This window comes from Amblyomma maculatum, chromosome 9, assembly GCF_055883805.1.
Source record: "Amblyomma maculatum isolate TAMU_Amacu chromosome 9, ASM5588380v1, whole genome shotgun sequence".
NCBI lineage: Eukaryota > Metazoa > Arthropoda > Arachnida > Ixodida > Ixodidae > Amblyomma > Amblyomma maculatum.
In genome coordinates, this window is record NC_139352.1 from 101602696 (window position 1) to 101746874 (window position 144179).

Genomic DNA, 144179 nt, shown 5'->3' on the forward strand with positions numbered 1-144179 from the left:
AACGTAACTATATATGGTCTGAGCACCATTAGCTTCTGTGAATGCTTAGCCCTTCTTGATCTGCAAGTTATTTCCTCTAGTTAAAGCTCGTAATTTGAGTAGTCGATTCCATGAAATATGAGGCATAATATAGAGCAAAAAAAAGTGAAAGACTCTAAAAAAAAATAACTCCGGACAACCGCTGTGCATCAATGAACAATCGCTTAAAATCAGGTGAATGTTCTGTGTAACTGTGTTCACCGGTCAGGTCTACAGTGCTGGACTGTGTCTCGCATGATAATAGCTGTCGCTTCGTTTATTGTAATTCGGCCGAAGCGAGTGTTTTCTTGCCCATCGCTTGTTTTCAGCCATAGATAGAAAATGCGAAGCACGTAGAACATGCGAAAAACACGTTCTCAAATTATGTCGGAATATACACAATAAATATATTTTGTTTGACCAAAAAAGCAGCAATTAGATTTAAAGTAACCTCATTTAAACCAGAAGTATGCTTAACGTATCATGAACCAGAAGTTACATTTTGATAGAGGCGAAATGCAAAGCGCCCCTCTCACGTGCAAGCTAAGTACACGTGTTTCAACCTCAGGCGGTTGTAATCGATTTGGAATCTTCTTTTACAGCGTCGCTCATATTTCATGCCAGGTTTAGACGTTAAGCATTGTAACCCTCGCCATATGTCAAGTGAAGCCCTCATTCCATCAATAATATCACGTTCATCGTTATCGATCCTGTCAGCAGTCATTGCAACTTAACATGACTAGCCGCAGTCAAGGAGCAATTGAGAAAGGTCTGAGGTCGTTGTCCTTCCTATATTCTTCTTATGGTGTGATGTCAGTTGTGTAAAATAAGCGACACCAGTCACCGCAAAAATACAACAGAATGCATTTATTTTTGTTTCTTCCGCTTATGCAAGGCATTTGTGGGTCAACGACTTGCAATAACTGAGCTTTTTATTCACCAGTGTAATTTAAAATTCACATAGCCGAGCACCTAATACTACGCGTCCTGTACATGTTAACCGGTGCATTCCCCCGGTGCATTCCCCAACCATCTTGTCGTATGAGACATTCCTGGCAGAATTCCTGAGCGTTGACCTAAATATTTACAGCTGCATAGGAACAATATATACAAACATGCTGGATTTATGCACATTGACTCCAGAGCTACTTTTTGCTAATGATCTGAAACAATGACTATCCAGAGTTTTCCCAATGTTTCCCCGGGCTTTCTTTATGAGATAATCGCAACGCTTAAGCTGAAAATGAGACAAAAATTCTTTAAGAACTTAGCAAGAGACTTATTGCAGCGGTTTTATCAGAGAAGTCCATATAGCAAGATACTCCTTATAGTTGCCCTCATACAACGCGCGAAATAATTAATGCCGGTAGAACGATGCTGAGAGAACCGCATGCCGCTGGTATTGCAGCTACGCTGTGCGGTGAGAGCGTCGAAACGGGACTCCCATCTGTCGACGTTGGAGGTGGTGTTAGCGTCGAGGACGCTGAAGTCTCTTCAGTCGATTCACTAGAGAGCTCAGCTTCCGCTGGCACCACTTCTGTGAAGTTTCCGATTTCTTCTGTAGGAGCTCGGGTAACGGAGCCGGAGTACGCGTCGTACCGAACGAGGTCTATCACTGCTTCCATAATCCTGTGCAGGTGCCTGATACGGGGAACGTTTCGGTCGTCCTTGTGGCATTTCTTTAGAACACGTTCCATGCAGTTGCTCAGGTTAAGAGACCACCTGGCGAAACGTAAGATTCGATGTAATTATAAGCACCTTCAACCTGATCATACCCTCGTACAGTCACCGTTCAAAGCATGCATCGACCTAGTTTGCTGGTTATAGTGCACGAACAAGTGGAAATAAGATATATTTGTATTGTGTCCCAGTGCCTGCTTCGTTATTTATTCTCTTCAAGATTAAAAACTTGTTGATAATAAGCAGAAAGTTCGCAGTTCTCATTTTTATTGTGCTGGAATAGTAATCTCCTGGTGGAATAATCTATCATTCCATTCACCTGAGGGGTCGAAGAGAGAGAGAACTTTCCCTTTCCACTGTCAGTGCACAGGCCTGCTACAAGGTGTATCATATGATGATTTACCCTGCAGGGGGTATAATCAGGCTGATGATGATGATGATGATGATGATGATTTACAGACTTGGTTTGGGAGTGGAGCGGGACAAGATACATCACGCGGTGATTGCCGCACGGGCTCAGGCCACCCGCTCATTTCGAATCTACATGTCCGTGCCAACAGCCGCTCTCTCCAAACAGTACTCCAATCATAGCGCATTATCTTCGGAATCAATCGCTTTGATGGCATAGTTTTCATACTTTTGCCAATTGCTGGAATTTGAAGGAGAGAAAATGGATTTCTACCTATGCTTTTCGTATCTGCTTGCATCGTTTATTTTAGTTGAGGTTGTGCCTTTTAATAATTTTATTCTGCCTTAAGCACTAAGCAGCAATGGAGGGGTGAGGGTCAGGCGACAATTCGTTTCTTCATCTAAGGAATTCTATTCCTGTATTCAGTATGTAATTTTATGAAACACAGCCACTTCACCACTGTTCCTCAGTAATCAAAAAAACATTCTGCAAAAAGGCGTGCTTGAAATCTGCTTGGAATCCGGAGTATTATCGGGATGTTCAGTGCATCATTCACCTTGATTACTTTTTTTCTGAGTGGTGACAGTTGGGGGGAAAGTAACTGACGCCATGCAGACACTGATACAATACAGTTAATAATCCTCTCAAGAAAACAAAATATATAGCAGATGAAAGATATCGTCGAGAGTCAAAACATGCCACTCTTGTACTACATTTCATTATGGTCCTTGTTAATTTGCGTCGTAACACTCAAACGAACGCAGTCAAACTACTTGTACCTTCGTTGCAAGCATTTTTTTCTCTTTTCCCCTTACTCTCTGAGATTTTAATTCGAGAGCGCTTCGGGTTTTTGTGGGCGACATGATTTAACACATTTACATAGCCTTCTCAATTTCTAAGATATAAAACAATGTGGAACCCTTGCGAATGTTTCAATGCGTCCAATAAGTACAGACGGGCTATATAAAGCACAGATCCGATTCACGTAACCTAGAATATTTAGAACGACAAAATCTAGATTTATCGAAAGTTACAGATTACACTGGATTAAATTAGATTGGATAGGATAGTATTACACTGGACTGGATCGATTTGGACTAGACTGGAGAGTAATCGGCTGCCCAGCGCTAGGCACATACTTCGCAACGTATATCCTGGCCTAGCTGAGCTAAGCCACTGCCAATATTTAGCACCGACAACAGCTTATCTACGCACAAAGTAATATAGACATTATTACTTTACATATGTTTTGAAACGAACCATCAATTTTCTCTGAGATGCATGGTTTTTTTTTTATTCAGGCATTGGGCACTTCTTTATTTACCAAGTAAAAGCGTCAGAAAGTTAACTCTGAATTTGACGTGTGGTCGTAGAAATTGCGACAACATCTTGATCAGATTATAAGCTACCTAAGTTTACGGGACTATTCCGAAAATAATGTCAACTGAGGCATCTCGTTGACGACATCAGACTATATATGTCGAAACATCAGTCCATCACACCACCACTATGGCGCCTAGATCGCTATCAACTCATGTTCGTTACAGCCTCGTCCACTTCTACCTATAACACGGTCACTGCTTTCAAAGTGCCATTGCATTCGTCCCGGCAACGAATTAGAGTTAAGCACCAGGCAATGAGAGGCACAACCTCCAGGTCCCTCTGGAGGTTGTGCTTCGATATGCGCCTGCGTCGAAAGAAGCTCGAAAGGAGTGACTGCATTATAGCTAGAAGTGGACGACCCTGTACACATTTGCGTATCTGCATCTGAACCATCACTGAGCTGAGAAGGCAAACTGTCAATCCAGGGCTGAGGATACCGAACAGCGTGGCGGTCCTTTCTGACGGAGACACGGCTCATGGCCTTAACCTAACAATAAAATGTCACTCCACAAAAAAATATATCTCACTGTGCACATACTCGTAGTTTGATCTCCTCAGAGCTTCGCCCATCGCGGCTTCCGGCTGGGGATGAACTCGACAACGTCCCATTTCTTTTTTGTTGACACATTTATTCAGATGAGAAATAGCTGCGTAAAGAAAACAAATACAGGTGATTATTTAAATTATGCCCAGGACCTAAGAATCACAGTGAGGGCTTTCCATCCTTCCGCGCTCTTCAGTTGCTCTGGCTCTTAGTGCTATTCTAGAAGGGGTTTGATATGCGATGCGGCTATCCACACATTTACAGAGCTGCGTAAAGATGCTGTGTGGCACACACTCCTCAAAGTGTTAACAAAAATGCGCAAATTTCAGTTGATACGAGGACTCTTTACTTTCCAAGGAATATTTGTACTCCAAGCCTATTGTTGAAACTGTACAAACATTTTATCATCACAAGGTGATTGAAATTTCTCATGATGTTAGGAGTGAAGTTTTCCGTGCCCAAATATTTAAAGCTTACAGTCCAGAATACGGGTGCGCAAATAAGCACACGAAACAAGCCCTGTCTCCCAGGACCTTCCAAAAATGGAATTGCAAGAGGCGTCACATGTACAATTTTTCAAGTGATAATAAAGGCATCAGTGGTGGTAAAGCAAAATCATTTCGGAGACCCGAAAAATAGAATTTTTTTTTTTTCATAACAGGCATGTGTAAATAAAATGGCGAAATCAAACCCTTGTAATCCATCGAAGTATCCACTCCTCTATTTCGGGAAGATCACTCGTTTCCTACACCTTTCTGCTGCCTCTATTCGCGCGCATGTTTTGCGTGTTCATAATTTCTGGGTGCATTTTCTGCACGGAACACTTTATTATTTGTTGCTTTGCAGGTTTTCTACAATGTAACGTATTTTCAGGGTTCCAATGAACGTGCACGAGTCGTTTACATATCGCCAGTACAAGCAAGTGCTAGAGAAAGTGCTAGTGCCATCCGTCTACTCACCAGAATATGGTTTTACTATTTTTACTGTAAACAGCAGATGGAAATGGGCGTCACAATCTAACCGCACAACAAGGTTTGGTACCTGAAGAGCCTAAACCGAAAAAACTTGTAATTTAAATTGGGCAAGTGTTTAGTTAAGCACATATAATACAAAAACGATGTAATTTAGATTACAGAGCAGGCCACTTAGGTTCCCTTTGGTGAAAACACTGAAATGTTTTGCCTCTGGAAGGTTCAAATACTGCTCAAGTGGAACGCTTAGACTCATTTCAAAATAGTTTTCAATACTTCATAATGTTCAAATAGGTATTTCTCCCATTCCTGTGCATTTCTATACCCTTATATTACTCCTTCCCGTGTAGTACAGTCCCCTCATACGCACGAGGCATACGTCAAACTAGTGAAAATTGGTACACCTATATAAAACCAGAGGAAGGGAAGAAACGTCAGGGCTCGCTCTGCCGCCTGTTTTTTGTCGCGGCTATGCATAGGCGACATTAATGCTTGACACAGGAATTCGGGCTTCGTCGGTTTCTGAGCTGAATCAATAACCGAATAGTGGCATCAAGCATATAAAAGCTGTTCTCTCAGCAACATGGGTGATTTAGGCAAAACGTTTATAGGGCTGTATTGCTATTGTTTAACACATTCATCATCATCAGCCTGACTATACCCACTGCAGGGCGAAGGCCTCTCCCATATTTGTCCACTTAACCCGGTTCGGTGCTAGCTGCATCCACTTGACCCCTGCGAACTTCTTAATCTCATCCGCCCACATAACTTTCTGCCGCCCCCTGCTAAGCTTTCCTTCCCTTGGAATCCAGTTTGTTACCCTAAGCGACCATCGGTTATCCTCTCTTCGCACTACATGTCCTGCCCATGTCCATTTGTTCTTCTTAATTTCCACTAGAATGTCGGTAACTTGAGTTATTTCTCTGACCCACTCTGCACGCTTCCTATCTCTTAATGTTGCCCTACCATTTTTCGTTCCATAGCCCTCTGGGTTGTCCTCAACTTAAGTAGAACCCTTTTGGTTAGCCTCCACGTTTCAGCCCCATAGGTGGGTACAGGTAAGATGCAACTGTTATATACTTTCCTCTTTAGCGATACCGGTAAGATGTTTAACATATTAGCCCTCGTGAACTACGCCGTTGAAAGAAAGAATTCTGCAGTGCACTGTGTAACAGAGTGTAAAAAGTGCCAAAAAAGAGTCTTTCTTACCAGAACACACGTTATCATTGGTTATGGCTTTTTGAAGTGTTGAATAGCCCCTTTCCATACTCTCAAAAAGCTTTCTCTTACTTTCCAGACACTGGGCGTACTCTAACTCGCAGCTCTCTTGAGTAGGAAATAGTATGGTTCTGCAATGGGAAAAAATTGCGATGCAGTTTTCCGTAGAATTCATTGAGCACTATCGATGCGCTACGAGGATGGCGTGCTGGCTCAGAAACAAGCTTTGATTTTGTTTGATTCTGCCGAGCGGACTCTCCAGGCGACAATTCTTGCTCTAGATATAAAAAAGAAGGCCACACATTTTAGCAAAATTTTTAAAATTCTGCATCAAAATGCAATGATGCTGCTTATGTTTGTGGTTGCTGAAATGTGTTTAATTAGACAACGAGTAGTCAACCTCAAAATTTAAAGCATTTACAAGATAGCATTACAAACATCGGTGGAAAGTAATATATTTATTTATTTAAAGCAACACAAGCAGAATAAGAATACTTATTTCAGCTCTAATCTCCCATCAATCAGCCGTCCCAGTAAACATGAGCGCAATCAGGCTGTCTTGTGAAATGCCTATTTAATCCTGCCACATAAGTAGCACAAGTCGGAAACATTTCTTGTATGTTGCAAACGTTCAAGAGCAAAACGTGACATTCTAGACATCAACGTCATAAGAGAAACGATGTGAAATAAGACTGTATATACTATTTATATTCGATGAACATCGATAATGGCACGTCACGCGCCTGCAGCACGAACTACATTTGCAGCTATAGTTTAATTTGTTAGCGTTACTAAAATTTCACAAAAGCTCCCCCCCCCCCCCCGCTTTCGCAACGATAAAGGATTGCCTAATGATCTTGATATCACGTGTGTTACAGCAAGCAATCTGAATAGTACTTTTCTTATCGTGCAAGTTTTTTTCGGCTGCAATTGGGAGAAAAACTTGCCGACCCTTACAAAACACCACATAGGAATAGTGCACACTTTCTCACAACAAGATCTGATGTTTTCTTTATAATCAAAAACTGAGATTTCTTAACACATCATCGCCGTCGAGTATATTGTAGTGTCTTGCCCCTTCTTGCTTTCTTGCGGTTCGTAAAAATTTTTGCAACCATATTTCCCCTCCGCAGAAGCATACTAACCTGTTACAAAGTTCAGTTAGGTATTTCTTGTCAGCGCCAGGTTCGGAGCTCAGCAAAAGGTTTTGAGTGCTGAACAAGTAGGCGACCTCCCAGTAACACCAGAATCCCCGTTGCAGGTCACATCCAGGCAGGCTGTGGTTGGACCCTTTGAATTAGAAAGGACAAGTTGCGGAAGAAAAGAAACAAATCTATATGCAGAATACACGTGCAACCTATTGTGCAGTCCATAAGAACACTGGAATGGCGCCTATTGCGGTATGTAAAGCAAAAGGCAGGAAAATTATTTCATTCTAATAAAGAGTTGTCAGGGTCTAAGAATAAAACCAATGAGTAAAGCGGGCACTAAACGCGAGTGAGACAAAACCTGTAGAAGATACTGGTCAACTGCGGGTAGCGGTCAAGAAAACGCGCGGCCATTAGGACACTTAGCCAAAGAAATGTCGTTTCTCATTACTATTTTTCATTCGTTGCGGCAGAGGGTTTTGTTTGGCCTAATTAAGCGTTCAAAAAAAAAAAACTGAAAACTGACGCTGACTTTGAACCACCAAAACAACATATGAAATTGCTTCTTTAAAGTTCCTGCACTTCATGGCTCGAGTTCACAACGCAAGGCTACGAAGTAGAAGCCTCAACGTCCTACGCAAGCAATTTAACACGCAGCTTTTGAAACAGAAACAACAGGCTTTGGGGTCCCTGCCCTTCTTGCAACTTTGTAAAGCACACCATTCACTTCACTGCTCACAGATGACTGTGTACATGCTCACGGACACGTTAACTGGGCACAATTTCTAATAGAGCAGCCTTGTCTGACCTTCTTCTGTACTCACTAATAGGGGAAAACAAGACATTTTTTTCATGTACAATCCTCTTATCATCCCGTTTGTTCTTCGAAACAGGCCTTATCGGACAACGTGTGCAGTTATCAAACTGTTAACTTTAGTTTTCACTAACAACAAGACCTTTGGGTCTGCGATTGATCATTTCGCAGAAAACTAGAGGGTCATCTTGTTTCGAGAACACTTATTTTGGCTCATTATGACGCCCAGTTTGTAAGCGATAAAAAAAAAACATGTTAGACATTCCACTATTTCTAGGCGGCAGCTGCACTTTAGACATCTGTACACAAAAACCGATTTGTGATTTGAATTACCGGCATGTGCCAAAAATATCTTTTTAGCCACCCGATAGTTTGTAAATGCAGTTCAAATGTTTTACTTCTCCAAAAAGCTTTTCAAATAATGCGGTGTTTCCGTAGAGCAAAGACGCTTTGCAAGAGTGCCCCAAGATGAAGCCGGTAGCAATGTAACTCAATTTTTTCTCATCAAATACTCTAGAGCATCAAAAACATATATCTTGTAGTTCCTTGCCCTTTAAATATAGTACTGAATAGGCACTTCTTCGGAACAGCCATTGCTGATTTTTATTTAAATGTTATATCTTCTGCCAAGAACGGCGCCAAGGGGGTCGGTTAATGATCAGAACGGCAGATATTCGTCTCTCCAGGCAGTCTGCAAGAACAGAGCAGTCAGGGGAAGCAAAAGTCATTTTTACTCAGAATCAGACTGTAAAAAGCTTACCTGTGCTGTTAGCTCCTATAACCAGTGGAACTGCTATTAGGAAAGCAACCATTGTGGTCAGCATGTTGACTACTGAATTTTTTCGTGCCCAGTAAAATCACTCTAATATATGCCTTCAATTTACTGAACCGACTCGGCACTTTGCTCAGCCCCCAGGTCACGACTGCGTGTCTGCTTTTGTTAAAGTTGTCTTTTTGACCGTGTGTTATGTTCTCATCATGCGGTAACGCCCTTCAATACTCGGCAATTCACACTGCACTACAATCTTGCTTCGTACAGCAGATGAGTGCGCCGCCCGATTAGCTGATCGGAACAGGCTATAACGCCCAACGCCTCCACGAGACATGAACAGACAGGTTAGTGACCCGTGCTTGCAAAGAATTATGAAACTCTTCATGAGTAACTAGCTCTCATTTCATGTGCATACACGATGTTGGCGGCACTAAGTCGTGAGAACAGTTACAAAAGGGTATCCAACCCGTCTTTTCCAAATCAAAAAGAAGCTTAGAAAATTTTCCGTTGTCCTAAAAGGATTTCTCTACGGTTTTTGACCTTGAGTATGTTGTCGCAGGACGCATTTATGGTGCAACCTACGGGTTTTGGGCAGTTACGACAAAAATATACTCCAGAAATACAAAATAAATAAAGTACCCTGAAAAAGTACAGATCTACAAAAAGAAGTACCAAACTGCAGACAATAACGTTAAGATATACCTACAGAATGTGTTGGGTATTCCTGACATGGTTTTGTAGTTTTTTACCGTTTTCTGCCCAATCAGCCATCATCCAGTTAAATGTAGTTAAAAGCGTTCATTAGAAAGCAACGGCAGTTTAAGAACGCAACCAATAGGAACGTAAAAAGCGTCGCTACCGACACATGACCAATCTTCAGCCCAACAGTTTTGGAAGCGCGGAATTTTGTTTTAATTTATTTGAGCGTGCATGTACCAACAACTATAATAAAAGGTTATTCTTGATCTGTGCCCTGCATCTGTAAGACCATTCCAAACGTGCGAGCTTTCACGAATTCGATTTTTCAACCGCATCGTTTACGCTGAATTTCATTTTGTCGATTTTTTTAGTTACGAGAGGCTTTTCGGTCCCTATTCTGTATAGTTGCCCTCAGGGCAGGCTGGTTTGAAGTCCCAAATCTACTGATGACATGATAAAAGACGTATTGGAAGGGTGCGGGTAGTTTCCACCCCTGACCTTTTTTAACCTGTACTGGCGTAGTACTCAAATGGCGCCTTTCGTTTCACGTCCACCGAAACGTGGCCGTTACGACCGAGACCGAAACCGGATATCTCTGCTCAGTGGTTGAGTGCTCTAACAACTGAGCTGCGGCGGCTGTCCGTGCATGTAATTCATTTCCGATCTATCTTTGATTTTCAAGCAATATCTGTTCGGACGCGAACAACATTCGTGTTAAAAATAAAGTGGTGGATAAGTTTATGGCAGCGCAACGACAAAAGGAGAAAGAAAGGAGTTAGCTCGGATTAGGTGTAACGCTGTTACTTCTTTTCTTTTCCTCGTTCCTGAGCCATCGCACTGTACTTTTGACTTTCACGTGCTTCAAATAAAGTGAAATTGAAATGAGCTACTGTGAAAAAAAATCTCACAAAGATGTTTCAAGCCCTTGTAGGAACCCAGAAAACAAGCTGCTTCTATAGGTATGCTTTCTAACAGGAATCATATCAGCTAATTGTAGAAACACAGACACAGCAAGCGGTTGAAGCCACCTCGGCCCTTTGAACACCGACTGGGGATTGACTATTCCCTACGCTCGTAATAAGTTCCGGTCATTTTGGCGGCAACATGCTCAATTGTACTCATACTTTAGAAACAGATATTGACCGTCATTCTCTTAGTCTTTAGTAGTGGTTTTGTCGATAACAGCCATAGAGCTAGCAAGGTGGCATATTATAATACAAAGCTTGACATAGCTTGCTCGGCATTTCTTACACGATGTGTGTGACTCCGCAATGAATGAAAGTAATATTAACGCTCCTATATGTTCCTAAGTGCTCCTGACGCTTTTTACTAGAGTTAGAGACTTTTCTGGCACAACATCTTGTCATCCTGACGCATTAAAAATGTTCCCTTTCATGGTGAGCGCGTCGGTTTGCATCTGATAGGCTTTTAACTCTCTTCTCTTGATACATAATCTGCATATCAACGGCATTTTAGGCTTAAGGGCCCCGTTTGCCAACGCAGTAACCGTTCATGTAGAAGGGACTCTTCTCGTCTTCTAAATTGCATAGGAGAGTTTGACCTGCGACAGATGTGGTGATTGGGCACGAGGCGCAGCATGTAATAAGGGAGTAATTACTCTCTTCTACTCTAAACGGGGGTATTCTCCTAAATATTCGATCAGTTCCAAGTTTTACTTTACATCTAAGTGTCTCTTTGGCGAGGAAGTTGCTCGCAGATTCCACAATACTAGTTCCCTCCGCTAGGTTACCAAATATCAGTATCAATCCCTTAATCTCGTCAATTGTCTTTTGTTCTATGCATGGGACACATTAGATTGTTAGCCAATTGGTTTTGTCACAAATGCTTGAATTAATAATCTAGCTGAAATCGCCGGTACGAATTGCACTTCACGTTTGCGTTTAATGTCAGTCGCATGTAGGGGATGGTTCTTTCCGGAGTAACGAAAACGCAGAGACCTTGTAATGTGGGGGCCCTTGTGGAAGTTTAAGAAATTGTGCATAAACAAGAAGGCCACTGGGCTTGCGCAGGAAAGCTCAATTTGAACACTATCTGCAGAGGTCCTCATCCTGCAGTACAGGCAAGCGGGCTTGTGGTAAAGACGAGATTCATGAATGCATGACCTTAAAAACTGGCAGACTTATTATTCGTAGAGAATAGATCTAGGAATTAAATTTCCGCGAGAAGGAAGTAAATTCTAGGATCGTTCGTAAATGGCGCCAGCGGAACTTGGTTGTATGTGCTAGTATTTTTCATGGTGGACTTGCCACCACCTTTGTCCTCTTTTTTAGTATGGGTAGGGAATGCAGCTAAAACTTCTACAGCCTCGAGTTGCCGCTGCTATTCTACCTTTTCTTACGTCTGTACTACAGTGCACTTCCATTTAATGCCGGTATTGCTGCTTTACGTTCCGCCCGGTTCGGTAATTTCACTCTTTCATAGTGTACAGTGTACTAGTCTTCTTCCAATGATTATTTCTTGGCGCACCAGAGCACGCTGGCACTTGCCTATGCTTTCGGCCGCTTTTGGCCGCTTTGGCCGCCTTCTAAGTTTTGTGGGCGGCGGCATAGATCTCCCTTCGGGAGCACTGGGGAATGGGAACCTTACTACCTCCCCACTCTGTCGCATTCATTGTAATAATACGGCTGTGTTAGTTGTGCCGTACAGGATATATAAACGGCGAATCAATCCTGGAAAACGCAACGAAGGTTATAAGATTGCCAGATGGAATATGCTAGTCATGCTAGGCCGGGAGCTGCGACAACAAGCAAGAAGTCTGAGTTATCCGGAAACGAAGTTGCTCTTTATTCGCCAGCACTGCTTGGAATCCTGAACGGGCTTACTTTAATCTCTTTAAATCCCGTCTAAGTCTCCTCACGGGCGCAAATTCAAGATCACTGCATGTTCCGTATTTGTCTGCATCCAAAAACGGCCTCATTCGCATATTGCTATTGCTACTGTAGGAAGGCAGAAAATGTACGGGCCTGTCCACTGGCTCTATAGCTGAGTCAGCACCACTGCCTCGTGTTGACTATGGAGATTTAGAAGAGATAGGGGAAGGAAGGAAGGAAGGAAGGAAGGAAGGAAGGAAGGAAGGAAGGAAGGAAGGAAGGAAGGAAGGAAGGAAGGAAGGAAGGAAGGAAGGAAGGAAGGAAGGAAGGAAGGAAGGAAGGAAGGAAGGAAGGAAGGAAGGAAAGAAAGAAAGATAGAAAGAGAAAAAATGGCCGAGGCTTAGCTTGGTTAAGCCTGGTCAGATGCGAAGCATATTGATTGCTAAACTCGGCTTTCCATGGTTACACTTGGCTAAACTTTTCTTTCCTTGGTTACACGTTCTTCTGCAGTCGCCTCGCTCAATTGTACACGACTAGCTGCTTCATCGGCATGTCGTTTCCTCGTTCTTTCTCGCCGTGTTTTCCGTTCCTTTTCAAGTCGCTGCTCTCGTCGTTCGGGGGTTTCTTCGGCACGCTTCCGTCGCCTAGAGGCATTCAAACGCTTCAAACGTGTCGACGTACTACTAGACTCACTGTCCATACTAGTGGAAGCGTTGCTCGTATCAGTGCAGCATCGTTGTCGCCGAGCATCATGCCGAGCACGCCCCTTGGCCAAACGTTCTTCCCGCTCTTCTGGGCTCTCTGCAGCACGCCGCAGCCTTCGCTTTTCATTCCACCGCTCGGCTGCACTCCCTGGAGGCATCGCCACCTTTTGTGAGGGTCTACTGGAGGCGAGCGCAATCGTCTCCCCTTTATATATAAACCTGCGCTATACCACGTGGTCCGCACAGCGTGCAACCGCAGCTGACGGCGCGAGCCGGTCCCCGTCTCTCCTCTGTCGTGACGTAAGCGTATCACGTGATGTGACGTCACCATACCACATGGTCCGCACGGCGTGCAACCGCAGCCGACGGCGCGAACCGGTCCCCTGTCTCTCCTTTGTCGTGACGTCAGCGTATCACGTGGTGTGACGTCACTATACCACGTGGTCCGCACGGCGTGCAACCGCAGCCGACGGCGTGAGCTGGACCCCCGTCTTTCCTCTGTCGTGACGTCAGCGTATCACGTGGTGTGACGTAGCATTCCACATTCTTTGCAAGGCGTGTAACCGTCACGAAGGGCTGTGGTTTACCTCTAGCAATATGCTTCGCATAAAAGTGCAATGCCACCACGCACGATACCAAAACGCCCGCGTCAAAAGAGCCGTCACCGCAAACAGTGAAGGACCCAAGGTTCCAGCCCCATGATGCCAGCAGCTGACACCAACCTCCACGGCTGACTGACAGTGACGCACGCGAGTTTTTATACACATTGTAATCGTCGCACCGTTTCCACGTACTGATATATTACTTCGACGTTCACAAGTTTTTGTATAGACATGTTACTATGACGGCACAAGCTCGTTATGGTTGCCACTCTATTTCGACATTCGATGTATTTCGATGTCGAAAAGTTTTCTATAGCGGTTTGTCTAATGCTAGTGTTACAATTTCTATATAATAACGAACTTGATCACATGAAATGTTGGACCAGGTCACGTAATTGGTGAATGATGTCCCTATCACAGTATCGCTTCATATGTTTTTTACCGTTATGGTGACCTAAATTATCATTGAGACGCGTTACCTGTCTTATCTATACTATCTCATTATTAATACCACGACTACAATGACTATCTGGTAATCTGTATACAACGTTGCTAAGACTTTTCAGGTTACCATCAATTATTGTTTGCTAGCTGCCTGATTATCTTTAGTTATCGTCGTCATCTCGTGTGCCCATCTCGTGGTCACATATCATGTTCATGCTTCCCATAAGCCAAGCAATGCTTCTGCATTAAAGCTTTCCTTGCGCGGGTTACCACTGCATAGAAATATTCTAAAATCTTTTGGGGAGATTCGGGATCAGATGTGCCTCACAAAGCTTAATTAAAAAAATTATAGGTAAAAGTAGCTTAAAGCATTACCTGTCCGCCGCTGTCCTCACTGCTATCGTCGTATTTAAACCATTACTCTGAGTTACTCTGATTGAGCTTTACCGTCAGTCACCGATATATACCAAAAACTCAAAGCATGGCTTGACAGCTGCAAGCTTATCCCTAACCGTTTGCTGTTTTGTGAATGAAAGTTCGGCAGATGCAGACGTTGCATTCAGAAGAAGATATGGTTCTCGAGGTGTTTACCTTGACAAGTGCGCCGGAACGGGCCACAACACTTTAGGCCGTCGTACTGATAAAGATAATGCGCTCTTTGACAATCAGTCGGATAGGGCGTGCCCCAACCATGTTTTGCGAAGCGATAACCTTTTTCCGATGACCTAACACATCTTACTCCAGGCAGTTCGAGTCCACACCCAGAAAGTTCAGTCGGTCATGACTGGAGCAAGAAGGCTCCTAGGAGAGAACGGAAACAAAAAGTTTCGCAAAATTTTCCAGTTGGCGTTTTGGTGGCATGCTTGTAAGTACCTGGCTGCCTCCCCCTCCCCTCCTTCCTCAAACATCAAACCAATCACCGAATGCAACATTCCTAAAGAAAGTGCTTGGTCTGCTAAGGCACTTTACATCAGTGCGGAACGTTGTACGTTTCCTAAAATGCAAATGCACCAACTCGCCCAATTTAGCATTTTTGTGCACGTACAATGAAGTACCCCTTCATGGATCACTGCCTTGTCGTGGCGGAGGGGCTTGCGAAACTCGATGAAGTCGTGAGCTCTGTTGTGTAGGGCCACCCAAGATAGACAGGTCACGGCAGAGAGTTCTGACAAAATGTGATTCACTGGAGAAGGTAATGGCAACCCACTCCAGTATTTCCTACCAAGAAAACCCTATGGCCAGTCACAATACCATTAATGATATGGCGCCGGAAGATGAGCCCCCCAGGTTGGAAGGCGTCCCACATGTTACTGGGGATGAACAAAGGGCGATTCCTAGTAGCTCCAGGACGAATGAATCGGCTGGGCTAAAGCCAAAAGGACGCTCAGTTGTGGATGCGTCGGGAAGCGACCGGAAAGTCCGATGTTGCAAGGAGATATATCACATAGCAACATGGAATGTAAGATCTATGACGCAAGGTAAACTGGATGTCGTCAAGCGAGAAATGAACCGATTGAACATTGATATCTTGGGTATCAGCGAGCTCAAGTGGACCGGAATGGGAGACTTTAACTCCGGCGACCTTTATGTCTTTTATTGTGGGCACGAATCCAAGAGAAGGAATGGGGTCGCTCTCATTGTAAACAGAAGAATGGGTAAAGCAGTGCTAGGGTACAACCCCAAAAACGACCGAATGATTTCACTTCGGATCCAAGGTCACCCTCCCAACATAACAGTTATCCAAGTCTATGCACCGACCACTACTGCTGAAGAAGCTGACGTTGAGAGATTTTATGCGGACCTACAATGCCTTTTAGACCGCACGCCATCATCAGACGTCGTTTTTCTCGTATGAGACTGGAATGCTAAGGTCGGGAGTGAAGAAATATCCGGAATTGTAGGCAAGTTCGGTCTTGGCGAGTCGAATGAAGCTGGACAGAGGCTAGTAGAGTTTTGTCAAGAAAACAACCTGACCATAGCGAATACTCATTTTCAACAGCACAAGAGGCGCCTGTACACATGGACTTCACCGGACGGTCTGTACAGGAATCAGATCGATTATATTCTTTGCCGGCAGAGATGGAGAAGCGCTATACAAGCAGTAAAAACAAGGCCTGGGGCCGATTGTGGCACCGATCATCAGCTTCTTGTTGCCAAAATTAAGCTTCGATTGAGGAAAACTCAGAAAACTAGAAGGCCTTTCAGGTATGATCTGGATCAAATTCCATTAGAATATGCTGTGGAAGTGAGCAATCGATTTCAAGAATTAGATCTAGAAGACAGAGAGCCCGAAGAGATGTGGACTGATGTTCGTGATATAATACAAGTTGCTACTAAGGTAGTTCCAAAGCAAAAGAAATGCAAGAAAGCAAACTGGTTATCTGAAGAGGCTTTGCAAATAGCTGAGGAAAGGAGAATGGCAAAAGTTATGGGGGAAAGAGAAAGATTCAAGGTTCTCAATGCGGATTTTCAGAAAATAGCAAGGAGAGATAAGAATGCCTTCCTGAACATACAGTGCCAAGCAGTTGAGGACAACAGCCAATTAAGGAACACAAGAGCTCTGTACAAGACAATCAAAGATATCAAAGGAAGCTTCTGTGCTAAGCTGGGCGTGATAAAGGACAAACGAGGTAAGGACCTCACTGAAGCCTCAGAGATAAAGAAGAGGTGGCAGGAATACACAGAAGAACTGTACAAGAAGGACCCGAATGTGCAAACCCAACATAAGACGGTTGTGATTACTGATCTCGAGCCGGGCATCCTGAAGAGTGAAGTTGAATGGGCCTTAGCCACTCTTGCTAAGAAGAAAGCCAGCGGAAGTGATGGCATTCCAGCTGAGTTGCTTCAAAACCTCAACCATGACGCTGTTATCATTCTGCATACATTATGTCAGAAGATTTGGACAACTCTGCAGTGGCCACAGGATTGGAGAAGGTCAGTTTACATCCCGATTCCAAAGAAAGGCAGTGCCAAAGATTGTTCCAACTACCGCACGATCGCACTTATTTCGCATGCTAGCAAGGTGATGTTGAAAATCCTCCAAGGTAGGCTGCAGCAGTATGTGGATCGGGAGCTTCCGGACGTGCAAGCTGGGTTTCGCAAGGGCAGAGGAACTAGAGACCAAATTGCCAACCTCCGCTGGATCATGGAAAAAGCAAGAGAGTTCCAGAAACCCATCTACTTCTGCTTTATTGATCATGCGAAAGCGTTTGACTGCGTAGATCACAGCAGATTGTGGCAAGCTCTCCAAGAGATGAGAGTTCCAATTCACCTCATCTGTCTCCTCAAGAACCTGTATGAAGGACAAGAGGCCACAGTCAGAACTGGGCATGGTCTTACCGATTGGTTTCCGTTTGAGAAAGGAGTGAGGCAAGGCTGCATACTGTCGCCCTGCCTATTTAACCAATATGCAGAGTGCATCATGAGGAAGGCCGGTCTGGACGAGTCTTCATATGGAGTGAAGATTGCTGGAAAACGTATCAACAACCTTAGATATGCGGATGATACCACTTTAATGGCAGAAAGTGAAGTGGAACTCAGGAGACTTCTGATGCGCGTACAAGAAGAGAGTGAGAAGTTTGGGCTTAAACTGAACATCAAAAAGACAAAGATCATGGCGTCTTGCCCTATCAAGTCCTGGAGCATCAATGGACAAGAATTGGAAGCTGTGACAGATTTTCTCTTCTTGGGCTCCAAGATTACCTCGGAAGGAGACTGCAGCCATGAAATTAGGAGACGCCTGCTTCTGGGAAAGAGAGCAATGGTTAGCCTTGACCGCCTAGTAAAGAGCAGAGACATTAGTCTGCCAACCAAGATCCGTATAACTCGTGCTATGGTCTTTCCAGTTGTGATGTATGGATGCGAGAGTTGGACTGTGAAAAAGGCTGACCGCCGAAGAATTGACGCGTTTGAATTGTGGTGCTGGCGAAGACTCTTGAGAGTTCCTTGGACTGCCAGAAGATCAAATCAGTCGATATTGTCGACCATAAACCCTGACTGCTCATTGGAGGGTCAAATTCTAAAGTTAAAACTCAGCTACTTTGGTCATCTGATGAGAAGAGAGGAGTCGCTGGAGAAAGATTTGATGTTGGGAAAGGTTGACGGTCGCCGGAGAAGGGGTAGGCAGCGAACGCGTTGGTTAGATGACATCCTCGAGGCACTGCAGATGAAGTTATGTGATGTTAGGAAGACAGTGAGAGACCGGAAAGCGTGGCGTGACATGTTCCATAGGGTCACGAAGAGTCGGACACGACTGAACGACTAAACTGAAACTAACAATGAAGCAGCGCACTCAATAAGAGTTGGACATAGCGGCAGCGGAAATAATCGAAACGGATGGTATCCGTCTTAATCCTGGTGGATTTCGCAACCACTTAGATAAGGATACCCTAAGTTTAAAAGGGAAAGGGGGAACCGGCCAGGTAGATGCAGCGGGCACAGGAGCGGGTGATTGGAGCAAAACGGTAGAGGTCTTCGCCCTGCAGTGGGTATAGTCAGGATGATGATGAAAATGTAAAAAGGAATTAAGCAGAGGCAAAAACTCTCATTTGGTGATAAATACGCTGCGTCGGCAAGGCTTGGTATTTTCTATATTCTTGAACTCACTGCCCAGACGCTTCTGTGCGGCAACCGTAAAAGTGTAATAACTGGGCGTGCTTGTGGGTTTGTATTTCCAGCTCTGCTCGGCATTATTTTGCAACGCATAACATTTGATAGAATTGAAAACAATTCAAGCACGCAATATCGTTTTGAGCGCTGGAAGTCTCAATTTTCATTCTTCCACCATGGCAAGCACAATCCGGGATAAATATGACAGCGACGGTCCCTTATATCCTGGGAATGGAAATGGTCTCAGGAGACCTGAAGTCACCACTGGATGTTTCGATATAGCTTCATTTCAGTTAGTACAATCTCTAGACACATTTAGGGACATATCTCACCATCCCCTAGATGACCAGAAGATACACCTGGTCGTTCGCACACAGACGTGTACAGGCACCCAATCTCAGTCATGTAAGGATCACGCAAACCTCGGCTTAAAGACATCAAAAGCTCTTGGACTACCGCACTGACGGCCCATAATATGTTTGTAAGTATCACAGCACAATTTCCTGGTTTCTTCTTGGATCGTACGGCGTACCTTCGCTACTCAGAGTCCAACCAGAAAAACTCAGTATTTAATTGAATCGGACTTTTTTTAATAGTTGCAGTCAGTATTAGTTCCCACTGCTTATCTTGAGCTGAAGGTTCAAAATAAGGTTCAAGTTGAACTGAAGGTGAAAGACGCTAGCAACAAAATCGACTTACCATTCTCCAGAAGTCTCCTCTTTCCGCCAATCCACAGCATAATAATTGAAAATGTTATATTTTTCTTTTCCTACAAAGAGCGCGTTTTCCGTGGCACATGAGTCAGTAGGTATGATTCATAAACAAAAAATATATTTTTTTTAACCTGAGGACACGCAGGTTTCGCAAAACATGCGGTGGTAACTTTTTTTTGTAAGCCTAAAGCATGTTTAAATGGACAGACTACGGCCATATAGGTCGTGGTGGTCGTGAGAGCGCATATACATAAAATCCAAATATGTATTTCCTATTTAAGGCAAGACACATTGAATCAAAGAGGCTTAGAAATCCATAGCATAATGATATTTTCCGGGTACGTTTTGTCACAAGAGCGCTACAAATGCTCATTTGTTTTCAAGTTGAGTTATCAGTATACCGCGCTGATTCTTAAGATAGAATCATATAAAATTATTTCCCGATAATTCTTCCCGCCATGGGCTTCCGTTCTATCAACCCAGTAGCATCTTTTTTGTGATGTGTTAAAGGTAGTGCCTTCTTCTTTCCTATTGATACTTCTTTCTTAATTCTGGATTAGTTTAAACCAAATCTGAATATAGTGTCATATTCAGAGTTCTAAATTTTATAAGTTTCCCTCATACAATGTGGAGAACGTAGCTTTTGTATTTAAGCTGTATTCATATAATCCTGTCTCTAATAAAGGCTGCTAAAACTTGAATAGTATAATTGCAGATGCCTGAAGCTAAAATATTGATTCGAATAGCGCCGTTACTATTTCTAGCTACAACGATTCCTACGAAATTTCTGAGGATGTGAACTTTGCGCCTTATTCTCATTATGTGTAAGTGTACACGGCCAAGAACAATGTATGGTAGTACAATGGAAAAAAACAGCGATATAAAGACGCATGAGTAAGCAGCTATTAATTAATACTACCAAGAAGACGTTGTGAGATGCAATGTCATCACTTTCACTTCGAAACCCTTCCCCTATTTCACATTTCTCTGCCGTAAATCGGCACACAGTGTAACAAGTCTGACTGCAAATTACATCCTAAAACGTAAACCCTTTTGTGGTAATATCGGCACAGTAGTTTTTTTATTAATGTCAGGAAGTCAAGAGGGTCCAAAGACTCGATCATAGGAAAGTAATAACAGTATCACGCCAAGACAGGCGTTTTACGTCATTTATGAAACCCTCTGCAAACCAAGACCAGTAAAAAGGAGGTCTCTTTTTGTGACATACTGTTTAGACGAAGGAGCGAAGTGGAAAATGCTAGAAGAGTGCCGCCAGCGGAGCGCAGTTTATATTTTTTTTACTTTAGTTGCTTCGCTATTTTGTGTAAATTTTGAAGCAGGGCATTCAATTATTTTATTTTCATTTTCATTTCGTTTTTCATTTTTATTTCCTTAAAGACCCCTTTGAGGGGCATTGCATAAGGGGAGGATACAAATTTTGGGATGAGATGGTACAAAGTCATGTGTTATGATGATAAATAGCTGTAGGCTTTTCGTGCGAAGATTATTGGACAGGTTGTTGTTGCAATCTCTTCGGGAAGGCCATTTTAGTCCGCAGCAGCGCGTGAAAAAAAATGAGTTTGCGAAGGTGACGGCTCGTGCACGTGGACGGCTGATCTGGAGATGGTGGAGAGTGTGGTGAGATATGCCTGCCGGTAGGACAATATAGGGGTGCAGTTTGAAGATGCCTCTAAAAAACTTGTGAAATAGTGAAAGACTAACTATGCGATGTCGTATCTCTAGTGACTGTAAACCTGAAAGGGATTTAAGATATGATACAGTGGTGCTGTAATGGTATGACGAATGAATAAACCTGGCGGCGCGGTTCTTCAAATGTTCTAGTGCATTGCAGAGGTAAGTTTGATGTGGGTGCCAAATGGGTGATGCATATTCTAGTTTTGATTTTACAAGTGATTCGTAAGCTAGTAACTTGACGTACACGGGAGCATCGCAAAGATGACGTCATAGAAAACCAAGGGATTTGTTACCTGAAGAAATGATGTTAGTTATATGAGTTTTCCAGGACATATCAACACACAGAGTTACGCCTAAATATTTGTATGATAGCACTGGTAGCACGGGAACGGAGGCAATTTGATAAAGGGATACGAGTGGGTTGCGGCGGCGATGAAAGGCAGTAGATTACATTTGTGATGGTTTAATTCCATGTGCCAAGTTTCGCACCAATCCTGAATCTTGTTAAGGTCGTTTTGGAGGTATAATTGATCAGAGGTGTTATTAACTGTTTGATAAAGAAGACAATCATCTGCAAACATGCGGATTTTACTGGAGACGTGAAAGGGTAAATCATTTATGTATATTAAAAACAGTTGTGTTGTTGCGGATGTGATTTTGAACGCATTAAAATGTTTCAGAACCATTTACATATAACTGTTCACAATAAAAACAAACGTTCAGTAGTACCACTTATTGGAAGCAATCATAATCATTTTGCAGCGGCAGCAGTTGGCCAGAAGCCTATTTCCACATCTCCCGCACAGTAGACTGAGTTATGTTAAGCTAAACATTATCTTTAAACTCCTGCAAGCTAGTTGCATTTATTGAAACACAAAATATTGATGAGCGTGGCTCAAATATTGTCATTAAAACTCCTCTGTCTCCTGTTTTCTGCCATTGTATATTTCGCCCAACGGAAGCAACCAAGCATCGCATCATTGCGCATTTTGTTATGAAATACAGCTTTCGAGCCCGCGAACAAAGACAAGGACAATTAAAAACACTCCAGTAGCTTTTTCCTCCCACAAACGTTCAATAATAGCAGCGAATTATACGAGCTGCTTACGACAATACTATAGCGCATAGAACAAAGTTCTTTTCCTGCGGCTAAACTATAAGCATATAGGGCACAACATACCGGCACTATGGTTAGCGCTAGTGAGGGTGACTGCTTTCTATGCATAAAAAAAGGCAGCGAACTGAAAGTATATAAGTGCCGACGAAAATTCATTTACAAATATACAACAAACAAGTGGCAGCATTCACGACCAGTCTTGTGCTAGCTTCTCGGTGGAAATCAAGGAAACCCTAGTGGTCAGAATTATTGTGGAGCGCTTGCATCATGCTTCTCTCATTGTCACAAGGTCATATTTGATGCTAAAAGGGTAAAGAGAGCACTTAACGATGACATGAAATCATCGCCGTGATTTTATAGGGTTATTCTTCTTCGTATTTTTTTTTTCACTATCATTTTTACTAGAGAACGCATTTGGCACACACTCGATCTACTTATATCGAGCTCTGACTAACTAGCATTTGCCACCTGCGAGTAATGGGCCCGCCTCTAAATGAATAGTTGTCAAATTTTCTTTCCAGCTCAGTTATATTGCTTTGACTGCAGGAAGCTTTCTGAGAAATTTTGGCATAAACCAAAAAATGTATCCTATTTTGGACTAATGTTATTCGATCAATAAAAGCATACATGAGGTTGTCGCCTTCTTTACATCACTGAGCGTGATTATTGAGGGTTTTTGCTTAATCTCTATTCCATGCGTCCCTAAGTTTATTGATTCAGGAAATAACCAGCAGCGAAACATTCTAATTCAGCGCCAACTGATTTGCTCCCTTCATTGCACAGTGAAAGAAAGTGTTCTACTCACGACTACCCACCCACGACTACAAAGTGTTCTACCCACGACTGCAAATGAATTCAGATTTTTAGTAATGCGCTCAAGCTGCGCCATGGGGGAGGCTCTTGGATGGCGTCATAGGATGCTACAATAAATAAAAATCATATGCCACTCTGTAAGGGACACTGCATCACAAATTTGGTTATACTTTTTAACATCTTACTAACACCTTTACTCAGTTAACTGAAGTAAACTCTGAAACTGTGAACTGTTGGCGCATCGCCTAGTTCACCACATGCACAATACAGAGCACAGAAAAAAGGACGTCCATACCAGTAATTTGCGCAATTAGGGCAATAGCAAAGCATAGGCTTGTAGTCCTTAATTTAATTTTTTTTTTGTCATCGCTGCCTTTTTCAAAACATTTCTTTTTAATTTTCATTTGATCTCTTGCTTTCTTCAACTTTTCTTCTTCTGTTTTTTTTTTTTTTCATAGTCATGGAACATTTCCTTTGTTCCTTCATACTAGAATAAACCGCGGCATGGTATTGTGCGCTTCACGGGTGTGGATGTATTTTTTTCTTTGTTGTCTATTGTGCATGTGATGCACTATGCAGCACCAGCAACTCAGGGAATCTTCCTGACGCTTAGCACATTTTGCACATTTTTAATTTTGCTCAGCTATACAAATTTTTTCGGAAAAAGTTCAACGCAAGGGAACCTAGAAAGACCTGTAAGCTAGAAATGACTGAGGCTATAGCTAAATTCCTGGAAGTTGGCAATTTCCACTGATATGCGGCAAAAAACCTGCACGTTAACGGCGGGCGGTTCGATTGTTCTTCTCCAGACAGCATCAGAAGGGAAGCGATACAATTGTTCCTGTATGTAGCAGTGGGCGTCTATGTCCTCTCAGGTTTTTTTTTTCTCTTTTATCTCTATACAATACAGGGTCCATTTTTTGTTGTTTGTTCGCGGACGCCACCTGATAACTGAGATGCTATCTCGTGCGTGTGAGGTCTATAGGACGCTGCGATTTCAGGGCGTCTGACTTTACAAAAGGGGCAGATACATAAGACTTGTTCATCGCCACGTGCCCGAAGTACGCCTCTTTGGTGACAGTGTCGACACTGCTACGCGTCATACTTCTTGAGTTCGTTCTCAACGGCAGGCCTAATGTTTATTTCAGCATTTCGCACGAAATTCATCAGGGTAATGATGGAAAGAGTTCTTGAGACGACCAATCAGGGAGAGGCACCAGGAGTTCTTAACAATGGCGTATACCGAAACAATTAGATCGCCTTAGAACTGAGGCGTAAAGAGCGTTTTCGAGATGTATGTTTATATTGCCAAAAATAAAATGATTGTTGGAGAAGAGAGCAGGTAAAGAAAAAATTAATCCCCGAAATAAAAAGGAGACACTATAACGCACGCAGGAGAGAAACGCTGTGATATTTGAAGCCAAGAATTATAAACAACACGTTAGTTAGTAACGCATACGTTCAGATCCAAGTAAGAAATCTAGAATGGCAATAAAAATAGACCTGTGGTTCTACCGAATTATGGTGGAACCAATATATATATATATATATATATATATATATATATATTTTTTTTTTTTTTTTGAGATCACTGTAGAATTTGCTCTGGGGGAAATGCGTAAGTCTGAGCGTTGCTGTGTTGTCCGCGAGATGTGTCAGCGCGGGATTTCGCTAGCGACTGATACTGGGCCTTTCCTTTCCTGTAAACCTAATACAGAACACCTGCGACCTTTGATGCGTTCAACGGAACGGTGGTTGTGTACGACAAAGGCCACGTGCTGTACCGTGTGCAGCCGCAATGATGATGAATCAGCATTTATTGGGCCCGAACTAAATCGGTGGTGCACGCAGGCACCCGACGGGGTGGTTCCCTAGTTGCGGGACCCATATGTTTCTAGCAGCTCCTGGCCGCTGTCCATCAGCGCGAGCTGAATCGACAGGGTGGGGCTAAATAACAGTCTCCCATCGCTCAACGCTCAATCTTTCGCCTTCCTGCACTGCAGAGTCTGCAGAACTCTCTGAATTTTTCAGACTGCAGTTGGTTGATTACTTCCCTTTACACACTTTATAGCCATTCTCACTCATCTGTACATGCAAATTGCGCCCTTTTCCGCTCGTTCCCGTTAAAAAATTGCACATTTCCCGCCACCAGAAGTTAGACCTGTTCACTGGAAGTCGAGCACCATATGACCCCCTTTAGATGTCAACATTACCCCTGCTGTCTATTTCGATGTCTGGTGGACTAATTCGGCTTCGATGTATTAACTACGTAGCTCACATGCACCTCCCAACTTCCTATATGAAAATTTTCATGGTCTATCTGAGCCGAGCATTCATTTTCCTATAACTCTATTCGGTTCTTTGGTTTGGTTTGTGGGGTTTAACGTCCCAAAAGCAACTCAGGCTGTGAGAGACGCCTTAGTGGAGGACTCCGGTAATTTCGACCACATGGGGTTCTTTAACGTGCACTCACATCGAACAGCACACGGACGCCTTGCTTTTGGCCTTCAACGAAAAGCTGCCGCCGAGGCCGGGATTCGATCCCGCGTCCTTGGGAGCAGTAGTCGAGCGCCTTAACCACTGCGCCACCCCGGCGGGGCGTATAACTCTATTCGTGCGAACGGAAACGTGCGGACAAGCTCGTGATGGCACGAAACTGCAAACATAGCCACACAATGTTTACTCATTCTTAACATTGGGCTGTTGAATCTAAGACTAAGCTGATGCAATGGCTTCTCCAAAAAACGTCTTCTCACCATGCTAAAAAGGCGGCAAGGCAGCAAAATTATTCTATTGATTCTTGTTCCCTGCAGAATGCGCCGACGGGAGTAAGCGCCAAACCAGACATTTGCCTGTAGAATTTTAGGAGCGGGAAAACAGCAGTGCGGCCTAGTTAGGGAAACCTCAATCTGCCGTGGTTCACATGATTTCTTGCTCTACGAACACCAGAGATACAGGTAATCATGAAATCTTGAGTTCCAGCTAGCGTCCTTAATAAGGTACGTACGCCTACGAAACCCCGCTGCCGTTATGTACGCTGTAGGTGGGAGGCTAGGTATCACAGTATCATTGAGAGACTCCTTAGCCCGGCTGTCAGGCGCTTCATTGACTCTCACATCGCTGTCACCTGGTATCCTTTAGCACTAATCCCAAATGGGAAAGGAGCGATCATAGAAAGATGTTTTAGATTGGGGAAACCATAGTGGTAACAAGAAACGCGCACAAAAAATACTACTTTGAAATGAGAACTGTTGCTGAAATGGGTGGGCGTAGTTTGTTTATATACTCTTCCCTCGGTAACTACAACGTGTAAGTAAACATTTTCACGCTTTTCAATCAATGCGTATTACATGACTGAAACTAGACGGAATGCCTATGTCAGATTCCATAGTTTACGAAACGAAACCTGCACAGGTGGTAATTTTGCACCCCTGACAAAAAACAATACCGGGATGGTTCGTAATATAGAGCAGAAAGTTGGGCAAGTTGGTTGAGATGGATGGATGAAAAGGGTTCGAAAGAGGCACGCGGACGCAGGATACGACTGCTACAATGAATAAATAGTAAAAATGAACATGCCGCATAGGCTTGTAGTATAGTTTTGAGCTCCAATGTAGGCTATATCTACTTATAAAACCACTCGCAATTTTGTTGGTCGTAAGTTTTGTTATGGCCACTCTAAAGCCAATATCTGAAACTAAATTTGAAAGCTGCACCAAGCCTCAATTCTTCGTTTTGTGGGCGTGATGGCATGTCAGTGTTTGCTTCAGAATATGAAAGCGTCTTCAGCATATATTTGGGGCTATTCATGTGTACACATGAATAGCCCCATGATTTGAGCAGAGACATTAGTCTGCCAACCAAGATCCGTATAACTCGTGCTATGGTCTTTCCAGTTGTGAGGTATGGATGCGAGAGTTGGACTGTGAAAAAGGCTGACCGCCGAAGAATTGACGCGTTTGAATTGTGGTGCTGGCGAAGGCTCTTGAGAGTTCCTTGGACTGCCAGAAGATCAAATCAGTCAATATTGTCGACCATAAACCCTGACTGCTCATTGGAGGGTCAAATTCTAAAGTTAAAGCTCAGCTACTTTGGTCATCTGATGAGAAGAGAGGAGTCGCTGGAGAAAGATTTGATGTTGGGAAAGGTTGAGGGTTGCCGGAGAAGGGGTAGGCAGCGAACGCGATGGTTAGATGGCATCCTCGAGGCACTGCAGATGAAGCTATGTGATGTTAGGAAGATAGAGACCGGAAAGCGTGGCGTGACATGGTCAATAAGGTCACGAAGAGTCGGACACGACTAAACGACTGAACTGAACTGAACTGATGTGTACACAAAGATATCCGTCTTGATATCACCCTGAAAATGAACTATGGATGCCTAATGACATATTGCAGTTCAGAAGTGCAAAACCTTTACCCGCCTCTAGCGGAAATCTGCGCAATTAATGCCATATCTCGATAGATAATGCACCGACGATGCCCATCTCTGTACTGGGGAAAAGAATTGACTCATAAAATGACTCCATTGGGGGAAGTTAGTGCAGACATCTTTGATAATGGTATATTGTGTTTTAGTGTCTCGCAATGTCCACAGTCGATTTATGAAACAAATAGCTTTCGCATGGAAGTTCCTGGTATTACGTATCACATACGTGCTGACAAAATCGATATCTCATAGAGATACCCCAGGTGCCGAGATTAACGAGATATTTAATGTGCTGATAGTGGATTGAGAGCATTGCAAATATTACTCGTAAGCTTCTCACTATGATGGGAGGAAGAGTGCAACCTCTCGCTCTTTACTCTAAATGAAACCAGGAGCGAGGGATGCATTGCTTTCCTGAACTTTCTAGAACCTTCGTTCTTTCGCGATCATTGCGGGCAGCCGGAAAAGGCGAAATCGATTGCTTGATGAATATTCTGTCGCGAAGTCCCACATCGCGATTTTCGTCGGTTTCGTGCAGGTCACGTCTTTTTCAAACTACACGCTCGAGAATATGCGCGGGCCGCACTTTATTATCGTCCCGCTTATCAAGTTAATTAATTATTGCTCAATAATTATATCTTTATGAAGGCCATTATGTAGGGCCGAGGCATCAGGACTGCACAAACACCTGCTCGGCGTATCAAATACCAGCACGGTACTCCGGGTTATCTGCGAGCACCTGCATCGAGGATGTTTCTCAACGGGTCATATCATTGCTCGCTATGTATTTCCTCTGGAAATGGTTAAATGAAGGGGAAATGAGGGTGCTCGTTATAATACATGAAGGGAAAAAGCCAACAGTCAGTCCCTCTGGAAATGGTGTATTTTTGCTGCAGTAGCTTAATTAATTTTAAACACGTTTTCTCCATATCACGCTCATTTCAAACTTATAGCTTGTTTATATGTGTACTGGACTACTACAGCCTACCACACATCACTCTGTTACATAGACGATGGTTGTACTTTTGTAGCGTTAGCTATATGAGGCCAGGTATTCGCCTCTTCGCACTGCCGCATTTTGAGCCATGGTCACACTGTGGCGTTACACCACGGCCCTCGATTCTACACCAACTCGGTTCGTTGCGGTCGTCGCGCGGCCTCCGTTCCTGCCGTTGGGTGCTCGCCGCGACCTTTGTGTGACGTCACACCCTCGGCCTCGATTCTACAAATCGGCTCATCGCGGTCGCCGCGCGGCCATGACTCCTACGGGCACATGTCTGAGGCTGCCTGGCTACCGCCACAACCGGCGGAGCCTCAGTTCTATGCCACACTGCTGAGCCGGTCTCCTCATGGGAAAAAAAAAAACGTCTCCAGCGGGAATCGAACCTCCATTCCTCGGATCCCCAGCCGACAGCTTTACCAACTGCGCCACGCCTGTGATTTTTTTCTTTATTGCTAAATGTATCGTCTTCGCCAAAAGTAATCAGGTTGCAGGGTCTGCTTCTCAGTAGTGTGGCAGTATATTCCTACTATATCTAAAGCTTTATATCTGAGAAAGCTAAAGGCCACAACTTTCCTCATTGGTAATATTTATTGGTTTTATAATACCAGTGTGAAGCAAAACAAGCAGTATGGTTACTTTTGGCAAAGACGGTATATAATTGCAATATATATATATATATATATTTACGAGTTCGCCAGGCCGTTTGCAAGCAGTGAAAAATGGAGCTGTCTCATTTCTGCTAGTTTCCTAAACGCCAACTCTTTGTCAGCACCACAGTCTGCATCTTTCATAACAATGTGAATTTGTACAATACTCTCAACAAAGTAGTCATACACAGATCTCACTTCACTGTCACAATGTCGATAATCCATAGCACTGCACCACATAGGAGTGCAGTCCCAACAAGAATATGCCATCGTATGGTGCTGCATGGTCGTGAACGGGCAAAAACCTTATACCTTGCGGTGTAAGAGAAAGCTTCTTCTTAATGGTATAATGTAACCCGTCCACCCAAAAAAGATATCACAATTTATGAAATTATGTTTATTTGTTTCTGATCTGTTACACAAGAAACAATTTGCCTCCCATAGTACATAAATTCCTTTTTAATATAACCAAGTTTTCCCAGGTAGGGTACCAGTGTGTCCATGGAATACGAATGTCTTCTGGCCCAGCAATACGATAGCCCTAGAAGATAACGCTGTTACTCACAACTAATTCATGCCAGCGCATGAAAAATGGCTGATGTTGTTCGTCCTTGGTCTGGCGCCCAAGACCCACATCGTCATTTGTTGCAGAATATCGTCTCTGCTGATTTGGTCTGCCATTTTCGTCGCGGAAAGAGCAGAATCGTTGAATGCCTGCGCATGCAGGACATATTCTGCCACCTCGCTTTCATCTTCCTTTTCAAGCTTCGGCGAAGGCAATGGCAGCTCAATGCGTTGGCGTTTGCATTTAGCTCTCCCTTCTAGTATTCAAAATCGTACAGATATGCTGCTAAAAAGCGCCCAACGCTGAATTTTTGCAGCTGTCATGTGCGGTATTGGTTGGTCGAGGCGCAACAGACCAGTCAGAGGCAAATAATCAGTGGCGAGGGTAAAACTGTAACCCAAGATATAGTGCCGAAACTTCCTAGCTCCAAAGCGAAGGGTTTCTCCTCTTTACGAATAGTTGCGCTGGGCTTTCTTCAGTGTTCTTGAGCGAAATGCAATAAGATAATCTATTTCGTTAGTGCGATGAGACAGAACTGCACCTAGTCCTTCTGTTGACGCGTCGCACTCCAATCCTAGGGGTTTGAGCGGACCCTAATGAACTTGGTAGTTGCCGCTACACATAGCGCGCTTGGTTTCCTGAACTGAAGTTCCTGAGCCGGCCCCCAACTCCACGAGGCCCCTTTAGACAGCAAGTGATGCAGTGGAGACAGTGGGGAGGACAGGTGCGGCAGAATTTTAGTGTAATAAGTGGCCAGTCCTACGAACGACGTCAGCTGGGCTGGCGTGCCGAAGAAGCGTCGGCGTCGCCAGCACTGCTCCCAATTTGTCTTGAAGTGGGTTAAGGCCTCTGACATCGATTACGGGACCCGAGCCGGTACTTAGCCTGAATCCGCTTCAGACCATTCTCTTGTACTCGCTGGAGCATCTTCTGAAGCGGTGACATATCGTGCTCTTTTTCCGCGACTATGATGTCGTCCAAATATACCTTCACACACGTCAGGCCCAGCAGAACAGCTTCCATGCGACGTTGAAACAGAGCTGGAGCCGAAGCAATGCCGAAAGCTAAGTGGTTGTGGCAGTAGAGATCTTGGTAGGTATTCAGCACAGCTAACTTTTTAGCTTCCTCATCAAGGGGAAGCTGGTTATTCGCATTGATCAAGTAGAGTTTGCTCAACACCTCTCCTCCTGACAAGGCTGCAAAAATATCATCATTCTTTGAAGTAGGCTACTGCTCAAGTTGAGTGTCTTGATTGACAGTGAAGTTAAAATACCCGCACAATCGGATGTCCCGTTATTTGCCACATGTACTAGCGGTCTTGCCATTCTGCAACATCGACCAGTGACAGCACTTCGTCTTCCATAAGGCGGTTTATGTCAGCGAATACTCGCGCTCGCATAGCGTGTGAGACCAGCCAAGCCTTACAAAATCGGGATTGAGCACCTTTCTTCAGATACATCTTCACATGTGGTCCCTTGCTGCACCCCATTTTCTTCTGAAAAAAGTCTGAAAAGTCGTCTAGAAGTTTCCGTAACTCAGTGTCACAGAAAATAACATTTACGCATGCGGAGTACCCGTTCTCTAAAATCGTCACGTGAGCTCTGCGAAACGTGTTTATCGTAATTCGTCCACAAAAAAGCGTCCCTTGAAAATCGTCTACAATCAGACAGCTGCTTACTGCCTCTGCCCCAAACGTCACATCCATATCAAGCTTGCCGAAAATATTACCCGTCACATGAAACATGAATAGGCAAAAAGAGTTTTCTGTCAAGTTGGCCACCACTTGCGATGATTTTTGAAAATGCTCTTCGAAGTGACGCCGACCGGTGACCCCTGATTGACAATCATGTGCACTTGCGGTCGTCCCATGTAAACAAACGTTTATTCGGTTGCACAGTGTCTTTGTTTGCAGAGCTGTGCACGGGACAAGCGCGTGCAGCAAGTCTTTTTCTCTTTCGCTTTTCATTTCCTTGACAACTTGTGTTCCTGATAAGCGGAAGTGGCCCACATTGCAAACCCTGATCAGATGTCCTCTTTTACCACATTAGTGGAAGACAGTGGTGCGATGTTGGCACGCAGCTATACCGTGAGCAGCGTTAGATCTCTCGCACCAAAGACTAGGTGCTCGTGAATGACATTTTTCCCTCAAGGGTCGCCCTTGCCGCTGTTGAAACAAGATGTGGACGCTACCTTTTCCGCTCTATCCGCCAGTACCCCCCATGCCATGGCGGAAGTAGAATGGTGGCGAAGGATGCGCCCCAAAAATGGTTCAGCGGTACCGCAGCATAGCCACAGGTCGGAGGGCCAACCACTCAGATTAAGAAATTATACTACTACAAATTCAAACTATCAATCAACATAAAAAGAATAGACATTTTGATAACTTCGATTGTGAGTGAGGTAAGGTAATTTATAAATACGTTCTTAATTTTTTTTTAATCTTGCAACACTCTTATCGCCCCATCCCCGTGATGCTGCATCGTTCAGGAGGCGCTACCAGAGGTAACCAAGGCAACGGAGATAACGAAGCTGACAAAGCACGAAACGGTTTCTTATCTGCTGCTCGTCTGCTGTGGTGTGGGCCTTGGTGCGCCCGGGAAAGCGTAATTTAGTTCGCAAGTCTGAAAATGTCCCTTTTGCGAAGATTTCAACGTCCTTGCTGGTCGCTGCTCTGTCGTCGTATGGTGAGCTTTAATATAACCCTGCAGCCGAGTTTTTTTCGTTTCGTCCCCTTCGTCGTGCGTACAGTGCGAAGTCTTTTTGAAGCATTGTATTGTGCTTAGCGTTTTATCGCAAGATGAGCCCCCACAAAGTGAGGAAGCGATGCTCTGTGGCACGTTGCGACAGCGTGGACTCAACCGTCGGTGTCTTACCGCTTCCCTGCTGACTTTCACCGGTGAGCAGATCTGGAGGTTGCACACAGGCTCAATGTATGCTCTAATGCTCCTGTAGTAAGCACGTTTGTTGATGCTAAAGCTGTGTGGACTGGTGCAACCTTGAAATTGCCTTGAAGGCTGCTGTGTACTTTCTGTCGAAGAATTTAAATGTGAAGAGTGATCCCAGTGCTCTATGCTCCACGTATGTTTTGATGCACCTACTAATTCATGACATTTTTATCTCAGTTGCAGCTGTCATAGCTTTGTTTTCTGTACATGCATGTTTCTTATCTGGTGATGTTTTGTGGCAAGTACTTCAAGCCTTTTCCATGCCTCGGCTGTGATCATTGAGATGATTAGCCCGCTTAAACAGTGCTACTGTTTATGCTTTCTGCGACATGCATTTTTATTATTGTGATTTGTTGCTGTATTTTATTGGTTGATGCAATAAACCATGAATATGAAAACCATAATTGTTCACTTGGTACACTTTGTTACGAACTGGGCAAGACTGCTCTGTAGCACCAGTGTTGCTGGACCACACCTTACTGTGCTGAGGGACAAAGTAAATGGCCAAGGTACTTGTATGACTTCCAGCATTATTTGTATTATAAATTTGCATTCGTGGTCTCTACTTGGAAGTGTTGCTGCCTTTCTATGCCGCCACCTCTACCAACCACTTTCATTTTGCTGGAGCAACTGCTTATAACCAAGGGCGTAAAAAACAGAAACTCGAGTTCTTTTAGATGGTAAAGGTTGGCGCGCCCTGAAAGGCAACAACCTTCAAAATATGCAGGCTTGTCAATGCAACGCGGTGTTGTTGTTTTTTTAACTTGTTTATAATTCGCGCTAAAGTGAACGTATGCGTGACGTCATTTGACGTCATGGCCCCCAAATGTTTATTGGTTGCTGGAGCCCATGAGCCGCCATGTTTGGTACGTATAGGTGTCTACGGAGCCTTCGCTACCATAGTACATATACCTTGCCCATGCCGCAAGCGTCTACAACCGCTAGAGATACAACCGCCAGTGGCAGGCAAGCCCCGGCGGGGGCCCATTCCAAGCCCTGTAGGGCCAAGAGCAGCCACCCCACGCAAACAGCGGTTACTGATAACCGACCGCCTCTTTTTACCTGTAGCCATAAAGAAGGGGAGGGGGACAGTGAGGTAGCGCTTGCGCTGTACGAGGCCGTGACTGCCCACTTTGATCTAGCAAGTTGCGACGCGGCAGGCAGCGTTCCTTGGCAAGCTGCGACGCAGCAGTAAAAAAACAAATATTAGTTGGACCCTTAGGCTCTGCTTTAAGGGTATATTGTGACAGCAGCCTGTCAGCTTCAGAAGTAATTCAGCATTGAAAAAACGACATAGACGCACTGTTTTCATTCGTAGTGGAGCTGTGCGCCCGAAGAGGATCAGCGCGGCCAAAAAGCCTCAGCAGGGAATCAATCTACTTTGACCGATGAAGCAATAATAGTGCACGGGGAAGCAATTCTGAGCAGGTTCCGAAAGATTAAATCGCAACCTAGCACCAAAAAGTGTTGCTATTTTTAACAGGTGGGAGCAAGACACTCTGAAACGCTTTCGCATGCTCTTATGTAAACGTTTTTTTTTCAATAGACGAACTTCGACATACAGATGAAAAAAAAAGGTGAACCCAGTGATATCTGCCGATATCTCTCAAACCACTAAAACAGCAAACAAAAAAATCCGAGCAGCATCTTCAGGTGATAACATCCCCTACTAATACTACCAGCGAGATCCGACTTTGGTCAATGGGTTGAGCTGAAGCGCCCGAGTTGCTCCAAGTGAACAACAGAATGCACACACCTATCATGGTCAACGAGTGGAATTCGAAATCCTCATTTCGGAGCAAAATAACTTGTTTCAGAGGGACCAGTGGAAATCGCCATCAGAAAACTGCTTTTAAACTTAAATGGATGGGATGGATGAATGAAATATAAGAGCGTCCCCTTTGAAACGGGATTGTAGCAGTTGCTATCATGCTCATTTGTTTTCCTATTTTAGATTGGTTAACTATACCAACATTCTACTTATTCATTTTTTTTTCTTTATACAAATCATCATCATCATCATCATCATCATCAGCCCGATTATACCCACTGCAAGGCGAAGGCCTCTCCCATATTTCTCCACTTAACCCGGTTCTGTGCTAGCTGCATCCATTTGACCCCTGCGAACTTCTTAATCTCATCCGCCCACCTAATTTTCTGCCGCCCCCTGCTACGTTTTCCCTCCCTTGGAATCCAGTTTGTTACTCTCAGCGACCATCGGTTATCCTCTCTTCGCACTACATGTCCTGCCCATGTCCACTTCCTCTTCTTAATTTCCACTAGAATGTCGGTAACTTGAGTTATTTCTCTGACCCACTCTGCACGCTTTCTATCTCTTAATGTTACCCCTACCATTTTTCGTTCCATAGCCCTCCGGGTTGTCCTCAACTTAAGTAGAACTCTCTTGGTTAGCCTCCACGTTTCAGCCCCGTAGGTGAGTACAGGCAAGATGCAACTGTTTATACAAAACATTATGTCAATTTCCTGCTTTTAAGCCACCAATCTTCCAATCGTTTTTTGCTAGTTTCCACCGCAGGTTCATTCACCCGGCCACTGGTATCTCTAAACCCCAGAGCTTCAGGAGGAGTGGTTGTGCATGCATCGATTTCCGGATGGATACCTTTACATTCGAGTATAATATGGTTAATTGTTTCAGTAGATTTACAACATACTGGACATGTGTCATCTTCGTTGTTTAATTTCTTTTTGTCGCTGCGTGTTCTAAGACATCCTGATCTAGCTTCAAAAGTAGGGCACTGCCTCTTGAGTTATCAAAGAAAGCTTCCTTTCTTACCTGCATTTTCCACTTTCGGTATCTTTCCACACTCTGTTTCTTTTCTATCGAATATATCCAAATTTTACCTTCTGTGTTTTTCGCCTGTTGCTTAAAGCTCTGTATTTCTCCGTCCTTGTGACCAAAATACATATTGGTTAGTTTCCTAGTTCGTTTCCTCCATTGTGAGTCAATGCTTTTTAGGTATAGGTATTTAAATTCTTTAGCTGCCCATCTGTTACTGTCCAATTTCCTCAGGCGTTCCTCATATAATGTATTACTCTGAGGTTCCCGTACTTCAAAAGATGTCCAGCCCATATCTCCCTCCACCGCCTCATTTGTGGTTTTGCCGTGGGCACCTAGTGCTAGTCGTCCGACGGCTCTCTGATTTATTTCTATTGTCGACTGTACCTCTGATTTAGGCACAAAGCTGCATTTCCGAAAGTAAGCCCGGGAACCATAATTCCTTTCCAGTTCAGTTCAGTTCAGTCGTTCAGTCGTGTCCGGCTCTTCGTGACCCTATGGACCATGTAACGCCACGCTTTCTGGTCTCTCACTATCTTCCTAACATCACATAACTTCATCTGCAGCGCCTCGAGGATGCCATCTAACCATCGCATTCGCTGCCTACCCCTTCTCTGGTGACCCTCGACCTTTCCCAACATCAAATCTTTCTCCAGCGACTCCTCTCTTCTCATCAGATGACCAAAGTAGCTGAGCTTCAACTGGATCACTGCCTTGTCGCGGCGGAGGGGCTTGCGAAACTCAATGAATTCGTGAGCTCTGCTGTGTAGGGCCACCCAAGATAGACAGGTCACGGCAGAGAGTTCTGACAAAATGTGATTCACTGGAGAAGGTAATGGCAACCCACTCCAGTATTTCCTGCCAAGAAAACCCTATGGCCAGTCACAATTCCTTTCCAAATACCCCTCAAAGCCTCATACCTGTTGTATCCACACAATGCCCTATGCTTCATTATCCCGGCAATTATTCGCCCTTTGGCATTAAGTGATTGCTCATGCTTTCCAATGTGTGCCAATCCTTCGTATTACCCATACCCCGGGATATTTATATTCTGCCATTCTGGGTATTTCGTGGCTTTGTGTTTTAAGATTCTGATCAGTTCAGCCGTTGAAAATTATCAGACCCGACTTAACCGGACTAAACCTGAAGCCTAGAGCATCCCTTTCGTCTCCGCAATACTTAACCAGAGTTCGCAATTCTTCCTGACTTTCTGCTAGCATCACAATATCGTCTGCATACATTAAACAAGAGAGGCGCTGCTGTACCGCCGTTCCGCCTAATCTATATGACAGGTTAAAACCTAGGTTACTTTCTTGTATCTTTTGTTCAATATTTATCATATGAAGCATGAACAGCAGCGGTGATAGAGGACAACCTTGTCTTAATCGTTTGCATACACTGACAACCTCCGTACTTCGTATCCTTTCTCGTGTAATTTCTACTTCGTATACTTCCTGTAGGAACTCTGTTATCTCATGACCGATACCTTCTTTTTTTAAAGGTCAACTGCGGCGGTTTTTCAATCATTCTGTGTTTTTGGTTGAATTACATTCCTCGGCACCGTCCTGACTCGAACACAAAAAACCGGTTTTCGAAATTCCACTTAGAAGTATTTTTAACAAGAAAACACAGCAAGTCGAAACCGAAACTGCTTTCACGGCCAGAAACGACGTCCCAGGTGACGAAATGGTGACATCACAGTCAGTATTAGAGAAACACTCGTACGTGCTTTGGATGGTGGTGATAAAGTATGGAAATCATAAAGCATTGGATATATAGTTATAGTTCAATATAAGCCTCACAATTTCATAATCATGCGGGATGTGGACAGTAACGCCGGTATACTGTTTGTGACGTCAGAAACTCAGTGTTGCCGGCAGAAATAGTCTCAACTTAAGCCATGAAAACAGCATATTTTAAAGTCGTGTTGCGCGAGAACGGATTATCGTACGGCGCCCAAATTTTGTAGAATGCGTCAAGACGTAGAAGCAAATCTACAGTAAAATTTTTAGTACAATTTTCGAATGTCAAAAATCTCCGGAGTTCCCTCTTACGTAGTACGCTCCGTTTATGTCCAGGAAGGCCAAATACAAAGGTCTATATTCAACTCTGGATATTTCGATGCATTGAGTAAGTGCGAACAGGCGATTATCTAAGCGCCACCATTTCCATAGCCGTTATGAAGTTCTCCGAGTATCTTGTTACTTTCTACTGTTACGTTTCTCCACCGACAAGTGGGACAGCTGACACGGCCACCGCATAGCAAGAGGCCGAACCGCGAGCTGATCGGCCATTTCGGCGCCGTTGATCGGCAGCACAACGCTTCCTCCCGCGGGCAAGTCTCGACGTGATCTTGCCACGCGCCAAATGTGTGTGCGTGCGTGTGTGTGCAAACGCCGGCCAAGCCTGGAGCTCGTGAGAGAGTGCGCCATCCTCGCCCGTCTGCAGGAGGTGGAGGAGATGCGTTCGGACCACCTGCTATTGAGTCATCCCTTCGTGCCTAGACTTGTCAAGCTCTCCATTCCCTGTCAGGGTTTTTCCATTCTCTGTGAACTGAAAAACCTATAAAAAGCAGCGGCCGACTCCGCTGAGAGAAAGACTACTTTAACACGCCGTTGAGACGACGCTGGACACCAGCTGTGTGAGAGTGTCTGTATTCTCTCCGGGCCAGCTTCTCTGCCCGTTTCTTCATGATGTTTTAGTAAAGGTCGTTTCGTTAGAAGACGCCTCGACTTCGCTGGGACCGTTGATGCCGTCCGCCGTTCACGGAGCCGCCAGTCCAACGCTAACGAGGGGCCGCGCGCCGCATGTAACAACTGGCGTCAGCGGTGGGATGAGCACGCGAGCCACAAACCTAATAACTGCTGGCAGTGGTACGATACTCCAGGCACGCGCGACCCAGAACCTAACACTACCCATGCTTGCATCTTAAATTTCACCGTCTGCATGGCCAACCTGTATATAACAGACGTTATGGTAATCTGCCTGTAGGATTTTATGTGCATTCTTTCTCCTTTCCCTTTATAAATCTAAATCATTTTACTCTGCTGCCAGCTGTCCGGAATCTGCGTATTCGTTATGACTGTTTCTAAAGCTTTTAACAATGTTTCCTTACTTCTTGGAGCAAGTTCATTAATCAGCTTGATCGAAATTCCATCTGTTCCTGTATATGCGTTTTTAGTAATATTTTTTTCTGCCTTTTTCCAGTTTACGTCGATCGGGTCTGCTTTGCATTCTGGTATTTTGTGTTGCTACCTGATTTGCGGAGATTGCCCTATCGTCGCTCTTAAATGACTCGGCAACAACTTATGTAATGTACTTCACTGGGTTGTCTCCGTTTAAACTATTTACCTCGTTATCTTGAATCTGGTCCTGCTTGCTTTGATTCTTTTTGCCTGTCAGCTTATATTGTTCCAAAATTTTCTTGGTCAGCCTCTAGAGGCATCGTGTATGTCAGCCATCCAGCGACCGGTGGAATGCTTCATTTTCTTTTGGACTAGGGCCTGTTCATCAAATTTCTTTTGTCAGTATGATTCCCATTTTTGGTCTGTTTCCTCCTGAGATACCTGTGCTTTTTTTACTCTCGGTGTTCCCTTAAAGCTACCGGTCATTGTTCATTGACTTTCTTGATTTCCTTATTCCACCAGCTCCGTGGCTTTCTCTTTCAATTCCAGCGGTTTGCTACTTTAACTTCCTTATATATGTTTTCCTTATGAGTAGTTCTACCTGTTCATAATCCCAGTCTTTCATGGGGCGTTTCTCTATTGCTTCCTCTATGTCTGCAGCTATATGCGCTAGGTATTTGATCGTCATTTAATTAGGTTATGTCGCTCACAGAAATCTAGCATTAATTTCCCGTTACAATCCGTATATCCATCCAAATTCTCGATGTGGCCATTCATGTCCCCAAGTATAATAATATCGGCCCCGTCTCTAAACTGACTGATATCGTCACTGAGACATTCGACAACATCCTTGTTTTCTTGCCTGCATTGGTGTCACAAATAAACTACCCCTAGTCACGCCTTTATGCAGGCAATTATTCCTGATGTCCAGATATGTTCTTTGCAGGTTGAGTTTACTCTTTGCTAATTTGTTCCTTGGTGTATCAATATACTTGCCCATCCCCCCTTTTTTCTGTTCTCGTTCTGTTGCACCCTTCTCATACATATACGTCCATAAACGGCGGATCTTCTAGATCCCTGAGACGAGTCTCGGATAGAGCGTACACACCTATTTTGTCATCCTTCAACAGTTGTTCTTTCTCTAGCCATTTCGCTCTTTTTCTACCTCCTTGCATGTTTATGTAGCTGACCCTAGTGTTAAATCTCTTTTTGGTGCGTTTCTTTCTCGATCTCTTCCTTGCCATTTTTTTTTTGTGTGTGTTGGGGGGAGGGGGTCAGCCTCCGTTATTACGCCTTCTTCTGCTTCACTTCCAACTACCCCTACACACGGAGCCTTCGTGGACCCCCTAAAAAAGGTACAACCCTGCCTGCCAGGCGCCAGCCGATCTCTTCTCTCACCCTTCTGTCAAAATGGATGCCATCTCGCTGAAAAGCCCTGCCAAAACCTACTCTATGCAACTCCATGTTTACCTCAACCACTTCAAAACGCCTCTCCAGGCTTAACTTTCTTACATCCTGATTAACTGTCACCACGTCCTTCTCAAGCTTTCCGTTTGTTCCTAGCACCTCTGGTACTGTGCATACAACTATCTGCGCTTGCTGTGTTATCGTCGTGATATCGTCGACTCCATTAGCTAAACTTTTCACCCCTCCTGCAGTGTAACTATTTAGGACATCGTTCAGCCCCGCGGCTACTATCACCATATTGCGCTCTGCGGAATTTTTCAACAGCCCATTCTTACTCTCTTTCCTCACTGCGCTCATTGTCATCCCTGGGAAGGTTCCAACTACAACTCGCTTATCGCCCTTTACACGTTCCCAGATATCTTGCTTGCACCTGCTCATGTTGGAATTCCCGGCGATAAGCACGTGAGCATTCTCTCTCTCGCTCCCAACTGTTGGTTCCTACTTTCGGTTATCTGTGTCCTTCTCTCTGGGATTTTCATTCTTCCTTACTTCTTCCTTTTTTCCCGACTTCTTAGTAGCTACTTCTAACTGTCGGTTCAGATCTGCCTGACCTACTTTGCTTATGCCTTCAATGCCAGTGCTGGTCCCAGCCACATGGCCCGCACTGGTATGTCCGTCCTCGTTATTTTCAAGGACAAAGTCGGCCATCTGTTTCCCATTTGAGGAAGCTTTCCTAGCAGTTTCCGAATTTCTGTCCTTAATAAACCTACTTCATTTTTCTAAGGCTTCCACACGACACTAAACCGCTCTTTCTTAGTTCAAATCTATCTAGGCGCGCACTCAGCACGCAACGCCGTCACAAAAAGTCACTGCCTTCCGCCTCCTCTACCGATTCAAAACGCGTTTACTTGAGATTAACCTGCGCCTCACACTGAGTACACTTAACTTTCTTTTGATTGCACATCTTAAGCGTGTATCAACTGAACTATTTCTACTACTAATTCTCAGAATACACAAACTGCAAAGGAAAGACACAAAAACGACTAGCTAGCACGCGTTAAAATAAATCCGCAAATTCCAATGGCCTAGAAAAAAAGAATAATTATTTAAACAAAATAGTTAACGAATGAACGCCGAGAAATCCTAGCTGCTGGCACGAAAGACCAGGCCGCTAGGACAAAGAGCTAAAATCTCTTTTTTTAGGCTGCACCTAACCTAACTAGCTGAAAACGAAATTAAATAAACAAAAGCAAGATATAAGACGCCAAGGCGTCGTTTCGGTTGCCAACGACGTATTACCTTGATTAGCTCAATAACCGCCGCGTGATGATGCTAATTGTCCATTCGGAGTTCTAAAAAGGAATTTAACTAAGATGATGGCACATGTACACTGCTAGTAATTATGTAGAAAGAATTTAGTATCTTGTCCTTGAATGTTATGTTATCTATCCGTATCTCGATGTAGGCGCACTCAGTCTCCCTGAGGCTCTTGTGTTTAGAGACATCAGAGGTCGGGTGAACAAATCTGCTGTGCAAATTCAGTTCAGTTCAGTCGTTCAGTCGTGTCCGACTCTTCGTGACCCTTGGGACCATGTCACGCCACGCTTTCCGGTCTCTCACTCACTATCTTCCTAACATCACATAACTTCATCTGCAGTGCCTCGAGGATGCCATCTAACCATCGCCTTCGCTGCTTACCCCTTCTCCGGTGACCCTCAACCTTTCCCAACATCAAATCTTTCTCCAGTGACTCCTTTCTTCTCATCAGATGACCAAAGTAGCTGAGCTTTAACTTTAGAATTTGACCCTCCAATGAGCAGTCAGGGTTTATGGTCGACAATATCGACTGATTGGATCTTCTAGCAGTCCAAGGAACTCTCAAGAGTCTTCCCCAGCACCACAATTCAAACGCGTCAATTCGTCGGCGGTCAGCCTTTTTCACAGTCAAACTCTCGCATCCATACATCACAACTGGAAAGACCCTAGCACGAGTTATACGGATCTTGGTTGGCAGACTAATGTCTCTGCTCTTTACTAGGCGGTCAAGGCTAACCATTGCTCTCTTTTCCAGAAGCAGGCGTCTCCAAATTTCATGGCTGCAGTCTCCTTCCGAGGTAATCTTGGAGCCCAAGAACAGAAAATCTGTCACAGCTTCCACTTCTTGTCCATTGATGCTCCAGGACTTGATAGCGCAAGGCGCCATGATATTTGTCTTTTTAATGTTTAGTTTAAACCCAAACTTCTCACCCTCTTCTTGTACGCGCATCAGAAGTCTCTTGAGTTCCACTTCACTTTTGCCATTAAAGTGGTATCATCCGCATATCTAAGGTTGTTGATATGTTTTCCAGCAATCTTCACTCCATTTGAAGACTCGTCCAGACCGGCCTTTCTAATGATGCACTCTGCATATAGGGTAAATATGCAGGGCGACAGTATGCAGCCTTTCCTCACTCCTTTCTGAATCGGAAACCAATCAGTAAGACCATGTCCAGTTGTGACTGTGGCCTCTTGTCCATCATACAGGTTCCTGAGGAGACAGATGAGGTGAACTGGAACTCCCATCTCTTGGAGAGCTTGCCACAATCTGCTGTGACCTACGCAGTGAAACGCTTTCGCATAATCAATAAAGCAGAAGTAGATGGGTTTCTGGAATTCTCTTGTTATTTCCATGATCCAGCGAAGGTTGGCAATTTAGTCTCTAATTCCTCTGCCCTTGAGAAACCCAGCTTTCACGTCCGGAAGCTCCCGATCCACATACTACTGCAGCCTTCCTTGGAGGAGTTTCAACATCACCGTGCTAGCATGCGAAATAAGCGCGATCGTGCGTATGTTGGAACAATCTTTGGTACTGCCTTTCTTTGCAATGGGGATGTAAACTGACCTCCTTTAATCTTGTGGCCACTGCAGGGTTGTCCAAATCTTTTGACATAAAGTATGCAGAATATTAACAGCGTCATGGTTGAGGTTTTGAAGCCACTCAGCTGGAATGCCATCAATTCCGCTAGTTTTGCTGGCTAAGGCCCATTCAACTTCACTCTTCAGGATGCCCGGCTCGAGATCAGTAATCACAACCGTCTTATGTTGGGTTTGCACATTCTGGTCCTTCTTGTACAGTTCTTCTGTGTATTCCTGCCACCTCTTCTTTATCTCTGAGGCTTCAGTGAGGTCCTTGCCTTGTTTGTCCTTTATCACGCCTAGCTTAGCACAGAAGCTTCCTTTGATATCTTTGATTGTCTTATATAGAGCTCTTGTGTTCTTCAATTGGCTGTTGTCCTCAACTGCTTGGCACTGTATGTTCAGGAAGGCATTCTTATCTCTCCTTGCTATTTTCTGAAAATCCGCATTAGGAATCTTGTATCTTTCTCTTTCCGCCATAACTTTTGCCATCCTCCTTTCCTCAGCTATCTGCAAAGCCTCTTCAGATAACCAGTTTGCTTTCTTGCATTTCTTTTGCTTTGGAACTACCTTAGCAGCACTTCTTGTATTATATTACGAACATCAGTCCACATCTCTTCGGGCTCTCTGTCTTCTAGATCTAATTCTTGAAATCGATTCCTCACTTCCAAGGCATATTCTAATGGAATTTGATCCAGATCATACCTGAAAGGCCTTCTAGTTTTCTGCCTTTTCCTCAATCGAAACTTAATTTTGGCAACAAGAAGCTGATGATCGGTGCCACAATCTGCCCCAGGCCTTGTTTTTACTGCTTGTATAGCGCTTCTTCATCTCTGCCGGCAAAGAATATAATCGATCTGATTCCTGTACAGACCAGTCCGGTGAAGTCCATGTGTACAGGCGCCTCTTGTGCTGTTGAAAATGGGTATTCGCTATGGTCAGGTTGTTTTCTTGACAAAACTTTACTAGCCTCTGCCCAGCTTCATTTGGCTCGCCAAGACCGAACTTGCCTATAATTCCGTATATTTCTTCACTCCCGACCTTAGCGTTCTAGTCTCCTATGAGAAAAACAACATCTGATGATGGGGTGCGGTCTAAAAGACATTGTAGGTCCGCATAAAATCTCTCAACGTCAGCTTCTTCAGCAGTAGTGGTCGGTGCATAGACATGGATAACTGTTATGTTGAATGGGTGACCTTGGATCCGAAGTGAAATCATTCGGTCGTTTTTGGGGTTGTTCTTCTGTTTACTATGAGAGCGACCCCATTCCTTCTCATGGATTCGTGCCCCCAATAAAAGACATAATGGTCGCCGGAGTTAAATTCTTCCATTCCGGTCCACTTGAGCTCGCTGATACCCAAGATATCAATCTTCAATCCGTCCATTTCTCGCTTGACGACATCCAGTTTACCTTGCGTCACAGATCTTAAATTCCATGTTGCTATGTGATATATCTCCTTGCAACATCGGACTTCCCGGTCGCTTCCCGACACACCCACAACTGAGCGTCCTTTTGGCTTTAGCCCAGCCGCTTCATTCGTCCTGGAGCTACTAGGAATCGCCCTTTGTTCATCCCCAGTAACATGTGGGACGCCTTCCAACCTGGGAGGGCTCATCTTCCGGCGCCATATCTTTAATGGTATTGTGACTGGCCATAGGGTTTTCTTGTCAGGAAATACTGGAGTGGGTTGCCATTACCTTCTCCAGTGAATCACATTTTGTCAGAACTCTATGCCGTGACCTGTCTATATTGAGTGGCCCTACACAGCAGAGCTCACGACTTCATCGAGTTTTGCAAGCCCCTCGGCCACGACAAGGCAGTGATCCATGAAAGGGGGCTGTGCAAATTAGCAAAAAGCAATATGAAGCTGAAAGCAGGAAGATAAGATAAGGTTAGAAGATTACAAATAAAGATTTACTAATTGAAAGCAAGAAATATTTAAGCAATCTATATCAACATCCAAGATATAGGCGGAAAAACGTGGCTGTTCTTTACCTCCGGTTAGAGCTAGTGTGAAGCAAAAGCTGAAGCATGGTTACACATGCTAAAGTTCTTTATTCAGCAGGGGTTTCTTTGGTTATGGATGGGAGAAGACTCCCGCGATCCGTAAAGAAGTTCGTCTTTGTTTGAACTTGGCGTACTCCGAGTCCGTGGCGTGGCTATGCCCTCGATATTGACGTTAGCGATCATGTGTCACGCAGCTGCTCACGCGTTAAGCTACTTCCCAATTTGGTTTTTTGATCTTGACCTTGACTTTGACCTTTCATGGAAACTTAGCTGCCCAAAGTGGTTGTGGCTTAAATTGTGACGTAGCCTCGAAGATGTTTGAGGGTGATCGGAAGCATATGGTGACCTTAGAGTTATTTCGCTTAGTGAAGTTTTCACTTCAAAATTTTTAATCATAGGTTGAACCTGGTGATAGACCGAAAGCTGTGTGTTACAGCGATAACCTCTAAAACACCGCCTTTTCAAAACGGTCTTTTTCATAATTGTTCATATAATTGGTTCACATAAAAGGAAGGTGCAGTATCTGTCGCATTTTTTCGGCGGACACCTGAACCGGCACTGCACGGCAACTGTGAAGTTTTTGACCTTAAATGTTTTTCGAGGTCACATTTGCTTCCATGCTTATGGCTTGAAGACCTAGCATAAGGAAGTCAAAAGCCGAACATGGTGGAAATAGCCATCATCCCTTTAAAAGAAACGTTTTTATAATCCACACAACCATCCATATTCTCCGTTTTGTAATACGGAGATAGCAACGCCTTTTCAACGTTCGGTTGTAAAAGCCTCACCGTCTTTGTAATAGCCTGAATTGTGGGTGCTTAGTTATCAGTGACACTGAAATCACTCCAGTAACAACATACAGATGTTTAGGCATCCACTTAACATGTGATCTATGCTGGTCTGCTCACGTAACTCACTTCACTAACAATGCAAATCGTCATTTCGGTTATTTCCGTCGAACCTTGCGTTAAGCACCCCGTCAGTAAAATCCCTGGCTTATTTAACACTCATTCTCCCCAAACTAGAGTACGCTTGCGCCATCTGGGACCCTCATCACAATAACCTTTCAGCTACTCTTGAATCAGTACAAAATCGCGCTGTTCGATTAATTTTCTCAGCCTATTCTCATAACGTGAGTATCTCTGAACTAAAACGAAATGCTAACCTGCAACTTTAGGTAACCGCCGAAAAATGGCTAGAGTGTGTTTGATCCATAAATTTTACTACCAACCTTTCCTGAATTCCATTATCAACCCCGCCCACCGCATCTCGCACCGCACAAACCATGGGAAAGCTGTGTACCCTCCCTCTGCCCGGACATCTGCACATTTTTCATCCTTCTTTGTTAAGTCAGCAAGAGATTGAAATGACCTGCCAGATGGAATGGTGGACAACAACAACCCATTATCATTCAGATCACCAATAGAAAATTTCATGTGTTGAATGTACCACTCTCTCATGTAATATCCCTTCAATTGGGCCTTGGGGTATTCGTAAATAAATAAATTGTTAAGCGGGGATCCAGACACTTGTAGCGGGAACTGGCAGCGAGCCGGACCGGAACAGGGGTGGCCTAACTTGCTGGCAGCTGATCCGCAAAATCACTTTCTTTTCCAGCTTCTCGGTGATCTGCCCACTTAATCGGAACCTCGTCTTTACAATCTGCCCCCCCCCTCCCCCCCCCCACCCCCCCGCAGAAGAGAGGAGCCATCCTGGCGACTCAAGGAGACGAAAGGAATGCGGGATCGCAGTATGGCTTCAAACGGTCGACGTGAACAATCTCACGCCCACGGCGGCGAAGGTCGGTGGAAGCGGCTCGCGGTTCAACTAGGTAATTCACGGGAGAAGTCTGTTGGAGCACTAGGTAGGGTCCGTGGTACTTGGAAATAAACTTGCTGGTCAGACCGGGTGGTGTCGATGGAACCCAGAGCCAGACGTGAGCACCGGGAGAAAATTGGTGGACAGAGTGGCTACTGTCGCTGTGCGCTTGTTCCTGGGCTTGCTCGTCCGAAGTGAGTGAGCAAGCCAGTTTGCGACATTCTTCAGCGTGCCTGGCAGCTGCTGAAGGCGATGTATACTGTGAGATATCAGGACGGTAGGGAAGGATGGTGTCGAGTGGAGACGAAGGTTCACGCCCGTACAGCAGAAAAAATGGCGAGAATCAGGTAGTTGCTTGAACGGCGGTGTTGTAGGCGTAGGTTATAAATGGGAGAATCTTGACCCAATCGTAGTGATCGGAGGCGATGTACTTGGACATCATGTCACCTAGTGTGCGATTGAAGCACTCTGTCAGTCCGCTGGTTTGAGAGTGGTACGCGCTGACTGTCCGGTGGATGGTTTGACATTCGCGTAGGAGCGCTTCGACAAACCTCGGATACGAAAGGTTTGTCTCGATCACTTAGAAGTTCACAGGGGGCACCGTACCGCATAATGAAATGATGAAGAAGAAAGGACGCGATAGTGGGTCCGTGGGCATCCTGAAGTGCTGCTGTCTCCGCATAGCGAGTAAGGTAATCGACGGCCACGATTATCCAACGATTTCCTGCAGGTGTGTACGGCAGAGGTCCATACAAATTGATGCCAACCCGATCGAATGGTTGGTATGGGCACGGAAGGTGCTGTAGTGGAGCCGGCTGATGGAGAGGGGGCGGCTTGCGACGTTGGCAATCGATGCGCGAACGCACATACTTACTGACGAAGGTATACATACCGCGCCAGTAAAAGCGCTGTCGCAACCGTTCATAATTCTTAAATACACCCACATGGCCACACTGCGGATCGTTATGGCAAGATGCGCAGATATCACTTCGGAGGTGGCGAGGTACGACGAGCAGGCACTTACGGCCATCTGGCATATAGTTGCGTCGATAGAGAAGAACTGCTGCGCTTGACGACGAAGGGCGCGAGGAGCCGGTGAAAGTGACGAGTTCGTAAGAAGATCGATTAGTGATGTAAGCCACGGATCCTTGCGCTGTTCTGATGGCATGTCGTTGATGGACAAGAAAGACAAGGCGGAGCTGGAGGCAGGGGACAACGGAGCGTCAGGCGACACTGGAGAGCGAGATAAAGCGTCTGCGTCGGAATGCTTACGCCCTGTACAATAGATGACTTGGATATCATACTCTTGTAGTCTAAGCGACCAGCGGGCGAGACGGCCGGTGGGGTCTTTTAGTGAAGACAACCAACATAAAGCGTGGTGGTCCGTAACAACATCAAATGGGCGCCGATACAAGTATGGCCGAAATTTCTGAAGCGCCCAAACAATTGCCAAGCATTCCTTTTCTGTCACCGAGTAGTTGGTCTCGGCCTTGGACAGCGTTCGACTTGCGTACGCCACAACGTATTCAACACCGGGTTTTAGTTGGGCAAGAACAGCGCCGAGGCCGGCGTCGCTGGCATCGGTATGCCCTTCGGTAGGAGCAGCCGGATCGAAATGGCGCAATACGGGGGCTGAGCTAAGTATAGTGCGCAATTTCGTAAAAGCAGTATCGCAAGCCGGCGACCAGGCAGAAAGATCTTTGTGGGCGCTGAGAAGTCGCGTCAGAGGAGCAATGATGGTCGCAAAGTTCCGAACGAAACGCCTAAAATAGGATCATAAGCCTATGAAGCTGCGTAGTTGCTTGATAGATGTTGGCTTCGGGAACTCAGCGACAGCGCGGAGTTTAGATGGATCAGAAAGGATGCCATCCTTGGACACTGAATGCTCTAAAATAGTAAGTTGGCGAGCAGCGAAATGGCACTTTTTTAGATTGAGCTGCAGACCAGCGTCGCTAAGACATTGCAAGACAGTTTCAAGGCGAGTTAGAAGGGTCGCGAAGTTGGATGAAAATACGACGATGTTATCCAAGGAGCAGAGACATGTGTGCCACTTCAAACCACGAAGAATATTGTCCATCATGCGTTCAAAAGTGGCGGGCGCGTTACACAGGCCAAACGGCTGGACGTTGGACTCATAGAGCCCGTCGGGGGTGACAAAAGCTGTCTTGGGGCGATCGTCTTCAGCCATTGGAACTTGCTAGTAGCCAGATCGTAAATAGATTGAAGAGAAAAATTCTCCTTCATGCAAAGTATCCAGCGCGTCGTCTATGCGTGGTAGCGGATAGACGTCCTTTCGTGTGATCGCATTAAAGCGACGGTAGTCCACGCAGAATCGAATAGACCCGTCTTTCTTCTTGACTAAAACGCCCGGGGACGCCCAAGGGCTACTGGAGGGCTGAATAACACCTCTACTGAGAATCTCATCGGCTTGCTCATCAATAATGCGGCGCTCTGAGGCTGATACACGATAAGGACGTTGACGTAACGGGGCATGCATACCAGTATAGATGTGGTGGGCAACAGTTGATGTCCGACCCAAGCATTGCTGCTGGATGTCAAAGGAAGTTCGGAATCGGTTCAGCAAGTTGAAGAGCTTGGCGCGTTGATCTGGAGCTAGAGCACTGTCGATGGCTTTGTCAAAGGCAGCAAGAGGCGATGAAGGAGACGAGGAACGAGGTGGCCTAAGGGCACTTATGCTGTTGGAGATTGCGTCGGAACAGGCGGAGAGAAACAGCGGGACGGTAACAAAATTTTCTGATCCAACAGGGTCGGCCTGCCCAACGCACTCGCCACATTGCAACGTGAGTGGATAGAACGAATCGTTAGTAATGGCTACATCGGTGCGGCCGCTTCGTACACTAAGGACGGCGCAGGGTAGGGGAAGACAGCGTCGCGAGACGAAAAGGGAAGATGGGGTGAAGAGCACTGTACAGTCATGAAGAGAGGCACAGTTTATAGGCACATTAGCGGCAGATGAAGGCGGGATATCAGTAGCATCCGCAACATGGCATTTGGCTTCCCCAGAACGTTAACGGCGGTCGGTGCGGTGCTCAGCGAAGAAAGCTCTACTTCGGCACGAGCGCAATTACGGCGCGATTGCGACACAAGAAGTCCCACCCTAAAATAATGTCATGGGAGAGCAGTCATGGAGAACGATAAAACTGATGACTTAGACAACGTCCTGAATGGTGACCCGAGCCGTGCAGGTACCGAGCGGTGCGATGTGCTGAGCAGTGGCGGTGCGCAAAGAAATCCCAGAATACGGCAAAACAACTTTTCGTAACAAGCGCCACAAGCAGCACCAGTATCTACAAGCGCAAGAGTACAGACATTTTCAATGGTAAGTTCGATTAAATTATTAGGTGGCGAAGCAGGACTTTCACTTGTCGACGAAAGCGCAGTTCTTGCCTGCGGAACTGCGTCTAGTGGTTTTCCGGCATTGGCGAGGTAGAGCGACGACGCATCGGTGACGGCGAGCGACGATGGTGGTGGTGGTGACAAACATTTATTTATCCAAAAGGGGTGGATGTATGCATCCGCCGGATCTATGAACAGCCAGCCCTTACAGATACTGGGTGGGGTCCCTAGTACGGGACCCCAGTGGCATCGGCCGCTGCCCGGGCGCGCTCGACCAAGGCCTTTTGGGCCTGCAGGTCATAGCAGCCGAGCAGGGTCGCCTCCCAGTTCTCCCGAGTGGGGTTGGGGTGAGGAGGAACAGCTGGGCTGGATGGGCAAGCCCACACCATGTGGTAGATGTCCGAAGACTTCTCCGCACAGTGCGGACAACTGCCCGTGAAAGAGGGATTAAAATGTTTTAGCGCTTCCGGGCACAGCAGAGTGTTGGTATACAGACGGAGTAGAAGCCGCTCCTCTGACGCGGATTGAGCGGTGGTCGTGCGAGAAGTGGTCAAAGTGTGACAAGGGCTGAGGTGGCGCACGGGGTGAGGACGGCGGCTGTACTGCCGACACCGAAGTCGTACGGTGTCGGGCGACGGCGGCACAGGCGTGCAACATGGCCAGGGAGACCACATGCAAAGCAAATTGGCCAGTTGTCAGAGTGCGCCAAGGGCGTAAAATAGGTGGCGCACGACGCTGAGTAAAAAATGCGCGCTGAAGCGGACCATACGATGGCAAAGGCGTAGGAGGGGGTGGTCTTGCCGCAACCTCAGCATAAGACAGTGGAGTGGGTCCGGACGTCGGAACAGCGTCGGCATGAATGAGTGGAGCTGTCAGTGGTGCGGAATGAAGAGTAGGTTGCCGAGGGGGCGGAAGTGCGTCGGCAACTTGTTTCTGAATAACCTGGCGTATGGTCGCAGCCAGGTGTGAGCTGGAATGCGGAACGTTTGAAATTAGCGATAATTGCCGTGCAACTTCTTCCCGTACGAAGTCTTTAATTTCTTGAATTAGTGTATAGCTGACAGGGGCGTCAGACATAGCCGCGATCGTGGCTTCAGGTTGTCGAGGGACGGTGCGTTGCCGACGAAAGTCGTCGTAGCTTTGACACATCGTGACAACCTCACTTACAGTACGGGGCTCTTTTGCCATCAGAATGTTGAATACGCCTTCGTGGATGCCCATCATGATGTGGCGAATCTTCTCGGCTTCAGTCATTGATGTGTTTACACGATGACACAAATCTAAAACATCTTCTGTAGCTGGTAAAGGTTTCTCCTGTCTGCTGCATCCGCTCGCGCAACGGTGTTCGGCGTGAAGCTTGCGGACCGCAGGTCGACCGAAGACATCCACAAATCGGGATTTGAACGAGCCCCAATTTGGAATGTCATCCTCGTGATTTGTGAACCACAACTTTGCTACTTGGGTCAGGTAGAAGATCACGTTGTTAAGTTTTATGATGCCATCCCGCTTATTATGGGTGCTTACGCGTTCATACGAAGAAAGCCAGTCCTCGACGTCCTAATCGTCGGTACCGCTGAAGACCGGTGGGTCCCGCTGGCGAAGCACCCCGGAGCATGGAATAGAAGGGGCCGAGGCAGCGGGGCCGGTGGTGTTAGTGCTGGAGTCTGTCATTGAGGTAAGAATTCGACGGATGCGGAGCTCTAGGGCTAGAAAATGAAAGAGAAATCCCGCGACCTCCACAAAGTGTTAAGCGGGGATCCAGGCACTGGTAGTGGGCACTGGTAGCGAGCAGGACCGGAGCAGGGGTGGCCTAACTTGCTGTTGTTGTTGTCCAAATAACTTATGGCACATAACCACAGAGGGGGATCGGGCAAGAATTGGGTAGCAAAGAATTTTTTTTCTATTTTTTATTTTATTTTATTTTTTTTATAAAAAATAATTTCAGGGGTAGAGGAAAGGACACAAAACGGGAAATAAGTGAAATATAAAATGAAAAGTGGTAACACTCGCGGGAGATTGACGCTACAATTGTAGTATAAGTGATGTTTAAATATTTAGCAAGGCAAACGATTTGAGTCCAGTAAAAAATTTTGTATGGCGGTAAAAACAGACCTGTGACTGCGCCCAAGGATGGTGGCGCCAGATGATAACAATGTCGGGCTGCTTAAACTAAGGTCAAGCTGTTGCAATGGCCTTTCCATCAACAGTTTTCTCAACGTAGTAAAGCGGCGGCAAAACAATAAAAAGTGATCTAATGTTTCTTGTTCACCGCAAAATGCGCAGTCAGCTGGTCAGTCAGCTGGTCCGCAATATCACTTTCTCTTCCTCCTTCTCGGTGATCTGCCCACTTAATCGGAACCTCTTCTTTACAAAATAAATAAATGCATAAGTACTCCTACTACAAGAAGGTCGAAGGAGATTAAGTTCACCATTTCCCCACCACAACAAGTGTTCTGCATGTTTTCTCATCTACTCTTCCGCAGTGCTTGGCTGCCCACCTGTGAATCTGCCAGAATTAAAGCAGTAATTGTCTGGCGCTTACGTACTTACAAATTTAGGAGGAGAAACTGACTCTCAATTTCGCGTATAATTCCTTCGCAGAAGATTCAGTCCAAAAGCGTCGGTTATTTCGTTGCCACAATATGGGCCTAAATTGCAGTCATTCATCACGTTAGAACTGTTATAGAGTAATTAATATGGGCCTAAATTGCAGTCATTCATCACGTTAGAACTGTTATAGAGTAATTACACAGAAAGTAACCACCATGGCGAATGCAAACAACGCTTCCCAAAAATGTGGTTGCGCGTAGTGGCATTGTAATTTGAAGTGAAGATATCATTTAGCCATTCTTCGCCGAGTTTTCTGACTTTGGTTAGTATTATTTGTACACTGATAGCCATACCCACCGCAGTATCCAAACTATATTCAGGATCAGTGAGGATACACTGCCCATATCTGTGAGGAATGCGCGGCACAAGAGAATGAGCTCGTTGTATTTTTCACCCATGTTGCACAATCTTCCCGCCCAATCTGAGGTATACAGGTTTCGTACATCTCTGTCAGTTGTTTCTGTTTACAGTAATGCACGCATTACTCCGCAATCAAAGATGGCAAAAAAAAACTGAGATAAACGATCATAAGTTTTTCCCTGATTATGACGGCAGACATGACTTGCAGGCAGTGCGTCGTATACCATGGTCGTCAAAAGTTAAAACCCTTGTTTTAAAAATAAGGCAGTTTTTCTGAGGCTAACTATGCTCCCGTCACGTCACTGAAATCGCCCTTGAGGAAGTGCATCCTACTTTGGATGGCATAGCTACCGGAAAATTGTCAATATTCTTCGATTCGCTATTCTATCATAATCTAGCACTGGCTTATAAAAGTTGTCCTCTCAGCTATTTTATGGGTGCTAAACATTTATTTGTATGAAAACGTAGGTTATCATTCATGGGAGCGAAAAACAAATTTGTGCAATTCTGTAATGCTAAAATCTGAAGGTTGTCTTCACATCAGTAGATTTATGAAAGGATTGATGCATGCATATACCATTGAAGCTTCTGTCGCGAACACTAAAGCAATGAAACACAATTTCACTCAGTTCGTAGATTCTAAGGCCTCCTCAGGAGCAGATAACGTCCTGACAGTTTAGTTAGTGTCTGATCTTCTGACGATTAACCTTGAGGGACCAAACTTATGATAGAGAGGCTTGTTACGTCTGGGTGCTTGTTGAAGTGCATAGAGACATGGAAATTAATATCGATAAATACTAAGACTAGTATTTTATCCCATGCTTGTAGTTCTAAACTACACAGACCATTAAGGGTGCAAAATTAAGCACTAAAAGGATCGGCTGTGAACTATTAAAACTTATTTCTTTCAATTGGAATACTGTTCTTATGGCATAGTTGCACTATAATAATTGGACCATATTAGTTATGGAGTATTGTCGCAAAATGTATGTAAAAATAATCTTAACTGCGCTGTGCCGGGATATACGTACCAAGATATACGTTTCACTGGCTGAGAGTGTCGTGGTCACTGCATCTTTTGCAATCCTAGATACTGGGTATACACTCGTTTTATTCATTTTGCTTGACAGAGACGAAGACTGCCCGATGATCTCTGAAGTATCATGCAGCGGTCCAAATTGTCCACACAGTATTTCGAAATGGTATAGTCTCTTTCGTATACAATTCATTGCCTGACCTCTTCCATAGGCTCCATCTCAGCGGCTAGGCATCGTCCGGCCTTTCCCTTTGGCAAGCCGTTTCTCTCTATTCGCCCCGCCGGGGTGGTGCAGTGGTAAGACGCCTGACTACTGTGCTGGAGTACCCGGGTTCCAACCCGACCTCGGCGGCTGCGTTTCGATGAAGGCGAAACGAAGAGGCGTCCGTGTGCTGTGCGATGTCAGCGCACGTTAAAGAACCCCAGGTGGTCGAAATTTCCGGAGTCCTCCACTACCGCGTCTCTCATATCCTCAGTCGCTTTGGGACGTTAAACCCCACAAACCAAACCAAACCTATTCGGGCGTCTCCGCTGCTCTCTTCGCCTTCTTTCGCTCATTCTTTATTTGGTAAGTAGCCAAGTGCCAGGCCAAAACTTCCGGATCGGAACAGTTAGCCTTCTTTTCTCTGTAACGCCGTTTAGAAGCGGTTCGGCTCTCCTTCTCTGGATCCATGTCAAACGTTGGGACATTGCCGCCTGTTGCATCTCCGCCTTTTATAAGCAATGATGCGAATGTGACGAGCGGTTCCGCTGATAGAGCGACGGTAGGCGAAGCAGCGACGAAGCGCTCGACGTGCCTTGGGTACAGCGTGCAGGAACGATCGACTGGCAGCCCAGTGTAGCTCTTGCTATACAATTGGCAGATCATGAAAACAAAAAACAATCGCTTTAAACAAATACATTGCGGGGCTAGTTGGCCCTGATAGGACAGGCTGCGGAATGAAGCATACAAAGCCGCACGTGCGCTGTGCCACGAGTGTGGTGTAGGAAATCCCCCTTAAATGTGGCAAAGTGTATTTTGTGCAAAAGTGCCAGAGAGCAAGAACGTTCACTTGACAACGTATCAGACTCGTGAGAAACCACCCGCCCTCTGCCGCTCTTGCGAAGATGAGAAAGATCAGCGCTGTGAGTCACTAATTGAGGATATCAAAATTCTGAGCGGAAGTAAGGACAGATTAGCGCGCGAAATGCCTGAATCATTTCTTTGATCAAGTAAAGTGCAACACGTGCATTAATACCCACCAGCCACCCTGGGAGCCAGTGAATAGCCATTATGACGTGGTTAGCTCTCCGTAATCTACTAGGAAATTTCCTACGTGCATGCACTCGGTCATTCTTTCTGCATAAGTGTATAATGTGGCAGCTACAATACGATTACTTGGAGTCAGCACGTTAGCACCCGTGCTGTGTATTCCTTTATCTGTCTTCGGTTTTATATGGGGACGGATAACTCGTTAAGGAAGAAACAATCACTTGGTATCATCAAACATTTCCTGAACGGGACAATTAAGCACGCTTAAAGGAATAAGCTACCAGTTTATAATTAGATATTTCGGTTAAAATATCTGGACGCCGACGTGCGGCACTGACATTCTGTTGATCGCCCTCTCCCACACATACAACTTATGCGTCTGCCAAATTATCGCTTCATACCCCTTCTTGTGTAGCTCCCGCTTCATCCGTGGCGCGGTGCTTTTTCAAGCGTCAGTCGAGTGAAGCAGCAGCTTTGCTGGCGTTTACAGAGAGGTACGCACCTTTGGTTTTCACTGCGAGTGTCAATAGAGCATCGGGGCTGAAATACTCAAGACGTTGTTCGTGTTGTGTTCACCGGTTATGTCTGTTTGCGAGACGAACAAAGTGTTTTAAGTTGTTAGATTATTTCGTTATGCCCCCAAAAGTATCTCGCTCGTGCAGTTCAATATTTTCATCTGCGTGTTAGCCCCTCTGTCCGTGTCTCAATCGAGCGGGTATTTGTATATATTGTCAGGCAACTAGCTTGAGCTTGACCTGACCATAAATGTTTCTTCTCGCGCAGCAGTTCCACGAGAGATGCAAAGCCAATAAATGAATTGACAGCGAGTCAGTGCTTTGGAATCAGGTGCAGTGCCATGCATTCGAGAACTGACTTCATGTTGCGCTTCCTAAAGCAAGAGTAGCTTAGGCTACTGAGAACAGTGAAAAACGTGAGTCGCCCGTAATGATGGCAAAAGTAGAGTGGCGACTTATAAGCTATTGATATCTTGTAGTTTCAAAAATGTCTCTTCAAATAAAATATTCAACGGCCACTTTTATTCTCCATTTTTCTTAATAAACTTGACCGAATCAAAATCAATTAATACAGAACTTATTGCTAGCTCTGGTTCATATTTGTACCCAGTAGTTTGAGCGCTACTGCCGAAATTCTCCATCTTGTAACTAAAATACCTACATGAACCCAACTAGCCGCCACAGGCTTTGATAAAAATGGCAACACCAGTCGACACCACTAACTGTGCATCTCTTAAAAAACCAGCGCTTGCAGCAGCTCAGCGATAAGCGGCTTCACGTACGGAGCGCCCATTACGCTTCAGTGCTTGACAGACAACCTGATGACCATAAGGGATGCAGAACGCCGCCCCATAATGAAAGATATAACGTTACGAATAATTGCTTTTCCCGTTTTTCGCCGTGTGGCGCCGTTCAGCTGATATCTCTCCCCCACAAACGTATAGCAGGAGCGAATTCACAGCTTGCCAACATAGGAGGTCAAGAAAGAAGGACAGTAGAGAGCTGTGGACGGTCGCATCGGCCTTACTCAGCAGTCATTATAAAAATACAAGACGCGGTGTCTCGGCTCAAAGTATAGCCGCAAATTACGAAGCAACAGGCAAAACTAGGTGACACATTGCAGTTTTTTTTAATGATGTACATTTTGTGTTGATTCATGAATCTTCCCTTTCAAAGGGCCGTTTGACTAGCAATGTCTTCAACTTTACTCTCAATTTTTATCATAGCCAATATTTTATCCTTTTCCAGGCAGCCCCAACAACTCTGGCTTTAAAAACGACTCCTTCCCGTAACCTTTCACACGAGGTTAACGTTAAACACATAAATATATAATAACTTTGTAGTTATAGTTTCTTTTCGCAATCCATTGTACCTTTCAGCGTGCATCGCTCTAATACCGAATAATCAATTCCTCTATTCAACTTGCTGCACTGTATTTATAAACAGCTCTACCTCATTTTTTCTTCGCCACCCATAGTTCAATAGAGATATGAAAAAAAAAATACTTTCTGCGCCTACACCTAGCGTCATTTCCTTTTTTTTCTGAAACAAAGCATGGGCATCTGGATTACCTTATTAGGGCAAACTCCACTTCCCTACCTTTAGCCTTCTCTAACCTGATTATTCATCATCATCAGCGGAATATGGAAGAGGCCTTCTTCGTGCAGTGGGTATCACTGCAGAGCAAAGGCATCTCTTATTCCTCCAACAACCCAGTGCTGTGCTAGCTGCACCCATTTTGAACCCTGCGAACTTCGCCTCATCCACCCACCTAACTGTCTGCAGCCCATGCAGCGCTTTCTTCCCTTGAAATCCAGTTTGTAGCCCTAAGCCACCATCGGTTATCCTGTCTTCGCACTACATTCTCTGCTCATGCCCATTTCTTCTAGAATGTCATTAACTGGACTTATTTCTCTGGCCCACTCGGCACGCTTCCTATCTCTTGACGTGACACCTGCCATTTTTCGTCCTCAACTTCAATAAAACCTTTTTCGTTGGCCTACACGTTTCAGCCCCGTAGGCGAGTACAGGTAAGATTCAACTGTTGTATACTTTCCTCTTGAAGCGATAGCGGTAAGCGACTAGTCATAATCTGGGAGTACCTACCAAATTTGGTCGATTTCAATCTTATTCTCTTTGTTATTTTTCGTTCGTGATCTGGATCTGCGGTAACTACCTGTTCTAAGTAAACAAATTCATCTACCACTTCGAGTGCCTTCCTGCTGTTTCTTTCCTATGCTGTTGAACATTGCCTTTGTCTTCTGAATATTTATTTCCAAGCCTGCCTTTCTGCTATTCCTGTCTAAGTGATCAATAATTATTTAGAGTTCATCCCTATAGTTACATAACAAGGCAATATCATCAGCTAATCGCAGATTACTGAGATTTTCTTCATCAACTCTTATTCCTAACTGTTGCCAAACCAATCTGAATACTTCCTTTAAGCAAGCTGTGAATAGTACTGGGGAGATCATGTCTCCTTCCCTGACAGGTACCTTTCTTTGTTGGAATTTCATTTATGGGAAATTTATGGGAACGTTTTCTCAACTTCTTCCTTCGTCACTGCCGGAATGTCTGACTGATATGCTCATTTGATGGTGTACATTTCCTTTCTTCCGTTTGCTGAAGAAGGTATTTATGATTCTTGAGCTATTGCTTTCTGCCAACCTCTCTCCTGCTATTCATAGAACCAATGTCATAGTCCCCGACAGCCTTGTCTTCTGCAAGCTTTTACCCTGCCTTGGCATAAGTCACCCAGTATAAAATTTACCGCGCCCTTATTTCTCTCATTGACAATTCTATATCTTCGTAGAAGGTTTCGACTGCATGGTCATCATGACTAAATGTCGGCGAGTAGGCCTGCACAACCTTCAGTTTATCAGATTATACCGCTTATTAAGGCTAATTACGATGCCTGCTACCCTCTCATTAATGCTGTATATAGCTCTATATTACCACCTGTGTCCTTATTGACAAGAAACCCCACTTCTGGTACTCGTATCTCCGATATACCTCGATAACACAATGCATGTCCGCCGTTCAGTACGTTAATGCCTCATTTGGTGTCCTAATCTCACTAAGCCCTATCACATTTCATTTCACACCCTCTAATTCCTCGAACAGTACTGCTAAACTAGTCTCACTAGTTAGGGCTCCAGGATTAAATGTTGCCAGGGTCAGTTTCTAATGGCGGCCTGTCCGAAGCCAGAGATTCTTAGCACCCTTTGCTTCGTTGCAGGTCTGACCGCCACCGTGGTCAGTTGCTGCGCAGACGCTGTGGACTCAGGGTCGGGGATTTGTTGGATTATTCATAAGAGAATGTGGTCAATTACTACTCCAGGATAGTCGAATTCTGTTTGGGTAAGGGAGTGCGTTTTCTGGTGGTGTTCACCGGAGAAGTCGCAACCTAAACCAGTTGATGCAAATTCATCATCGCGCAGACGTTTTGTATTCTGGTGGGGAATTGCATGGCACCGGAATTCGAACCACGGTCATCTTGCACGCGAGGAGGATGTTATACATCCACACCACTGTGGCTAACCTGATTAAAACATGTAAATCTCACCGTCATTATCATGGTAAGCCGGACTGTGTGTGATGAAGTCCTCGTACCGCCACATTCTGCAGTGTGCGTCCAGGTGTCCAGCTCCCGCGCCGTTAACGACTCATTTGAGGCTACTGTGGCGCCTCGTCATTCACAGTGCGTAAACAAAAATGTGTTAGTGCTGCATTGTTTGGGTTATGTAAAAGAGGGCCGCACCGGACTGTGGACTATAAATTGCTAACCGGAACCGGGTGTTTTTCCAACGGGCTTAAACTAGCTTCACGTAGCGCAGCTATACCGAATTATGTAACTCGTTACTTCTTCGCTTGATAACCCTCAACTACTCACCTGTTGACGAGAAGCTCCTTCCGATGATCAGCTCATTGTTGAATACCTCACAACGACAGATGTTGAACAACCTTTTGTCCCAGAACGGGTCAGACTTTGATTTCAAGCACTCCGACGGCTCTCAACGTTTTCCGCGCACGCCACAGGATTGAGAAGGAATCTGCCCATCCGATCCGCCAAAAGCCGTACCGCGTGTCGTTGTCAGAGCGCAAGGTGATCACCGAGTAATGTTGAACAGGGGCGTAGTTCAGGAGCCCTCCAGTCCTTGGGCCGCTCCCGTGATATTGTTAAAAACGAAAGGACGGAACATGGAGGTTCTGCATCCACTACCATCTCCTCAGTTCCATCACTAAAAAGGACGTGTATCTTCTCCCGCGGATCGACGATGTCTTAGATTGCCTTTTCTCTGCATCTTATTTCTCTTCGGTTGATTTGCGATCGGGGTATTGGCAGATTCCTAAGGACTCTGCTGACAAAGAAAAAACTGAGTTTGCTGCGCCGGACGGCCTATATGAATTCAATGTGATTCCCTTTGGCCTATGTAATACACCGGCGAGTTTTGAAAGATCTATGTTCACAGTATACTGCGCGGCCTCAAGTGCGAAATCAGCATGTGCTATTTAGACGACGTTGTTATTTTTGGCCGTACGTTTACTGAGCATGCGACTCGCTATTGTTTTAGATTGCCTGCAGAAGGCTGGCCTTGCCCTGAATTCTAAAAAGTGGCGCTATGGCGAGCGTCAAGCTCTAGTACTCGGACATCTCGTCGACCGCGATGGAGTTCGGCCAGATCCACAGAAGACGGCAGCAGTTGTAGCATTTGAACGACCCCAGAATCAAAAGGACCTCCGAAGTTTTCTGGGTCTATGCTCCTACTTTAGAACGATTCATCCCAAGATTTGCCGACGTCGCTTACCTTCTGACGTCCCTTCTACAAAAGGATGTCCCGTACGACTGGATTGTGACGCGTCTTTCCACCCGCTAAAGTTTTCAGCTTACGTCACATCTCATACTACGGCACTTCAACCCCTCCGCTCCAACGGAAGTCCACACTGATGCGAGCGAGATTGGTACTGGTGCTTTTCTTGTGCAACGAGCATGTAATTGCGTATGTAAGCTGTTCCCTCAGCAAACCTGAGCGTAACTACACTGTTACGGAGCAAGAGTGCCTCGCTGTAGTTTTCGCTGTTCAGCGATTTTGGGGCTACTTATATGGATGCCATTTCACGATTGTGACGCACCATCATGCCCTGTGTTGGCTCGTCAACCTTCGTGATCCATCTGATCGTCTGGCACACTGGGCCCTTCGTCTGCAGGAGTAGGACTTCACTGTTTCGTACAAAACTGGCCGCAAACATGACGATGTAGACTGTCTTTCACGTCTCCGCCTTCCTACGACCGAATGTGACTGCTGACGTCGATCACTACGTCTCCTCCGTCGTTCCCGAGTTTTCTGACGCATCGGCTCTGCGAACTGCGCAAGACATCGACATAAGCCTGAGCCACTGCTTGCGGCGGCGCGCGATTCCACAGCTCCCAGCCCATTCTGTCTCCGTGATTGCCTTCTGTACAAAAAGGCTTACTCCAGCAACGGCACGAATTTTCTACTTGTGGTTCCCGAGAGCTACCGCTCACGCATCCTGCGTGCCATGCACGTCGACCCCGGTTCCGGTAACCTGGACTCTGCACGAACGCTGCACTGTGAACGCGACCAGTTTTATTAGCCAAAAATGCGCCAGACGACTGAGCGATATATGGCGAGCTGCACCGAGTGCCAGAGACACAAACGTGCTACGTCCACGCCACAGGGCCTGCTGCATCCTGTGACTCAACCACATGGTGCATTTGAGAAAGTTGGAATCGACCTTATGGGTCCCTTCCCGAAATGTTCCGATGGAAATCACTGGATAGTGGTTTGTGCCGACCACCTCACCCGCTACAGCGAAACGGCTGTTCTTCCTTCAGCCACTACTCATCACGTGTGCTCCGTTCCGTCATCCTGCGCCATGGACCTCTGCGAGCAATCATCAGTGATCGAGGTCGGCAGTTTACGGCAGATGTTGTGGAAGAGCTTCTCAGATTGTGCTCGTCACATTTTCGACACTCCGCACCATACCCCACTCAAACCAACGGTTTGACGGAGCGCACCAACCGCACACTCGTCAACATACTCTCTATGTACATTGCATCAGACCACAAGACATGGAATACAATACTGCCGTTTATAAAGTTTGCCTTAAACACTGCAACACATGAGACAACCGGCTACAAAAAAAGACAAAGTACCGTCCCAAACGCTTTCCTTGGCCTCGCCGACCGTTGGCTTCTTTCCTCCATTTATTATAACGGGCACCCTCATTTCCCCTTGATTAATCTGCTTGTAGCTAACGGGGGTCTCGGTTATGGCAGTCTTGAAGCCATAGGTAGCGTAAGAGGGTTCTAGCACAGCTTTCGCCCTCGCTCTTGATCACGTTCTACGTGACGCTGGCGGTACAAAGGACGTCCCACGTCCGCCGCTATGGCTGAGGGTGGCGCTGGTGAACACTCTCAAGGTTCGTATACAGAGAACATAAATACCCAAAAAAGTAGCAGGGGGGACAGCAGCCGATGTAGCTCAGTTGGAAGAGCACCGGACGCGTAATTCGGAGGTCCTGGGTTCGGATCCCGCCATCGGCAAGTTGTTTTATCTTCTACTTTGTGTCTAATTATATTTCCCCTAAACAGATTACATTACTAATTTCTGTGATTATCCAAGTAAGCATTAAAAAAAAAAGACAAAGTACCGTCCCCAACGCTTTCGTTGGCCTCGCCGACTGTTGGCTTCTTTCCTCCATGTATTATAACGAGCACCCTAATTTCCCCTTGATTGATCTGCTTGTAGCTTACGGGGGTCTCGGTACTGGCAGTCTTGAAGCCATAGGTAGCGTAAGAGGGTTCTAGCACAGCTTTCGCCCTCGCTCTTGATCACGTTCTACGTGACGCTGGCGGTACAAAGGACGTCCCACGTCCGCCGCTATGGCTGAGGGTGGCGCTGGTGAACACTCTCAAGGTTCGTGTACAGAGAACATAAATACCCAAAAAAAGTAGCAGGGGGGACAGCGGCCGATGTAGCTCAGTTGGAAGAGCACCGGACGCGTAATTCGGAGGTCCTGGGTTCGGATCCCACCATCGGCACGTTGTTTTATCTTCTACTTTGTGTCTAATTATATTTCCCCTAAACAGATTACATTACTAATTTCTGTGATTATCCAAGTAAGCATTAAAAAAAAGACAAAGTACCGTCCCCAACGCTTTCCTTGGCCTCGTCGACTGTTGGCTTCTTTCCTCCATGTATTATAACGAGCACCCTCATTTCCCCTTGATTGATCTGCTTGTAGCTTACGGGGGTCTCGGTTCTGGCAGTCTTGAAGCCATAGGTAGCGTAAGAGGGTTCTAGCACAGCTTTCGCCCTCGCTCTTGATCACGTTCTACGTGACGCTGGCGGTACAAAGGACGTCCCACGTCCGCCGCTATGGCTGAGGGTGGCGCTGGTGAACACTCTCAAGGTTCGTGTACAGAGAACATAAATACCCAAAAAAAGTAGCAGGGGGGACAGCGGCCGATGTAGCTCAGTTGGAAGAGCACCGGACGCGTTATTCGGAGGTCCTGGGTTCGGATCCCACCATCGGCACGTTGTTTTATCTTCTACTTTGTGTCTAATTATATTTCCCCTAAATAGATTACATTACTAATTTCTTTGATTATCCAAGTAAACATTAAAAAAAGACAAAGTACCGTCCCTAACGCTTTCCTAGGCCTCGCCGACTGTTGGCTTCTTTCCTCCATGTATTATAACGAGCACCCTCATTTCCCCTTGATTGATCTGCCCGTGATCCTCGGTAATTCGTCGACACCAATCTTCGCTATTCCGTCCATAACAGACCTTGCATCGCCGAAAATCTTCGTCGGGCCAAAGAAGCTCGCTGTCTCGCCCGTTTCGGATTTTGGCTTCGCAAGAGCGTTTAAAAGCTGGATACGACAGACAGCATCGTCATGTGTCTTACGCACCAGGAGACTTAGTGTGGCTTTGGCGACCTCTCCGGAAACGGGGTTTAGCCCAGAAAATATTGGCGAATTACGCTGGCCCCTACGTTGTACTCAACCACGTCAGTGATCTGAATTACGAAATCGCACGCATGACCGCAACTGGTCGTCGCTCAGCTACAACGGAAGTCGCTCATGCCGCCCGGATGAAGCCGTGTCAATTCCGTGGGAACGACTCAAGCCCTCGCCAAGGGGGGTTTCGGCTGTCTCGAGGGGAAATGTAGCAATCCTGAAGAAGATTAAAAACATAAAAGAAGACAGGAAAAAGTACGTTGAGAAAAACGAGGAGACTCTCGCGCCCGTGCCGGATTCGCAGCCGTTGACCAGCTGAGCTCCCTACCCTCTCGACTTTTTGTTGAGCGCTCCAACATCAAACCCCCGTCGTAACAATATATAATAAAAAAGAAGAGGCCCTAGTGCAGAGCCTTGTGGCACGCCGGTTGAACTGGAGAAGTGAAGGATAATTTGTTATTAGCAATGACAAACTGTGAACGATCTGTAAGAAACGAATGCAGCCACCTAAGAGTGTTCAGGTCAAGGTTAAGTTTACTTAGTTTCAGAAAAATCTGTTGATGAGAGACCTTGTCAGAAGCCTTCGAAAAATCGAGAAATATGCAGTCGACAACGGAACCCCTGTCAACGAATGAATTTAGATTATGCGTGAAGGTTAAAAGCTGCGTTTCACAAGAAAACAACTTCCGAAACCCATGTTGACTGTCAATAAAAAAAGCATTAGAATCAAGGAATGATACAAGGTGAAGGTAATTAACATGCCCCATGATTTTACACGGAATGATTGTTAATGAAATTGATCAATATTTATGTGGGGAATGTTTATCTCCGAACTTATGCAACGGAATCACCTTCCCGACTTTCCAGTCACCCGGTGTGCAGACTGTTTGAAGCGATTGTCAGCCTTCTTGCAATTACGGATGTGCTTTCTGTGGTTACGTTGATGTGGAACAGTGCAAGTCAAAGAAAAATGACGCAGTAGGTGATCGCTTACCCATGGCAAGTATGTAATGGACTGGAAAAGATCAGGCGTTGTGGTGAGTATCATGTCGAGGATATTAGACGTAGTAAGCGAAATTCGAGTTGCCTGCATTACAAGCTGGGACAAGTTGAAATCACTGCAGGGATTCAGAAATATGTCACATTCGCTCGAAAAGGGATCACAATAAGAAGAACGCACATTAGACCAAACTATGTAGTGGAAATAAAATTACCCAGTAAATTGAATGGGCTGTTCGGATAACGAACTGTAATCATATGGATGGCGTCATGAAGTTCGTTAACAAAGGGGGGGGAGGGGGGGGAAGCAGACGGCGAACGATAGCAAACGCCCAATTTCAATTTACTAGAGCAGGTGCGAATTTCGACCAGCACAAGTTCTAACGAGTTAAAGAATGCACCGGGAAAGACATAACAATATCTGTAACAGCTACAAGCACTCTTCCGCCGCATCTAGACAACCTGTCGCACCGATAAATGTTACAGCGCTTCTTACAGGTTAGTATTTCGCTGCTATCTATATTTCCTGATAGCCAAGTTTCAGTCAGGCATCCGATGTCAGCATCGCAAGAATCGATACCAGAACACAGATCATTGCTTTTAGATATTAGGCTAAGAATATTTCTGAATACAAATAAAAGCGGGGTAATTACCGGGGATTTCATTCTACTGCCCCTCACGCAGTACGCAGTGCTATTCAGTTAGAGTATCGGTCGGTGGCCCAGAGGCACAATAGGGTTCATCTATAGAATTCTCAGAACGCTCGGCCGGAAATGGGAAGTGGCTCCGGATTTCATGGACAGAATCATCAGAGTGTTTGTAAACGTAGCACTTGTTTTTTTATGAAGAGCTTATTGAAGCGAAGCTTGAATGTTAAAGGCTGGGTTTTGCTGAATTCAACCAGTTTTTTTAGCGTGACGAGTGGCGGGCGAATAGACGTCACTGAGCGTATTTTTTTATCCTGGAGCTTGGAACTATTGACCAGTTTTTTCTGTTTCATCTTGGAAGATGAGAATCTGGCAATAATCGGTCTGCATTTATCTGATGCGAAGCCGCCGAGCTTGTGTGCTATTTCGATCAAAATTTAAGAGGACGGATTTGGTAAGCAGGAAGTAAGAATACTAACTAGGTTTTCTTCTGACGAAGCCCAGGACTCCTGCGTGTCTGATATACCATAGACTAGAAGGTTCTCGCGTCGCTGCCTGTCTTCAAGCTCAGCCAAGCGTTCGCGCAGTTAGGCGTTTTCACTTGAAAGTTGGTCAACTAACTGCTAAAAAGGCTGTACTTCCCTCTCGCCTACATCAACGGCAACCGGTTTGCGCTCAACTTCCGTTAGCCTTTTGGTAATTTCTGTCAAATTTTCTTCCAATTTCAGCTGGTACTTTTGAAGTTCAACAGACTATAAAAGCCGCTTGGTCCAGCTGCATTTCCGCAGTTCGCTTGTGTACAGCTTCTTACATGGCAAACATATCTTCCAACTGATTAGACTTGGCGTCATGCATAGAGCCCTGTGCCTAGGCCCTCGTGTTAGACCCAGGATTGGGCTCGACATCCCCGGACAACACAAGCAGCTGGTTTGCGACATCACAGCACTCACTCAACTTAGAAAGCAAGGCTCCCGGGCGTGGGAACAGCAACAGGCACGCGTCATTTGATTTCTTAGCGTACAGGGAAGTAACAAGACTAACCTGGACGAAGAAGCAGAGCGGATTATCAATCCGCATCCTGGTGCTGTTCTCGTGCCCACTAAGGGCGTCCAGGTCCTGCCTGCTCTTCATATAGGCAGCAGAAGATGATGTTGCTGTTTATCCGGATCTTTCACGTGATTCAAGGACGGCCTTGACAATGTGCTTGTCTAGCCGCCACGTGGGCCCAAACGTCTTGTTTAAATGGAAGGGCAACTTGCTGATGTCACAAGCAGATGACGACAGCGGCGCGGTACTGAAGAGAGCCCATGCCGTAGCCTAGACGAAGAAGCATGATTAGGAAGCCGCATCCTGGCGCTGTTCTCACGCCAGCTTGATAAGAGAGCGCCGAGGATTAGAGTGAAGAGAGGCCCCCTATACATTTTGGTACTTCGATATGCCGACATACAGAATTTAAAAGATGCATTCCGATGGAGGAGATATTCAAGTGAGTCACTGAAGCTGTTTTATGGTGAAGACCACAGATTCAGCAGTGCAAGCTGAAACACATAATGATAAGCCGAGTAAATTTGTGTGCTGCCTTTCGCCGTGCTTTGCGTACCAAAAGAAGGACCGCCAATATGAAGTACGTGGATGCTCCCTGTACGCACTACACGAGATTACTCTTTTTTTTACACTAAATGACGCTTCAGCTGATGCTTCTTTTCGACCTATTTATTGTTGTAAATGACAGCTTGTGATAAGCAGAGATGTTTCATAGGTGATTGGTCAACGAATAGTTCTGAAAGAAGAGGACTATACTTGACTTATTTGAAGTAATTAAAACTGTGGGAGGAATCGCGACGCAGACTGTTGTGATTTTTTGTGCATAGTAGTATAATGTTCATGCCTTTATTCATGTCTTCTTTAAAGGCATCCCGCTGCTAAAATTGGTACGGCTTGGAGACCGTGGAATTTCCGTTACCACACACTGTAAAAACATTTTTTCAGCGCTGTCAGTGTCACATCACCTCGCAATCCCATTTCACCACCGCACAGTACGCATCAGCTGACGCATATTCAGCGCTAACCATCTCCCCTCCCCTATATGGCCCTCCACCTCCATTTTCCACCTCCGCTTCCGCCTTTTCTTCTTCCGGCTCCCTACTCTCCGGCCACATTTCTTGCTGCCTCTTCTCGACCTCCTGGTCCACTCAAAACTAGCGTTTACACGCTATTCCTTACATCATCTCCAGGCTACGGATCTTTCAGCGCTCACTATAACCTCCTCCCATGATAGCCATCCTGGCCGTCGCCACGGGCGCTCTTTGTGCGTGCATCCTAGTTTCTGTTCTCCTCTTGTCTCGCGAGAGCAGATTTTAAATTTATAAATCTGTGATGATGATGATGAGTACCTTGGGTTATTCTTTTGGGGGGGATATTGGGCCTGGGTTATACCGGCCTGAGTTGTGGCGGCACTCTTGGCGTCCAAGGGGAAGGGAAGATGGGATGGTTGGTAGGGGGGGGGGGGGGGATCTGTGAACCAACTCGCCAACTTCACTCTCCTACTGCAGCGGTATTACGGCTGTGCAAGCCCGCTTACCTTCTCTCCAATTTCTCTTTTCCTTAAATGGGGGCAGGTGATTTCCATCTCTTCACTCGGCAACTATCTGTCGCCGCTGGCAGGTGGGAGCCAGCAAAGTGTCGTCTACCGCCTGCAGAAGACACTATGGCCATTACGGCGTTCAACAATTTTATGAAGGTTAAAGGTTTCGTCCTGGCTTTTCCTAGCCATCCCATTCATATTCATTCTATATAAGACAAAGTTTGCAAATATATATTACAGTTACCCATTCTGAATGTATTTCGGAACTGATTTCATTAATCTGGTTACCGAAACAAAACCACCCCAATTTTTTACCTTCCATAAAATATTCGTCACTGTTGAAAGGCGCCCGTCTTGTCTTCCTAATTTCGGGGGGGGGGGGGGCAGCTATAATATCCGGCACTTCCTTACACATATCAACTTCCTCTTCGGAGAAGCCAAGCTGCCTTTTAAATTGCGATAGCGGTTGCTTCTGAAGCTTATCAACGATAGAAATCAGCAGTTCTTATTTTGCTTGTGCAGGTAAACGAATAGATTGCAGCGTATGAACCGGCTTTAATCCTCTCCCTAATTAACAATATGAAAACCCATTTACTTGATAAGAGTGCAGAAAAAGCAGCACCCCGTGGTATACCGTGGTATAACATTCATGACCATTTAGGGACTGCACCGAGGACAGTTCACACATAAGGAAGGACGGCTAAGCATAATAATACACGAGTTCAATAGCACCAAACGGCAACCGTTCATCCGAATCTATAATTATGATAATGGTCTGATATGTTACACTATGCCTAAATGCGCTTGTCAAAGTATTGAGAAGTGCTTACAGTAGCCGCGTAGCAATTATAACTCTTCATAAAGACTAATAACAGGAAAAGTGCTAGGCAAGGATCCCGATTTCCAAACAACTATTCACAGCTTGCTTAGAGAAAGTGTACAGAGACTTGGAATGGGAGTAGTTAGAGATTAGGGTCAATAGAAAATACCTCAGTAACCAGCGATTCGCTGATGACATTGCCTTGCTAAGTAACTCATGGGATGAATTGAAAACATATTATCTGGCCCTTACAGAAAAAAGCAGGAAGGTATGCATAAAATGTCATATGCAAAAGACATATAACATTTGACATATCACATATATGTAAAGACAAAGATCATGGCGTTTTGCCCTATCAAGTCCTGGAGCATCAAGGGACAAGAAGTGGAAGCTGTGACAGATTTTGTCTTCTTGTGCTCCAAGATAACCCCGGAAGCAGACTGAAGTCATGAAATTAGGAGACGCCTGCTTCTGGGAAAGAGACCCATGGTAAGCCTTGACCACCTAGTAAAGAGCAAAGACATTAGTCTGCCAACAAAGATCCGTATAACTCGTGCTATTGTCTTTCCAGTTGTGATGTATGGATGCATGAGTTGGACTGTGAAGAAGGCTGACCGCCGAAGAATTGACACGTTTGATTTGTGGTACTGGCGGAGACTCTTGAGAGTTCCTTGGACTGCCAGAAGATCAAATCAGTCGATACTGTCTACCATAAACCCTGACTGCTCTTTGGAAGGTCAAATTCTAAAGTTAAAGCTCAGCTACTTTGGTCATCTGATGAGAAGAGAAGAGTCACTGGAGAAAGATTTGATGTTGGGAAAGGTTGAGGATCGCCGGAGAAGGGGTAGGCAGCGAACGCGATGGTTAGATGGCATTCTCGAGGCGCTGCAGATGAAGTTATGTGATGTTATGAAGATAGTGAGAGACCGGAAAGCGTGGCGTGACATGGTCCTTAGGGTCACGAAGAGTTGGACACGACTGAACGACTGAACTGAGACTGAAGGTAATATTCAACAGCATAGAGAAGCACAGTTTATAATAGCTAGTTAAGTACCGGGAGTGGTAGACAAGCATGTCTACTTATTGCAGGTAGTGACCGCAGATCCATAACATTAAATGAAAATAAATGGAAGAATAAGATTAGGATGTAGTGAATTGGCCGTGTACTCGCAGATTATGACTAGCAGCTTGCCGGTATCACTCAAAAGGAAAATATATAATAGTTACATGTTACAACGCACGGAGCTTTGGAATGGAAGATGGTAGGATTAACTTTAGCAGATAAGAAGCGTGCAAGTGTGTAAGAAAAATAACTCGAGTCAACGACATTCTAGTGGAGATCAAGAAGAAAAGGGCTTAAGCATGACATGTAATATGAAGTGACAATAATCGATGGTTACTTAGCGTAACAAGCTTAATTCCAAGGAGGGAAAACGCAGCAGGAGGCGGCGGAAAGTTAGTCGAGTGGATGAAGTTAAGTTCGATAGGGACAAGTGGGGGCAGCTAGCAGAATACCGGAATAATTGGAGTAATATGGAAGATGCATTCATCCTGCGGTTTGTGCAGGCTAGGTTATGATGATGATGATAAATTGCGCCTGTCCTCAATTTCTGGGTATGACTGCTGCAGGGTGCTGCGAAACGATAATGTTCAGCTTTGTATCATGAATCGTGTTGAGCACTTGTGTATTTCCAACCTATCGCCAGCTTTCGTTTCTCTCCTATTCCGTAACTGTTTTGTTCCCCCGCTTTCACCCAAGAGAGAATATGTCCCTATTTAGCTGACTTCATTCATAGTCAGGCCACCCAAAAAAATTGAGAGGACTAAGCTCCACAGTTAAGGGCATGGCACAATACCCTTATGGCTATGACATGCAGTTGCCTCTTGCAGATCTTCGTTCACGTGCAGAGTCAATCACACTTAACGGGAGCACGGCTGCGTGAGGCTGCACACATGGGGAGTGCTATTTTGTTTTAACCGGTGGCAAACTGATGCAGATTGGCAGACGACATGAAGCGTCACACGAAGGTGCATCTTCTATTGATTCATGATTGCGTTAGATGCATTGGCGCTCCGCAATTGCGTGGCCACGCAGTGTCGTGTTCCCGCTAGGTGTGGTCGACCCTGTACCTGCACACTGCTACTCACTTAATCACTCATTTCTCAACCTTTTCCTCTGTCATCTCATAGATTAAACTACTACATTATGTGGAGGACCATCCTACCTAGATACAACCCGCACTGTTCCGCCGTTCGAAGGCGCCAGCATAAATTATAGGTACATCATGCTCGAAATCAAGCAGACCCAGTGTGTTCGATCCTACCATGTCATGTAGTCTCATCGTGCAACCTTCCAGCAATGTCAACTGCCTTCTCGCGCGGATGATCTTCCGCGGGTACTCAGTCATCACCAGCTTGCACTTTGCTAGTCGCTAATTTTCTACTTGTTTGATTAGTGCGCCTCTAAACTAACACACTGTTATTAGCATCCGCTCAACTTCCACGTTATGCTAAAGACGGCATGACATAGTCCCGCTTTCGCCAAGTTGTGGACTAAGATTTGCGCCTCTGTCGATCCCAGTTTGATGCTTTTCAGAAAAAATCTTTTGCCTTATTTACTTATATGTGCTAACAATGTTTAAATCATGTCGCAACTTTCGAATTATGATTTCTGTAATGTTTCAATCACTTTTAAATACCACCGCTCCCCGTATGACTCTGAACCTTGTCAACAAATACATATCTACTTTCGCGCCGCCATCGCCGACGCTCCTTGTTTTCCACTGAACTGTAGCCTCCGCGTTGTCTCCATAAAGAGCATTTCATCGTCCCCTGGTTGCATATGATGAAAAGCTCCGCTGAAGACACAGCACCAACGCAAGCAGACAAGGGCGCTAATCTTCGTCACTGTGCGTGTGTGTGTGTGTGTGTGTGTGTGTGTGTGTGTGTGTGTGTGTGTGTGTGTGTGTGTGTGTGTGTGTGTGTGTGTGTGTGTGTGTGTGTGTGTGTGTGTGTGTGTGTGTGTGTGTGTGTGTGTGTGTGTGTGTGTGTGTGTGTGTGTGTGTGTGTGTGTGTGTGTGGGGATGTGTGTGTGCGCGCGTGCGCGCTAAACCACTGAGCCCCTACGTCCCCAAGGGGAATCCTGTCGGAAACCTAACATCTCCCTAAATCCAATACACAGTTCACGTTAAACTGGGAGACTCATTCGTCGCCAATTAAACCCGTTATTTTATTGACTGACAAGTGTGCGACTTGCCTTCGCCGCGGCAATGCATTGCTATAAAGCCAGCTGTCATGTAGCTAACGTGCCTATCAACGCGTTTTTATGCAGCTCTTGACCAATCGCAACTACTCCACACGACATCACTCAGGGAATTTATGTACCTAGAGATTAATAATTTCTCACTAAAATGTCCTCAAATTTATATGTTGCCACGGAATGGCATGCATGTTGTCCAACTAGCGACCACATCGCATCGCACCCGCCATCCTTTCCAGACTGCTCTCGTCTCCATTGCAGAGTGGAATGACCTACCCAAAGACATTGCGGCCATCATGTGCAGCTCAAACGTTGTTGGCACTTTTTACAGTCAATTGCCGACCGTAATATTTGTAACCTACCATTTATGTATGGCACATCACTGCGGTTGTAAGGTAATAAAGTGAACTTGATAAAAGCGTCCGTTCTATCGGCTACGTAAATTAGTCACAAGACGACCTGACCATACGTTGTATTGTTACTATAACCTGAACGCACTATCCCAACCGATGTAGTGCACAATAAAATGGTTATTCGTCTTTCACAGGATTTGTAACACATGCATCGCTTCTGTTACCTAAGTGCAGCCACAAAGTTCTCGCCGTACTCATAAGTAGCCGCCCTTTCTTGGCCTATGTACGAATAATGATGCTCCCAGCTGGATTTCCTAGTTGATGGGTTTGTTTAATTCCCATTTCTCCTCCATGCCATCAGGTAGGTCTGATATTTTAACTTGATTACCTTAAAGGCATTCTTTTGCATAAAATCGGGTGTTGTCGGCGTTGCGAATGAAAAATCACTGCCCTGGCTTTGGCGGGTGGTACTTGGCAGGTGCCATGGCGACGGTCTTGTTGGGCGACGAGTAGTGTGACTCAACTAGACCGCATTGATATCACGAAACGAGGAAGAGCTACCAACTAAGGCTGATAATCAATAATGAGATGATGGCACAGAAATCAACTTCACAGCGCTATTGGATAGTGAATCAGGCTATCCAATACTTATTATGGACTGCACAGGCTCACGATATGTTTATAGCGGGACATGTCGGGTCATGTCTAGTAGTCGCTTGGAAGAAATATTTTGATGATGTGGTAGGTTAGGGTTATGGTTTAACAATTATCTGCGAGATATTCGAGAAACATCATAAGAGATTGGTAATTAAGCGAGAAGAGGGTGCATGTATGCGAACCAGGAAAAGCAATCGGAGCCACCGACTAAGCCATTAACCATATCGCGTCATGCCCTAAAAGATGGAGCTAAAGTTTCCCCGTAATTGTTTTCGTGCTTAGCTCTGATACCATTTCCTTGCATCTGTTTTTGCACGTTGCTGCAGGCTAAACTACCATGCAGCCATTGGACACCGGGTTGTATGAAGTCAAAACAGAGAATAAAACAGCAGACTTGGGAGGAGCTGTTAACACTGCAAGCTCATTTCAGCTGCCAGGTGATAGGGGGAAGCCGAACCCTCTCAGACCCCGGGATCGGGAGTAAGGCACACAAGAAAAGTCACACGCCTTTTTTAAAGCAGAGCTCTATATTTATGTCGACTGTCATTTCTAATTATTCGTTAGCTTACAATTCTTGTGCTAATTAGTATGTGCCAGATAACTTGGGCATCAATTTACGGGGAATAACTTACTATAAAAGTCCATGTACGCGATCGAGGATCCGGAAAGAGAACCCAGGCAGGAGCAAATAAGCGTATCGGGTAGTCTATAAAGGAGGAGCTTAAATGCCCCCCCCCCTTTTATTTCAGGCTCTTGATCGTACCCAATTGATGTGGTAAATTAGGTGTATTAAAGCATCTCTTGAACAGATGGCAGTGAAAAGGGGATCGTGACTTAGACGAAACGAGGCTCTCGTCTATGCTCCTGCCCCTTCTATTTGACACTGCCATCTGTTAGACTCTCGCACCTACTTGGCTGTTAGCGGGGCTTTCAGTTTCCCTACATTTATTAGGCTTAATATAACCTACGCTAGCAACTAATCGTCATCATCATCATCATTATCATCAGCCTGGCTATACCCACTGCAGGGCCAATGCCTCTCCCATATTTCTCCAATTAACCCGGTCCTGTGCTAGCTGCATCCACTTGACCCCTGCAAACTTCTTAACCTCATCCGCCCACCTAACTTTCTGCCGCCCCCTGCTACGCTTTCCTTCCCTTGGAATCCAGTTTGTTATCCTCAGCGACCATCGGTTATCCTCTCTTCGCACTACATGTCCTGCCCATGTCCATTTCTTCTTCTTAATTTCTACTAGAATGTCGGTAACTTCTGATATTTCTCTCACACACTCTGCACGCTTCCTATCTCTTTGGTTTGGTTTGGTTTGTGGGGTTTAACGTCCCAAAGCAACTCAGGCTATGAGAGACGCCGTAGTGGAGGACTCCGGAAATTTCGACCACCTGGGGTTCTTTAACGTGCACTGACATCGCACAGCACACGGGCGCCTTGCTTTTCGCCTCCATCGAAAAGCTGCCGCCGAGGCCGGGATTCGATCCCGCGTCCTTGGGAACAGTAGTCGAGCGCCGTAACCACTGCGCCACCCCGGCGGGGTCTTCCTATCTCTTAATGTTACCCCTATTATTCTTAGTTCCATATCCCTCTGCGTTGTCCTCAACTTAAGTAGAATCCTCTTGGTTAGCCTCCACGTGTAATGGTGAGCAACTCTGCTTTATTTAATGGCTTAGGTGCTATTTCTTCACAAACGTACTGCAACCACAGCATCTGTGATGGCAGCAATCGCATTGTAGAGATGAATACCACTTGCTCGTCTTGTTCTAAATTTTAGAAAGGAGCAGTTATTCATTGTTCAAACGAATAAATCGCGTGCCTGACCCAAGAGCGCGTCGATGCTCCCATAGAGTGACTAAAGGACCGCTTTGTGGACGCACAACCTCGCAACAAGTTATGAACGCGAGAAAAGCCACAAACAGCTATAAAACTTCCTCTCTTTTCCCTGCGAGGGAAAATGTCTCGCATGGCTCTTTTTCACGAGACCTATAACGCAACATCGTCTGAAAGGAAAGTTCCTGTCTGAAACATGCATTTCATCCAGTAGAATCGCCTTTATAAAGTAGGTGTCCCATAATGTTGAGGTAATGCACTCTTTAGTCATTTATTCAAAACAAAGCTCGGCGGTCAAAATACCAGCTCACATCGATCGACCCTATTATCGACACGCTGCTGTTTAAATTCTAGGCTTAAAAACATGCAACATGCAGTTAACTGCATTTTTTTATATTCTGCTCTCCAACTTTGTACAGTTTCAGTTAAATTGATTACTATTACACTGCCGCAGTTGCTTATTGCGGTATACACCTTTCGTTGATTATTTGCTATTCGAGACAAGATGAACGGAGGTGCTGAACTTCTAGACTGGGTCTTTACTTCGCACGGTTACAACGTCCCTCTTCCATCTGTAATGCCCCTAGAGCTTGAACGCACCCAACTAAATCAAGTAAAACTCTCGCATGCGCATGCAGGCTGTCAAAGAAATTATATGCTAGTCAGTAGGTGCCCTAAACAAACTGACAGTGTATTTCTCTAGCATCTTCATTGCTACTGGGAGCATTTGTTCGGAAAGAAGGTTTCAGTTACATATGATCAGCAGCAGTTGACAGTTGAAGCTAGCGCTTGTCCGTCACCTGGTTTAAAGAGGAAAGTTTTTATTCATTTCATTCATACCAAACCTTCCATAACGTGACTGGTGATGTTGTAACTAATAACGTTATGAACAATGTGACAAACCAGTAATGGTTTTTTTACAGCTCTCAAAACATTTCCCTTAAGGAGCAGGGAATATAAACCCTTGCGGCTGCTACCAATGTTGACCACGGTGATCGTACAACATTTCGAAGTGCCAGTATAAGTTTTCAAATGGTTGGATAGTTTAAAAACTCCATTCTCACATAACGCCACTATGTCGCAATAAATAGTACTGTGTAAGGTGTGTATTTTCACAAATTACAAAAGCACCTCTTGACTCGACACTCATTATGTGTACTACATTTTTGTTCGAAAAATGTGTACGCCACAAACTTATCGCTTTTGTATTTTGTGTGATTTAACATCAAAAGTATCGACACGAAATAATTGAGCGAGAATGCTAAGTGAAGCGACGTGTTCTTCCTGAGTTGTCCGGAGTCTTGATTAAAGAATTTCAAGAAACATTTCTAACCTTCAGTAAAAGAAAGCTAGAATGAATACCTTCCAAAGTTTACTTGAAATCAAACTTTATGCAAGTTTACTCACCCGACTGCACGCCTTTCATTCCTGCCGTAGGAGAGTTTTGCGAAAAAAAATAAAGAAATCATCAATGACATCTTTTTTTTTTTAATTAGAATGACCATACATAAGCAGCGAGAAAATTACAGATGGAAATTGTAAGTTTACAGGTGAGCGAGAAGTGTCATTGTCTCAACACGAAATCATTTATGTAAGCCTATATATACTCCACAAAAACAACCATCTGTGACACGCGTAAATCCGCTCCAAACTTTCGTATAACCGAGGTCTTCTCAGCTCACAATACAAAGCGAAAAGCATGTAAGATAAGTAAATGTAGACGAGTTTCCTTAATGCGGCTTTTATTGTTGATCTGGATTTAGCGAACCCAATCACTCCAGTGAAAATGACATGATCGGTCCATCAGTGCCTTTTATAATAAAAGAGACTAAATGCCAGTCACGCATCTGCGCCAACTTACCTCCTTAAAATAAAAATTCTATGGCAATTTTGTGTCAACCTCACAGTAGGCCAGTGCTCATAACTACCCGCGCAGCGAATTACCCTGCGGCATACAGATACCGTGTCCTGTTTGTTTTACCCAAACAATACGCACCCTTACAAGCCATTCCAAAACCTAGAAAATCAAGGTCAGACAGCGGCTTCCAGTCTTAACATAGAGTACCATAACCTAAATCACGGTATTTTTGTTTTTCGTAAAAATATTACACATCAGCGGCAGGTACAAAGTAAGACTAGGTCAAAAAGTTCTTTTTTGTGTGTGTGTGAAACGTTCACTCGTTTTCCTTCAACTCCGTTTCCAAGCACTCGGACTAAAATTGGAACACTCCTTGCACTTCTTTCACAGCCTCAATGACAGAGAAGCGTGTGGCATCCTTACCAAGATTACATAACCTTTTACAAACTTCTCCGCAATCTTAAATGCGCAATAAGGCAGCCCCAACTAAAAGTGCTGCTCCGAAGGCGTTCACGGTTGACGCCCCACTGTAAGGACCTTCACTGTACTCTTTTGAATGCTCTGTAGTGTGGGTCTGCGTTGCTGATGATTCCGTGCTGCTTTCGGAGGTCGGCTCTTTAGTTGGTTCCGTAGTCGTGGTCACCTCCTCAGTCGTCTTAGAGACGGTCGTAGTCTCAGTTGTCACCTCTGTCGAAGCTTCAGAGGGGAGAGTGGTCGTCGTTGTGGCCCTAGTTGTCGAAGGGGTTGTGGGCTCCACTTCCACAGTCTCGTCGAACCAGTTGAGCTGGGTGGCGGCATCAAGAGCCAGGTGCACCGTATTCAAGTTCTGGGCGTGTCCTTCGCTTTGACATTTTTCAAGCGCCTTCTTCACACAGTAGCTGACATCCTCGATCATCCTGAGGAGCACGAAAATAAGAGAGAGGTATCATAGAGTCAAACCGCTTCTTGAATAAACTTTTTTGCATATTACGCTGGTGGTGAGGAACATTACGACATCGAAGCACACGTCAATGATTGATGTCTTGAATAGAACATGTGTCTCCGCAAATATGTTACTTTTTCTTCTTTTTGACTAACTTTATTTGCTTTATATTCCTTAAAATCATTCTATTTGGGTTTTTAGAGCCGTGCTATTTTGGATGCCTTTTTTCGAGTGGGCGAGGGGGTAGTGGGATGCTAAAGCATGCGCGATTACCGGGTCTTTTGATTTTGTAGCTTACAGTTTTATGACAATAAGAATTACACAAAACTTAAACGGAGGTGAAACCTGAGGCAATGGAGCATCTGTTTTGCTTCTACCTAAACATATAACTACTTCAAAATTACGGGAAAGATTGGTGTGTATTGTCAGAACAAGCCATACGCATACTGCGGCACTGAAAAAATAATACAAAGCACTCTTCAACGTTACGAATCTTCCGTCTCGTTGCAATGAGTATACTTGAAACATTACTGCATTGAGGCGCACGCGCATACGTTATACGTGCTAAATGTATACAACAATATTTTAGTTTGTCGATGTAACATAGGAAGCGGATTGCCGAAAAGGTTTTCGTATTATTACCGTCCAGACGTTTCCTAAGGCAGCTGACGATGCCTCTTGAGAAAGTTCTGCTCTCAAGGCTTCGCCCCTCTATCACTACTTCACTCATATCTAATGTAGCATTGATCTTTGTAATCTGAAAGCCTGACGTCGAACACACGACGTTTCGAGTAGGTTGAGAGCCTAGTCTTCTTTGTGAATTTAATAAAAGCAGCTTTTTCTCCCTTTGTTCCCCTCCCCACGTGTAGGGTAGCCTACTGGGCATCGCTTAGTTAACCCTTTCTATTCTATTGTGTTCTATTCTATTCTCTCTCTCTCTCTCTCTTGTGAATGAAAGCAGTGGGCATTTCGTCCAATTAGACCGCTAGCTCTGACTTCAAAAGATAGTCGCGGCAAAATACAAAAAAGCCCTGAATATTATATTTGACGCAAGTTGGTATTTAGCGCTACCAAAGTAATATCGCTTCTTTTTTTCTTTTCTTGTTGCCTGACCACTGAATAACCATGTCGTCCTCAGAGCTACTCAGGCAATCAGAGTCTTCGTTTTATTAAAACAATGAACCTGCCTTGAAAGCATCTGCGAAAATCCATCCACCTTAAAGTAATTTGAGTATGGCTCGCAAGCAGAACGAGTTCGAAGTGCTAACTAAGGGAGCCGTGAACGTAACCAGTGTGGGAAGCAAGCCCTCTTTTTAGCAACTGGGATATATTGTATTCCAAGCCTTTGACGTAATAGCAAGCCATTAATATTTTTTTTTTTTACTTTTCCACATATCCTTTCGTGTAGACGACCTCCCTTACACTTCATTCGCCAGATGAAGCATCCCGCCTTCTCTTTTTTCTGAATCCTGGCCTTCCTTGCAAGTGGCAAGGTTTCCCGCCCTTATATTTATACTTACCCAAAGCTTTTCTTCCTGAAGTTGTACAGGCTCTGTGCTTCATGCGGCCTTTCTACGAAACAGTTCTTGATGGCGCCGGCGTCTAGACATATGTGGAGGAAGGTGGGGGCTGCAAAACAAAGTAGACGTGAAACAGGGCTATGGTGTACGAAGAGACATTTTGTCTAATTGTCCAAGTCATTTACACAAGTGCAGGAAAATTATTTCAGCGTTGAGCCATTGGTAGGTCCACTTAAACGTGACTTGGTAATGTTGTTCCTCTAAGCTGAGAAAACGCGTCGACACAATTAACTTATCACCCAAGGCAGTTGGTTTGAGGAAGCCAGAATAAAATCAGCCACGGCACAATACTAGAAAGATTTAGAATAGGGGGCCTCAAGCTTTGGGGCATCGAAATGCGCATGCGCGGAAAGTAAGGTACGCTTGGGGTCTTGGGTTAACGCTTGGGGCGGCCCCTATTTTTCGAAAATAGCGTTCGACCCAAGCCGCCGTTGGGACGTTCCGCTCGCCTCGGCACACATTCGTCGTAGCCGCTCCGTGGTGTCGTGCGTTCATGGCAAACAAAAGGCCAACGAAGCTTGCGCTATGTCTCATGACGCCCGAATGACCAAATTTTAGCTATAAAATGCACCCTATTGTCTGATCACTTCCGGATATACCGAGATGCTAGGCTTAGCGAGTTCGGCTCCTTTGGTTGCCGTGGGAACCACGCGTCGGAAAGCGCGGAAGGTTCAAATCAGGTTTCCCGACTCAACCTGGATTGACTATTTTACTGACTTCGTCTTGTCTGACGAAAACGGTTTATATAACTGGTAGATTTAATATTGTTTTGTACAATAATGGCACTGCTTGATGAATAAAATAGCGTTGTTGGCTTTTATATATTTAAATGCTTTTTCTTCATTTGCCGTCGGGCGCTGCAGTCGACGAGCGCAAGCGCGGCTCCGCCGCGTCGGGAAAACCCTTATTCTATATCTCACCACTCGGCTAGCGCTTTGCATCGCCGCACGCTATTTCCTTGGGGGTCCGAAGCCTTGGGTCCCCCTATTCTAAAACTCCCAACTAACTCTTGATTCTATGTGTATTATTATCGATGACTCAACATACCTATTACAATTGCGGCTTATTGAGAGGTATTTTATACAAATAATTGTTCTTTTTTCATTGTAAAATATAAAATCGACGGGATCAATTTATAATAATAGCCCCGGGGCTGCTAAGATTCAATTGTTTTCAGAATGTAACATTTCAATTTTTTTGCATTTATCACAAGATTTACAGCACGTTGATTCTTAGGAACTCTTCCAATAACGTCATTAATTTTGTATTGAGCAATCTCTGATCCTGCATGTTTGGGCTCATGTTTGTGGTGGTAGCCATATCTCCAACGCGGCTCTATATGCGCTGGCTTACTTCATAAGGACAGTAATATTTATTCTTACTACGTTCACTTGTTTTATGTTCCTCACTTTATCTTCCCCATCGTTCTGTGAAGGCGAGCGCTAATTGGGGCGTTATTTTTGGCCTTTGATGACGGAATATATTGCGTAGAAATATATTATTTTCATCTTTAATATCTTTTGTCAATTACGTTAAGGAACAAAAGTATAAGTTTCCGACCTTTTCATGGCCTGAATAGGTAAATAAAAAATTGAAAGTTATGCATTTTGCGTTATGAACATTTGACGCATGAAATAAAAATATCGTTGGTTGGTAGAGTGAAAAACAATTCTTGGTACAAGCAACTCGGAAAAAAATCTTAGTATCAGCACTATCTGTGTGTTTTTTCCAGAGAGAAAAAGAAGGCACTCGCATTTCGGTCTTTTACTGGACATTTAGGCGTTTTTCTCCGAGGCACGTTTGTTTGGCTCCCTAATGCTGGGATGGAGGCTATTAATAGATTAGATGCCGCCGTCAGAGGTTTCACGAGGCGGGCGGTGGAGCCATAGGTAGAGCCTCTCATATTACTAGCGTGTAGGGAGAGGCGTAGAAAGTACAAATTTCCACATGACACACTACGACGAGAGCAAGCCTCTACACATAGGCGCCTACAAACAAGCATATACCCAAACAAAGCATCGTACCACAAGATATGGCCAACATGAAACAAAAGCGAATGTGTCTGGTGCGGAGACACTGCTAGATTCTAACACACAACTTGAGGATGTAGGGCTAACTCGACGATGCCTAAAATAGATAGGCATAGTCTTGAGCAGTGAGACGACCTTCTAGCCGACTCGGACGCGCAGCATCAGCTCATGCTGGTGCAGCGAGCCGGAACCGCTGCTGAGGCCAACGGACGCCTAGACAAAATACTGCCAACAATTTCCATTGCGTAATCCACTACCCCTAATCCCAATTTTCCCCAATAACGTTTATCAATCAATCAATCAATGAATCTCCCAGCAAGAATATTTCACAGTAGAGTATCTGTCAGTATAATAATTGCGCACGAAAGAAAGTGGACCAGTGCTGTCAACAGCGCTTGACTACGCTTTCATACTCATGTAAGTCATATGCACATATTCTTAAATGAATAGGCATTTAATGTTGTCGACAAAATATCTTGGCGTCATTGTTGGAGCTACGATTTGCTGCCAAAAGAAATGGCCATATTCCAGCCTAAAATGCCTAGTTGCCTTTTCCTTACTGAGAGCAGCGAGAATAACATGATGCCTACGTTTAAAGTGAAACGTTTCTTTGAAAAGGCTGCTTAATCTGCAAATGTGTACTCGGATTAGGTAGTATTTAAAAAAAAAAGCACCCAGTGTTCAAAATCGTTCGCTACATAATGTGAAATATAGCCTGCAATATTTGTATTTTTCTACAGTCAACATGTTGATATAATCTAAGAGTATGCTTATTTCTGATTCGCGTACAAGAAGAGAGTGAGAATTTTGGGCTTAAACTGAACATTGAAAAGACAAAGATCATGGCCTCTTGCCCTATCAAGTCCTGGAGCATCAAGGAACAAGAACTGAAAGCCGTGACAGATTTTTTCTTCTTGGGCTCCAAGATTGCCCCGGAAGGTGACTGCAGCCATAAAATTAGGAGACGCCTGCTTTTGGGAAAGAGAGCCATGGCGAGCCTTGACCGCCTAGTAAAGAGCAGAGACATCAGACTGCCAACCAAGATCTGTATAAATCGTGCTGTGGTCTTTCCAGTTGTGATGTATGGATGCGAGAGTTGGAGTGGGAAGAAGGCTGACCGCCGAAGAATTGACGCGTTTGAATTGTGGTGCTGGCGGAGACTCTTGAGAGTTCATTGGACTGCCAGAGATCAAATCAGTCGATAATGTCAACCATAAACCCTGACTGCTCATTGGAAGGTTAAATTCTAAAGTTAAAGCTCAGCTACTTTGGTCATCTGATGAGAAGAGAGGAGTCTCTGGAGAAAGATTTGATGTTGGGAAATGTTGAGGGTCACCGGAGAAGGGGTAGGCAGCGAATGCGATGGTTAGATGGCATCCTCGAGGCGCTGCAGATGAAGTTATGTTAGGAAGATAGTGAGAGATCGTAAAGCGTGGCGTGTTATGGTCCATAGGGTCACGAAGAGTCGGACACGACTGAAATGAACTGAACTGATGCTTATTTCACTCAGCCATTGACCCAGACATCAGGATAAATCATAGAAAGCACCCATATGGCTTCAAAATAAATATATAAAGCGCTCCCAGAAACTTCGTAAGAACAAGAAACCTTTCTGTAGCGGGACTTGTTACTCGCGGCCACCGCCTTTTCGGAGCAGCCGCTCTATCAACTAATCTTTACTTGGCCGGCCAGCAGATCAGACAATCATGCAATAGCACGAAGAGGGCACAGGGAAAGCGCAAAAGGTATATTGAATTCGCTATGAGGCGGATAAATGATCTTCAACATCCATCCAACAGCCGCGCACACGGCTACACAGGCAACTACGCACTTTTCTCAAACATCGTAGTTAAAGTAGGTAGACGCACAAGATGCACTCGCAAACGCCAATGTCATGGTAATGAGAGTACGATGGACTTTCAAAACCTCTACCTGACTAAAAACAATATAGCTTCCTCAGCAAGTATGCGCTCAGTAGCCAACAGTATTACGTCAGCACGCGCTCCTGTAGCCTTAATTTGAATTCTCTCGCTTTTTTTACATCTATGAGCATCATACAATTAGAAGTGAAAACTCTATTACGTGGTCGTCGGCGCTCAGTTACTAGGAAAGAAACCCAAAAGATTGGACGCTATCAAGAATGGAAAGGTCTGCGCGCGATGAGACTAAGACTCACAAGGCTCAGCAGACCACCCCGGAGCGCTACTACACCCAATAGGCGTAGCATTCGCAAGGCTTGAGTGACCAGGGCCCGCTTGCACAAAACAATCTTAAGACTGTCTTAGCTAAGTCAAGACTTAACTGGAGTCTAAAGAATAGGCCAATAGCATGGACGCTTAAGACTGGAGTCAAGACTGGGCTTTAGTCCTGACTTGAATAAGTCGCTTGTATGATTACGACCCTAATGCTGTCTTGGTGAAGACACAAGGACGCCAGGTGTCTAAGTAGAGAAATTAGGGAAATACAGGGATGCGTTGGCACTGTCCCTGCTTTAAGATGTACACATTCCGTCAATTTTGCGTTGTGTAAAATCCGTGCCATTGCTTTTTGCGGCTTAAGATTGTGTTACGAGGAAAAATGCCCCAAGTGGTGCTGAGGCCGTTCTGGGAAGCCACTCTGGTGAACATGAACCCGAAGCGTTCGACGTTCGGAACACGAGCCGTCTTAAATAAGCTTGGTCTTTCTAAAGACACCATTTAAGTCTGGACTTAGCTCGGACTTTATCGTGCAAGCCGGCCCAGGTCTCATAAGCACCAAGTATTCAATATGCGCGCCCCGTTCATGACAGTATCAAAGCGCACCGAATATACAGTGTATCGGCAAGTACTCACCCAAGCATGTCTCCATATCGATGCTCAACCTCCGGAGAAAATCGTAGCCGAGCTCATGGATGTGGAACTTCTGCTTCTCGTTTTCTAAGCATCCGGAGTAGAAAAACTTGCACTTGGGCTTCAGAGGCAGATCTTTGTCCCTACAAAAATTAACGTTACTTTATTAAAGAATTGCCAAAAGTCCTGCGCTAGATAACAGAGGCGTCGAAAAACGCTCAACTATTTAGAACACCGGGTCATTGGGGATGGTAAGCAGTAAGCTTCGAACGGGAGTTCAGTAAGTGGATAGCAAATATGTGACCACGTACTTCGATGGCGGTCTATATTAAGGCGAAAGCATTTATGCCTCATCTTTGTCGACAGAAGGTTATCAGCAAAAGGTTGTCAGCAAATGTGTCACGCTTCGAGGGCGAGAGTTAAAAATAAATTAATAAACCATGTCCCCATCGGGACCGAACCTACACCCTTGGATCCCAGCCCAGCGCTTTACCAACGGCCCCACGCCCTGTATTTTTTAGACATGGTGTTTATTACACGCGGTTATGTACAGAAAATGCTATATACACAGACTATTTACATAATACTCAGCCGTTGCGGAGCTGCATATCAGAAAACACAAATGAAAGGAAGGCAGAGATATCACCGTGTTATCAGCGGAAACCAGTCAGGCTGAAAGTCATTTTCTTCTTAAATTTCCATCAGTTGCAGCGTATGTTTGCTTAAATGCGTTCTAGGTGGAGCAACAAGTTCAGTGTTACGATCTAACATGCGTAGCTTCCACAAGCTATGAAGCCCAATAAGGAAAAACATGTCATATTGTTCGTAATCAGATTCGTGAAACGCTTTTCAAAATTCCCCTTGTCTACGTAGATGATGATTAACGGGATTCCGCGAGTGACGGATACTGCGCCTTTCCTTTCCTGTAAACGAATTATAGTACGCCGGTGAATTTTGATGCGTTCGGTGAACTTTGATGCCTTCAATGAAATTATGGTTGTGTTCGACAAGGGGCGCGCCATGTACCATCACGACAGGTCATGACGTTACCAGGCGATTCATGCATACACAAAGCTGATCCCGCCGGGCGTCCGATCCAGGCATCCGTGCAGCGCCTCTCATTTGCCGCTTCTTTGAACGCCGCATCAAACAGCAAACAGAAGCAGACCCTGATGTCTAGGAGGTGTTAGTACAGAGTGTAGATGAGTCTGATAGACTGCCCGCACCACTATATGTATAGCGGGTAAGGTGTTAATACATATATTATGTTGAGGCAGAAAAAAAAAGGAAAATAAAGAGCCTCTGCCCGTGCAAGGTGTTAATATAGCAGGCATCAGCGGCGTTTAAAATTGATTTACAGAATATAAAAGGCGCAGCACCTCTCACAACTCTGCGCGAACACATGTAACCCGCCGTAAAGAAATGGAGGAAGGTGGAAGTGAGAGAGGGTATTAGAGGTGCCGTATTGGAGGGCTACGATCCACTGTGCTATAATGGATTTCGCCTCATCACACATTAGTGGTCCAAAGTGCTGTCTAGAATCTTTTATTTCCGCACTGCGCATTAACGGAAGTAAAACGCATTATCAAATATTTTATCATAAGTTTAAGTAAACACTAACAACTTTTTTTTTTCAAGAACCCCAACCAAGAGGGTTCCCGTCTAAGAAGTTCTCATTCAAATTTTGCCGCTGTAGCGCTATTATTTCGTAACCAATACTGTGACCGCCAAAGCGAGACCTCGGGTAGCCGCAGCTCGCCGCGAAGAAGCGAGCTACGGTCTCCTTATAAAAAAATAGCCTGACATGTCATTTTGTTTTAGTCGATATTTATTGCCTCAGGGCATCAGTAGGGTATGAGATGAAGGATAATGGAGATGAAGGAAGGAAAATGAATAAATGACATGTCATTTGAATTCACGTTACCCCTATGCCGCGGGCAGGAGCTGCCAATTCGGGTCGCTCGTTTTATATGGGAGAGAAATATCAGAACCAACCTGTCAGAAGCGTTTGCATTCTCGTTACCCCTACGACACGCAGGCACGTCCATACGGCTTGGCTGAAGCATGACTTTATATGTGGGATGGTAGCTTACGCTCTAGTGTCATACCCTTAAAGAATGAGCTTAAGTGTCACAAATAATGTAGCACCTTAGACTGACAGAGCGTGATAGGGGAATAGTTTAGCAGGCAAAAGAAGCTTCCGCCGTTGCTTTCGCAGTTCAACTAGGGTTAACAAGAGCTAAACAATAACTAATTCTTTTTTTCAGTCTGCCTCCAACATGACCGCTTTGGGTTAAGGCTATGTGGACACCTCCCTTGAGGTTATATTTTTGTGTTATGACAAAGACTTGTTTTTTGCGCAGAAAATCATTATCTCAATGCTGGAATTAACACCTTTTCATCATTGTCACCATTATCGTCAACCAAATTATGCACACTGCAGGGCGAAGGGCTCAGCTGTATTACTCCCACTAACCAGATCCTGTACTAGCTGAATCCCCTTGAGCCGTGCGAGCGCCTTAACCTCAACCACCCACTTAACTTTGTCCCGCCCCCTGCTACTCTTTCCTTGCCTCAGAATCTAATTTCTCACCCTTTCCGACCATCGGTTATACCTCCCTTCGCACTACACGCGTCGCCCTTGTCAATTTCTTCTTTATTTCCACGTAATGTAATCGGCCCAAGTTATTTCTCTTACCCACTGTGCGCACTTCTTATCTCTTAACGTTACACCGACTAATTTCCGTTGAATAGCTCCCTGCGTTGTCCTCAGCTTAAAGGGGTGATGACAGCTAACAACTGAGCTAAAACTTATAATTGCATTTCACTCCTCCCACGTAAATTATAAATCTTCAAAATTTGAGCTTATTCTGTTCACCAGATAGTTTCAAATTTATTTTTATTATTAATATTGGAATCAACTTTCTGGTCTAGCAACCATTAGCCGCTGATGTCACAACGTTAACGGTGACGTCCCCATGCACACCATGCCTTAGCAGACCTTTTTTCTTCACGCTGTTACTCTATTTATCGGCACCTAGCATACTATGAGCGACTTGTTAGTTGCCGCCAGAGACTCGCCCCAAATGGCAGCGCTTCAGTTTAAAGCCATAAGCCGGAAAACTATGTTAAGAAGTGTCGTAAGGGTGCGTAGGTTGGGCCTACTTAACCTGGTCGACAAAAATGTCGTTGAGGGGCTTTAACTCTACGCTCCTGAAAAATCAATTTCATATGTAGAAAACGTGCCAAATCTGCTCAGCTCCTTCATGAAGCTAAATGTGCTAGTAGCCATAGGAACACTCTATAGAACGCAGAGAGGGCAGCATCAATTGAGCCGAACGAAACCTTTGTCTCTGTTAACAGGATATGTTAGCGTAGTTATTCCAGATGCCGCAATAAGGATGACTTTTCAAGTATTGACGCCAAATTCGCGGACGCAAAAATTTTCACACCTGATTTATCCTTGCGAAATGGAAGTTTCGAATGCCCAAGCTATCTTTAAAAGCGTTTCTGAGAGCTACTGAATTTTTCTCAGTACTTTGCCACCATCAGGTTAGAGCCAATAAATAGTAAAAGTAAGAGCCTTCTAATAGTGTTTCTGCGTCATCTGGGAATATCTGGCCTCGAATTTGCCTTTCTTCTGGAATCCAGTTCTCCAGCCAAAAAGTACATGTCAAAATTTTTATGGTCACAGGATTTCCATGAATATTTCTGACAGTTTGGGTACAATTCAAGCTACCAATGCTCTGTAGGGTGATGATACTTATCGTAATATTTAGAGAGATGTTCACGTGAAATTGTTAATGGCCCCTTTCAAACCCTGAACAATCGATCTCTCCGGGACACTTGGGCACCTAGCTACACAAGCACATTAACAGGGCTTGGTTAAAGACGGGGTATATCTATGTTGGGCTATCTTTTTGATGTTTTGGTTGATTTCAACTTGGTTGATATACACGTGAAATAACAGCGGCAAAAACGTTATAAAGCCAGTGATTAAATCAGTGATTAAGCTAATACCTGTAAGTGGGTACGTGAACTAGAATACTCTCGGGAAGTAGCAGACAGAAGCGATAAACACGGTGGTGTCAGATTCTTCAAGGCATTTCTTAAGTGTCCCCCAAAATTTTATCGTCAGTTTGTCGTTCCTCCCCGACACCACGCAAAAGTAAACCCTGTAGCCTGTGAGCTTTTAAACAAATATGTACTTATGAATATGGTGTTCAGATGCGGCAAAGTAAATGCCATTTCCGGCACCTGAAATATTCTGGCAAATGGCTGGATTCCAGAGAAAAGTACCTCTTTTTTGTTTGTTCATCAAACTTTATGCCCTATTTCTACCTGGACACTAAACTAGTTAATTGCACCACTTGAGTGGCGCGATATTCGGATTCATCGTCAGAGCAGACACTGAAATACTCCCTCCGTGAATTTCAAAGGATGCAGTGTTTATTGATTTAATGGCATCAACACAAGTTTTGGCGCTACCATTTTCTCATGCTGCCATTCTCTCAAGAAGATCGAGATACACGGCGTAATAGGAACAGTTCTAACAGCACGCAATTGAGTACTACAGATTAACTGGTTGCAGGCGAATTGCCAGACTCTCAGGTCGATTTCAAGAGAAAGGAAGAGCAGAACTTGAAATGCTGAAAACCTTAGCAACATATATCCTTCCCCGATGTGGTTGAACATAGAGTAAAAAAAAAAACCCATAGAAGGACGTACTTAAGTCAGTCAGGGTAGGTGACATGCAAAAACCTATTATAACTTTTTGTTTGTTTTCCAATACCTGGCGCAAAAGCTCTCGAAGATTTCCTTCTCGTCAGGGTACTCTGGCAGCAGGCGGTCGACGACGAACTGCTTTGAGAGATCGTGATAGCAATGGTAGGCGAGGTCGGCGTTGCAGCGGAAACTGTTGAAGTCTCCTTTGTGAGGAAACACAAAGAAGGAAAATGAGTTGCCGCCATTGAAAAAACAAAAACAAAAATGATACCAGTACAGTATGAGGAAAACTGAACTGATAGGACGGATATTACTGGCGCAAGATTATAGTAAATAGCTGCTAAAATATTTGAGAGGAATAATTATCCGTGTAATAAATAAACCAATAAATAAATATTCCAGCGGGTGAAGGTAACGAAAGAAGATGCTGATTTTTCACAAATTTCTCGAAGCTTGGCCGCTAATGCTAGGAAATATGGGTGAGAAAAAGGCGCTTTTAGATGAAGATACAGCCGTAGTATCTTAGTGGAAAGAAAGTCAATATTAAACAATCAAAATACATGAGGCACTCTGAAGCATGTGCCCAATTTATAAAACATGCACCTAGGTTTAACAAAATGTTCAGTGAAAAAATCATCGACAAAAAGTGAATGAGACAAAGAAAAGAACGCTCGAAGACTATAGTACCCAATTATTCTAAACGATTACCTTCAGCGGCAAGGGCTCCGCCGAGCACGACGAAAAGTGCGGCAACTAGGTTCGACGCCATACTGGTTAGAGACTGAATATATCCGACGAACTGGTAAGGCTGCCGTCGTTAGCCTCTTCCGTTCTTAATTTATACCGGAATGCCACAGAGGCTTACAAGGACAATGAATACAACCCATCTCTTAGATTGAAAGGTCGTTCACGTCCTCGCGACTGCGATAGATAGCGCGGGGCGTAGGTAGCCAGCAGAATTTCTGATTATCTCGCATATTGTTTAGCCTTCTTTTTGCCCAGTGTGGTTGTCTCAAATTTCTCCCCCCCTCCTCTCTCGCCATTTCTAGAGAAACAGTATTTTGAACAGACACGAGCAATAACTCCCTAAACAGAACTGTTGGCGACTACGTGCTAACGAAGCATTTTGATAATTTTGCTCTGAGTCACTGTCTACAAACTTCGTCATTGCTGAGGTGACCCCTCATAATCACGCAGAAATATACTACGGTTTCTATACTTTAGTTGGTCGCCTTGCCATGGCATAGCGTAGAAAATCGGTACCATGCTCGTCGGTCCCCGTAGATGTCCGCACTATCCCTGAATGCCCACCTTCTCGATAACTCGCGTCCCATATCATTTGGTGTTCCTTATCATTGTGCCCGACATGTGGTAAACAAATTCACGCATCCCACCTGTAATGTTTGGAACCCGTTCTACAAACGTGGCAGTAATGATCCAATGCCTGCGAGACATTCGGAAATATGGAAAAAAGTTCACACCATAGCATTTGGATAGCAAGGTCTCATTCAATAGCAGCTGCGACATAGATTTTACCGTCCTTCTTCACGTAACGCTTAATCGGGAGGCGTATATCTGAGAAAAGGGACAGAGATGTATTTTTTAAAGCGACACTTTTTGGCCGATCTGCATCACCTTTCTTTTTTGTATGCTTCCTGAAGTCCGCCGCTTTTCGCACAACCTGCAGCGCCTAGTTTAGAATAAAAGCTGACCGAACATTTATTTTAGCACTTCTGCTTTTCCATTGCGCTTTTTCATTTTCCCTTTTATATGATCGCTTTCTGTTCCATCCTTAAGTGCGGTTTCGGCGTCGCTTTTTCCTAGCGGTGCTGCATGGTCGTCTAGATGGCGGAGGTTGTGGAGACTGTGAAATCAAGCCCCACGTATCTCGATTCTCTAATCGAAGCAAGTGGATCGTGATTTCACCCGTCGCCTTTTCTCTCCGGTGCTGCGTAGAATCTGCTGAGCGACAGCATCAGCGGGACGGAGGGGAGTTACATGAGGAGGGGTGGGAGTGGATTTGCATGGATGCCTCCTGGGATATTCAGGTGGGGAGGTGGTTTTGGTTGCACTTATAAAAAGTGGAGGAACGTGGGTAGGTGGCGCCAGGGCCTCGCAGGTGGGGGATGCATGCTGACCTAAAGGGCGCTAAAAGGTGCACCTTAGGAAACTTTTTCAGGAGATCGCGTCTGGGGGGTGAAGGCTTCAAACACACAGAGCAGCTTTTCGCCAAACGAGCATTACGCTCTTAAAGAAGCAAACATTTATTTCGGTTTGCGGAAACCACCTGCAAACTGAGACGTGGACGGGATAGTAGCTGCACCATATTTATTTATTCGTTTAGTACACCTATACCGTTTGGACGGCATTATTATAAGGAGTGTAAATACAGGGTATAAATTTCCAGTCTTCTGCGCTTCTGTGTCTCAGAGTGCACCACCAGCCACGTGCGTTAATGCTCCATCCCAAATGTGCTACACATGCCGGTGTGACAAATCCATGGTATCCATGGGATTGCAAAGAAAGCATCAGTGCTTGTGCGGACGGGTTTTAATATGTATCTAATTTTTTGGCAAATAAGCATCAACACGTCCTACTTTGCGATTTTTTTAATGACAATTTAAGGTTCTCCTTCAAGAGTAATAAACGTTTTTCATCACCGCTACTAAATGTGGGATGACGGGGAAATACTTGACACCTTTGCTACCTTTCCAAATTCATCAGGGGCAGCAGAAGCATGATTTGGAGTAATTTCTAATCCCTCCATGTGACATTATATATAATTTGACACCTTGCACACGTTTCCAAACTTGTATTGGCAGTTGATTTAACATCTGCAGGATAGACATACGACACATCAACATTGCGCGTAAACTTTGTTCTCATTCTTGACTTTTTAAGATAAGATTCGTACTGAATTTGTGACAAGCTAGGATGGGAGGGAAACATGGAGAAGAATTTTTATGCCGAAATCGCCTACAAATATTACTCTTCGACGTTCTGCACAGACACGCGAGATTGGTGAGATTGCACTTGGTGCTAAGCGCGGGTGTGCAAATATTGTCACGGGTTCTATCGCTACCCGGACGGCAGTCCAGAAGGACAGGGTCAAAGGACGGGGTTGAGGCACAGGAGGCAGAGAGCAGGCGCTTCACCAGGCAAAAGCAGCGGCGTCCCAGAACCACGCGCACTCCGCAGAACCTCGTCTTCTTCTCCCTCCAGAACTGACACGGTTAGCGCGGGTTACACTACTCCTCCCCCTGAAAGGCGCATCGTCCCGATGCGCGCTCCAGCGTTACTGAAACGTTAAATCGAGCAGAGCTCAGAGTCAGAATACGTGGTTCTAGCGTTCACAGTAAGTTTTGAGGCGAACCACATGCACCACTTCAGGATGAGGGGGCCGACGAGATGTGCTCGGAACAATCGGAATCACCTCGTAATTCACGTCGCTTATACGGCGAACGACCTCGTATGGGCCAAAGTAACGTTTTAGCAGCTTCTCGCTGAGACCGCGACGGCGAACGGGAGTCCACACCCACACTTTATCACCAGGTGCAAAATTAACTTCACGATGCCGGAGGTTGTACCTGCGTGCATCGACGTGCTGGCGGTCTTGGATGCGTAGTCGTGCCAACTGTCGGGCTTCTTCTGCGTGCTGGGTTACCAGTTGGACATCGTCGTAGGAGTAGGCCTCCGGCTCATGGGGAAGCATGGCGTCAAGCATGGTAATCACCTCTCGGCCATGAACCAGGCGGAACGGCGAAAACCCGGTTGTTTCCTGAGTTGCGGTGTTATAAGCGAAAGTTACGTAGGGAAGAATATCGTCCCATGTACGGTGCTCGACGTCCACATACATAGATATCATGTCGGCTATAGTCTTATTAAGGCGCTCTGTGAGCCCATTCGTTTGGGGGTGGTATGCGGTAGTTTTGCGGTGGTGCGTGTTGCTTAAACGCAAGATCTCTGCCATTAGCTGGGACACGAACGCGGCACCGCGATCTGTGATCAAGACTTCGGGAGCACCGTGACGGAGGACGATGGACTCGACGAAAAACTTCGCTACATCAGCCGCTGTTGCAGAAGGTAAAGCTCGCGATTCGGCATACCGTGTGAGGTAATCCGTAGCAACAGCAATCCAGCGGTGTCCCGAGTTGGACGTAGGAAAAGGTCCGAGCAGGTCCATGCCTACCTGCTGGAACGGAGTCATAGGCGGCGGAATGGGGTGAAGATGTCCTGCGGGTTGTACGGGCGGAGTCTTACGTCTTTGACATTCGCGGCAGGTCCTGGTATAGTGACGAACAGTCTTAGCAAGTTGAGGCCAGTAATACTTGGAACGAATTCGTGCGAGTGTTCGGCTGTATCCCAAATGCCCGGAAGTTGGGTCGTCATGACAGGCGTCCATAATTTCATTACGCAGGTCAGCCGGAATAACCAGTAGCCAAGACCTCGCACTCGCTGCGAAGCTCTTTTTGTATAGCACATTGTTGCGAAGACGTAATGCGGGCAGAACGCGCAAGAAGACGCGTGGAATGGTGCCTTCTTGACCTTCCAGATGGGCGATTACTTCACGGAGTTCAGTGTCGTGTCGCTGCCGCGCTGCCATATCGACCGTGCTTATGGTACCTATAAAAGCATCTTCATACTCGTCGTCTTGACCGTCAGATACTGATTCTATAGGCGCTCTGGAGAGGCAGTCAGCATCTGTGTGCCTGCGACCGGACTTATAAACTATTGTAGCATCGAATTCTTGCAACCGAAGTGCCCACCGTGCAAGTCGCCCTGAAGGGTCTCTCAGAGTGCTGAGCCAACACAGAGAGTGATGGTCGGTAACCACCTGAAATGGGCGTCCGTACAAGTAGGGTCTGAACTTATTAATCGCCCAAACTACCGCGAGGCATTCTTTTTCAGTGGTCGAGTAGTTAGTCTCCGCCTTCGATAATGTTCGACTTGCGTAAGCGATTACACGCTCGGTCCCGTTCTGTTTTTGAATGAGCACGGCTCCGAGGCCCTTGTTGCTGGCCTCGTATGTATGAACTTCAGTCTCGGCGTCCTGGTCAAAATGCCCGAGTACAGGGGAGGTCTGTAAGCTTTGTTTAAGGCGGTCGAATGCACGCTGCTGTTCATCCGACCACTGGAAGGCGACGTTCTCTTTCGTGAGGTGAGTAAGCGGTGCAGCGACATGAGAAAAATTGGGAACAAAGCGCCTATAGTAAGCACAGAGGCCCAGAAACCTCCGTACGGCGTTCTTGTGCGATGGTGTAGGAAAGGAGGCGACGGCGGCTGTTTTATCGGGATCTGGACGAACACCCGCGCTACTGACGACGTGGCCAAGGAATTTTAATTCATCGTAGGCAAACTTGCACTTTGTTGGCTTCAGAGTGAGGCCTGCGCTTCTTATAGCTTGTAGTACTGCTCTCAGGCGAAGAAGATGATCGGAGAACGTGCTTGAGAAGATTACAACATCGTCAAGGTAGACCAGACAAGTTTGCCACTTCAGTCCGGCCAAGACGGTGTCCATAACGCGCTGAAAGGTTGCTGGGGCGGTACAGAGGCCGAACGGCATCACTTTAAACTCATATAGACCATCCGGGGTGATAAAAGCAGTCTTCTCTCGGTCGCGCTCATCCACTTCGATTTGCCAGTAACCACTTTTCAGATCTATGGATGAAAAGTAACGGGCATGTCGTAGATGATCAAGTGCGTCATCAATGCGAGGAAGGGGATAAACATCCTTCTTGGTGACGTTGTTGAGACGGCGATAGTCAACACAGAATCGAAGAGTGCCATCCTTTTTCTTTACTAGTACCACTGGAGCTGCCCATGGGCTGTGCGAGGGTTGGATTATATCGTCGGCCAGCATTTCTTGCACTTGGTTCTGAATAACTTCACGTTCTTTGAAAGAAACTCGGTAAGGCGACTGACGAACAGGGTGAGCAGCGTCATCGGTAATTATTCTGTGTTTGGCAATGGTCGTCTGGCGAACTCCGGATGACGTAGAGAAGCAGTCTTGGAATTCTGCAAGCAGCGCTATCAATTTGGCCCTCTCGCTCACAGAGAGATTAGGTGCAATGCTTACACCCAATGGTGCATCGTTCTACTGCGAAGAGGAGGAGAAAGCACCTTCGGACAGGGCAACAACTTGAATAGGGGCGGTAATGCTCTCCATGGTACCGAGAGCCGTGCCTTTCGTAAGGCGCTGTGGAGTGCCACAAAAGTTGGTGACTAGGACGTGTACGCAGCCAGTATCCAGCTGCGCGATACCTCGAGCAACACCAAGACCCCGTTCAAGAAGCAGCTGAGCACTTCCTTCCAGCAGAACTTCGCCAGAAGCAACGTGGTCGGACGTGACAGGGAGAAATACGCTAGACTGGGGCGGTACGGTTACGTGCTCCGCCAAGACGCGTGCCGTGCAAACTTGGGGCTTTGTTTGCGCCGAGGTATATCGAGGTTGACGAAGCGTGAGGCGGCGGTCGGTAAAGTCGATTACAGCGCTGCAATCACTCAAAAAATCCATTCCGAGAATAATGTCTCTGGAACATTTCGATAGTACAACAAAGGTAACCGGGCACCTGAGACCGTTAATCTCAATACGAGCAGTGCATCTGCCGATTGGTCTCACGAGGTGGCCTCCAGCGGTTCTGATGTCGGGGCCATCCCACTGCGTCGTTACCTTGTGAAGTCGGCGGCATAGCTCCCCACTCATAACAGAATAGTCTGCACCAGTGTCAACGAGTGCCGTCACGTCGTATCCGTCGATCACAACATCGAGGTTATTGTACACTCTGGCGCGACGGTCGTCGGAAGCTCCGTCGGGGAGTTCGTCGTGAAGTTCGTCAGAAAGCTCGTCGGAAAGCTCGGCGGGAAGCTCGGCGGGAAGTTCGGCGAGAAGTTCGGCGCGAAGTTCGTCGGGAAGGTCGTCGGGTTGATCGTCGGGTCGCGTGGGGGAGCGGGGCGAAAAACGTGGAGGCTCTTTAACAGGAACGGGTTCGGCAACGTCACCTCCAGACGTCGCCGGGCTTAGTTTTCCCGATGAGGGGACAGGCTTTGCCGTCGATTGCTGCGAAGGGGAGAATCGTATCGGCGGGACGGTGTCGAGCGAAGGTCGCGACGTGAAGACCGGTCGGGTGGTGGTGAACGGCGCAGATAATCCGCGATGTCGCGGGGTTGCTCGCCGAACTCCGGGCGGGGAGCATTCCGCTGGAAACCGCGAAGACCAAGCTCGCGGTAAGGGCAGCGACGGTAGACGTGGCCTGCTTCTCCGCAGTGGAAGCATAGTGGGCGTTGGTCGGTTGTCCTCCACACGTCAGCCTTGCTCATCCATTGCTGCTGCGGACGAAGATCGTACACAGGGGTACGGGGTTGTGCAGGCAAGTACTGTCGACGAGCAGGCGGCGGTGGTGGCTGCTGCGGCGGCGGGCGACTAGCAACGGACGCGTAAGTCTCAATGGGCTGAGTAGGGGGCTGAGTAGGTGAAGAAGCAACGGAGCACTGTGGATAAAGGGCACGCTGTACTTCTTCGCGGACAGCATCCGTGAGGGTGCAGGATGCCGTACCATCAGCAGGTGGAAGCAGCTGCCGTATTTCCTCGCGTACAACTTCGCGGATGATCTCGCGTAGGCTTGCGGTGTCGAAGGAACCAACAGGGAAACGAGCAGCTGAAAGGTTCGAAACGCTGGGACCTCCAGCAAGGCGACGATAATGGTCCGCTCGCGTAACCAAGGCTCGCTCGATGTTCGTCGCCTCATTTACAAATTGTGCCACTGTAGTCGGCGGATCACGAATAAGCCCGCCGAAAATGTCACTCTTGACGCCCCGCATGAGTGCACGCACCTTTTTTTCCTCGGTGGCACGGGGGTCGGCACGGGAGCTAAGTCGTAGGACGTCTTGAACAAAACTCGTTACAGTTTCGTCGGGTCGTTGTACTCGTGTTTGCAGAAGGTCTTCTGCTCGCTGTCGCCGATACTGATTGGCGAACGTCCGTCGCAGCTCTTCCTTACATGTGTCCCAGGATGTAAGGGAGGCCTCGTGGTTTTCGAACCAGTGCCGAGCCGTACTGTCCAGGCAGAAATACAAATTCTGAAGACAGTTTTCGGCATTCCAGCCATTGTGGCGGGCCACACGTTCGTACTGCTCCAGCCAATCCTCCACATCTTCGGAGGCATCGCCATGGAACGTGGCAGCCGCTCGAGGAGCCATCGGTAGGTACACCACGGACGGTGCGAGAAACGAGTCCGTCTGTTGACATTGGGTCGTGGTACTCCGGGCCATTGTAAGTTGTGGTGAGCCGGAGTTCGGCAACAGACCAAATTCAGGAGCAAGTCCTTGAAGTCGCCGGCTGGCACGTATCTCGGCCTCCTCGTCGAAGGGGCGGCGGCTGAGACTTGGGGGCGAACTCAGAGTAGCGGGTTTTGAGGGGCTGTGCTGCATTTACCCCGCACCTCCACCAGAATGTCACGGGTTCTATCGCTACCCGGACGGCAGTCCAGAAGGACAGGGTCAAAGGACGGGGTTGAGGCACAGGAGGCAGAGAGCAGGCGCTTCACCAGGCAAAAGCAGCGGCGTCCCAGAACCACGCGCACTCCGCAGAACCTCGTCTTCTTCTCCCTCCAGAACTGACACGGTTAGCGCGGGTTACAATATAATAAGCAATAATAACTCTTATAGACCTGTTTGAAATTTGGAAACTCATTTAACCACATGTAGGCTCGTAATGGGCGGAATTTCGAACGGCTGTTTGTCACAAGGTGCAAATTCAATCTCATCGCGCCAGCAATTAACGATTGCATAGTTATATCTTCACTGCGGTGGTTTGCACGTACGGACAGGTAATCAAGGAGAAGTCTTAAGCGAACGGTAGCAAACACAGTAGTCAGCTTTCAGCATCAGCGGGATCAAAGGTTTTCTACTTGCCGCGACCCTAAGAAAAATAAATACGCCAGAAACATCGTATGGAGTTGCGTTGTACAAGCATATTAAATGCAAGCTTCTGATATTTGTTACTTTGGCTCGCCTTTTGCTCAAAAGACTTTGTATTGCCACGAACACTTCAGTATATTCCTAAATATATGGACCATGTCAGCGCCAGTTTTGTCTGCCTACTTTGTCCCTCGTCTCTGCGCTGTTATTCCCTTCAATATGGAGCATGAAATAGAAACGTATTGCCAGTATTGGCGAAGGAAATGCACTATAAAACATCATCAAATACATAACTTATTAGCTATACCTTACACACTTTTATTGGTCAACTAAACTGAGCGACTACTGTCAATGCGAAATCTTGAGGCAATGACAAAACGACACGATATCACTTTTCGAAACGAAAAAACCTGACTTTCTACACCCCTAAAGCGTGAAGAAACTCTCGGCGCTTTTTGCTTTGTTTGCGTACAAAAGCGAAGCTGAGCACATTATTGCTGGCACGCACGGAGCTTTTTTTTTTCCTCGAGAAAATCGCTCCTCGGGTGAAATGCAAGCGGCTGCGCAATGAACTTTGCAGCATCGTGGTCGAATATCATGCGCGTCTCTCGGTCGCGTGCTTTTTGCGAATTCTCCACAAAACAAACGGATCAGTGCGGGCGAATAAGGTCCGTATGAAGCTCGGAGCAAATGCGACGTCCGCTGACGGAGTCTTTACTGTGCCTTTGGTGCAACACGTCATCTGCGAAAGTTCAGTTCACATTGAACAACAGGGAGCATCTGAAATACTGAATCCTGGTTTGAAGCGTAAAAAAGAGATGGGATTTATTTTACTGTGCTGATTCAGAAAATGATTTCTTCACTGTGCCAAGCACTCACATGGAATTTGATTTCCATAGCTTTGGACTCCCCACTACACTAACTCGAATAAATCAAAAGCAATGTAGTAAAATTATGTTACTTGTCTATTTACTTGGACCATGTGTATGATATTACATCCGCAATGTGGAAAGTATATTCCTGAAAATATTGTTCCTTTTTTTAATCTCACTACCTTTCGGAATTTTGGACGTGGTCGGCGAAACACACGCTATACCATATCGGGTTTAGTTTGGCCTACAGATTTTGGGTGCTCGTAAGCTCTGCTCTGCTTCCCATGGATCGCACCCTCGAAACGTCTCCCTCGCCATTCAAAACAAATAAATCTCTTTGGGGATCTCAAATAGAAACATGTGTTTTTGGTAAATCCTCCACATCACCCGCGCACTTCTGGGTGCGTCCTAATTCTTCTACATTACTCACATGTTCGGAGAGCGCTTTCTTGTGCTGTTATATAATGCTGGTACTTCTTTTTCTTGAAATGTTTAGGCAGAGACGCGTTGACAAAAATGCAAACTCTTGGTATGAAAAGGACAGAGATAACTGCCTACGTTTGAAAACCACCCGACAAAAAAAAAAAAAAAAGCGGCTACTGTTTCTTAAGGCACCCTTCCCTGCTGTCGAAGAAACACACGGATTCTTATGAAGTGCAGATAATCCTCGTGCATTTGCTAACACGACAAGGCTGTGTTCGGCAGATAAAAAGGGGTTCACCACTGCTGAATTAATCGAATTACCCGCGATGTCATGAAAATAAGTCGACACCATTGGTTGAAGGGCCTTCTTTGAGATATATATGCCGCTATTTTCTTGAGTTGTGTCATAGGGTAATCGCTTGAGTACAGGCGTTCTGCATTACACGCAGGGCGGAGACCGACGGCAGTTTTACTGGTTATATGGAAGGTTTCTACCGTTAATTAAGGTTTGCCGAGCTCTACAATATTTGTTTGCTAGTTACCAGTCAGTCGAGAAAGATAGTAGCAAATTTTACGCGCCTGTAATCATTACTTGCAGTGGCCAGTTACTACCAGCAAAATTGTTTCGCTGACCACACTGCTCATATAGATCTTTAATTCCACAGCTCACGACCAAGTTCCTAAACTTTCTTCTAAACTTTTCCAAACGTGTTCGGCCATCGATCGTAGCGACACAACGACAAGGCAGTGGAAGCAATGCCACTGTTTTTTTTTCTTTTTTACTTCCCGTGGAGAGCAAAAGAGCGCCTAAACCTCTAAAGCCTTCAGGTCGATATTGCGGCCACAAGGTGGGCATAATAAGCACTGAAGCTTGTGTCAGGTTCCCCGACTCCCGATGCCCGCATTTTTCGCCCGCTGCAGGTAGTCAAACTGCGACAGGTTTCTGTTCGAGACAAAGGCTCGCTGAAGTGGACCAGATAGAAGGCAGAATATCAGCTGTGGACTTCTATCGTAACAGAGCGAACTGAGCAAATGGACAAACAGAAATGAAGTGCGAGGTAAGACCGCCGATTGGAAAATATTGCGTCTTTTTTTTTTTTTTTATGGCGGTGCCATCCACCTATTGTTAGATGTTTTCTCGATGTCTAGGGCACCGTGCGACCGATACGGGAGTTGGGGCGTATGCCATGCGGACCTATTTCTTAGAGTGCTGAAATCTCCGTATAGAGTCAAGGGGGCATCACACTCTTTTGCACGTAACTCTTATATTTGAAGGGACAGTTCAATAGTGCAGTAGTATGAGATGCTGTCTTTTCTTCAACAGTACATACACATTCGTTCTGCGTAAATACCTAGGAAAAACATTTGAGTATGTCTTGGCTATCCCGTGCTAAAACTGTATTACCCATTTGGCATGCTACTGTACCAGGTTTACGTGACTTACGTGACGTCACGCATACGGTATTTACTAAGGTAATCGCTAATAGAATCAGGACAACCTTAGACTGCAATCAAGCAAAGGATCAAGCAGGTTTTCGGAAGCGGTACTCTACTATCGATCATATCTATACCATCAATCAGGTGATAGAAAAATGCTCGGAATATAACCAGCCCTTATACATAGCGTTCATTGATTAAGAAAAAGCATTTGACCTAGTTGAAACATCGGCGGTGATGCAGGCATTGCGAAATCAGGGGGTAGACGAACCGTACCTGAAAGTGCTGGAAGATATAAATAGTGGCTGCACAGCAACCATAGTTCTGCATAAAAAAAGTAACAGAATTCCCATAAAGAAAGGTGTTAGGCAAGGAGACACAGTATCCCCAGTCCTATTCGCAGCTTGCTTAGAGGAAGTATTCAGAGACTTGGAATGGGAGCAGTTGAGCAGTTAGGGATAAGGGTAGATGGAGAATACCTCAGTAATCTGTGATTTGCTGATGACATTGCCTTGCTAAGCAACTCGGGGGATGAGCAGCAAATAATGTTTGATGACCTAGACAGGAAAAGTAGAAAGGTAGGCTTGAAAATCAATATGCAGAAGACTAAGGTAATCTTCAACAGCCTCGGGAAGAAGCAGCAGTTTACATTAGGTAGTGAAGTACTGGAAGTAGTAGGCAAATATCTCTACTTAGGACAGGTAGTAACCGCAGATCCGGAGCATGAAAAGGAAATAACAAGAAGAATAAGACTGGGATGGAGCGCATTTGGCAAGCACTCGCAGGTTATGACTAGCAGCTTACCGATATCGCTCAAGCGGAAAAAATACAACACTTGCATCTTACCTGTACTCTCCTACGGGGCTGAAACGTGGAGGCTAACCAAGAGAGTTCTACTTAAGTTGAGTACAACCCAGAGGGCTATGGAACGAAAAATGGTAGGGGTAACATTAAGAGATAGGAAGCGTGCAGAGTGGGTCAGAGAAATAACTCAAGTTACTGACATTCTAGTGGAAATTAAGAAGAAATGGGCATGGGCAGGAATGTAGTGCAAAGAGAGGATAACCGATGGTCGCTTAGGGTAACAAACTGGATTCCAAGGGAAGGAAAGCGTAGCAGGGGGCGGCAGAGAATTAGGTGGGCGGATGAGGTTAAAAAGTTCGCAGGGGTCAAGTGGATGCAGCTAGCACCGAACCGGGTTAAGTGGAAAAATATGGGAGAGGCCTTCGCCCGGCAGTGGGTATAGTCAGGCTGATTATGGTGATGATGTACCAGGTTTGGCTGTTCATTTCAAACGGATCAGGAAAGCAGGAAAAAGGGCGCGTCGCAAACCTCATTCATCTCTTAATACTTTTCAATGATAACCCTTCTAGATATTGGCCTGTATTCAGTTTAATAACGAGCGTAATCTCTCTTTGTGCGATTGTTACACTGCCGGTAGCAGCTGCATGACATGTTATGGTACCGTATGGTATGGTATGGTGATAGCCTACCGCTCGCCATCTCTGAAGGACACGACACCTGCCAAACCCCATTGCTAGTTTATGCAGAGAAGCCCTCGTAATTGAGGAAGCGATCGTGTCTCCCACGGGTCCCCTCCGTAGGAGACAGGATGCACCTGAGGACAACGGCGCCTCCCTAAGTCGTTTGCCTTAGTTCCTTCCCACACGCACAATGGAGAAACTAAATGATTTCTGACCGCCGCCGCCGCCGTACACGCGACTCCTCTCCTCTGGAGGCTACATCCGGTTAGGAGCCAGGCCCCCCGCACGTTCGCGCGCACCAACAATGGCGCCTATCAGGGATGTCGGTGATGACAACTCGCAAACGCCATAACGCTGCCTTTGCGACAGAGGACACGTTGCCATAGAAAATGGCAACTCATCTTTGTCTCATTTTGTAGGATGACTTTATTTTACTGGTAGAATTCTGCTTCAGGTTGATCAAGCTCAATCCACGGAGCAGGGGTTAGAAAGCATGTTTATTGCTTCATAACTCACGGGGAAGACCACCGAAGATGGCAACCCGTATTTCTTTGGTAATAAAGACCATAAAATTTAAATCGATAGCAAATATTTCAATCAACATTGAGACTCCGGACTCTGCATGTTGTTGTTCTTGTTGCGACATTAGAAGGAAAAGAAAATGCACGTTCCTGCAAATGGGTCTGTAGCTGAGCCACTACCACTGCATTATGCGAACAGAAGAAAAAATACAGAAGAAAAAGAAGAAGAAGGAGAGAGAAAGACGTGAGTCGCAAATGCTGTCGTCACGAGTCGCAAACGCCACCGAAGCGGGGCCGGATGCAATGACGTCCTACAACAGGTAAAAACGCAGTTGGCAGGTGATTCCCCACCGCAGACAACGGGGGCCCACCATTCCCATCCCCGTAGTGCCAGGAGCAGCCATCCTTCCCTTCACTGCTTTGCATGTAAGTCTGCAATCTCACACCGAGAAGTTGTACTCTACAGGAGGAATTGAACGGGTGCGCAACACGGAAACGGACACAGACAAGAAGGGGGCACCACATGCGCACACTACCAACTATTTATTAAACGGAAAGGTGGCATATTTATACGTCCATCTCAAGCATCACACTCATCGCCACAGTCCGCTTCAAACCCAACTCGTGAACGCCGAGCAGCACCGACAGGAAATCAGACAAGATATTTCAAACCTCAGTGGATAAACTATCAAAAACGGGGAAAAAAAAAATTTTTTTTTCCTTTTTTTTTCCTTTTTTTTTCTTTCTTTTTTTAAACACGGATGGCAGGCCATAACTCATAGCAAATGCAGTGTGGACCGAAAACAGCAGAGTAAGACATGAGAAGCGACCAGCCCGTGCCCTAACAAATAAAAAATAAGACGATAAAACAATCGTAGCAAAAGCAGAGTCAAAACAGTTAAGCAAAAGCAGTCAGAACCCTAAGCCAATAACAAAGGACGATCGTAGCAAAAGCAGAGTCAAAACAAATGAAGCAAAGGCAGTAAAAAAAAAAACAGTAGCAACAACAACAACAGTAAACAACAACAAAAGGCGATCATAGCAAAGGCCGAGTCAAACAAAGGAAGCAAAAGCAGTCAAAAACCTAAACCGTACACCAACATTTGTAGGTCAAGGAGAGTCAAAGAAATGAAGCAAAAGCAGTCAAACACAATCGTATACCAAAAGCATAGTCAAACAAAGGGGGAGCAAAAACAGTCAGGAACCTAAAAGCAACTAAAAACGATCGTAGCAAAAGCAGAGTCCAAACAAAAGAAACAACAGCGGTCAAACCTAAAACAACAGCAACAAAAAGCACTGGTAGCAAATGAAGAATCAAATGAGCGACGAAATTAACAACCCGCCTAACTAAACATCACAAGGCTGTTAAAAATTCCGGGCTTAAAGTCGCACAGTGCATGCCGTCACAAAAAATTATCAAGGAATGAAACTTCATTTCTACGGAGGGATACAGACGAGTCGCTAACACAAATGCTACCCTTCTTTTTGATCATGAAGGCTTCAAGAATTTCCCGTGCCACCTGATCGCGACTCCTGCCCAGAATCCTTATACCGTTAAGCATTGGCTCACAGTTGCAATCTTTGCAATGGGTAGACAAATTTAACCCGCCTCTGTTTTCTAACGATTTCTCATGCTCCCGTGCTCTGTCGTTAATACAGCGACCCGTCTGGCCTATATAGACCCCTCCACACGTCAGTGGGATTTCGTAGACCACTCCGACGGCACAGGAACAGTAATGCTTGCCGTGCCTCTTTTCGCACAGGGGTTTCTTCTTCTGCCCGATTTTCGAGCACAATCCGCTCAGCTTTTTGGGCGCGGAGAAAACGACAGGTACGTCGTACCGGCCGGCGACTTTCTTCAAGTTAGGTGCCACTCGGTGAATATAGGGGAGCACTTGTGGTCGGCTTGATCCCGGCTTAGCATGGGATTTCTTCTTCTTCCCTTTAATTTTTTGTAGGAGGGTCTCCGCTACGCTGCAAACAACAGAACACGGGAAACCAGCCCTTCGAAGTCTTTCGATCTGATTGTTGAAACTAGCCTCAGCCATGTGAGCACAAGACTTAAGTAATGCGGACTCTAGGCAAAGCGAAGCGATCGCCCTTTTTACAGTCTTAGAGTGTGCTGATTCGTACGGAAGCAGTTCCTTTTTGGCGCGGGGGGAATACATCCAACACACCCGCCCTTCAAGAACTTTGACATTGATATCTAAAAATTGCAAGCTGTCCTTAACTGGTAGTTCATTAGTAAATGCCAGCCCTTTTCCTTGTTGTCTGAAAACAGATAAGATACTTTCCACTTTGCTGGGGAGCGTCAATGCAGTGTTAGTTCTTTTAAGAATTACCAGGTAGTCATCAACATATCTAAAAATTCGCAGGACTAGGTCATTGTCAAGGGAAGAAGCTAAAGCACGGTCAATAGATGATAAAAATATATTACACAGGGCGGGGGCAACACAGGAACCTATGCAAATGCCTTTTTTCTGCAAGTACATTTCTGTGTCAAAGGAAACAAACGTAGACCTGAGGTAAAATTCAAGGAGTGATAAAAAATTGTCCCTTAGTCCAGCTGAGTTTTGAAATGTTATAACGCCATTAGATTCAATACACTCCCGTACGGATTTGAAAAGGTCGCTATGCTGAACTGAAAAGAAAAAATCTACGACGTCTACAGAAAATAAGTACCCAATGGAAGACTGGTCTTTTAAAAAAGCTGTTACGTCTGCTGAATTCCTGGTGGCAAAGGGATCGTCCACTTCCAGTCCTTTCAAATGCTTCAGGAGAAATTTACTCAACTTTTGCTGCCACGAATCCCGCTCACTAACAATGGATCTAAAAGGCATGCCTGGCTTATGGGTTTTCACCGTAAAAAACACATCAAGAGACCCTTTCTTACATTCGCTGATTCCTTTGGCCAGCCTGGAGAGTTGGAGCTCATTACATAACGAGATGGCTTTCGTTTTAACTCTACAAGCACTCTTCTTCACCTGAACAAAGTTCTTCAAAATGGCCTGCGTCGCCTTTTGTTTGAAAAGGCCCACTGGAACAACCGCAAAACTACCTTCTTTATCAGCTTGAAGGAGTCTAAGGTCGTTGTCCTTGAAAAACGACACAACGTGTTGCGTCGTTTTTTTTTTTTTTTTTTGCTGCCTTTGCTTCATTTGTTTTGACTCTGCTTTTGCTACGATCGTCTTTTGTTGTTGGCTTAGGGTTCTGACTGATTTTGCTTAACTGTTTTGACTCTGCTTTTGCTACGATTGTTTTATGGTCTTATTTTTTATTTGTTAGGGTTCGGGCTGGTCGCTTCTCATGTCTTACTCTGCTGTTTTCGGTCCACACTGCATTTGCTATGAGTTATGGCCTGCCTTCCGTGTTTAAAAAAAGGAAAAGAAAAAGAAAAAAAAGAAAGAAAAAAAAGAAAAAAAATGTTTTTTTTTTCCCCCCGTTTTTGATAGTTTATCTACTGAGGTTAGAAATATCTTGTCTGATTTCCTGTCGGTGCTGCTCGGCGTTCACGTGTTGGGTTTCGAGCGGACTGTGGCGATGAGTGTGATGCCTGAGATGGACGTATAAATATGCCACCTTTCCGTTTAATAAATAGTTGGTAGTGTGCGCATGTGGTGTCCCCTTCTTGTCTGTGTCCGTTTCCGTGTTGCGCCGCCGTTCAATTCCACCATGCACCAAATCGCCCCCAGGCCGTTATTCTGTTGTACTCTACAGAGCCCTACTTTTTGAATGAGCGGTTCAGCTAAGGCATATAAGCATACCTAGGCCTTAACAGAAACGCTCAGTCAAAACGTAATTCCATGTAAAGTATATCTTCTCTGTGTGAGATTTTTGAAGCGAAAGCTTCATTAGGGCACTTACCTTTCAAAATTGCTTGACCATCAAAAAACTGGTGCAACCTTGTCCTGATCACATGTAGATGTTCGCCATTCTTTGGCGTCTACCGAAAATGTACTGCGCCTGCATTTCCCCACAACCTAACTTCAAGATAAGGTATGAAAAAAAAAATCACGTTCAAACTTTGTTTAACCCCCCTCCCCCCCCCCTTCCCCCCCCCAAAAAAAAAAAAAAAACATTATTAGGATACAGTGCCGGCATCTGTCTGTGTAACTTGGCCTCTGTAACTTTGAATTGGTATTCTTGTCAATATTGTGTAAACTAGCAGTCTCCATGGTACGCAAACTCTACCACAGGAATTCAGTGCACTCATCAATTTAAATCATGTCCACCCGTCACAATTAGGCGGGCACGCAAACAAAATCCTTCTCCTGCACACTGGTGGCTTTGGCAACCTGTGCAGCAGCCGCAGCAGTCATATTGGGTTTGCCGTGGGTTCTCGCCCGCTCCTTGCGAAGGCGCTCTTGTTCTCGCTGACCGTCGACATCTCAGGTGGACGTTGACGCTCATTGATTTCAAAGGCGTTCTCATTCTCGGTGGAAAGCGCTGTTTCTCTCGCTCCTCTTCTTTCCTCAAAAATTGCGCTTGATGCTTCCTTAGGCGATCGTTGTCGCTTCTGTAGAGGGTGAACAAAAAATACTGTTTATTGCTGCTTCACTTGACTATAGTTTGAAGCGATGCTGCAACAACAAACAAAATTGTCGAAAGCCTCTGAGCCTCACTATACCGCATATCGATGTTGTGTTTCCTTGGTGGACGCAACTGTGACAGACAAAGAGTTGTAAATGTACCTAATGAATGAATGCATGCATTAATATACTTCTTTAGCATCCACATTATCGCCTCCTACTTGCATAATTACAGTCGACTCTAGGCGTTTGTTCTGAACCCCTCCAGAGAAAGGCAACGAACCATCATAAAATTACTTATGGTAGGGTACGCTACGCTATTAAATAGTACAATATTGTTCGGTGCGGTACGGTACTGTGTTATGATTTAGTGCTGCGAGATATCGTATGTGAGGTAGAGCTGCATATAAGCTATAAAAAGATTAGTTGTGGTGTATCTCGGTTAGCCCAAGTTGAATTGTGAAAGCAATGGCCGAAGCTTCGTTTGCCTGCTGCACTATTCCCCTATCACGCCCTACCAGAGTAAGGTGCTGCATTATTTGGGACAATTAAGCTCACCCTTTAAGGGTATGACGCGAGAGCGTAAGCTGCCAGCCCACATATAGACCAACACCGAGCTGAGACGTAAGCGCGATGCGGTGGCGCTTCTGTCGCCAGGCTGGGCCGGTTGGGGATGAAAACTAGGCTTAGCGCCCTTTGGAATACATGGACCCGAACAATTTCGAAGCAATTTTATAATTTCACGGCGCACCTATGTTCTCGTTATTCGGTACAGAGCAACCATGAACATACTAGAACAGATAACGAGCGTATGAAATCTCATTAATGAGGCGAAGTATTTTTAAAATACCGCGAAACGTATGCGGGTACAAGTTGGGAGGGCGACCCATATAAACACATGTAAACATAACTTACCGCAACATTTTACTCTGTTCAGCAGCGTTGAACCCTTCTCATTTTTTGGTGAATGTCTTGTATCACGCCCCGACATCATGTTGCATGGCACACTACATACAGTTGCAAGTACTGCAAGTCTGACGACTTGTGGGACCGTTCACAGCACGATAAACTGACCGGGCACAGTTGCAGACGACAATGCACCACCGATGCTGTCGCTAGCAGACGCTCCGGAGCTGGAGGGGGCCGCGGTGGGTATCGTCAGCTGCGCTATCGTCTGCTGCAATGTTCGACTCTCGTTCGGTCCGTATTGTCGTACGCCGTTTGACAACTGCCTTTTAAATGTAATTCTGTCTAGGATGTATCACCTGAGGTACAGCATTATCAAGCTCATTTACTCCATGCGGCACCATATCAGACTGTAAACAAAACTACGTGTTTCACTACATGAGCATTTTGTGGGTGTCCAGATTCACAACATAGATTATTCGGGGAGTTTTAAAATTAAACCGTCTCTGCAATGACGCAGCATACTTCTTCAAAGCACTGGCCAATGTTTAACGAGCGGCTACCACTTCTGTGCTCTGCGAAACGAGAAAAATGTTGCGGTAAGTTGCGTTTACTTGTGTTTTTATTGGTCGCCGTCCTAACTTGCACCCCTATACGATTCACGGTGTTTTAGAAATACTTCGCCACGGTCATGAGATTTCGTACTTTCTCGATCTGTTCTAAAATGTTCACGGTTACTCTTCACCGAATAAGGACATCACTGGTGTCTCGTGAATTAAAAAAAGCTGCTTAGAAATATTTCAGTTCCATGTATTCCTATGGGCGCTAACCCTATTTTCACCCCCAGTCGGCTGCGACGCTGCGAGCGCCCCCTTTTTTGTAAACACGGTATTGGTCTATAAATTGAGAAGGGTTCACCGATACTCAACCGAATGTGGAGGGAAAGTACCAGCAGTGGGTGACCAAGCGGCAACATGAGGAGCACCCCCCCCCCCCCCCCCACTTAATCCCATCTCCCCTCCCCTCGGACGCCAAGAGTGCCGCCACAACTCAGGCCTTCATAACCCGCGTCCAGTATTCCCTCTCCAAGAATACCCCAAAGTTCTCATCATCATCTTTTTCTCGGCTGTTCAAGGTCATTCGTGACTGCAGCCACGGACTAAGCGAGGGTCTGCAATCTGGCGTAGTATTGCTTTCACAATAAAATGCGACAACGGTGCAGAAAATGGAGAAATGTGAAAGCTTGAGTGTTGCTGCTGCACACGGTACATCACGCGCCTCTCGGCGACCGCGACTAACTTTCCATTGAATACATTAAAGTTCACGGGCGTTCTAAAATGGGTTTAGAGCAATGGACAGCGGCAGTATGTGTTACTCACAGAATCCCACTACTATCATTCTCACGGTCGACAAAGATAACTATGATGTGCGTATCGTGATCGCCGGTGTGGCGCAGTTAAGTATGTTCTGGTTCCGGCCACGCCAGTGAACGGACGCAGGATGCAGGGCTCCGCAGGAGCGGCTTCAGCGGCCATGTCAGGCCGCGGTAACAGGGCTATGGAACAGGATAATGGCTACCAGGTTGTTCTGCCAAGTCTTCCAACAGGGCGTTTTGTGTTAAACACAGTTTTTTTGCACGCGGATATCAGGGCCCACCCGTACCGGGTGGAAGATTTCCGAGACGCGTTGGCTCAGCGTTCGCTGCTCCCTGACGTTATCGCCATGGGGGCGTATCGAATGAGCCACGTCTGGGCCATCACCATGAAAGACGCGGATGCTGTGTAGAAGATTGCTGGAGTGGGTGAGTTGTGTGTGAAGCAACGTCGCTGCCTCGTTATTGATCCTGCCAACCAGGATGTGAGGCTGAAGCTCCACTGGTTGCTTCACAACGTTCCGGATGAAGATGTGCGTGTGGCCTTCGCGCAGTATGGAAAGGTTTCCGAAGTGGCCAGGGTGCGCTGGCGCGTGCATGGCATATCGGATAAGGGTTCAACTACCAGGATTGTCACCCTGAAGATGAAAGTGGGGGTCAAACTGGACGACTTGCCGCACCAGCTGAACGTCGGTGGTGAGTTGGCGCTCGTCGTAGTACCTGGAAGGCCTCCGTTATGTCTCCGGTGTCGAAGTACCGGCCACATTCGCCGAGAGTGTAAGGTTCCGCGTTGTGGTGCATGCCGTCGTTTTGGCCACGAAGAAGGGCAGTGTTCTCGCAGCTACACGAGCATCGCTGGACCTGGGAACAGCGAAGATTTTTCCGAGCATCTGATGGATGAGGCGGACGCGGAAGAGGCAGCCGAAACAACCTTGCAACCGGCAAGGAATGATGGGCCGGTGTTGACCCCTTTGACAATGAGGAGGACGTCCACGGCCGTTGCGACAGCGGATTCCGCACCAGTGGAGAATGGTTCCCAACTGGACGCAAGTAACAGAGTGGCGGACGCCAGAGAACCTGTGCTCGAGAGCCAAGGCAGCGCGGAGTCTCCCAACTCCGAAGTTATGGACTTCAACGCAGGAGTAAGCGGCCTACCCGTTGGGAAGCGGCCCCATAATGAGAGCGCCGGTGAGGATCTGCAGCCTGGTGGTGGCAGTGACGAGCCGCCATCGAAAGCACCGGGGGTTCGATGTTCGACGTTGAGGCCTCGGCTGAACGTTTCGTCCGAGACGCGGCAGGCGGGGAAACCGCCTCCGTAGTTTGGACGTGACCTAATGCATGTGAGTGCAGGGGGTGCGTCAGCCGTCATAGCCTGTTTTCGGCTGTGGCTCTTTGACTGTGTTTATGGAAGGTGGCAAGTGCGGTGGTCAGGCACGCCTGAGTACGCATTCAGACATCCCTTTGGGAGGCCGGATACGAGCGCGTACGCTTCGGAGCCTCGGACAAGCAGAGCAACATGGACGATTGAGGTAGGCATCACATGGATCGGGCGCCTTTTTCTCTAGACGCATGGCAATTAAGCTAGATGTCCCATTACGTGTAGCAGCCTTGAATGTTAGAGGGCTTGGAGCCCGAAGGCGGCAATGCCAGTTGAATCGCCTGCTGCTAGATAATGAAATCGACTTATTAGCCGTTCAAGAGTCGAAGATAGAATCTCAGGACCATGCAGACCGCATGGTGTCTGTTTTCCATGCAAACTTTAATGTGTGTGTTTGTCACTCTGTGGGGGCATCAGGCGGATGCCTTCTTTTCATTCGCAATACTTTGGGTATAAGCGTACACTGCGTATTTGCATGCGAAAGTGGCCGACTCTTGGTTGTTGACTTTTTGTACTCAAATTTATTTTGGCGTGCTGTCTGTATGTACGCCCCCAATGTTGAAAGTGATCGTCAAAACTTCTTTTATTCAGTCGAGCCGTACTTGAAATGTGACAAAATTTTGCTTGTATTGGGCGATTTTAACTGTGTGTGTGCTGCTACTGTTCGAGTGAAGATTAGATCAGCGAAAGACAACAGCGCTGAACTGCTGAATGTATTTGTGCGTGACTATTGCTTGGAAGACATTGGAAATGTGTTTTCTGCTGGAACCCGTCCGGAATACACGCACTTTCAACGCGATAGTCACGCGAGACTAGACAGGCTGTATGTATCTATTGATCTCGTCCCAATTTGTACCGACTATAATGTAAAACCTATTTCGTTTAGTGATCATTGCCTTGTTAGCGCGACTTTTGGAATGAAGGTTAAGAAATCTGTTTTCAACTGGCATCTATGGAAACTGAACGAGAAAATTTTGAGGATGAAGAGTTTGTTAAGGTAATCACGAGCGATTTGGAATGTTTGCTTAAGGTGCATGAAGAAAGCCATGCAGATAAATGGGAAAGATTTAAAGAGCAGGTGAAGATAAAAGCAATAGAAAAGAGCCGTGTAATTCGATACAAACAGAAAGAAACAGAAAAGAAACTTCATAGACAACTTGAGTGCCTGTTGTGCATGGAAAGCTGGGCGCCAGGAAAGTTCACAAAGCAAATAAGAGATGTGAAATCTCATTTAGAAAGAATCGGCGCTGAGAAGTACAGAGCCGCGGTTATACGTGCAAGAAGCGATAAACTGTGGGCTGGTGAGGCGCCGACAAAGCGAGCGCTATCAGATGAAAAAAGGTATGCTTGCCAGAAGGAAATCAGGCAAATAAGACATGAAGGGCAAATTACAAACGATGCTAAAGATATAAAGTGTGCGATTCTGAAACATTTTGCTGAGCTTCTGAGTAATACGCGCGAACATAGTGAAGGGTTTCCAATAGAATATTTACGGCTAATGCCAACGCTCGAAGATCGTGTGAAAGAGAGCCTTGAAATGCCTATTACAATGCAAGGGATAGAAAAGGCCATAGATGACCTCCCATGTGGGAAAGCCCCTGGACCAGATGGGCTGAGCGCCTCCTTTTACAAAGCATTTAAAAACCATGTTTCCAGCCTTATGTTGGAAGCGATAAGAGAAGCCTACGAACGCAAAAAAGTGCCATTATCATTTATTACGTCACACATCGTACTTATTCCAAAAACTGATGATCCAGAGAAACGCCTGTTGGTGAAGTCCTATAGGCCAATAAGCCTGACAAATTTTGATTGCAAAATCTTCATGAAGGTTTTAGCGAAGAGATTGCAGAGTGTAATAGCCAAATTAGTCGGACCGCACCAAACGTGTGGCATAAGAGGTCGTAGCATCACCACAAATATACATGTGGCACGAACCGTACTGGAATGTGTAGACACGCTTGGAAGTCAGGTTGCCATGATTCAGCTGGATTTGGAAAAAGCGTTCGATCGCGCATCACACGAATCCTTTTCTCCATTCTAGAACATTGTAACCTGGGCTCGGTAATCGTGGAGGGAGTGAGAATGGTGTACGCAAACTGCTCGACGCGTATTATAGTGAATGGCGATCTCACTGACAGTCTCGCAGTGCGTTCTTCGGTGAGGCAAGGATGCCCACTCTCTCCTCTGCATTTTGAAGCCTATCTCGAGCCATTATGTTTGGCCATTCTCAATAATGAATGCAACTCGGGTTTCAAGCTTCAATCGGCGCATGTGAAGCTACTTGCATACGCGGACGACATTGCAGTATTTTGTAAAAACAGAGAGAGCATTTGTGAATTGGTTAACGTTGTTCAAAAGTTTTGTGACCAGACTGGATGTCAGGTTAACTCGGAAAAAAGCTCCGGGTTTTGGCACGGCTTATGGGATGCTGAACCGGCTGCTTTCTCCCGATTGCAATGGTCTTCCTTGCCAATGCAGTATCTGGGTGTGCCCCTACAATGTTATCGCGATCCTAGCTTACATTGGAAGGAAGAAACAAATAGAGTGCGGGAGAAAGCGGAAGCATGGCAGGGAAGGCAACTGTCAATCTTTTCACGCGCGTTCATCTGCAATGTGTTTTTGATTTCAAAGATAGGGTATGTAATGAATGTTCTATGTGCGTCACGAACTGCCATTCAAAAAATTCATCGTGTGTTTGCGGTTTTTCTTTGGACTTCGACCTGGGAAAAGACGAGGCGAACGAATTTATTTTTTTCTTTAAAAAAGCGGAGGAGTCGGTTTGATTCAGTTGTTTCTGCGCCAAGTGGTATCGCGCCTTTTTTTTTCTTCGCGATCAAAATGACACCTTCTTAAGAACAGTCATGCAAGTGCGGCTGCAAAGGCTGTTACCCGGATTTGTTGTCTCCTCAAGTGAAAACATGCGTGGTGTTGTCACAAGATATTTGCGCGAGGTAGTTCTCTCTTACAAGTTGTTAGAAGTGCGTTTTCCCGTGAATATTTGTACAGTGTTGGCAAGAAAAAGCTGTATAAGGACCTAGTGGAAATTATGCTGCCGGCACCTTTGTATCGAGAGACCTACCGTGGATGCCCAGGGCAGGATATTTTAAAACGAGTGAAGAGGATGCCAGTTCGACCGGCTGCCAAAACGTTCTTTTTTAAGTTGCACTCGAACACTCTACCCGTCAAAACCTGGCTTCAGGAAAAAGGAATCTATGTCCCTTGGACGACAAACTGCCAGCTTTGCAAGAAGCCAGAGACAAGTGAACACATATTCTTAGACTGCTGGGATGCAGTATTTCATTGGGACGTGCTACAAAGAACAATTAAAAAAGAGCTACCACTAAACCCTTATGGCATCCGGTTTTTACCGGGGGAGAACGAAGACGTACTCTATGATTTAATAATGCTTCTGGACCTCCACAGCTTGTGGAAAACACGGATGCAAGTAAGGTATGAAGATATTAACATTCGCAGTGTACGTGAAAATTTTGTTAAAAGTGCTGTTTATCTACGGGAATGTATCTGCGCGCTCCCCGACCAACCACAGTGGGCAGAAGTTCTGAATGACCTGGTAAAATTGAAGAAATTTTAACCTCACACGCGTCAGCTCAAGGGCAGCTGATGTGTTTTATTAAGTGTGACAATTTGTTGTTCATGTATACTTCGGAAATAAAGAAGAAAAAAAAAGCCGGTGTGGCGCAGTTGGTTAAAGCCCTCGGTAGGGGATGCAAGGGATGGAGGTTCGATTTCCAGGGGAGACAAAGTTTATTTATTTGTTTTTACGTTCTTCCTCATATTAGACTGGTCGATGAAGTCACCAGGTGATGAAGTCACAACCACATGGTATCCCGCGAAATCTCTTGAAGAAGTGTTACCCTTCTCGGTGGACGGACGGACAGGGTCATGTCCGCGCGTATATATGAGCCATTTAAAGTTTTCGCCTTTATACGGTGTAGTAAAGATCTTCGCAATAATTTTGACCACCAAGAGCTTGTGATCTAAGCTTTGGTGACTATCAGTGTGTTTGAAATAATATAAAATAATTAGAGAATTTATTCTTGAATAGGAAAGTCGAAATATGTTTCTGTACTTGCGCACAAGGAAAGTACCGACGAATGTTTATATCGGTTTAGAAGAGCAGAGGGGCATGAATTTTTCACTCCAAGCATAAACAAATTTTCAACCATAATTTTCACCAATGTAAAACGTGAAGACATTCATTTATTCAAGCATACTTTAACAAATTACTGACATTGCCTCAAAAATTATGCAACGAAAATTTGACGAAATAATGTGGCACCGCTCTAATGTTTCGCACCCTGCAGTTAAAAGAGAAGCCCATTAATGCGCTCCAAACACGTTTTTTTTTTTCAAATTTAACCAACCAAGCCAATACGCATTGATTTTGTTTCAAATGTGAATAGGGCACCTCTGTCATTGTCTTGGTTGATTAAATTTGAAAAAGAAAACGTGTTTGGAGCGCATTAAAGGGCTTCTCTTTTAACTGCAGGGTGCGAAAAATTAGAGCGGTGCCACATTATTTCGTCAAATTTTCGTTGCATAATTTTTGAGGCAGTGTCAGTAATTTGTTAAAGTATGCTTGAATAAAAGAATGTCTTCACGTTTTACATTGGTGAAAATTATGGTTGAAAATTTGTTTAAGCTTGGAGTGAAAAATTCACGCCGCTCTGCTCTTCTAAACCGATATAAACATTCGTCGGTACTTTATTCAGCCTTGTGCGCAAGTACAGAAACATATTTCGACTTTCCTATTCAAGAATAAATTCTCTAATTATTTTATATTATTTCAAACACACTGATAGTCACCAAAGCTTAGATCACAAGCTCTTGGTGGTCAAAATTATTGCGAAGATCTTTACTACACCGTATAAAGGCGAAAACTTTAAATGGCTCATATATACGCGCGGACATGACCCTGTCCGTCCGTCCTCCGAGAAGGGTAACACTTCTTCAAGAGATTTCGCGGGATATCATGTGGTTGTGACTTCATCACCTGGTGACTTCATCGACCAGTCTAATATGAGGAAGAACGTAAAAACAAATAAATAAACTTTGTCTCCCCTGGAAATCGAACCTCCATCCCTTGCATCCCCTACCGAGGGCTTTAACCAACTGCGCCACACCGGCTTTTTTTTTTTCTTCTTTATTTCCAAAGTATACATGAACAACAAATTGTCACACTTAATAAAACACTTCAGCTGCCCTTGAGCTGACGCGTGTGATTTTGTTTCAAATGTGAATAGGGCACCTCTGTCACGCCCCGCCGGGGTGGTGCAGTGGTCCGGGGTAGTGCAGTGGTAAGACGCCCGACTACTGTGCCGGAGTTCCCGGGATCGAATCCCGGCCTCGGTGGCTGCGTTTCGATGGAGGCGAAACGAAGTGGCGTCCGTGTGCTGTGCGATGTCAGCGCACGTTAAAGATCCCCAGGTGGTCGAAATTACTCCGTAGCCCTCCACTACGGCTCCCCTTTCTCTCTATCCACTTTCACTCCCACCTTCATCCCTTCCCTTACGGCGCGGTCAGGTGTCCACAGAGCAAGTGTGACAGATACTGCGCCTTTCCCTTCCTATGAACCAACCAACCAACCAACCAACCTCTGTCAAGAACTTACCCACAGCCGAAATTTCACGCTTTCCGTGAAGGGAAACTACAGCAGCTCTTTGGGCCTTATCTGGTTTTTCTCCTTGGACGCAGTGCGCGTAGAGCAGTTAATCTCTTCAGTAACAGTGCTCTCAACCTCGCCTGCATTTGTTTTCCCAGAAAAGGAGATATATTTTTGGTGCGTGAGGGATTTGGTTTAGACGGCTTCAAGTCGTGTTATGGGAGCATGGAAGAAGCCTTGAATAAAATTGTTACCTTTTGAACATTCGAGTAGGCGCAGCCATTAGTGATGGGAAACTAAAGCTGTCTCTAGTGTTGGTAATAAAATTTGAAGAATTTAGTTGCATCTTACGATGTGATAAACATAGGCTGGAATTCCGCACACCAGTAAAATGGGCAAAGCAGAGCACGATCCTGTGAACTAGAATTTTCAAGCGAAAGCTTCACTGCCCAACTTCGGGCCAAGGTCAGTGACATCTCACGTTTTACTTTCATTCAGCCAGAAGACAGTGTGATTCTAGGGAACCTAAGCTCAAGTTCGCTGCGAAATAGCAGCTCTTCATTTCCTGTATGGAGGCGAAATGTGAAACGATGGGACGCCCCCAGAGCAGGCGCTCCACTAGCTTCCTGTGCACGCGTGGTGATCGAGTTGCGCCTGGTGGTTATTTGGTAATACAGAAACGCTGGGCAGCCACAATGGCAGGTGAAGTGCTAAAGAACGCGGCTCATGTGGGAAAATGTGCAGATTCCTTTGGAAGCGTTTCCGCAAGTCCTGTTGTCCAACTACATGGTATCGTTCAAATCGTCTCTTATTCTTTGTGGAAACGAAAAGAGACAATTTCCCCTTTCTGCGTAAACTAGGGAATGTTGTCAGTTTATAAAGACAGGTTTGAGAGGCATCGAAAGAGTACAATGGTTTAATACCACGCCTATAAAATGATGGGGGTGGAGGGATCTGTTGCGTCTCGCTCCCCGCGTCTGGCTTATTTTGCCGAATTTTTTGTGCTGCTCGCTCCCTGCTTTGGGAGTTTGTGAGTGCTTTGAAACCTACCAACTTAACGGATGTCCAGTCTGCGACATCCGCGATTGACTCTCATGCATGAATGTGCCGTGGTTGCCTGTCTTTTCATTTCTAGAATGACCATGAAATTGCCGAGGACTGAGGCTATTTTGTTGGAAAACATGCCTTGCTGAGAAGCTTTTACTTATTCCCGCCACACAAACGAGTAACTGAACTATGACGGAAGCGCAATACAAAATCACACATATGGCTCTATCGACCCTACTCACCGGAGCACCCTATTCGCGTCACAGGTTTCATGAGTTCGAACTAAATACTATCATAAATGAAGCACAACCATTTATAGAAACCGAAATAAAAGACATACGTACAGTACACCAGCTTTCATAAAGCTTAGATTTCACCTGCCTCCCGAGCCAGCGAGCCGGTTATGTCTCCATCTGCGCAAAGACCACGCGCTGCTAGCGTTCGTGCCTCTGAAGAAACATCCTTTAGAAACATATTTATTATTCGACTGCAGAATTTGCTTTAGTAACGTCGTGATATAAAACAAAGCCGTATATAGATCCCACGCTTCAGGTCAAAAAGATGCATGGTCACCGAGCGAGCCGCTTCATTTCACAGTGCTCACAACACTTTTGAATACTTTAATCACATTCTATAAGACAATGCAACTACATAAGAGACTTATGCCTCGAGACGCACTTCCTACGCTGTTATCGCTCAAGTGGGAAGTGCATTTCACCATAAATAGCTACTCAGCACTGTCTGTCGTTTGCTCTACTGTGGAGACGTGAATTAAATGTCTGTATCATTTAATTAAGTTTCCTTAATTTAAATACACTTCAGGGTGAAGAATCAACTGGACGGAATGCAGGCTGTATGTTGCGATGCGCCTGCACGGGCTTGAGAAAGCGCTGCGCCGCATGCTGCGAAGGCAGCGAAGTGAGCCGGCAGCGTCTCAGTTCGTGCTTTTGTGACAAACGTGGTGCGGTCAATCACGAGCCACACCACCGACGAGCGATGCTTTGGGAGCCTATAAGCAATGACCATGCACCACCCATATGGTGTCACACCACTTTTGACATTTTATTGGAAGTGTGGCTATAAACAACGAGCATTATGAGACTTAAAGAAAAGAACAGTCTCCGCCAGGAATCGAAACACTTCCTCCGATCACCAGCCAAGCTTACAAACCACGCTACCAAGCTGGGCTTTTGAGAATCAGATCGTAATTCTCCTTGTCTTGCGTGAGGATCATAGCAGCGATGACAATAAAACTGCAGTTCCTGATAATGGTAATGATAACAGTAACGATGATAATTAGGTTGCAGGCAATGATAATGATAATAGTAGCGGTGACAATGTCAGGGCATTTAGTTTATAATGGTGATAGTAGCGATAGTGATGATAATGAGTAACCAAAACGTAACCTAGCCGAAGGAAGATTTTGTTTCTTCTGGATTTAGAAAGATTAAACCACACCAATTTTTTTCAAGGTGTGGAACAGAATCCAAGTGGACAGAGATATTTAACATGCGGTTTCGCAGTCGGCGAAACCGACAGTTGTTGAGGTGATGGCATAGGTTCAACGACATATTTAGTATCAGTCATTTTAGTGCTTATGAACCTATGCATCTAATATGCCACAAACATGCAGTGTTACAGAATTGATCTAAGAAGATAAAGCAGGATAAAGAAAACTTGCGTCCGGAAAAACACAAAAATAAGTATTATCTCAACCTAGCGGAGGTTATATTGCGCCTTTGCACGTAAATGTACTAACACGCTATAAAGAACTGTTGGAGAGGATGACGCTGTCACCGGAAAGCTAAATGATCAAGAGTGGTCTAGTATACAATAAACAAATGTCATTTTATTCTGAATGGGAACATAAACGTTTGACAACCTGATTTCTGGACAACCTTCCAATATTCCTCAATCATACAATACAGCAGAGCGCATGAGAAATATTATCAGCACGTTGTTGAAATAGGCTGAGTGGTTACGGCTGCCGGGGGGTCCTCTCTCTGTCTGACTGAAACCTTGTGTAGTAATCATGCGGATGTAATCTTGTAGTAATCATGTACAAACGTGGCAATGCATCATGCGTCAATTCCTGGAACCAGATTTCGTCCAATGTCCGCTCTTTACCAAATCCTTTCTCTATGTGCAAGGTGCCGAATTGTTTTCATCTTTGGACCTGAGCTCGGGCTACTGGCAGGTACCCATGGCAGCTGACGATCGACCGAAAACCTCTTTTGTGCCCTCTGACGGCTTCTATGACTTTAATGTCATGCCGTTTGGATTGTGCAACGCGCCGGCTACCTTCGAGCGCATGATGGAGACAATTCTGTGCAGAATGAAGTGGCTTGACTCTCTATGTTACCTGGACGATGTTCTCGTGTCTTCAAAAGATTTTTCATCCCATCTGGGCCGCTTCAGGCGTGTGCTGAAGTGTTCGACCCCGGTATACAACTAAATTCGAAAACGTGCTGCTTCGGGGTTACGTAGCTTGTTATTTTGGATATCTTGTTTCTAAAAACAGTTTTCGTACAGATCCTGCGAATCCTTTGCATAGCCGAGTTTCCACGCCCAACATCACTCAAAGAGCTGCGTGGTAGTTTTTTCGGGCTGAATTCTTATTTTCGTCGCTTAATCCGCAATTTCACTTCAATCATTTCGCTGCTGAGTGGGATTCTTTCCTGTGACACTATTATTTGGACTTGAATGTCCGACTGTGAAGCGGCCTTTCCAACGCTTCACCGCCTTCTAGTCTCGCCTCGGAGTCCCCGCAATTTCGTCCCTGGGGCACTTACCGTACTCCTCAATTATGCCAACAGTGTGTGTTTCGCCGCTTTTTTTGCACAACAAGCGGCCGGTTTCAACGAGTATATTCCTGCCAGTCGCACTTTAAAAAAAACCCAAAATTATTCTGTAACAGAAAAGGAGGGCTTGGTGATCATTTGGGCCATTAGAAATTTTCGCCCTTGCCTATACGGTCATCCTTTCTCAGCTGTCACGGATCATCATACACTCTGCTGGTTGCCTACCCCTTCACACCCATCCGGCCATCTTGCACGTTGGGCGCTCCGCTTAAAAGAGTAGGACATTCAGGTTACCTACCGGTCTGGCCGCAAGCCTTCCAATGCCGACACTCTGTCTATCTCTTCTCTCCGATGTGGCTCTTACTTGACAGCTCTCACCATAGGTGACTCATCTTCCCTAGAGATTGCCGATATGCCGAATGGACAAAGGTAGAACCCTTGGATCTTCCCTTGTCACGCTTTTATCTACACGTTGTTTGCGAAACATCTCTCGGACTTTTTGTTGCCAATCTCGTCATTTTGCCATTCTAGACGGCATTCCTTACCGCCGAAATTACCTTTCCGGCGGACGCAAGTGGCTTCTTGCCATTCTTCAGCGCCTCCTTTAGTACTTATGTGCCGCTTTTCAAGCAGGCCCTCAGTGTACGCACGCCAGAGTGTTGAAGACTTGCAGTCAACTTCGCCTTCGCTATTACTGGAGGTGTGTGTACCGCTTCGTGCTCCATTATATCCGCACATGGTTGGAATGCCAAAGTCGCAAAAACCCTCCACGCCAATCCGCCGCTCCGCTGCACCCCTTGCCGTGTCCCTGCCGACCATTCAACCGTGTGGGCATTGATCTCAATGGGACCCTGCTAATCAATGCAGCTGGTAGCAGTTGGGTTAGCAGTTGATCACCTTACCCGGTACACAGTTATATCTTCTTTACATTCTGCGTCAGCGAAGGACGTTGCGTCTTTCGGCCTTCACCATCTCGTTCTGCGCCACGGCTCACATAAAGAATCGCTCCGTGTTTTTCTTTCTGAGACCGTTTAAGCCCTCTTTCAGAAGTGCCCGAATTATTTACACTTCTACCTAGCCCTATCACCTGGAAGTACATGGCATGACAGAACATTTTAACCGCACCTTGAGTGACATGGTGGCAATGTATGGTGCGGATGAGCACTCAAACAGGGACCGATTCTCCCTTTCTTCACGTATGCTTAATATACTGCCACTGAAATTACGACCGGCTTCTCCCCCTCTCCTCACTTTTCTTTCTTTATGGCCGTGAATCCACCCCCACTGTGGACATGGTCCTCCCTTATCGCCTCGATACCTCCAAACTGACCACACTATCTCAAGCAGCCGCATATGCAGAACAATGTCGCAAGTTTGCCAGGTCATTCACAGCTCAGAACCAGTCACTAGAAGTCCCTTCGCGCACCGACATGTAAAGCTCCAACCTATACTACAGACTCGATCGTGTGGCTTAGGGTTTCTGGTACCGCCGTCGGCCTCTCTCCCGAACTAGCTCCCAGATACCACGCTCCATATTGTGTTATTTTCCAGACCTCTCCGGTGTACTACATTATCGAGCCGCTTGCGCCTGCGCAGGATATGCGTTGTCGCGGGCGTGAAACAGTTCACATTGTCCGCCTCAAGCCGTGTCATGACCCGCCTGTTGGTTCTACCCCATGAATCGGCAGGAGTCTTCCTTTTCCTCCCAGGGGGCGGGGGAGGGGGGGGGGTAATTGTAGTATAGCACCAACACACAGTGACTTTGTAGAAGTTGTGGAAGAAGACGCACCTATACGTAAACGGTGTGTGGTGTGCTAAAGACGGCGCACAAAATAAGAGGACGCAAGCGGCTTGCTTGTTAATTGAGCACTCGACCGGAAGATCGACCTAGACTAGAACTTAATCTTACAATGTGTATATATATTTATGTACATATGTATAAATTAGAAGAAAAAACAACGTGCCGATGCTGGGAACCGAACCCATGACCTGGGTTCGGTTCCCACCATCGGCACGTTGTTTTTTCTTCTACTTTGTGTTTAATTATCTTTCCCCTAAACAGATTACATTACTAATTTCTGTGATTATCCAAGTAAAAATTAAAAAAAAAAAGACAAAGTACCATCCCCAACGCTTTCCTTAGCCTCGCCGACTGTTGGCTTCTTTCCTTCACACACACACACACACACACACACACACACACATATATATATATATATATATATATATATATATATATATATATATATATATATATATATATATATATCTGCGTGTGTGTGTATATGTGTGCGTGCGCGTGCGTGTGTGTGTGTGGAGTTGCCTATGACAGAGAGTAATGCATTTCTTCAAATTGGACGGGCGTATGCTCTGCCCACCCAACTGCTGACACAAGTCAAGCCAAGTCGTTGTTTTGTTCAGCTTTTGTCACTGGGGCAGGATCAAGCAATGTCAACATTGCCAAACGTTGTACAAACGCTAGTATGCAACGTCGCGTGGTGATCTCAAAAGAGACATTAGCAACATATAACAGCGTTACGAAACCTCAATTTCAAAGTATTCAGTCATTGTTTCGACAACCTTTTGCGTTGATTGGGGCCGATGGCTTTTTGAGCGAATTAACTGTATAAACTATCACTTTAATTACCGTCTTTACGCGTTGCTTGCGTACATCCATTGTGCCGGTCTGAAGCCTGCAACGTATCAGCAATGTCGGCTGCAGGAAAATGTGCTTGTTGTAAGTGTCTGGACTTCCTGCTTTTGTCGTTCAAATTTTGCGGTAAGAAGAATAGTTTCTGGTTGGGCGTTTCTTCTCTGAAGAATAATGAAATTATCCTAAGGTTAATTGCACCTAAACCGATTTAAAAGTACGCAAGCAGAGTTTACAATGGTGTAGCTTAGCAGTTTAGGGCACTGAGCTTAACAAAATGTTAGGCATGGCACACAATTGTAGGTAAATATGTTGTTAGATCAATTCATTACATCATTTGCTTCAGCACTGATGGCTAGGCAAAACACAAAACGCAGGACACCGGCATTCACTGCTGATAAATTTTCACACTTAAGGATTTCTCAAGTAAACAGTATTCAATAGACTAAGAAATTGAGATGCTGGCCGCAAAACTTGCCCACCTGCGTCAAAAGAAAGAGCGTATAGTCGAACGGCGAAAGTAAGGTTCACAAAAAGAGGCGGCGTCTGCGCGTAGTACGACGGCAAGGCCAATGGATATGCCGTAATGTAAACCTGCCGCTAGCACAGGAACATGGGAAGCGGGACAAGACATCCTTAAGCAAGTGACACAACTCGTTCAAAGCAGTATATATCGTGGATAGTAGTAGCCGAAAATATCGGCAAGAGATTACACAAAGGAATTGCAGAGGCCTCCCTAATAAAGATGGGGAAATTAAAACAAAATTATTGTACCGCAAGTTATATTTCTCGGCGTTCTTGATACAGGAATAAAATCGGCTTTGTTCAATCACAGTGTGCACCAATGTCCTTCCATTCCTGACAAAAGCGCAAGAGCGGAGAACAAAACTCCAGGAAACGCTGCCATCTATATTAGGTCCCCCAAACGCCACTTGACTTGCGCAAGTGGTGTAACACTCAGCAGGAAGTAGTTGCCGTACTCGCGCGGCCAAACTATATGCCTTTGATACTAGTGTCCGTGTACGCTCGTTCCACAAACAGTTAGTAATACTGCGTGAATTACACATATTCGACATTTATACCCTAGAAGTTCGATACTATTATGTGGAGATTTTAACGCTCTGCGCACAGCTTGGGGATATGATTATGATTCAAAAAGGCGAGATCAAGTTCACACTGCCTTCACAGAATTGGCGTGCACGCTGCTAAATCATCTACCGGTCACAACACTTCCTTCAACACGAACACACTCCCCAGACTTGACGTGTTGGAAAGACCCTGGTGCACACCATTTGCAGGCAGAATAAGATGTGTGGAGTGGTGACCATGCCCTCATTAGCATAGGCTTTATTTTGAGACACATGAAGAAAATTCGAATGAACGTTTCAGTGTTAACATTGGCATGGTGTAAGACAGAATACTAGAACTCATGCGGTTATCCCAAATTAACTTGTGGCTACCATTTGAATGGTTGTTTGGTTGGTTGGTGGGGTTTAACGTCCCAAAGCGACTTAGGCTATGAGAGACGCCGTAGTGGAGGACTCCAGAAATTTCGACCACCTAGGGTTCTTTAACGTGCACTGACATCATACAGCACACGGGCGCCTTGCTTTTCGCCTCCATCGAAAAGCTGCTGCCGAGAGGATTCGATCCCGCGCCTTTGGGAACAGCTGTCCAGCACCGTAACCACTGCGCCCCCCCTACGGGGTTATTCAAACGGTACTTAAGCATCACACACACGACAGTGAATGAAGATCACCCATCTCCCGACCTGCACCTTCTAAAACTCTCGGCACGCCGAAAACAGATCAACAGGCTCTTTGGCATCCTGAAGTCGTGCAAAGGAAAATTGAGTTGAACCAAGTGACGGCACATGCATGCCATTATGAAAATTACCTGGCTGATAATAGGTGAAAAAGGTGCAGTTGTTTGGGCTCAGAGGCGAACAACAAGGCACTCTGGAGGACGTTTCGTAGCATGGAAAAGAGACGGCAGGTCACAGATCATGCAGAAAGCATTACACTACTTTTAAATTCACAGCAGAGAAGTTGGCAGATCTGGCTGCAGTCCTTTTCTTCCCGAATCATGCTCAGTGTCCCGCTCGTCTACCGACGAAGGACGTTGTTTATAAAAAGGGGATAACACCGTCATTTACCTAATTCGATTCATTGGTTGCTTTTGAAGAAGCAAGTGGTAAAACGGCGCGTATGCATAATAATTTTTCTTATGAGATATTCAAGAGTTTAGAAGGAGACGAAATTGCCAGCCTGCTGTATGTTATAAATGAGGTATGAAAAGGAGGAGAAATTCCAGTCAGTTCGAAACAATAGGTGGTGATCCCAATACCAAAGCCTAGAAGACGTCCACGCCTCCAATCTTTTCGGCGAATATCGCTAACGCACACAATTTGCAAGAGTTACAAAAAAAATGGTAGCCACCCGCTTTTCATGGTGGTTGGAAAGTCAGCAAAAATACCGAGCTCGACAAACTGGATTTCGTAGAATCCTTGGCAATGAGTGTTCAACAGGGTTAAGATGCTCACAATATAAACACGATTTGTTTTATTAGGCTAAATTAGGAAATTTAAAATATGAAACTGATCAATTTGAAAGAATTAATAAAATAAAAAATGCTTCAATGTCTCAAACATTTCAGAATGGACAGTCAATTTTTGCTGAATAAATATAGACGTATAAAAAATGGGTAAAAATATTTAAAAAGTGAAAACAACGTCCGCCTGTGCTATCGCGTCATACCTTTACGGCGGAGCTTAAGTTTCCCCTAACTTTTTGTTCGGCTCCAGCATTCATGAGTGCTCTCGCAATAAAATGTGTTTTTTTCTTTCATTTCTCATTCTCAGAAGTTTCTTCGCTTCACAAGCGCTAGGCTAACAAGATACACTTGCACTGACTTGCTACTTGAGCCTAAAGCCATAGTCTGCTTTGCACTCAGTCGGCTTTGTTGGCGAATCGCCCGCTTGAGAGCACAAAAAGCCTGCCGGAAGCACCCTGACACTTTCCGTGTTTCATGTTTCACATCTTTCGAAAGCGATAAATATTTGCATGAGACATTTCATTCAATAAACACTTTATAAATGCTTCCCGGAGGTGACGTGAAGCTTTGAGTGCCATATTTAGGACCTGCAGCAAATAAGTAGAAAGGTGAGTGAATAAAGAATACAGATAATTATTTCAAAAAAAGTTTCTTAAAGTTGCCTGAGCCCCTATAGAACTTGATGCGGCAGCCACAATTCACGAATAAGATGCCTTTTATTTGGTTGCCTCTTGGCTCAAGTTACATTGAACAGCCGGCGCAACTCTGTGCGAATGATTAAATGCTCCTTCTTAAGCACTCTCATCACAGCTGTAAATCAAGCAGTGTAGATACTAAAATGCTCAAAGGTACCATGGAGTTGGGGCAACAGCATGTATTTCTAACTTTCCCGAATTATTTCAAATCTCTACTATATAGCATTCAGTTCTCAGTAAATTGACGTGGCTGTTATTGTTTGCTTCACTCACACAAAAGCGCCGACAATCACTACGCTCTTCATTGAGTTTTGAAACATTCACATGTTTCTTTATATTGTGGGGATTCTCACGGGGCTGCGGCTCCGCTCTGAGAACCGAGGCCACACCGCTAGCTCTGACCACAGCAGTGGCCGTGAAGAACGTCACACCGAGGCAAACATAGCCAGCGGGCCAAGTTCTTTATTGGGAAAGCCCAATGTTTTTCCTCGCTGTCATAGCAGCGTCAGGTCGTGAACTGACCTGCCGAATGCGAGTGACCTCACCGCATATCCATGCGACGTCGCTCCAGTCGACTTGGCTCTCGACTCTCCTGAGCCGGTGAACTTTGAACCTGTGCTCGGCGCGCTTCGGCAGCGCTCTCACCCGCATTCTCCACCGTACAGACAGCGCAATTTTGAGCCAACGGGCAAAACGGACTTACCGCATCGGTGGTTCTGGGCGGAGGTAGGCAAATGGGCACTTATCGTGAGCTGGACCAACGGGCCGGCTTTCCCGAGCGGGTGTAAGGGTGTAGCGTAGGCAACTGGCAGTAGCTTGACGAGTAGCTCAGGATCGCCTTGAGAATGACTCGTTCGGCGGACCACACCTGCGATTTCACTGGAGGCGTATCGCAATAGCGGTTGGAAGCCCCTGCCATCGGGCTAGGCTTCGCATACCGGCTAGGATCGCCCAGCCGACTTCGGACGACTTACTGCGTGGAATTCCACCATTCTTCGTGAGCTAGCCTTCCCAACTGGACTGCCAGTGGGGCCCCACGTTGGTGCGCCATTTTGTGGGGATTCTGACGGGGCTGCGGCTCCGCTCTGAGAACCGAGGCCACACTGCTAGCTCTGACCACAGCAGTGGCCGTGAAGAACGTCACACCGAGGCAAACATAGCCAGCGGGCCAAGTTGTTTATTGGGAACGCCCAATGTTCTTCCTATGAAGGATTGAAGGATTGAAATCGCAGCTGTATAACACTTGTATACAAGAGGCTGTATTACTTGAATAATGTTTTATATACTCCCTAGAAACCTGTACCTGTACTCACCCACACGGTAACCGACTATATCGGTGCAATCGGAGAAAATGCAGTAATGACCAAATACGACTGGAAGAAACGCTGCGCTGTGCCAAATTTCTACTAAAATGTTTCATTTTAAAACATACATCTTGGCCTATGTTGCAGCAGAAACTGCGCAATGACAGCCATACTGCACACAAGCTCATCCATACTCGTGCTCTACACAAGTACTATGTAATCCTAGAAATGGCAGCCAATAACGAGCCGTACTGCTTAGCTTACAAGGAAATGCTTACCTCAAGTGGTTACTTGAACTCTACGGTTTGCAGTCCTAATTACCATGTTTCTAAGTGCTCTGTTCATGCTAGCAAGGTGATGTTGAAAATCCTCCAAGGTAGGCTGCAGCAGTATGTGGATCGGGAGCTTCCGGACGTGCAAGCTGGGCTTCGCAAGGGCAGAGGAACTAGAGACCAAGTTGCCAACCTTCGCTGGATCATGGAAAAAGCAAGAGAGTTCCAGAACCCCATCTACTTCTGCTTTATTGATTATGCGAAAGCGTTTGACTGCGTAGATCACAGCAGATTGTGGCAAGCTCTCCAAGACATGGGAGTTCCAATTCACCTCATCTGTCTCCTCAGGAACCTGCATGAAGGGCAATAGGCCACAGTCAGTACTGGGCATGGTCTTACTGATTGGTTTCCGATTGAGAAAGGAGTGAGGCAAGGCTGCATACTGTCGCCCTCCTATTTAACCTATATGCAGAGTGCATCATGAGGAAGGCCGGTCTGGACGAGTCTTCAGCTGGAGTGAAGATTGCTGGAAAACGTGTCAACAACCTTAGATATGCGGATGATACCACTTTAATGCCAGAAAGTGAAGCGGAACTCAAGAGACTTCTGATGCGCTTACAAGAAGAGAGTCAGAAGTTTGGGCTTAAACTGAACATTAAAAAGACAAAGATCATGGTGTCTTGCCCTATCAAGTCCTGGAGCATCAAGGGACAAGAATTGGAAGCTGTCACAGATTTTCTCGTCTTGGGCTCCAAGATTACCTCGTAAGGAGACTGCAGCCATGAAATTAGGAGACGCCTGCTTCTGGGAAAGAGAGCAATGGTTAGCCTTGATCGCCTAGTAAAGAGCAGAGACATTAGTCTGCCAACCAAGATCCGTATAACTCGTGCTATGATCTTTCCAGTTGTGATGTATGGATGCGAGAGTTGGACTGTGAAAAAGGCTGACCGCCGAAGAATTGACGCGTTTGAATTGCGGTGCTGGCGAAGACTCTTGAGAGTTCTTTGGACTGCCAGAAGATCAAATCAGTCAATATTGTCGACCATGAACCCTGACTGCTAATTGGAGGGTCAAATTCTAAATTCAAAGCTCAGCTACTTTGGTCATCTGATGAGAAGAGAGAAGTCGCTGGAGAAAGATTTGATGTTGGGAAAGGTTGAGGGTCGCCGGAGAAGGGGTAGGCAGCGAACGCGATGGCTAGATGGCATCCTCGAGACACTGCAGATGAAGTTATGTGATGTTAGGAAGACAGTGAGAGACCGGAAAGCGTGGCGTGACATGATCAATAGGGTCACGAAGAGTCGGACACGACTGAACGACTGAACTGAAGTGCTCTGTTGCAACTGCAAATATATTTAAAACCATTTTCTACCTGGAAATGCCAACATGCTGCACCTCAAGGCTTCGGCCTGGTAGCAGTCGAAAACAAGCCTGCTAGTGAATAATATTTTGATATTCAAGCAGTACTTGTGAGCATTAATGCGAAACTGGAGTCGCTGGGCTTTCTGTCCAAGAAGGAAGAGGGGATGGAAGAATCTGTTGCCCTCATTTCTAATACGATGAAATGTTTAGTACTTTAAAGCGACAAGAGCAGGAATTGAAACAACACAGCAAACGTTCTAAGAAGGTCTAAAACAGAAACACTGAAGACTGTAAAGCTTTTCGCCTCTCTCAACGATATGGAATGGCGAGCGCGACGTCACAGCATAGAGATATAGGGGCTCCCTAAGATCGACGGTTAGGACCTATTGGTGAGAGCTAACGAAATTGTAAAAGCAATCAGTGTGCCTGAGCTAACCGCGAATTCGGTTGGTGTACTGCATAGACTGCCCTCAAAAGACGGCAAAGAACGAGGCATTATAAACCGATTCCTGTGACATGAGCGTGATGAATGGCTGTCTAAAAGAAAAAAAAAGCTCCAAGTCGAGCAATCCTCAATATGGAATATGGATTACGGGAAACCGGACCCATAACTGCTATAATTTTCGAAAAAGTGGGCTAAGGAGGCTGGTGTTGCGTTTCGCCACCGGCAAGTGTGTCAGCTTACGCGGCCACCGCATAGCACCAGGCAGAACCGCAAGCGGATCGGCCATTTCGGCGCCGTTCATCGGCCGCCCAACGCTTCCTCCCACGGTCAAGTCTCGATGTGATCCTGCCACGCGCCAAATGTGTGTGCGTGCGTGTGTGTGCAAACGCCGGCCAAGCCCGGAGCTCGAGGGAGAGTGCGTCGCCCTTGCCCGTCTGCAGGAGGTGGAGGAGATGTGGTCGCGCCACCTGCGATCGAGTAATCCCGTCTTGCCCAGACTTGTCGGGCTCTCCCTTCCCAGTGAGGGCTCCCCCTTTCCATGCGAACTGGCATGCCTATAAAAACAGCGGCAGACTCCGCTGCGACAGAGACTACTTTGATGCGCCGTTGACACGACGCTAGACACCAGCTGTGTGAGAGTGTCTGTATTCTCTCCTGGTCAGCTTCTCTGCCCGTTCCTTCATGATGTTGTAGTAAAGGTTGTTTCGTTAGAAGACACCTCGTCTTTGCTGGGATCGTTGATGCCGTCCGCCGAGCCACGGAGCCGCCAGGCCAACGCTGCCGAGGGGCCGCGAGCCGCATGTAATAACTGGTGGCAGCGGTACGATACCCGGCGCGCGACCCAAACGTAATACTGGTATAAGTTTGTATTGCACAAATCTGGAAAAGTTCTTGTGCGTCAAGCAGACTGAAAATCTGCTCGTGTTGTCAAATGTGCTGAAGATTTGGCATTACTGCTCTAGCATCCCGCAATGCGTAATTTCAGTTGTTATTTGAGTACTTATTCATCATTATTATGGACTCGTATACTAGACAATCTCAGTTGAGCTCGCTAATTTCAGGATTGCATGCGTCTGCTTTGACATTCTTTCATATAAATATGCAATCAGCACGAAACAAATATGATGATGTCTCCGATTTCCTTGAAAATTTCAACTTTAATTTCTCAGTACTAATGCTTACCGAATCATGGTTTACTTATAATACTGCAATGCCAGTTAATTATTACATTGTCGTTTTCTTAGACAGAAGCTTAAAGATAAGCGGTGGTGTCTGTATGTATTTAAAAACAGTTAATATACACGAGTGTGTTAAATAAATGTCCAAATCTACCCCAGATAGTGAGTTATTTGTGTAAAATCTAGTACTCTTGTGTTTGTTGTAGCATGCAGACTACCAGTCGGAAATTTTGATGAATTTATATTCTCTCTTGGTGCCCTGTTTTCATTTGTTAATCAGCATAATTGCACCTTAATCATCAGAGATGACCTCAATATTGTTAGGGAAGGGATGGGTTCATTACTAGATGAACGCTGATGATGGGGGATGAACTCGGAGCAGAACAGGTAGCAGGTCAACGTCCCTCGCTCTTCGCCAGCCTCCTCTTTAAAACCACATATACACTCACTTATTTCACATCAGTCCCTGCGTAGCACGTGACAATTTCCTCCGCTGCAGATGAAGCTCGTCCTGAAGGAAATTACGTTAGGCGACACACGCAGCGCTTAAAGGGCAACTCCGGAGTGTTTTCGACTTTAGAATATTCTAATAAAAAAATTACTATGGGTTGTCCTCTCCCCTCTAACGCATTCTGTCAGATTTGGGCGCCATGCGATAAATCGTTCACACGCAACACGATTTTAAATTGTGCAGTTTTCCTTTCCGATGGAAACAAAAGTTGTGCAACCAACCCGCGTTGCTGCCCACTCCCTGCGTGATCATGAAATTTCAGGCCTGTATCTGGCTATTTGAGACATCTTGAGTACTCCCTTATAGCGTTGTTTAGCTCGTTCGTTGCCAATCTTCGGAGGGGCTGAAGCCTCTCCAAACATGGTCATTCGGCAGTGAAGAAGCAGAAGACGATGATCTGATGATGGTCAGGAGGAGATATATATTTACAGAAGCAAAATAGTATACATAGGCAAAGTTACAGCAACAAGTCACACAGACAACTGTAACTTAAAAGAAAATGGAGACTCTCATACAGAGAAGTCACTTTACAAGCCCTTACTTTCCTACCGAGCGTTTCGGTTAAAGCCTAGGGGGTTTAAATACGTGCTAAGCACGGAGCCTCAATCTTGACTGTCGAACATGGTCCGAGGACCGCTTTTTGATGACAAACATCAACAAAGACCCGAGGGCGGTCACCTTTGGTGATCCGCCCCGAAAATAAAGCAGCCAATCAAATTATTGAAAAACATGCCACAACCCCCGTGGGTTGGGAATAATCATGGACCCAAGTCCTTAATTACGCCAAGTAAAAATACAACATTCAAAACACACACTCTCTCCATTCGCTGGTCCCCAAACTGTCTGACAAGGCTCCTGTCTTTCCTTCCTCTCCCCGGCGTGTTTGCGACGCGACCTTGCAGCTGACGCCTTTGTGAAAGAAACGCCGCGGGGGATCTGGAGCCTAGGCCACCCAGCCGTCCCGTTCGGGGAAAAGGGGGTGGGGGCACTGTCCCAGAGCAGTGTACAGTCGCCGCTGCTCGCATCTGATGTCTGGCGACACAGCGAGAGGCAGCTGGGCTGATTCCCTACTTGGGAGGGCCAAGGGTCGCGCCTATTGTCGCCCTCTGCAGGCCATTTAGTGAGCGCTTGGGGCAGTGCAAAAAGCTTCATTAATAGCGTCTCCCTGCACCCATGCTTGGCGCCACGGCGGGACCTCGCTGGACGAGCCGGCCGTAAAGTGGTTCGCAGAAGCGTGCCGCTGTTGTTCCCGGCTGATAAGGATGCGTCCGCCGTTCGCTTCTTTGCGACGCCTCGGGGCGAAGGGACGAAACAAACCACACCTCGCGCGCGCCCGCGCCCAAGAAGAGGGGAGAAAAGGAGAAAAAAAACAACAACAGCACTCGCTCCTTGGCCTCGGCGCGTGGGGGGTTCGACGGCCAGCTCGATTCCACGTGCGAGTCGCTTTTCACTGCGGCCTTACATGTCCCTCCTAAGAGGGTAAATGAGCTTGGAATCCGGTCACTTACACCAAAAAAAAAAAAACACAGGCCGCCGCATTCCTCTTCAGGCGACCATTTCGCCAGGCTACAGCGCACCTAAATCCGTCCCCACTGAGGAAAACCGTGCACTCAAAGTCGGAAAATAAAACCAATACAAAACAACGGCACTGAAAACACAAATTTTTTTATGACAGCATGCCAAATCCTGCATTGCGCACAGCAGTGTGCCCTATAATTTGCTATAAATGAGGCACATGTAAAGACATACAAAAAAATGCAATACAAGAGCGAGTGTAGGCTACACAGAGTTTGCCACAGCCCGAGTGTCAGCACAAAAGCACTCCTCCGTGGCGCACGGTTGTAGCACGCGTCACTGTCACAAAAGTGGCCGCATTTATGTTTCATAATATGGCAATTAACCATATGTAGTATTCTAGAAAAGTTTATTGAAATATTTCAGCGTATTCTGTGTGTCTCTGCCTTGTCGGTAATGTCAAGAGCACGCGTACGTGCGCGTTCTCCTCGCGGAGTAGTTTGCGCGCAGTTAGAGAAACCCCCTCGCAGTGCGCGAGCGGGGGTGTCCTCCCAGCTTGTTTTGCAATGTGACCCCTAGCAGGGCCGAAGTTGTTGGCGTACGTGCATCCTTTTTTTGGTTGTTTTACGTTTTTTCATCCGCAACATGGCGGCCATGCAGTGTGGAAGCTGCGGGGCCTACGTGCCCCTTCCTGCGTGTGCACTTGTGCGTGTTTGTTTCTACGGACCCTGACTTGGGGAGGGAACTGTTGTGTGGGCGTGTCTTACGCATTGTCAACCGAAGGCTAGAAAAGAAGCCGACTCGGACCCAACGGCAGTGCGCCTCTCGCCTACAAGCATTCCGGGCTCCTCGAACCGCCGCCGCATCGCACCACGAAGACTTCGCCCCAGGGCTCCATAAGGACTATCGCCTTCGAGAGCTCCCCATCTGCGTCGTCTTTGTGAGTGGAGTGCCGCCGCGCTCGTCGGACAAATGCCCGTTTCCTAGTTTCTTCTGAACTTTCTCTACACTCGTCTTATCTTGTTTTAAACATCTGTGTTCAATTTGCATGTAGCTTGATAGTGAGAATTTTGACTGATGTATTTGTAATTGCTAGTTTTTTTTGTACGCTACCTTAACTGTGTTGTTTTAAATCTCTGTAAATGTTTGCGTCGTATAATCCTGTGTATAATACTGAGAATATATAGTTGTTTTTCCATCATTGACTTCGTGGGTCTGTTCTCATTCACAACGCTGAACCTAACCGGCTAACGCTGGGTGTCAAAGTTCCAACTACCTTTGCCTCGGTTCGAGAAGGTGTCTCGCACCCCTTCCGGAGCCGTGACAAATTCTGGCGTCCGCGACAGGTACTTTGACGTAACAAGTAAGCGGTGTGGAAGGAGACCGAGCCTCGAATCATGAAATGATCTCTAAGTGTGACATTTGAAAAATGTGCATTGCTGATAGATAGTTTCGGTGTTTAGGTAGTTTTTATGCACTTGTGACATGGATCTAGAGAAATTAGTATCCATAGGTGGACAGTTAGGTCTCTCAGGAGTGGAACTGAGAAAATGGATAGAGGATGAACAAGCTCGGCAGAGGGAGGAAAGGTCTCTCGCTAGACAAACCGGGGAACGGGAACGCGCGGCAGCAAAAGAGGCTGGTGAACTCGAAGCCAGGCTTCTTCAGCTAAGATTAGAGCTGCGACAGGCGGGAGATGAGTCCGTAGTAAGAGCTGATGGTCGCGACGTAGTTGCGGAACCCAGTTTCCGACTCAATCCCAGCAGAATGCTTGTTTCCTTTGACGAGAGAAAGGACGACTTAGATGCCTATATCAGGCGATTTGAGGGCATAGCCCGTAGTCAGCAGTGGCCTGAGGATCAATGGGCGACGGCATTAAGCACATGCCTAAGCGGTGAGGCGTGGAACGTTTTCGGGCGACTCACGCCGGAAGACACCTCGGATTACAAGAAGGTGAAGGCGGCGCTCTTGAAGCGTTTCAGGTTTACAGTCGAGGGTTTCCGTGAGAAATTCCGGGGTGGCAAACAGCCGACGGCGAGACAGCCGCACAATATGCAGCGCGTTTAAGCCATTACTTAGACCGCTGGGTGGAGCTGTCCAAAATCCCCCTAGAGTACAAGTCGCTGCGTGAGCTATTCATTAAAGAGCAATTTCTGAGCAGTTGTCACGCCAGCATGTCGTTGTACTTAAAAGAACGGAAGGCAGAAAATTTGCAACATATGATCAACCTCGCTGATCAATTTTTGGATGCGCAAGGCGGTGTCAACTTAGCGAGGGGAAGGAAAGAAAGCCGGGAGGAAGCGAACAAAGCAGGAGGCGCCGAAAGGAAGGCCGTCGAGAGGGGAGCGTTGAGATGTTATCTCTGCGGCCGGGCGGGACACAATGCCGCGCACTGCCGGAGCAGCGACTCTGCCAACCATATCCCCCATTGCTTCAAATGTGGCCGAAGAGGGCACAAAGCAAATGGGTGTGGGCAAGGGGCGCTTGACAAAACTCAGGCAGCCTGTGTGTATTCCCCTCCGAGGGAAGTAGAAGAAAACATTTGCGACGGCTACGTTCAACTGAAGAATGGTAGCCGTATTCCCGTTTTCAGCGCGGTGCGAACGGCGCGACAGAAGTTTTTAGTAGAAGGGTTGCCCGTGGTTGCGGGAAGTTTGGACGGGAAAACAATCACTGTGTTGCGTGACACCGGTTGCAACACCGTGATTATCCGGAGAGATTTGGTAGCTGAGGACCAGCTAACGGGGACGAGTAATCCCGTATACCTTGTCGACGGAACTGTGAAGATGCTCCCAGAAGCGCAGGTGCAGGTCCAGACCCCTTATTACAGCGGAAGTCTTGTAGCACTGTGCATGCAGGATCCAATATATGACCTGATCCTGGGTAATATAGAAGGTGCCAGGGCTCCTGATGATCCCGCTGAAATAGTCGAAAGTACTACTATTGAAACGGATCTGGTCGCTGAAACCACCGCTGCCGTAGTGACTCGTGCTCAGGCCGCAAAGAAGCCTCAGAAGTTCCAGAAACTTTGCACTCCGGACGCTGAAAGGCAATTAGGGGATGGAGAAAGCTATGCGGCCGATCAAGATAAGGATCAATCATTGCGCTCATGCTTCACACAAATTGGCAAGAATTTAAAGTGTCGAAATGGGGAGAGCGGCATCTTGTTCAAGAAGGAAGGCGGTCTTTTGTGCCGATGCTACACAGAGAAGGACGGACGGCAGGTGCGACAGCTAGTCGTTCCCGAACGGCATCGAGAAACGGTACTCAAAATGGCGCATGACAGCGTAATGGCAGGACATCTGGGTGCTCAGAAAACAAAAGAGCGGATTTTAGAAGAGTTTTTCTGGCCTGGCATCACGGCGGATGGAAAGAGATTTGTGGCATCATGCGATATCTGTCAGCGTACCACGCCGAAGGGGAGAGTGCCACGCGTGCCCCTTGGGAAGGCAACCAGTCATTGACAGCCCTTCAAACGGGTGGCCATTGATATTGTCGGGCCAATCTACCCCCCATCTAAACAGGGCAACAGGTACATCTTGACACTGATTGACTATGCCACACGTTACCCTGATGCAGTAGCCTTGCCAAGCATAGAATCTGAGCGTGTTGCCGAAGCTCTGGTGGCGATGTTTTCGCGATTCGGTGTCCCTCACGAGGTACTCAGCGATCGGGGCACAAACTTCACCTCAGAATTGATGAAGGAAGTGGCACGATTGCTCTCCATTCGTCAGCTACACACCACTCCATACCATTCCATGGCTAACGGGCTGGTGGAGAAACTCAACGGCACGTTGAAGCTAATGCTGAAACGAATGTGCGCTGAAAAGCCGAAAGACTGGGATCGCTACCTAGCCCCTCTTCCTTTTGCCTACCGGCAGGTTCCCCAATCCAGCCTCGGTTTTTCGCCGTTTGAGCTCCTGTACGGTCGACACGTGCGTGGGCCACTGGCCATCCTAAAGGAGGTGTGGACGAACGAGAGCTTAGATGAAGAGGCAAAGACCACTTACGAGCATGTACTCGATCTCAGAAACAGATTGGAAGAAACGTGTCGTTTGGCGCATGAAGAACTTGAAAAGGCAGGAACCCGTTACAGGAAGTTCTATGACCGCAAGGCGAAGGACCGAAACTTCGAACCTGGCCACAAGGTGTTAGTTCTGCTGCCAACTGATAGCAACAAGCTGTTGTTGCAGTGGAAGGGCCCATTCGAGGTCACCGCCAGGAAAGGGGACGCCGACTACGTCATCGACACGGCAAGCGGGTCAAAGATTTTTCACGCAAACATGCTGAAAAGATACGAAGAGAGGGGAGACGCACCCGCTAACAGACAGTGCCTGGTGATCAGCAGCATGACTGAAACTGAGGAGGACAGTAAGCTGCCTGTTCCAGAGTTTGAAAAAACGGAGGGAGTAGCAGATGTGAAGCTATTGCCGCACCTCGATGCCGCGAAGAAACAGCTCCTTTTATCCACGATGGAGAGACACGCAGCTATTTTTTCCAATGTCCCTGGCAAAACAGAATGGATGGAATGCAGTCTACCGGTCACGACAACTGCACCCGTTCACGTTAAACAGTATCCTCTGCCGTTCGCAACATGGCAAGGTATCGAGAGCGAAGTGCAACAAATGGAGAGGCTGGGAATTGTTGAAAAGTCAGTCTCCCCATATAACTCTCCCGTGCTCCTGGTGAAAAAGCCGGATGGAAGCAATCGCCTTTGTATCGACTTTCGGAGGCTGAATGATGTTCTGATCGGACACTTGGAGCCCATGCCCAGAGCCGATGCTGTTTTTGCCACAGCGGGAGACAAGAGATATTTTTCAAAGGTGGACTTCGTGAAGGGATATTGGCAGACCCCGCTGTCTCACGACGACAAGGCTAAAACGGCTTTTTCCACTACGTCCGGACTCTACCAGTTCCGCTTCATGCCGTTCAGCAGCAAGACAGCGCCCGCAGTTTTCGCCAAACTGATGCGCAAGGTGGTAGGCGGCATTCACGGAGTAGAGCACTACTACGACGACATACTCGTCGCCAGCGCAACCTGGGAGGAACACGTTGCTACGCTGCAACAGCTATTTGCAAGAATCGAAGCGGCCGGGCTTACAGTGCGACCCAGCAAGTGTGAACTCGGGATGACGGAAATTGATTTCCTCGGTCACCGAATCGGAGCAGGCAAGCTGGCACCCCAGGGAAAAACTCTGGATAAAATACAAGCGGCCGAGCCACCAAGGACCAAGCGCCAGGTGCGAGCTTTCTTGGGATTGACCGGCTATTACAGAGAGTGTATACCCAACTATGCGGAGATAAGCGCACCTTTCACCCAGCTGACCCAGAAGGGCGGAAGTAATGCAGTGAAGTGGGACCCCATACATGAGGAAGCCTTCCGCAAGCTCAAGCATTGTGTATCCAATCCCCCTATTTTGCGGCTGCCGAACTTCAACGAGTCCTTCGTTCTGCGCACCGACGCTTCCGACACTAGCTTAGGTGCTGTACTCCTGCAGCCGTACGAGGGAACGCTGCACCATGTCGCGTATGCGAGCCGAAAGTTGCTCGCTAGGGAGGTCGCCTACAGCACGATTGAACGAGAGTGTCTCGCTTTGGTCTGGGGCGTCCAAAAGTTCTCGACTTATCTATATGGTGTCGAATTTCTTGTGCAGACCGATCATCAGCCGCTAGCATATATACAGAAGAGTAGGCAACTGAACAGCCGAGTTCTGCGCTGGAGCTTGCTCCTCCAGGAGTATAGTTTCCGCGTGCAACACATTAAGGGTAGTCAGAACGTTGGGGCGGACTACCTTAGCCGACTGTAGGGTTCATATGATTTTGCATGCATTATGGATTAATGGTTATGTTCCTCTACGTTACCTGAACTTCATTTTTGCTATGTGTTACTTATTGTATAGTGCATGTCCATGAGTTGTATCGGCCTGCGTGCCACGTTTTGTTTGTTTTTAGAATATTGTTCTATAATATTCTGAAAGTGGGGGGCCGTGTCACGAAAGTGGCCGCATTTATGTTTCATAATATGGCAATTAACCATATGCAGTATTCTAGAAAAGTTTATTGAAATATTTAAGCGTATTCTGTGTGTCTCTGCCTTGTCGGTAATGTCAAGAGCACGCGTACGTGCGCGTTCTCCTGGCGGAGTAGTTTGCGCGCAGTTAGAGAGACCCCCTCGCAGTGCGCGAGCGGGGGTGTCCTCCCAGCTTGTTTTGCAATGTGACCCCTAGCAGGGCCGAAGTTGTTGGCGTACGTGCATCTTTTTTTTGGTTGTTTTACGTTTTTTCATCCGCAACATGGCGGTCATGCAGTGTGGAAGTTGCGGGGCCTACGTGCCCCTTCCTGCGTGTGCACTTATGCGTGTTTGTTTCTACGGACCCTGACTTGGGGAGGGAACTGTTGTGTGGGCATGTCTTACGCATTGTCAACCGAAGGCTAGAAAAGAAGCCGACTCGGACCCAACGGCAGTGCGCCTCTCGCCTCCAAGCACTCCGGGCTCCCCGAACCGCCGCCGCATCGCACCACGAAGACTTCGCCCCAGGGCTCCGGAAGGACTGTTTTTCCTTTTAAACATTATTCTACTCGCAATTTCGAAAACGATTTTTTGTGTTTGAATCAGGACACACTGAGGAAAGTAATGCAATTGAAAACTTAAAACGACAAAAAACCCGCCGGAGTTTCCCTCTAAGACGAGCAACATGGGTAAACTTGCGTGGTGCGTACAGTGATCTAGAATATTGGGTACTGTGCTCACAGGCGCCGCTCGAGGTGTCCCCGCTGGTGTCGACGGGGAGCGGCGGCGCGCGGTGGCGCTGCGCGCGTCTCCACGGTAGGTGCTTCGAAGCACGCGCGCTCCACGGGTGAAAGCCAGTGCCGCGCTCAGCCGGCGTCGCAGTAGCCGCATCGACAAATTGAAATATTACCGATATATTTGCGTGGGTTTTGCTGAAATGGCTAAGCGGACCTTGAATTGATTTTTACATCTGCGCTGTGCACATGTTGAAACAACGTTAATCAATGCACTTGGCTCGTTGGGACGTTCACGTAGTGTATGCCCTTCGTGCCTGCATTGTTTCCCTGCAAAGAAATTATAACTCACTGCATATCCGGGGGTTATACAGCTTTCCATTAATGCTTAACGTCAATAGTACTTGCATGGGATTCGTGCCAGGGACAAACGAGGAATGAAGGAGTATCGGCCGCAACAACTGTTTATTAACAAGCACCCAAGCTGCAGCACACATAATCAAGAGGGGCATGGAGATGACAGGTTGAATGAATGCATGTAATTCTGACAAAGTAAAAGGGAAGATGCATAATTCACATTTCGCGTTTTTCTCAGAACAGGAGGCGCACCACAAGGTTTTCAAACATCATTACCAGCTACTGCATACTTATTTCATAATCATCATCATCATCATCAGCCTGACTGTACCCACTGCAGGGCGAAGGCCTCTCCCATATTTTTCCACTCAACCCGGTTCTGTGCTAGCTGCATCCACCTGACCCCTGCGAACTTCTTAATCTCATCCGCCCACCTAACTTTCTGCAGCCCCCTGCTATGCTTTCCTTCCCTTGGAATCCAGTTTGTTACCTTAAGCGACCATCGGTTATCCTCTCTTCGCACTACATGTCCTGCGCATGTCCATTTGTTCTTCTTAATTTCCGCTAGAATGTCGGTAACTTGAGTTATTTCTCTGAACCCACTCTGCACGCTTCCTATCTCTTAACGTTACCCTTACAATTTTTCGTTCCATAGCCATCTAGGATGTCCTCAACTTAAAAAGAACTCTCTTGGTTAGCCTCCACGTTTCAGTGCCATAGGTTAGTACAGATAAGATTTAACTGTTATATGCTTTCCTCTTTAGCGATACCGGTAAGCTGCTAGACATACTCTGTGAGTGCTTGCCAAATGCGCTCCATCCCAATCTTATTCTTCTTGTTATTTCCTTTTCATGGTCCGGATCTGCGGTTACCACCGGTCCTAAATAGACATATTCGCCTTCTACTTCCAGTACTTCGCTACCTAACGTAAACTGTTGTTCCTTCACGAGGCTGTTGAACACTACATTAGTCTTCTGCATATTGATTTTCAAGCCTACCTTTCTACTTTTCCTGTCTAGGTCATCAATCATTATTTGTAGTTCATCTCTCGAGTTGCTTAGCAAGGCAATGTCATCAGCAAATCGCAGATTACTGAGGAATTCGCGACCTACCCTTATCCCTAACTGCTCCCATTCCAAGTCTCAGAATACTTCCTCTAAACAAGCTGTGAATAGTACTAGGGAGATTGTGTCTCCTTGCCTAATACCTTTCTTTATAGGAATATTGTTGCTTTCTTTATGCAGAACTATGGTTGCTGTGCAGCCACTGTATATATCTTCCAGCACTTTCACGTACGGCTCGTCTACCCCCTGATTTCGCAATGCCTGCATCACCGCCTAGGTTTCAACTGAGTCAAATGCTTTTTCGTAATCAATGAATGCTATGTATAAGGGCTGGTTATATTCCGAGCATTTTTCTATCACTTGATTGATGGTATGGATATGATCGAGAGTAGAGTACCGTTTCCGAAACCCTGCGTGATCCTTTGCTTGATTGAAGTCTAAGGTTGTCCTGATTCTATTAGCGATTACCTTAGTAAATACCTTATACGTAACAGACAGTAAGCTGATTGGTCTGTAATCTTTAAGGTCCTTAGAGTCCCCTTTCCTATGACTGAGGATAATGTTTGCATTCTTCCATGGTTCCGGTACCGCCGATGACACCAGGCACTGCGTATACGAGGTGGCCAGTTTTTCTAACACGATATCCCCCCCGTCCTTCAGCAAATCCGTAGTTATCTGATCCTCTCCAGCTGATTTCCCCCTTTTCATAGTTTCTAATGCTTTCTTGACCTCGTCCTTCGTCACATGGTGGAACGCCTGAATGCTTTTCCCTACCGCCAATCTCATTACGGTCCTGACTACTTTGGCTACTGTAGAGATTTGTATAGAACTTCTCGGCTACTTTGACTATCTTATCCATATTCGTGATGACGTTGCCCGCCTGGTACCTCATCGCATACATCTGGTTTTTACCTATGCCCAATTTCTTCTTTACCGCTTTACCGCTTTAAGGCTTCCCCCGTCCTTTACAGCATGCTCAATTTTCTCCATGTTATACTTCCTTATATCGGCCACCTTGCGCTTATTGATTAGCTTTGATATCTCGGCCAATTCGATCCGGTCTGTTGGATTGGAAGCTTTCGTTCTCTCGCGTTTCTTAATCAAATTTTTCGTCTCCTTAGACAGCTTACCTGTATCCTCTCTAACTGTCCTCCGCCTACTTGTACGGCGCACTCAGTAATGATATCTCTGAAATTATTGTTCCTTGCTTCTAGGGTAATGTCGTCATCCTCGGTTAGAGCTGAATACCTATTCTGTAGCGAGATCCTGAACTCTTCTGCCCTCCCCCTCACCGCTAATTCGTTGATGGGTTTCTTAATAATCTGTTGCGTTCCTTCTTAAGATTTAGGCTAATTCGGGACCTCACAATCCTGTGGTCACTGCATCGCACTTTCCCGATTACCTGTACATCTTGCATAATGGCGGCGGTTGAGCACATTATGAAGTCGATTTCATTTTTAGTCTCCCCGTTCGAACTTTTCCATGTCCATTTCCGGTTCTTCCGTTTACTGAAGAAGGTATTCATGATTCGTAAGTTATTGCGCTCTGAAAACTCAACTAGTAACGCCCCCCTGCTATTCCTAGAACCAATGCCACAGTTACCTACTGCCTTGTCTCCTGCCTGCTTTTTCCCTACCTTGGCATTGAAGTCGCCCATTAGTACAGTATACTGCGTGCTTTCGCATTGCCGATTATACATCTTCGTAGAAGCTTTCAATTGCCTGGTCATCATAACTACATGTAGGTGCATAGGCCTGTACAACCTTCAGTTTATACCGCTTATTAGGCCTAATTACGATGCCTGCCACCCTCTCATTAATACTATAGAATTCATCGATATTACCCGCTATATACTTATTGACAAGGAAACCTACTCCTAGTTCTCGCTTGTCCGGTAAACCTCGATAACACAGTACATGCCCATCCTTCAGTAATGTATATGCCTCATACGGCCTCCAAACCTCACTAAGCCCTATGACATCCCATTTCATACTTTCTAGTTCCTGTAAGAGCACTACTAAACTAGCTTCACTAGCTAGGGTTCTAGTATTAAACGTTGCCAGGGTCTGTCTCCAATGGCGGCCTGTCCAGCGGAGCCAGGCTTTCTTAGCGCCCCCTGCTGCATCACAGGTCTGACCGCCGCCGTGGTCAGTTGTTCCGCAGCGGCTGGTGACTGAGGGCCGGGGTTTTGTGAAGCTTATCATGAGAGGTAGACGCCAATTACTGCACCAGGGTGGCCAACTCCTGTTCTGTTGAGGGAGTGCATTGCCGAGGTGTTCACCGGCATCAGGTCGCACCCCAAACCTGTTTATGATATTCCATCGACACGCGGATTTTTTTTTTTAATCCGGTGGAGAATTGCGTGGCACCGGTATTTGGGATTTGAACCCCGGTCCCCTTGCATGCGAGGCGGATGTTCTACCGCTACGCCACCGCTGCAGCCTGCATACTTACCTATTTGGAGAGACATAAAGTCACTGATTTATGAAACATATGAAATAATTTGTCACCGCTGCATATATTTATGTTCACGCATTTTGTCGCTTATTTTCTTCACTTGCTCCAGCACTTCACAGCAACGTTAGCAACGGCTTAGTTTGAGGTGTTTCGCCCGTCCTCGTTTTTCTGCCTTTTTTAAATTAATCCCTTTCAAATAGAAGTGCAGTTTGGGGACTAAATAAAACCTTATTACTTCTTGAGATCGGCCTTCTGCGTGAATGGGGCAACCAACTTCTTTATGCAGTCTATTTCTAACCACTTCGAAAATATCAAGAATACTTTCAGAATCTGTTCGTCTGGGGCCGATTCCTACTCTTCTGAATTGTTACGGGTATATCGGACAGACTTGAAAATTTTGTTTTCGAGGGCCCATGTGTTTCAACACCAGTGGGTTTCCTCTTTCTTTGTTGTCTTTCTTTCGGTATCGTTTTTGAAAGATAGGCCGGCAGATTCGGCAATAGCGTGGATGGTACGGCATCGGGAGATAATGCTGGCTTCCCACGAGGGATGCGGACTTCTTCCCCCTTCACAATATCAACATAGTCCCGTGGAACGAAGCGAGGTTCGAAATGAAGCTCACAAACAGCACAGCTCTCATCCAGCCGCTTGTCCGAGGAACGGAGGTTGATCTCCCACTGCTTGCTTAGAGCGTATTCAGATATGTGGCGCAACAAACAC

At 45.9% G+C, this 144179-nt stretch overlaps 3 protein-coding genes and 1 pseudogene across 4 annotated transcripts in view; 2 read left to right on the plus strand and 2 right to left on the minus strand.

Annotated features, from left to right (window-relative positions):
* Positions 1-865: 865 nt before the first annotated feature.
* Positions 866-66702, minus strand: LOC146180056 (uncharacterized). 2 transcript variants are annotated; one of them, XM_084579929.1, is made up of 6 exons: positions 66626-66702; positions 64933-64953; positions 7369-7513; positions 6215-6354; positions 4029-4137; positions 866-1740 (listed from the first exon to the last, which is right to left on the minus strand). In XM_084579929.1, the coding sequence occupies exons 2-6, from the start codon at positions 64934-64936 to the stop codon at positions 1356-1358; spliced, it is 783 nt and encodes a 260-aa protein (XP_084436055.1). In that variant the 5' UTR covers positions 64937-64953; positions 66626-66702; the 3' UTR covers positions 866-1355. The 2 variants fall into 2 exon arrangements, with proteins under 2 accessions (XP_084436055.1, XP_084436054.1); XM_084579928.1 differs by lacking the exons at positions 64933-64953; positions 66626-66702 and adding an exon at positions 8946-9147 and having other exon boundaries at positions 867-1740.
* A 10123-nt stretch (positions 66703-76825) lies between these two features.
* LOC146180057 (uncharacterized) lies at positions 76826-89886 on the minus strand. The gene is made up of 5 exons (XM_084579406.1): positions 89752-89886; positions 89111-89246; positions 84322-84461; positions 79401-79509; positions 76826-77854 (listed from the first exon to the last, which is right to left on the minus strand). The coding sequence occupies exons 1-5, from the start codon at positions 89810-89812 to the stop codon at positions 77419-77421; spliced, it is 882 nt and encodes a 293-aa protein (XP_084435532.1). The 5' UTR covers positions 89813-89886; the 3' UTR covers positions 76826-77418.
* A 19745-nt stretch (positions 89887-109631) lies between these two features.
* LOC146180058 (uncharacterized) lies at positions 109632-110930 on the plus strand (annotated as a pseudogene).
* Positions 110931-134322: 23392 nt separating this feature from the next.
* LOC146180059 (uncharacterized) overlaps positions 134323-144179 on the plus strand; it is a 16733-nt gene continuing 6876 nt past the window's right edge. The window contains 3 exon segments of the mRNA XM_084580314.1: positions 134323-134860; positions 134863-135771; positions 136417-138364. Coding sequence (XP_084436440.1) covers positions 134323-134860; positions 134863-135771; positions 136417-138364 — 3395 coding nt within the window.

Bases quoted from the DNA above. Each gene is read 5' to 3' on its own strand.
- LOC146180057 (XM_084579406.1), bottom strand. From the start codon at position 89,812: ATGGCGTCGAACCTAGTTGCCGCACTTTTCGTCGTGCTCGGCGGAGCC. The intron at 89,247-89,751 runs GTAATCGTTTAG...TTCCTCACAAAG, and splicing joins CGGAGCCCTTGCCGCTGAAG to GAGACTTCAACAGTTTCCGC. The intron at 79,510-84,321 runs GTGAGTACTTGC...TTTGTTTTGCAG, and splicing joins CGATATGGAGACATGCTTGG to CCCCCACCTTCCTCCACATA.
- LOC146180056 (XM_084579928.1), bottom strand. From the start codon at position 9,009: ATGCTGACCACAATGGTTGCTTTCCTAATAGCAGTTCCACTGGTTATA. The intron at 7,514-8,945 runs GTAAGCTTTTTA...TCTAATTCAAAG, and splicing joins TATAGGAGCTAACAGCACAG to GGTCCAACCACAGCCTGCCT. The intron at 1,741-4,028 runs GTATGTGCACAG...ACGTTTCGCCAG, and splicing joins CTGAGGAGATCAAACTACGA to GTGGTCTCTTAACCTGAGCA.